Source organism: Oreochromis niloticus, linkage group LG22, assembly GCF_001858045.2.
Source record: "Oreochromis niloticus isolate F11D_XX linkage group LG22, O_niloticus_UMD_NMBU, whole genome shotgun sequence".
Classification (NCBI taxonomy): Eukaryota; Metazoa; Chordata; class Actinopteri; order Cichliformes; family Cichlidae; genus Oreochromis; species Oreochromis niloticus.
Window position 1 is genome coordinate 1,139,873 of NC_031985.2, and position 129,150 is coordinate 1,269,022.

Sequence of the window (129,150 nt, forward strand, 5' to 3'; positions counted from 1 at the left end):
AGAAGCTGCAGAGAGGCGTGTAAGACTGCAACTCTGCTTCCTGGTCCCAACTCTGGATAGTCATATTTTGGGGGGTTTAATAAATTTGTCCATATTTCTAGAAATGAGAGCTGCTCCATCCGAAGTGGGATGGATGCCGTCTCTCCTAACAAGACCAGAGCTGTGTCCAAATTCAGGGGATGCTTCAAATGCCGTATTTGGAGGCAATGACGTCACAGCGACGCAACAAAGGCTGTCTGAATTCAAAGATTACTCCAAATGTGGCGACAAATGTGTCCTACTTTTCCCTGAATTTTAAGGACGGGTCCGGTGTATCCTTCGTGTCCTACCATATCCCAGGATTCATTACAGGTCGTTTTTTCTGATAACGATGTTGATCGAAGCGGGAGAGGAAAACACTTTCAAATGTAAGTTTCTGAAAATCTGGTTGTACAAAACTTCAATTTTTATAGTGGTTGTGTTGTTAAGCTTTGGGCATCTGCATAGACATGTTTCTTTTCAATTTAAATAACCGTAAACTAACTTGTATAGTGGGTCCCGCGGTTTTTCATGTATTGCCGCTTACATACAGCCAATTTGGATTTTTTCGAATTCATGTTTTGGTGATATGTTGTGGGGAATAAAGACCAAACGGCTTAATTTATTAAAACGAGGAGAAAACGATCGCCTCTTCACTGGGGTGAAGAATTGGGCCACTGTGGCGTGGAGGTACAAGAATAAATCAATTTACGCATCATATTCATATGAGTGCGGTCCTATTAACCCTCATGCTGTACAGCAGCGGTCCCCGACCTTTTTGAGCCACAGACCGGTTTATGTCAGACACGGAGCCTTTAAGGTATCGCGGATAAATACAACCACATAAAATGATCCGACCAAGACAAAAACTGTGGTATTTTGTAAATATAATAATAAACGTGAATGTACTGTGTAATTGTGTAACTTTATTAGCAGTGTCCTCCTGAAAATGCGCCAACATTCAGAGTAACATCCTCCTCTCTGCCTCTTAATGCTCTGTGGTCGCTATGGTAACACGTAAATATTTCTTTCAAAATAAGACACACAACTAAAACACAGGAAAAGATTCAGGGAAACCGAGTTAACGATAAAAACCCTGAAAACCATCAATTTCACACCCGAGTCTCAACTCTCGCGGCCCGGTACCAAACGACTCACGGACCGCTGCTTCAATAAAAAAAAGGAAAAAAAAGAACAATTATCCATTCCCAGCAAACAGTTTTCAATTCAATTCAAATTCTTTATTGTCCCAAAAGGGAAATTAGTTTAGCAACAGGATAAAAATAAACAAAACAATAATATAAAATGACAATAATAGTTACAGAAAATCCCAGAACTGTTATATGCCATTTAGGAGACAGGATGCAGTAGGGATAAAAGAAACCTGGAGTCTTTTAGTCTTCCTCACAGGTACTCTAAAACGGCGGCCAGAAGGCAACAACTCAAACTCACTGTGAAGTCGATGGTTCAAACAATTAACAATAGCCTTTCTAGCACATTTTTATTGTAGATAGCCAAAAGTCCATCTTGCTAGGGCCCTGAAATTTTGCTAGCAGTTTTTACCAGAAGTTCCAACCGATTCTTATTCTTCACCCGCAGGTTACCAAACCAGGCAGCGATACAAAAGGACATCACAGATTCGATAAAACTTCTATAAAACAAAGACATTTCAGATGAGACATTAAAAGATCTCATTTTCCTTAAAAAAATACAGTCTTTGTTGAACTTTTTTAGTAGTGGCATCAGCATGAGATTCAAAACACAGTTTATGGTCAAGTACCACACCTAGATATTTATAACTCTCAACTATCCCAATATCAGCAGTTTTAATGATAGTAGGTGATGAGCTATAAGAGGACTTCCTAAAATCAATAATCATGTCTTTAGTTTTTGACACATTAAGTGAAAGGAAGGACTCATCACACCAAGCCACAAAATCATCTACAACCTGTCCATGGCCTGACTCGTCCCCCACCAGAAGACTGACGATTACTGTGTCGTCAGCAAACTTCAGGACGTGTCTGTTTGTGAAATTGCAGCGATACTCATTTGTGTACAGAATGAACAGAAGGAGAGAGAGGCAGCAACCCTGGGGTGATCCAGTAGAGGAGGAGAGCACATCAGAAAATACATGATTCACCCTCACGCATTGTGACCTATTATTCAGAAAGTCTGTCACCCAGCCGACCAGACTAGTTTAAAATGATTGTAAAGCCTGTCAGCAAGTAAGACGGGTTGAATTGTATTGAATGCTGATGAAAACTCAGCAAATAATAATCTTGTATGGGTGTGGGGGGCCTCAAGATGCTTATACAAGAGATGCAGGAGTGTGACGACAGCATCCTCCACACCTCTTCCTGCTCTATAGGCAAACTGGAAGGGGTCAAGATGGTAGAGCAGGCCGATATGACCTAAAATTTTTATCACAATATAAATTTGAAAATTTGCGATAACGATATAACTGACGATATAATTGACACTAGACAAAATACTTTACAACTCCACAACTTTATTAGTGCAAAAAAAAAAAAAAAATCAATGTATTTTCACTTAAACTAGCAGCTGTTTTTTATGTGCATTAAAGTTATATAAAAATTATATAACTTAGTTATACAAAAATTTTATGTCAGACCAGTCAGTGCAATCAAAACACCCCTCCAAGGTATGGAGGCCTATCTCCCCCACCACTCCCACTGCCAGTGGCAGACACCCTCAGACATCGGTGCGTTGGTGGTTCTTTGTGTCCGGGGATGGGCGTCCAGGTACACACCGGCTCACTCCTTGGTGGCTGCTTGTCGGGGCCTGGAGCCTGAGGCTCGCTCGGGCCACTTCGGGGTGGGGTGCCCTCGGCCTCTCGGCCTGGGGCTCGGTCACTCTGGGACAGCTAGCTGCTGGCGGAGCCTTTCCAGGATAGTGGCGCGGCTGCCCCTCTGTTGGTCTTCCTTGGTCTCTTGTGTTCTGGGGGCCTCTGGATGTCTGGAGCCTGGATCTCCTCCATACCTGCTTCATGCCCTGGAGGACGGGGCTGTGGCCCCCCCACACCCTCTAGCAGATCATTACATGAAGGAACCTTTTAAAAACAAGCGCGTTCATGCTCACAGGTGTACACACGGGTGCTCACACACACAAACTACACCCTTTTTGGCTGCTACCTCAAAGCACACTGTGCGCTGTCGATCTTACGTGCTGCACAATAATATTTAATATTTAGTATTTACTGTTATATTCACATAGATCATCGTGATGTTGTTTATTATGTTGCTCTTTTTTTTTCTTCTGCTTGTTTTCTTTTTTTCTTTCTCAACAGCTGATCCAGGTGATCGATATATGTATTTTTTGTCTGCTTATTTTGTTGGTTTTTGTTTTTTGCCCTTTATCCCCGTCCCTCTTCCCCGCTGTTTTTCTTTCCCTCTTTCTTTCTCCCCTTTCTTTTCCCCAGTCAAGTCTGTCCTGTATTTAGCAAGTGAAAATAAAAAAAACAAAACAATAAAAGGTGAATCAAATAGACCATTACGGCAAAGCTGGGATGGTCCATTTGGTAAAGTAAATCCGTTGGGCATCTTTCTTCACCTTCAGACAATAATTCTGATGGCAAAAGAGCCAAACGGGACAGGTTAAAAAAAAAAAAAAAGATTACAACTGTTAAAATCACCAAGAATAAAATTAGGAGCATCCAGAGAGAGAGTCTGCAGATTGTGTACCACTTTAAAAATGGCGTCGGCAGCAACTTTAACGTCAGCTTTAGGATGAATGTAAACAACAGTGACAAAAATTTGAGGGAATTCCCTCGGTAAGTAAAATGGCCTGACAGATACTGAAAGGAGCTCGATGTCAGGAAGACACAACCACTCCCGCACAGTAAAGTTATTACACCAGCCCTGGTTGATATACAAACATACCCCTCCTCTGTGAGGTTTGCGTGTTACTCCACAGCTCCGATCCAATCTGACAGGGGTCCCAAAGCTGCTGATTCGCAGTGAAGTGTCACTGTCCATATCGGTCAGCCACGTCTCGGTAAGCGCCATCAGGCAAGCCTCCCTGTATTCCCGTAGATGAAGCACATTCCCTTGTAATTCATCTGTTCAGGGCCGTGCAGAGACGTTTATAGGGGCGGGTGCTCAAAGTTAAAAAGGGGCACATTGAACCAGGGTGAATAACAACAACACACATTCATCAAGAATCTAATATGGGATCGCATCATACTATATCACTGTTGTGAGGCAAAGCAAACATAGCCTATGTTTTACCTGATGGGTACAATGTTGCTGTTGAGGGGTTGCTGCTGCTCCTGCTGCTGATAGTGCTGGAGGGCAAGGCTGTGTTGATCTGAGACTGTAGACATTAAAAAGTCCATAGGAGAGATGGTAGCTGATTAAACAAGTGTCATGAGATAATAACAAAATGCAAAGATTGGTGACAGCGCTTGGAACCATAAGGCAACAAAAAACTGAGAAATAAACTAGACCCTGCCTGTGAATCACTCTTTGCCTCTCTCCCTCCTTCCATCCCCTCATTTCATCTATCACTCTCCACTTGCTGTCCATCTGAGAACAAGGCACAACTTGCTATTGCAATAAACTATTATTTAATTTTCCACACTTAATGATGACAGAAAAATGTTATAGAAGCAAAACATTTCAGTTGTGCTTATTATTATTTTTATACTGGAATACCTCTCCAACAACTGGTACATGTGTTAATGTTACCTGTGCTCTTTGTAATCCAGCTGCTGAGGGATCCACTGCCTTTAGTAACCTCACACAGCTCCTACTGTTTCCTCCTCATGTCCTTACCAGCCATGTCTGGACAATGTTATATTATGAGTAATAATTCAAAAATCCATATACATAAAACACACACATGCATGCACACACAGTGACATTTTAGACCTTCTTCAGAATACTGTATATACTGTGGGCACAAGTTTCCATCATGGTGCTGATCCAGAATCCTTCCCTTATTATTTATTACTAGAGCTACAATAATAAAGCAATGAGGGAAAAAAAATAATAAATTTATAATAATGTATTTATGATGATTCCATTTGTTTCACTATCCACTCTGTGCAGGCAGAAAGCTTATTACATTTTTAAACTGTAGAGATACAATAATTTTGCTGCTGTAAAATCAGCATTTTGTCTTATTTAAAATATAAATCTAATATAATCTGTTTCTTAATGTATGTTCTTTAAAATACAGCGTGTTTTTTTAAATATTATAATTATAATAATCTATTATTATGTGGACATGCATATTAGATCGTTTTAAGTGAAATATAATCCCTCCAGAAAGGCAGGAAAAGCCCTGTAACTTACTTTAAAACTAAATATGTTCCCTAAAACAGTGGACAGATCTACAGACCCATGACAGCCTTACCCAGTCAGCCAGCAGCTATGACCAGCACTACTTGTGCAGTTAATAAAAGGACAGGTAAAGTTTGTCGCGCTGTTGCACACACAGCACGCTCGTTTGTTTCAGTTCGTCAGTTGCCACAAGACAGCTTACCAACGTGTACGTGATAAGCTAATACTCCTGTGTGCTTTAGACTACAGTGTGCGCTGTACAGCTACTAACTGGTTTTGTCGCATCAGTCTGTGTCTCTGAGTTAATTTGTGTTTCTCCTACAGCTCCGGACCGCAAAAAATGCGCGTGCTCTTTGTGAGCTCGTTCCAGCGCGTTCTGCCGTCAAGGCCGATCATTGGTTAATGGTGATCATGTGACTGATGCAAGCCAGATCCTTTTATTTAGCAAAACTGTGATTAATAGTTAAATATTATTGTTGAGGGGCACAGACAGGACTCCACACGCACACACACATTAAAAAAAAAAATTAAAATTAAAAAAAAAAAAGCCTCAACAAAAGGGCACTTTGGGCACCCATCAGGAAAGGGGCGGGTGCTCAAGCCCCTTCCGCCCCCCCCTCTGCACGTGCCTGCATCTGTTTTGTTCCTAAGAAATTGGACACTGGCCAGAATCATAGAAGGCAGAGGGACAGAATTCTTCCTCCGAAGTTTCCTTACACTCTGATGCACAGCGCCTTTCTTTCCGCGTTTTCTCAAGTCGCGGGGCTTTCCAAAATTAGTATTTGACCGGGCAAATAAATCCTCACCAAGAATTACATCTGCCCGAGCATTAGAAGAATCGTACATAGGCAAACAGGACCACCGTAAGTAGTTCAGTGAGATCGAATGACTCCAGGTAAATATCGCCAACAACAATAAAAATAAGGTGTAAAAGATCTCCATCTCGGCAAAAACCTCATAAGAAACGAATCAGGGAAACAATTTGTTCAAAAAGTTAAGACTACGGTTAAGAACAGAGTTAAAACAAAGTTAAAAATAAAAATAAAACGCCAGTAAACACCTGCTGCAGCTCGCCACAGGAGCAGCGCCCAAGAGTCTTTTGTTTTTTTTCCAATCAATCAATCAATCAATCAATCAAACAATCAAACAAACAAACAGTAATTAAGTCTGTTTGTTTCCACCCATTGTTTAAAGATGGCTGAAACTTTCACAAAGTGAAACTCATCAGGTTTAACCCATAGTCTAAGAATGACACCCTCAGATTCAGGTCATATGACACAAATCCAGCTGCACTATTGGCTTAGTGCCCAGTGTGACACACACACACACACACACACAGTGGGTCAGTGAGCTGTGATAAAGAGCTGAGCAGATGTAGGCCAGGACAAACACACACAGATGCATCTGTGTGTGTGTGATCATGTATGCATGCGTGAGCATTTCCTGATGACTAATCTGCTGCCATCATGTGTGCACTGAAATCCAGGTTTACCTTAAAGGGACAGGCTGTTTCTCTTCTGTATGTGAACATTCACGTTTAAACTCTGAGGGCAGCAGGCAGAGAAGCATTTTATGATATCATTAAAGATTAAAATAGACTTAGTCTGGGTGAAAATTGTTTTTGTTGATGCAGTGATCCTTCTTTATGCCAAAATTATTTTAAAAGTCCTTTAAAGGCATATATCTTTTAATTTGGGCTGTACAGGCTGCAACGTACTGCAAACCTTCCTGTGATATCAGTTTGCACCACAAGATAAGAACATGTTCTTAGTTAAAGTGGACATGAAACTCCACATGTATAAAGGCTCATGTACAGCCTGGTCTCAGACACTCACTCTGTAACTCTGTGTGTGAAGCTGGATTTAAGAAATCAGTCTTTACAGGTAAAGTTTTTAGAGAATCCTTACTCCAGTCTTGTTCCAGTACAGCGCGTGATGTCACCAGGTCGCTTGGTTGTGGTCAGCACTCACATTAGCTTATGTGAGCTAACTAGTGACAGGATCGATACCTCAGAGGAAAATAAGGACAGTGAAGCTGACCATCAGTGTGAGGGGATCACTGTAGCGCTGCAGCAGTCAGTTCATGTTAAACCAGGATCTGCTGTCCACTTTACTGTCTGTGTCTGTGCAGGAAGTGGCTGTTTGGATAAATTCCAGCTGTTAGCTGTGATGAAAAGCACCACTGTATGGAGGAGAGCCTGTTTGAGTCCCAGACGACACAAGCTGGAGTCAGAAACTTGATTTTTTCCTAACCAGGCCAGGTATTTGCTCTTCTGCTCTGATTGGTGGACAAAGGTTAGCTGACCAGGTAAAACAGTTGCCTTACTTTCTTATTTATCTCACTTTTCAATTATTTTAAAAAATGACGGTTATTAAAGTATTTAGTGCAAACTGCAGGCTAACAGCGTTCATTTTGTTTCACCTGTGATGTGAAGGTACCTGCAGAGGTTACTGAAACAGGGGAGCAGCCCGTCAAACTCACCTTGATGTGTGGGAACATTTAATCTCTGGTGGCTGTCAGAGGGACTGCCGTTTTTAGCGCTTAATAGAATAGAATAGAATTCAATTCAATTCAATTTTATTTATACAGCGCCAAATCACAACAAAAGTCACCTCAAGGCGCTTTATATTGTACAATAGATCGCACAATAATAAATACAGAGAAAACCTCAACAATCATAAGACCCCCTATGAACAAGCACTTTGGCGACAGTGGGAAGGAAAAACTCCCTTTTAACAGGAAGAAACCTCCGGCAGAACCAGGCTCAGGGAGGGGCGGGGCCATCTGCTGCGACCGGTTGGGGTGAAAGAAGGAAAACAGGATAAAGACATGCTGTGGAAGAGAGACAGAGATTAATAACAGATATGATTCGATGCAGAGAGGTCTATTAACACATAGTGAGTGAGAAAGGTGACTGGAAAGGAAAAACTCAATGCATCATGGGAATCCCCGGCAGCCTACGTCTATTGCAGCATAACTAAGGGAGGATTCAGGGTCACCTGGTCCAGCCCTAACTATATGCTTTAGCAAAAAGGAAAGTTTGAAGCCTAATCTTGAAAGTAGAGATAGTGTCTGTCTCCCGAATCCAAACTGGAAGCTGGTTCCACAGAAGAGGGGCCTGAAAACTGAAGGCTCTGCCTCCCATTCTACTTTTAAATACTCTAGGAACAACAAGTAGGCCTGCAGTGTGAGAGCGAAGTGCTCTAATAGGGTGATATGGTACTACAAGGTCATTAAGATAAGATGGGGCCTGATTATTTAAGACCTTGTATGTGAGGAGCAGGATTTTGAATTCAATTCTGGATTTAACAGGAAGCCAGTGAAGGGAAGCCAAAACAGGAGAAATCTGCTCTCTCTTTCTAGTCCCTGTCAGGACTCTTGCTGCAGCATTTTGGATCAGCTGAAGGCTTTTCAGCGAGTTTTTAGGACATCCTGATAATAATGAATTACAGTAGTCCAGCCTGGAAGTAATAAATGCATGAACTAGTTTTTCAGCATCACTCTGAGACAGGATATTTCTAACTTTAGAGATGTTGCACAAATGGAAGAAATCAGTCTTACATATTTGTTTAATATGTGCATTGAAGGACATGTCCTGGTCAAAAATGACTCCAAGGTTCCTCACAGTGTTACTGGAGGCCAAGGTAATGCCATCCAGAGTAAGAATCTGCTTAGATACCATATTTCTAAGATTTTCAGGGCCGAGTACAATAACCTCAGTTTGATCTGAATTAAGAAGCAGAAAGTTAGCGGCCATCCAGGTCTTTATGTCTTTAAGACATTCTTGCAGTTTAACTAATTGGTGTGTGTTACCTGGCTTCATGGACAGATAGAGCTGCGTGTCATCTGCATAGCAGTGAAAATGTATGCTATGTCTTCTAATGATGCTGCCTAAGGGAAGCATGTATAATGTAAATAGAATTGGTCCTAGCACTGAACCCTGTGGAACTCCATAATTAACCCAGTGTGTGAAGAGGACTCTCCATTTACATGTACAAATTGGAGTCTATTAGATAGATATGATACAAACCACTGCAGTACAGTACCTGTAATACCTACAGCGTGCTCTAATCGCTCTAATCATCATCATCATCATCATCATCGTTTATTTGTATAGCACTTTAAGAACACACCAGGCAGTCCAAAGTGCTGAACAACACAGATCAAAACAACTACCAAATTAAAAATACGATAAAATCATTACATACAATAAAATAAATAAGAAGGTGTCAATTTCCTACAGAGTTAAAAGCCAGGGAATAAAAATAGGTTTTCAATCTGGACTTAAAGACCTGCACTGATGACGCTTGTCTAATTTGGAGGGGAAGGTTATTTCAGAGCATCGGAGCCACAATTGAAAAAGCTCAGTCTCCTCTGCATTTCAGCTGCGACTTAGGGACCGACAGCAACAGCTGCTCAGCTGAACGGAGCGAGCGAGGAGGAACATGTGGCTTCAGCAAATCAGATAAGTAGACAAGAGCCAGACCATTTAAAGATTTAAAAACCAATAAAAGGACTTTAAAACGAACCCTAAATTCAATGGGAAGCCAATGCAAGGAAGCCAGAACCAGAGTGATGTGGTCGAATTTCCTACTACCGGTTAAAAATTTTGCACTAACTGCAGGCGTGACAAGGTGCCCGACCCGACCCCTATTAAAAGGGAATTACAATAGTCCAGACGTGAGGTGATAAAAGCATGAATAAGAGTTTCCAAATTGGGTTTGGATAGGAAAGGCTTAACCTTCGACAGGCGTCTGAGGTGATAAAAAGCTGATTTTACCACCCCATTTACATGACCTTCAAAAGTAAGCGCGGAATCAAGTTTAACACCAAGATTAGTGGTATTAGGATATTATGGTCAACAGTATCGAACGCTGCACTGAGGTCTAGCAGGACAAGCACAGAGATGAGTCCACTGTCAGAGGCCATAAGAAGATCATTTGTAACCTTCACTAAAGCTGTTTCTGTGCTGTGATGAGCTCTGAAACCTGACTGAAACTCTTCAAATAAGCCATTCCTCTGCAGATGATCAGTTAGCTGTTTGACAACTACTCTTTCAAGGATGCTTGATATGAAAGGAAGGTTGGAGATTGGCCTATAATTAGCTAAGACAGCTGGGTCTAGAGATGGCTTTTTAAGTAAAGGTTTAACTACAGCCAGCTTGAAGGCCTGTGGTACATAGCCGATTATTAGAGATAGGTTGATCATATTTAAGATTGAAGCATTAATTAATGGCAGGACTTCTTTGAGCAGTTTTGTAGGAATGGGGTCTAAAAGACACGTTGATGGTTTGGAGGAAGTAATTATTGAAGTTAACTCAGAAAGATCAATTGGAGAAAAAGAGTCTAACTTAACATCAATGGTACTAAAAGTAGCTGTAGATAATATTACATCTGTGGGATGATTATTGGTAATTTTTTCTCTAATGATAAAAATTTTATTTGTGAAGAAGTTCATGAAGTCATTACTAGTTAACGTTAAAGGGATGGTTGGCTCAGTAGAGCTCTGACTGTTTGTCAGCCTGGCTACAGTGCTGAAGAGAAACCTGGGGTTGTTCTTATTTTCTTCAATCAGTGATGAATAGTAAGATGTTCTGGCTTTGCGGAGGGCTTTCTTATAAAGCAGCAAACTATTTCTCCAGGCTAAATGATGATCCTCTAAATTTGTGACACGCCATTTCCTCTCCAGCTTACGAGTTATCTGCTTTAGGCTACGTGTTTGAGAATTATACCACGGAGTCAGGTACTTCGGATTTGAGGCCTTAGTTTTCACAGGAGCTACAGTATCCAGAGTCGTACGTAGTGAGGAGGTAAAATTATTAACAAGATAATCGACCTCTGTTGGAGTAGCGTTCAGATAGCTGCTCTGCTCTATGTTGGTACAGGGCATTGAAGATGATAACAGTGGGTGGATTATATTCTTAAACTTAGTTACAGCACTTTCAGAAAGACATCTACTGTGATAAAGTCTACTCTCCACTGCTGTGTAATCAATTATTGTAAATGTAAATGTTATCAGGAAATTATCAGACAGCAGAGGGTTTTCAGGAAACACTGTTAAATGTTCAGTTTCTATGCCATATGTTAAAACAAGATCTAGAGTGTGATTAAAGTGGTGGGTGGGTTCTTTTACATTTTGAGAGAAGCCAATTGAGTCTAATAACAGATCAAATGCCATGTTGAGGCTGTCATCTTTAGCATCTACATGGATGTTAAAATCACCCACAATAATTATTTTATCTGAGCTGAGCACTAAATCAGATAAAAAGTCTGAGAAATCAGAGAGAAACTCTGTGTAAGGCCCAGGTGGACGATAGATGATAACAAGTAAGACTGGTTTCTGAGTTTTACAGCTGGGGTGGACGAGGCTAAGCATCAGGCTTTCAAATGAATTAAAAGTCTGTCTGGGTCTTTGGTTGATTAATAGACTGGTGTGAAAAATTGCTGCCACACCGCCCCCTCGGCCTGTGCTTCGAGGTTTCTGGTAGTTAGAATGACCCGGGGGTGTTGATTCATTTAAACTAACATACTCATCCGGCTGCAACCAGGTTTCTGTAAGGCAGAGTAAATCGATTTGTTGATCAATTATTAAGTCATGTACTAACAGAGACTTGGAGGAGAGAGACCTAATATTTAATAATTCACATTTCACTGTTTTACTCTTTGGTTCAGATGTGGATACTGTGTTGTTCTTTCTTTGTGATTTTTTATGTTTAAGTTGTTTGTTGCTGGTTTTTAGTTTGTTTTTTGTCTGTTTGGGAGCTGACACAGTCTCAATGGAGATGGGTTTTTGGGGGGGTAGCAGGAGGAGAGAAGCTGCAGAGAGGCGTGTAAGACTGCAACTCTGCTTCCTGGTCCCAACTCTGGATAGTCATATTTTGGGGGGTTTAATAAATTGGTCCATATTTCTAGAAATGAGAGCTGCTCCATCCAAAGTGGGATGGATGCCGTCTCTCCTAACAAGACCAGGTTTCCTCCAGAAGGTTTGCCAATTATCTATGAAGCCCACATCCTTTCTGGGACACCACTCAGACAGACAGCAATTTAAGGAGAACATGCGGCTAAACATGTCACTCCTGGTCTGATTGGGGAGGGGACCAGAGAAAACTACAGAGTCCGACATTGTTTTGGCAGAATAGAATAGAATAATCCTTTAATTGTCCCACAAGGGGAAATTTGGTTGTAACAGCAGCAGAATAAAAGCACATATACAAACAGAAGAGAAACACAACCAATTTTTACAGAAAAAAAATATTTATATCATATACAATAGTTACAAAAACAGACTGTTTATTAAAGTACAGTTATAAATGTATAGGTTTTTTTTAATATAAACTGAGAAAAATAATGTGCAAGTTATAACAGCAGTAGTTGTTCAGTTGATTAGTCCAAGTTGCAGCACTGATGTAAACATCTATGATTGTTGGGAGCGGTTCTGATTGTACAGTCTGACAGCTGCAGGGAGGAAGGACCTGCAGAAACGCTCCTTCATGCATCGAGGATGCAGCAGTCTGTCACTGAAGGAGCTCTGCAGTTCAGCAACATTTCCATGCATGGGGTGGGAGACTCTGTCCATCAGAGATGTTATTTTGGCCAGAGTCCTTCTGTCTCCCACCACCTGCACTGGGTCCAGGGTGCATCCCAGAACAGAGCTGGCCTTCCTGATGAGTTTATCCAACCTCTTCCTCTCAGCTGCCGATAAACTGCTGCTCCAACATACAACACTGTAAAAAATGACAGATGCCACCACAGAGTCATAGAAGGTCTTTAAAAGCGCTCCCTGTACTCCAAATGACCTCAGCCGCCTCAGCAGGTAGAGTCTGCTCTGACCCTTCCTGTGAAGAGCATCAGTGTTGTGGCTCCAGTCCAGCTTCCTAGGTTTGTTAATATTTCAGGTGGATGCGGTGGAGTTTCCATGACTACTGTAGGTGTTCATCCACCTGTCAGTTGTTTAATAAGTTAGTACTAATTTTTCACAGTGTGGAGGAAACGCGGTTATTATCACTGTAATGGTCATTTCAATCTTTTTTACATTCCTCTTCTTCCAGCTGCTTCTTTGAGGGGTCGCCATGCTGCGGCTGCTCTTCTTTGCCAAGTTCAGTCACGTTGGAGGGTTTTCCAGCATGAATGGCGCGTTTACAATCATATGTTGTTCTGGGTTCTTCTGTGACCTCCTGGATGAGTAATCAATGGGCTCTTGGCATAATTGTGGTGGGCCAGTCATTCCCAGGAAGGTTCAGCACCGTTCCAGGTTTCCCTCCTTGTGTGGGTAATGACTCTCGCCGTGGCTCTCTGGAGTCCCTGTAAGCCTTCCAGACTGATGGATGTCAATGACCTTCTCCAAGCTCTCTCCTTTCACTGTACATCACACTTAAAGGTCATATATGGACCTTTAACCCTTACACCAGTTGGTTTGTGCTGCGGGGTCACTAACCAATCGCACGATGACCTTTGACTATAAATGAAATTCAACAACTTCAAACAATGACAGGAACGCAGCTGTTTGTGACGGTAACACCAGTAACAACAACCGTTTAATAAACGACAGCTGATCTGTTGTTCGCCGTCCTATGGAGACAGAGGAGGTCAGGTGACACCAATTTTCATCAGGTACAGCGACAAAGCTGAGCAAACAGGGGATGAGTATCAGGAGGAGGTGAGGCAACAAAGTGAGGTAGGGTAGTATGAGAGGAGAAGAGGAGTAAAGGAGGTCGAGGCTTTGAACAGACGCCGCGGGCTCTGAGTCCCGGCGAGCACGTTTCCCCTCCCCCACCTCCTCACTAATCCCTCCAGTGAGAACAGGCTGTAACGCCGAACGAGCACGCTGGCCTCTTATGTGTGTGCGTGTTAATAAAACATGGAATAACCCCGCCCCCACCTCCTCGCGGCTTCATTCGGTGGGCGAGCGAGCATTATAACTCAATGAGAGAGAGAGCATTAATAATTTACTGAACATGAATCAGAAGTCGCGGCCGCTGCAGTCTGAGTGAATAACCCAGTTTAAGCACGCACACACCGTCACACAGACAAACAGCAACAAAGCGTTTCCTGTTTCACCTTCTCAGGTGGGAACAAACAAAGCAGCCCATCTTATCTTAATGACCTTGTAGTACCATATCACCCTATTAGAGCACTTCGCTCTCACACTGCAGGCTTACTTGCTGTTCCTAGAGTATTTAAAAGTAGAATGGGAGGCAGAGCCTTCAGTTTTCAGGCCCCTCTTCTGTGGAACCAGCTTCCAGTTTGGATTCAGGAGACAGACACTATCTCTACTTTCAAGATTAGGCTTCAAACTTTTCTTTTTGCTAAAGCATATAGTTAGGGCTGGACCAGGTGACCCTGGATCCTCCCTTAGTTATGCTGCAATAGGTGTAGGCTGCCGGGGGATTCCCATGGTGCACTGGGTGTTTCTTCTTCATGTTTAACTTCCCGTGTTAAAACAAACATGTTTACAGCCTGATCAGACCTGGGGCCTGTTCTTCGTACCTCGCTAAGCAAGTTAGCCGGATTTGAATGTTGACGATTTGGCGTGATCTTGGATCGTTCGGTTCTCCGAAGCTCATCTGGGGCTTGCTGTCATAGCAACAGAGCCGTAAAAGTAAGCCTGCTCGGGAGCAGGTTTACTTTATGTAAACAGGATTAGATCGCGGCCTCTCAGGTATGTCCGCTGCAGTTATATGAAAGCAAGAGCGATATTTCGCCACTGTTTTACCATAAATAAATATTATCAATGTAACTAAAGATAATGTATTTGATTCTTTTATTGATTTCATACAGATACATACAGGTCATTTCCGAAAAAAAGGGAAATGTACTATTAATCATTCTATTACATGTAGTAGATCATGTCAGATGTAATTCATATTTTAGAGTAGTAATAGTAAATTACTACGTGCAATCAAGATGAGAGACCACGGCTAAAAAAGCGAAGGTGGATTTGGGAAGTCTGTCGCAGCCATGTCCTGTCCGTTTGTACGCGAGCAAGGAAGGTGCAAGATTGATAAGGAGAGTTTACAGAATTTAGCGTATATTGCGGGATAGACGGGATCCTTTAGCTCGGCGCGACGGTGTGCTCATAGAGAGATATCGATTCTCCCGTGAGGTTATTATTTACTTTCTCTCTCTCTCTCTCTCTCTCTCTCTCCAAATATATATATATATATATATATATACTTACTGTACTGTATATACTTACTCCCGACTTACTGTGCATGCTTCAGTCACCCCTTGCATGGGAACAGGTAAAAGTGATGGAGTGTTATTCACACTACACACATAAAAACCCACAATGTCAATAAATGTCACAGTACAAAAAGGGGTGTGACGAGGGGGTGCAGGACCACCACCTGTCTTTATTTGCTCTGCCCTTTTCTTGGTTGCTGTTATAAACAAACAGATTATTCCAGGGTCTCTTGTCATAGACTAAAAGCAATATAAGTGATAAATATTACCATTCTGTAGAATATTCTTATATTTCACTTTTACTTTTTCCCATGTTCTAGTGGGTCCTGTTGTGGCTCTAATGTGAAAGAGGATATGATGTAATATAATATAATGTGGAATGAAATAATATCACATGATATAATGTAATATCATGGATCACTTACGAGTTTAATTTGTCAGCAACTTTCTGCCAGCCCTCTCTCCTTGCTTTTGCAGCCTTTGCAGTGTTCCCCTGCGTTTTAATTAAACTCTGAAACTCCTGATATCCCTCAATCAAGAGTTCTTGGTCTGCTGCCGTGAGATACTGCGCGCGCTCCTTCGACATCTTCGCCGACCAATCACAGGGTTGCCGATCAATGTTTCTACTATCGATGCGTAGCCCCTTTTAAGCCACCCAGTGATCTCAGATTACTTCAGCCAGCTATACTAATCGTCAACAACAGGTGCGTTCGGACAACCGGATTAGCGAGCTCACGGTTAGCGCGATGATTTGATCTTGGATGTGTCATTTGATCTTGGATGTAGTAAGCGAGGTACGAAGAACATCCCCCTGAACTATGACTCACCTGGATTGAAGTGTGCATTGTCAAGGGTGTGGCCTCTGAAGTCGCTGGTCATACTCGTCATACTCTGCTTTGCAGCTGACGATCGGTTGCTGGTGGACACTCCACGTTCTGGTTGCCTGGGGAACCCTCTAATGTATTTAGTACCAGGTCGTATGCCACCTCTGGGTTTTCTTCAGTCTCACTGGATCATCTGGATGTTGTGTTTATTTCAGGTCCAACACTTCCTGTTGCTGACTGTCACTTCCTGTGAGGAGAAAGAGCTTTGGTCACTACTTCGATGTAAATCAATGTGGACAAAGACTGACATTCAGGTTAGCTGCTGGCCTGTCAGCCCAGGGGAAGCTGTGCGGAGTGGAAGTGGCTAAGTTAACTGCTGGGTTCCTCAGATTCATCAGTCAATCAATGAAGCAATCAGACAAATGTAAACAAGCATTTACTATGGGGGCAAACAGAGTGAGGGGGCGTGGCTTAAAACCAAAGTCAAGCAACCTGGGGGCGATCAAGAAGTTTCATACTTGACGTCCATCTTTGTCTACAGTCTGTGTAAAGGTGATTCCAACAGTCTGCAGCAGGTATTCCCTGTTCACACAGTCAGAAACAAACCTGAGACTCTGCCTTCTCCCCAGGTGGGGTTCACAGCGTCATCACTTGTCCCACACAGCGACTGTCAGACTGACTTCATCACACGGAAGAGGAGGAGGAGGAGGCACCCCTCTTAGCAACAGAACTAAAAATACTGCCTGTTTACAGTGTGTGTGTGTGTTTGTGCATATCGTTAAAATATCATGACAACCAAAAGCTTTTAGTTCAGAGAGTTTAAATATTTCAAAGAAGCAGAAACACGAGAAGACGGCACACACACACACACACACACACACACACACACACACACACAGAGCTGAATGACACTCTTGCTGCGAGTCAGACTGATGGTGCGTTCCAGATTAACAACCCCACCTCAGCTTTCCCCTCCAACCCCGGCTTAACATTCCAAGATGGCGGCAGTGACGGTAAACAGCTGTTTCTAAATTTTTTCCTTATTTGAGCTGATGGAGTAACAAAGAAGCTGATGGTATACAAATGTAGCACAGTTAACAGACAGCTGTACTGTGTATTACTGCTGTGCTGAGAAAAGTTACATGTTCAGAATTTACCTGAAAATAAACAAATGTGGTTTCGTCCGGTCGTGGATCTTCCCTTTATCCTCTCAAGGATGTTTGAGAGTGCATGGGAGTTTGCCCATCCACATGTGTTTTGTGGACTTGTCACAGGGATTCGACTGCATCCCTGTGAGTCTCCTGTGGGAGGTGCTTCGGGAGCATGGGGTGTCTGGCCACTTGCTATGAGCCATTTGGTCCCTGTAAAGTGAGAGTTTGGTTCATGCTGTCACAAATAATTTGAACTGAGAATTTCCAGGCAAAGCCAGGCAACAGAACACTTCCATCTTGGTGGCCTCAGAGCCTCATCTCGACTTTTTGAGGACCATGTGGGGTCATTGCCTTCTTTAAGTGGTGGCCTCCAGCTTGCACTGGAGCAGCTCACACCCAAAGCTGCAGGAACGAGAATCAGGATTTCCAATTCTGAGGTCATAGTCCCCAGTCCAGGTCAGGGGTGAGTTGCTGCCCAAAGTGGAGGAGTTGAAGTATCTCTTGTTCACAGGTGACGGGAGATCGACAGATCGATTGGTGCTGCTGATTTCATACCTCTCTCCCTCTCCTAGGTCCAGGCGTGCTACTGAAATACAGGAGGCAGGATTAGACAGTCACTTACAGCTGTGTCTGCCCACCTCTCCTGGCACAGCTGTTGAACGGCCCTCCAGCTTCAAGTTCTTGGGGACCCACATCTCTGAGAATCTGTCCTGGTCAACTAACACCTCCAACCTGGTCAAGAAGGCCCATCAGTGCCTCTTTTGCTTGAGGACACTGAAGAAGAACCACCTGTCTGCTGACATACTGGGTAACTTCCACCGCTGTGTGATAGAGAGCATCCTGACCAACTGTGTCACAGTCTGGTATGGGAACTGCTCTGTTGCTGACCACAAGGCACTGCAGCAGGTGGTGAAAGCCACCCAACGCATCACAGGGACTCCACTTCCTGCCATTGAGGATGTCCACAAGAAGAGATGTCTACGCCAAGCACGCATCATTCTCAGGGACTCCTCTCATCCTGCCAATAAACTCCTCCAGCTCCTCCCCTCCAGAAGGCGCTACAGGAGCCTTCAGACTAAAACCAGCAGGTTTAGGAACAGCTTCTTCCCCACAGCTGTCACCCTACTGAACTCAGCCCCTGCTGAACCTTTCTACACTCTTCCTCCCAGTGACCATGATCATTTCATTCTCAACATTCACCATGCTCACATTCGTTACTGCTATAGTTTTAGGACACTGACATAGTATGATCTCTGTTATAGTGCCTACACTGTTCACTGTTATAGTCTGTTCAGAGAGCTATGCTTCCACTAGGGTTGGGCAATGTGTAAAAATTTTCCAACCAACAATCGTCAGTCCAAGAATCACCGATGGGTGATATATTTGTGCATGCACAGACTTTTTGATGGGCGGAGCAATGTAATCATGGACGGACTGATTTGCGCGTTAACAACACAGAAGTCCAAACATGGACGAACTAATTTCCCAAAAAATGTAGGGCTGTCAGCGTTAACGCCGTCATCACGATTAACGCGATTAAAATTTTTAACGCACCCAACCCATCTGGAGTGCAGATTGAACAAACTTTGGCCCGAAATGCGTTGACATTTCAGGGATTTTGACTCTGCACTCCAGATGGATTAATTGTTAATCGCAGTAAAGTCACCAATTTTGGATAAAAGAGGTAAACCTAAGGATGTAACAAAAGCGGTGTGCTGCTTGTGCAGACGTATAGTGTGAGCAAAGTACTCAAACCCGAATAACTTGCATGAGCATGCACGTGTCCACCATCCGGCTGAGTATGCGGCTATCAGCAGCTTCTGCAGCTCCATCATTTGGGCGCACTCTGTGGAGGGGGCATTTGCTCGCAGATGAAAGAGGGTGCTGTTAAAACAGCGCTATTACTTTTTTTCTGTTGACTGCTTCTATTAGCTCCATCATTATTAGCAAACTTACTCATGGGCAAATAAATAAGTAAATAAATCGTCGTTGTAAAAACCATCGCCGATGGGCCTATCGTCGATAGTCAATATATTCGTCCAATCACCCAACCCTAGCTTCCACTACTGTAGATATATTCATAGCACTCTGTAGATCTGTTTACCTCACACCGCTACATCTGTATATATGTAGCACACCTGTGTATTTGTTCATAGTACACCTGTGTATCTGCCCGTGTGTATAGCAATATAGAACATCTGTATGGTACACAGATCATCTGTATATGTGTACATTTGTTTGTAGTTCAGCTGTATATTTGGTCTCTCTGTACATAATCTGTTCATAACTATTCCACCATTTAAACTACCCTTATCTGTATATATCAGTACATCTGTATACAGTGGCTTGCAAAAGTATTCGGCCCCCTTGAACTTTTCCACATTTTGTCACATGACAGCCACAAACATGAATCAATGTTATTGGAATTCCAGGTGAAAGACCAATACAAAGTGGTGTACACGTGAGAAGTAGAACGAAAATCATACATGATTCCAAACATTTTTTACAAATAAATAACTGCAAAGTGGGGTGTGCGTAATTATTCAGCCCCCTGAGTCAATACTTGGTAGAACCACCTTTTGCTGCAATTCCAGCTGCCAGTCTTTTAGGGTATGTCTCTACCAGCTTTGCACATCTACAGACTGAAATCTACAGACTGAAATCCTTGCCCATTCTTCTTTGCAAAACAGCTTCAGCTCAGTCAGATTAGATGGACAGCGTTTGTGAACAGCAGTTTTCAGATCTTGCCACAGATTCTTGATTGGATTTAGACACCAGACAGGTCAGGGATAAAGTTATTGAGAAATTTAAAGCAGGCTTAGGCTACAAAAAGATTTCCCAAGCCTTGAACATCCCACGGAGCACTGTTCAAGTGATCATTCAGAAATGGAAGGAGTATGGCACAACTGTAAACCTACCAAGACAAGGCCGTCCACCTAAACTCACAGGCCGAACAAGGAGAGCGCTGATCAGAAATGCAGCCAAGAGGCCCATGGTGACTCTGGATGAGCTGCAGAGATCTACAGCTCAGGTGGGGGAATCTGTCCATAGGACAACTATTAGTCGTGCACTGCACAAAGTTGGCCTTTATGGAAGAGTGGCAAGAAGAAAGCCATTGTTAACAGAAAACCATAAGAAGTCCCGTTTGCAGTTTGCCACAAGCCATGTGGGGGACACAGCAAACATGTGGAAGAAGGTGCTCTGGTCAGATGAGACCAAAATGGAACTTTTTGGCCAAAATGCAAAACGCTATGTGTGGTGGAAAACTAACACTGCACATCACTCTGAACACACCATCCCCACTGTCAAATATGGTGGTGGCAGCATCATGCTCTGGGGTTGCTTCTCTTCAGCAGGGACAGGGAAGCTGGTCAGAGTTGATGGGAAGATGGATGGAGCCAAATACAGGGCAATCTTGGAAGAAAACCTCTTGGAGTCTGCAAAAGACTTGAGACTGGGGCGGAGGTTCACCTCCCAGCAGGACAACCACCCTAAACATAAAGCCAGGGCAACAATGGAATGGTTTAAAACAAAACATATCCATGTGTTAGAATGGCCCAGTCAAAGTCCAGATCTAAATCCAATCCAGAATCTGTGGCAAGATCTGAAAACTGCTGTTCACAAACGCTGTCCATCTAATCTGACTGAGCTGGAGCTGTTTTGCAAAGAAGAATGGGCAAGGATTTCAGTCTGTAGATGTGCAAAGCTGGTAGAGACATACCCTAAAAGACTGGCAGCTGGAATTGCAGCAAAAGGTGGTTCTACAAAGTATTGACTCAGGGGGCTGAATAATTACGCACACCCCACTTTTCAGTTATTTATTTGTAAAAAATGTTTGGAATCATGTATGATTTTTGTTCCACTTCTCACGTGTACACCACTTTGTATTGGTCTTTCACCTGGAATTCCAATAAAACTGATTCATGTTTGTGGCTGTAATGTGGCAAAATGTGGGAAAGTTCAAGGGGGCCGAATACTTTTGCAAGCCACTGTATTTGCTTTCTACTTATCTGTATATAATCTGCTCTTATTGCACTTGCTACTCTTGCACTTCTGATTAGATGCAAACTGTATTTCGTTACCCTGTATTTATACATGTGTAATGACAATAGAGTTGAATCCTAATCCCTGCCACACAATCATTCCATCGATCAGTCGAGTCTAAGAAGTCTTTGCGTCTGTAAGCGCCGTGATAGCCAATGAGCAAGCATGGCGGTGGATAAAATTCTCATCATAAGGCTTCAAAAGCCAGCATGTGAAATCACACCCACCCATCTTTATACGTCTGAATCCATTTTAATAAGTCATCAATAATCAGTCAATTAATGAATCACTTATCGTGAAAATATCAATAACGTATAAAACATCTATGTGTGCTCAGGGCACGACCCTGTCTTCATGGCTTTTTCAGGCCACCATGATGTGGCAAACACAGTTTACCGAGTGACATCTCAGTGGCAGCAGGTATATTAAGCCACACCCACTCTGGACTACTGCTGTTACCTGTGATTATCGTCCTGACTGAATAAAAGGATCAATAAGTGTTAGTGTTTAAATTTGCTGATTTGCTGTAAGCTGACTAATAAAGAGGAGGAAAGCTGGTGGTTGAACGGCTCAGGACAACATTGGCGCCCTCCACAGGACAAAAAAAGAAAAGAAAAAGCTCAATCTGATCGGTGAACACTGGAAAAACACAATTCCTGTTATTAATCATTGATCGCCTCTGTCAGTGCGCCCCAGGGTGGCTGTGCCATCACCAGTGTGTGAATGTGTGTGTGAATGGGTGGATGACTGGTTGTGTAAAGCGCTTTGGGGTCCTTGGGGACTAGAAAAGCGCTATACAAATACAGGCCATTTACCATTTGATAGGTCTACTTTTTTAGCTTCGCACTCCTGTAAAAACTTTATTTAAACATGTGATCAGTGATCAATAACATTGAGTTTGTTTTCAGTTAAAAAAATGTAAATGATTTTAAACATTTTTTATTTACAGCTGATTGATTTTCACCAAGCGATAAAGCACAAACAATGATCTGAAACCAGGAACTCACCGAGGCTGCTGAAGCCGACCAGCTCTGCGACCTTTGACCCTTTAGGTGACGACGCGATTCCTGTCAAACGATGCAGAGGGCACAGTGTCGTCAAACAGGTGATAACCAACCAGATGGCCGCTGCAATTGGTTCTTTGTATTCTGGGAAATAAGCACCCAAGCCCAGGTTTTGCAGATACTTCCTGTTGTTATGAGGAGCGCCGGCGTGCAGGTCAGAGGGTTTCATCCTGACTTCCTGTCCTCCTGGAAAGTATTTTTACTCGGGTACTGAGCTCCGTCTCTGCTTTTTCCCCATTGTCCTGAACACATCATCACACTCCGCTTTTACTTGTTTAAAATCTTTTATTTAAAACTCAAACACCACAAAGAGTAAAACATCTTGACCCTACAGACAGGGTGAGGGTTCAAAGGTCAGAGACGGGGTTACCTCGCTGCAGACACATCAAAATAAAAAACTTAAAAAACCCCAAACTGAGTCTATTTACAGTATTGCCTTAGAAGTGGTGAGTTCACCCTGACCTCAGCAGGTCACACACTTTGACCTGTTGAATGACAACACACCAGTTCAAAGGCAGCAGGGGGCGCTAACACAGCAACAATAACGACCATTTCAAAGCGACCGTGGTGAGAAAAAACTAACATAAATAAATAAAATGTGTATTTTTCATTTTAGAAGGAAGGAGTTTAGTGCAACTCTCTTCGAGCCGTTTAGCCTCTGAAATGCGTTAAAAACAATCATAAAACATCCAAATCACACAATTTCAGTTTATTTAACATCAGCTGATATTTTCTATAATCGGGAGCGCCGCGCCGTTTTTCCTGACTGACTCCTGAATGTTCCAGCTTTAACTCTGATGGAGGAGCTGATATCGTGAAAACTCAAACGCTCCCATCACGTCCTCAGCTTTATTAAACTAATCACTTCCTGTTTCACTGTCATGTTTCTCAGAGGTCCTGGCTGTAATTGGCCAACAGGTCAAAGTCTGGGGGGGGGGGGCGCTAGAGCTGATCACATTTAGTTATAGATTCAGGGCAGAGGAAGTCAAAGGTCAAACAGTAAAACCATAAAAAGAAGGTCATGACATTGGGAGAGCGCGCCCTGCTGCTGGGAAGGTGAAAGTGCGTTTATCGGATGGCTGCAGTTCCTGCTCGCAGTAAACCGCCAACGAAAACCAGAGCAGACGGCGAGGTGGGGCCGGGCTGATCGGACGAAGCGGGCTCGGACTCATTGGTCTAATTTTCGTCTGTCTGTAGATCTAACACGCCAACGCTGGAAGCTAGTGGCTTTCTGCTGTCTGGGAAGTGTAGGACAAACCATCGGGAGGCCGTTCAGTCCCCGCGGAGGAAACGCCGCCCCTGAAATAATAAAGAAAACGGCGACCGGAGGAGCTGAAACCCGCTGAGGACGCAGGAAGCTCAGCAAACCAGCGAGGCGTTCAGACGCGGCTCAAAGTTCGGGGTGGGGGAAAGAGGGAAACGTGGCATCTTCAGCAGGAAGCGAGGGGTTCGGATAAAATCTCTCAGAAATTCTCTAAAATTAAACACTTGACTCACAAACGCAAACTATCTCAGGGGACGCCGCTGCCGCGGAGAACAGGACACCACACAGACGGCGGTCAGCTACAAGATTAGACATCATCATCATCCTCCTCGCCTTCATCGTCCACCTCTCTCTTCCTCTTCTGTCCCTGAGCGCCCGCCGCATCATCTGCAGAAACAGAACGGACCGATCAGGGCACGCTCCGCCCACCTGGAGCCTACATACAGCTGCAACACTGAAACACATGCTCACCATCCTCCTCCTCTGCGTAGTCTTCCTCATCGTCATCCTGAGATGAAGCACAGAAAGAAGAGAAGCAGATTTACGTTTCTGACTGGACGACTCTGACAGGAAGTGAACGAACACGTTATCAGAGGAAACAAATTTAACTCGTCATCAGGTTCTGAGTGCAGAGGACCAAAAGTGCCAAAAACAGATGTAACAGTTACATTTATATAAAATCTTTTTTTACAGGCTCGCTTTGAATTTTATAATTTACACACAATTTAATAAATACAACAAAGAATAAACTATGAATGAAATCTAAACAACAGAAGATATAACATAAATAGAACATAATGCCAATGAAAAATAACAATCTAGTAAATAAAAACATAATGAAATATGTCATAAAAGAAGGATAAACAAATACAAAGAAATGATTACATTGAAAATGGAGAAATACAAAAGTGTCGCTTTTGGTGAAAAAACATTTTAATGACAATTTGTTGTTTTGGTGCTTTTACTCCTTAAAACGGTCAGTGACAGGAGGCATGGCTGACAGTGGAGGAGCTTAGGCTGTCAGGAACACACACACACACACACACACCGGGGGGAAACTCGGGGTTCAGGGTCTTGGCCAAGGACACTTCGTCGCGCAGACCGGAGGACCTGGGATTGTACTGCTGACCTCAGGATCATCTGCGGCTCCACCTGCAGAATGAAGCTGGATTTGCTCACCTGGTTGGTGCGGTTCACCTGGAAACCCAGCCCCGCCTCTGCACTCTCCGAGCCGTCCTCGTCCTCGTCTTCCTCCTCATCGTACGCGCCAGTTGGCCCCGCCCCGTCCTCGCCATCCTCATCTGCAAACACGCACACGGGCATGACGAAACACAGATGAGGAGGAGGACGGCGCTCCGTCTGAGCGGGTCTCACCTTCGTCCTCCGCCTCGGAGTCGGGTGCCTCGTTGTCCTCCTGGTCGAAGCCGTCCAGGTAGGTCACCTGGGGCAGCAGCTCAAACACGCTCTCCCGGTACTCCTCCAGAGACGTAATCTCGCAGTTAAACAGGTCAAGGCTCTGCAGGCTCTTCAGGTGTTGCTACGGCAGGAAACGACACGTTAGAGCCTCAGAACATTTCCTCTGTAAGCACGGCTGGAGCGGCGCGAGAACCTCACCAGGGCCTCCACGGTGCTCAGCTCTTTGATCTTGTTCCCACTCAGGTTCAGGTAGGTCAGGTTTGGACATTTCTCCGACAGCATCTCAAGAGAACCCGACAAATTGTTATCGCTCAGCTCCAACTGAGGGGGAGCAAAGACAAGAATGTTAGGAGAACCATCAGCCAGGAGAACCGCAGTCCATGTGTGAAACAAAAAATTGGGATTTTCTTCTTTAAATTTCTTCCTTTTTATTTTTTGGGTCCACTACACCTTCATTTACACATTAATTTAGCAGATTTTGATTTTGGTGGCCTCGGTCCTTCATACTGCCAGTTACGCCTGTCAAAGCACAAAGGTGCCCCTGCTGGTTAGATCTCTCCCACCCGCAGAGAGTGCTCTCTGACCTCAAACCCACTCTCCTTCTTCCCCCTGAAAATGTTTGAATGCACCTTTGATGAGGTCAGACAGGTGAGCTCACCTTGCGTAGTTTGGGCAGCGAGGGCAGCTTGGCGAGCGAGGTCAGACCAACGTTGACCATGCTGAGGAACTCGAGCTCCGTGAACTCATCGGTCAGACCATCGACCTCGCCGTCTGCCGAGCGGCTGTTGTCCAGCACCAGCTCCGCAATCTGAGGACAGAGCAGAATATGATGGGACATAAGCCTCTGTGTGTGATTTATTAATCAGTTTGAACATGAAGTATTGATGAACCCTATACCTGACTGTACGGAAGACAGAACGTGATAAATTTGATATTTGTTTATTTATCAGTTTGTAAGTCAAGTCCGAGTTAACACAAGAACCACAGTCAAGGTCATTTTGAGCCTGTACAAATTATTAATTATACTTACAGGTTGCCTAGCAACTCATATTGATTAAGAAGGCTGCTGTAACATGAGCCAGAACGAGCCAGGTGTGATGGTAAACGTCCTCACACTTATAATCAGAGTGGGCGGAGAGTGTGGAAAACCAATCAGAGCTAATAAAGGTAAATCCAGTAGAGATGGCTCAACAATGCAGCTGAACAGGTGAGTACAGAGCAGGTAGTTATCTATATGTAAATTAGCCCGTCCACACAGCCTCAGTCAGCTGGATCAATAATCTGATCCGAGATCAGTGTTAGTGACGTTGACTCTTTCTGGCTTCCTGTTTATGTAAGTCGTCCACCCCCCGGCTCCTGTGGGGAGGGGGCAGAACTCACCATCTGCTCCCCCCCCGAATGGCGGAGCGTGTTATTCAACTGCTGCAGCTTATATAACGCATACGCGCGCGCGGCACTATACGACGGGCGCACGGGCTCCGGTACTCCGCTGTAACGGAGATTAGGACAGTCCCGAGCAGTAATCCAGCCCTAATCTGCAAGGCTAAAACCGGTTACCCGGTACTCTCGTTACAGTTACGGCCCGCAGAGTCCGCCAGGAGAGAACATGTCCGCGGTTAATCCGCTTCTGTGACCCGGTACCGCCTCTGAAACGAGCTCCGTGTCGCTGTCCCGGAGGCTCCGAGGACCGGTCTGTTCCGGGACTCACCGTCTACCCTCGGCGGGTTACCCTGCCTCCTCACGCCGGACCCGCTGGGATTAGGACTGTAAACCCGCTGCTAGTCGGGCGGCCAGAGCTGAAGGATGCTCCGCATCCCGCAGTGACCGTCAGCTGGACGCCCGAGAGCGGGCACCCGGACCCCGGGCGCACCTGCCGGGCCACATGAAAGACCGAACGGCTCACCTCCGCCGGGTTCCGGTTCCGCAGCTCCAGGGTGATCCTCTTCTTCATGTCCATGCTGGGGCAGCTGTGTGGCGGTGAAAGGCTGACGGCGTCCCGGGGTCGGAGCGGTGCCTGCCTTCCTCTGTTGGCTACCGTTCGCCTACTGATCCTCCATGATACGGCGAGCCCCGCCCTCCACCCCACGGGGTTGGACGTGCACGCCTGAGCCACCGCTGATTGGACGGCGGGGCACATCAATCAGACTTGATCGGCTCTGGTCCTACGAGATAGGCCGTTTTTCATGGAAGCCAGACCGCACTGCAAAGCTTCATGGGAGAGACAGTTTAATCGCACAAAAGCTTCCTTTTTCTTTCATTGAATTAAAAAAACATCAAAGTGAAATAAAGCAGTTCTAATAAAAAAATGACCCGATCTATAATTCTTTACAGGACAGAAGCTCTGCACTAGTTTTAAGAGTATGAATAAAATTAAACTTGACTTTACAGCTGGCTCAATAAATGCATCATGGATATAAAGGTTAAACATCATTGTAATTATTTTGCCATCACAGCAGCGGCTGGCCCTTGTTGCTTTGTCAGTCACCCAGCATTCATCGCCCCTGTTACCAATAATCCCAGCGGTCCGTTTTAGAGATGGCACGATACCACTTTTTTTTATGTCCGATACTGATATCATAAATTTGGATATCTGGGAATACCGATATGAATCCGATATAGTGTATTTGTTAATCAATAAAACTGTTTTTTTAATATCTTGCTGCATTTTGTATAAGTTCATACTCAAGTTTAAATAAACAACAACACTAAAGCTATTCTGTTATACCTGTATGTAAAAAATACACTGCACCCAAAATATTTCATAGTTCAGCAACACTGATCAATCTAATAAACTTAAACCTGCTCCATCCTCCCTATTCTGGTATTTTAAAGAGTACTTAGCAGAAATATTAAGCAACCTAACTAATAGGGTTGCAAACTCCCAGCAAAAAAAAAAAAAAATAGGGAACCACCCCCCACCCTCCACCTCATGATGCTTAATCGATGTAATCAACTTTAATTTAACGCATGTTTTTAAAAAAAATGGATAGAAATCAATTATTTTTCAACAATAATTAAATAGATTCAACATCTTTCTTCAACAGAATTGCAGACTGCACAGATGGTATCTTCCCAAAGGAAAAAGTACTATAGCTTACTAGGGTATATTAGACTTAGTTACTATATACAGTAATGGACTTCTATACATTTTACATCAGATTAAAACTTTGGGTGTAAGATTCAGATAATTATTTATTAAAAGCTAGACATTTTAAATGAGAATAAGAAAGAAAAGTATGTCTTTGTGCCCCCTTTTCCCTGTTCATGCCCTATCGGCCCCCCTGGCTACACTTTGCTAGATCCGCCCCTGCACAGTTACCAGCCGTCAGCTACGTAGAAAAGGATCCTGGTGTAGAAAGTAATATTAAATACATTCTAACAACAGCTTATCAAGCTTAAACGTGCTGCTGTTGTTCAGCCGCTGGTTTCCTCTTTCTGGTACAAAGTGGGCCAAAAACAAACAAGGAGTCGCCACAGAAAAGCCGATCAGCTGATCATTGATCAGTTTCACGATTGAAGTAGCAGCAGGAGAGGGAGGGAGAGAGAGAGAGGTAGAGGCAGTCGCTCCATATATCGGTTGTTAAGCTTAACGCGGGAATGCTTTACAAACATTCAGAGATGAACTTGCACCCTTGCTTTACTTCTCTCTGGGATAACTTCCTCGGAGATGAAATGTCGGTTTGGTAGCGAGGCTACAAATGCTCAACCAGACCGCCGACAGGTCTTGGACGCCACAGCCGCTCTATCACTGATACATACTGCTCCGACGTGCTATGGTTATAAGCTGAGTTACACCATGTCGCAAGTTTTGTGAGGTGCTTTCGTGATATTCAATGGATCAGATTACATTTTTTATTTCTCTCCGATATCCGATCCAGTAATTTAGGTCAGTATCGGTATTTGCAGTATTTCTGCACAAACATCTCTAGTCCGTTTGTGCAGAAAACACTTGAATGCAAAAATCAGAGCCTGGAGCCGTTTCAAGATGGCCACTGTGTTAGGCTCAGTCCTTCATCCAGAATCAGCGACGCGTTGTTCATTCTCCTGTAAGCTACCGGACTGGAGCTTAATTAAAACAGGACATTTCCCTGAGGTCAGTAAACACCTCGCTGTTAGCTTATGAAACAAGCTTTTATTGAAAGGAAGAAGCGTTTACCTGAGATCACAGGTACACGGGCAGCCGCCATCATCATCATGAAGCATTAAGGTACAGTTTACAAAAATACAAATTTATATGTACACTGAAAAGGTCGGCATCACTGAGTGTATAAAAATGACTGAAGTTATGCAGGTGATGGAGGACAGGTGTGCTGTCAGGTGGGCTTCTATAAGGGAGCAGGAGTGGGCTGACATGAGCCTCGCAGAGGAGCATTCTTGCAGCCTCAGGTGTGACATCCCCGTCTCTGAAATGAAAAAGTGAGCGGTGGAGCAATGCAGGGAGGAACAGTGTCCAGGATCAGGCAAGGTCAGCTATACTTGACACTTTTCACCTGGCAGTTAAGTTTCTGACAGTTTAAAGATAAGTTGTCTCCTGTGATGCTGGTCACATCCAATTAAGGTTTCCATTTCCTGTTTAGAGCATCCTGGAATGAATTAGCGTTTAGCACTTCCTGTCCTGACAGGAAGTGAAAGATTCTAACAGGAAACACTCACTGTGAAGCGTTTACACAGAACAGCTGTTTGCTTACGAGACAGCTGAGCGGTAGTGACCTCGAGGTCATGTGACCAGTGTCTGATGTTGGTGTAAAAATCAAAACATGTAAGTGTCACAAACCAAAGTGGGAGGAACTAAAAGAGCAAATTTAAGGACGTCTATGTAGATGAGTGTGAGATAGAGGAGGAGGATGGAGCAGGGCAGTGTCACACTGCTGATCATGTGACTTCAGCTTGCCCAATAGTCACCTGACCTTAGCCCGCCCCTTTAGAAACCACCTGGAAACAACATCATAATTAATGAACAGAGTCCATGATGGAGCTGGTTCAGCTCAGGTCAAAGGTTGCAGGAAGACAGAGTAACGCTTCCTGCAGCTCATGAACACAAGGTCACATCGGAAGAACACAGCAGAGTCCGAGCATTCCTGGAAAACCGGCTCCTTTCACAGCGCCCTCCGCTGTATGGTGAAGGGGGTAAAGCGGGTGTGAGTGGCGGGAATCGGTCCACAGAAGGAACATTCGAAGAAGCTTCCTCTCCGCCGGGCAGAGGAAAGACGTTAAAGCGGCATTCGGGGAACAAATGGCTGAGGGTAAACGAGGTCCTTCTTCCTCCTCAGGTTGTCAATGTCCTCCACGCGGCAGCCATTTTGGACCCTGCTGAAAAAAAGAAGTGAAATGTTTCTAAACCGGGGAGTCTGGATGGCGCCGAGCCGAACTCCGCCCCCTGTTGAAGCATGTCTCACGCCGGGTTCAGGTCTTTTTGTGGGCATGAGTACGGCGTGCAAATCCCGCCTGCTGCGCTCGGTTAGGAGCTCACCTCCGTCGCCTCTCCCCCTGCCTCCACCAGAGTCACTTGACCCTCCTCTCCCTCCATGATGATGCCCCCCTCCTGCAGCACCACCATCTCGCCCTCCTCCTCCACCACGCCGCCAGCTCCCTCCTCCTCATCCTCCTCTCCTCCCACCACCTCCTCGGGGCTGGCAGCAGAGTTGGTGGCGCCAGCCACCGTGTTTGCGGTGGCAGTGCCAGCCTGACTCTGGGCCATGGCCTCCAGCTTGATGCGGTACTCCTCTGCCTCCTGCTCCTTCCTCAGCAGCTGCTGTCGGTACTCCTGCGCCTTCCTGTTGGCCTCCTGCAGCTGCCTCTGCAACAGCTCCTGCAGGAAAACAAATAATCCTCATCGATTAGCACAAAACCGTACAGACCAGCGCACCCCACCCAAACCACGGAGAGAAACCCCTGTGGTGTGACGTGTGCACACGTATTGAATGCTGCTGTGGTTTTACACATTTGTAGCACCGAGGTGTTTTCGAAGGAGGAAATGGTCGGATTCATGAAACTGGACTTCAGGTTTGGACATCACGCTCGAGGATCACGCCGTACGCATTTGCAACTCTTTTGGGGGAAATTTCTCTCCATACTAACCCACACTGTGAACCCACCCACAGCACTGGCTCACAAATGAGCCCCGATTCAAATCTAATTAAATTACAGCGGGGCAACGACAACGGTCTAACTTCCTGTTGTGTTTGTGGCATGGTTCCAAGACGCACGGCCACGTTAACAGCCAATTCCACCGTTTGCACTGACACGCCCACAACAGTGGGTCTATGCCACATTCACAGACGTGTTCTAAATCTCACACATAAACACAGAGGGCGCTACAGAGCCATATTCAAAATAAAAGCATTGGATAAAAGCAACATTAGAATCACAGGGTGGAGCTAGCACACATTCAGGTGAACACAGTTCTGCAGGTTTATACAAATCTGACACACACACACACACACACACACACACACCAGCTTCTTTATGGTCCCTCAGGACTACAGAGGGTCATTGGCAGTGTGACATCATGTCAGGTGATCAGGTGAGGGGTCAACGTTGTTTTCTATACACTAAAATGCAGCTCACTGAAACTGTGAGCGGCGTTCAGAGGTCATTGATGACAGTGTGGAGGCGGCGCTCACCGTCTCTCCCGCGTTGTTGTGGTTGTTGGTCACCTCCAGCTTCCTCTTCCTGGAGGGCGGGGGCTGCGGCTCCTCCGTCACCACCTCCTCTGTCACGGTGTTGGCAGGCACGGCAAGCACTGGATAAAAAAAATAAAATAAAAATCAGGATGTAAACGGCCTCAGGACTTCCCGGCACTTCCTGTTCAAAGGCATCAGCATCATACTCTGCTGTCCATGCTGCATGGTGACGAAGAACGGCTGCGCCATCCCTCCTGTTGTCTGCAGGTTTCCGTGCTGGTCGGTTACTATGGTGATGACCCTCTGACCACCTTCGTTTACGACGGTGGCGTGCTGGATGTTGGAGTCAAGAGCGCTGGCAGCCATTGCTTCCTCAGAGTCGCCTGAAAAACAAATGGGGGTCGTTACAGCGATGCGGTCTGCGGCTTCTCATCAGTGTCGGGGACCGCGGTACTGTTTGTGCAGCATTTCAAAAATGGCATGAAGGAGGCGCTCTCGTGACTCACCGGCTCTGTCCCAATTCAGGGTATGCACGCTTGAAGTACGCATTTCAAGTGCGATTACGTCACCGCCACGCGAAGACGGCTGTCCCAATTCAAAGTGTATTTCAAATGCATACTCCAAATGCGCCGTCGATTTCCCCAAATATCAAGCGTGGTCTGGTGCACGCTTCGTGGTCCCATATATCCCACAATCCATAGCGCGGCGGTGGGTGTGGGTAATTTTGCCGCAAAATACGGCAGAAGGGAGCGGCCGAAGAGTGAACTGTCAAAAGTAAGTACTGAATATGATGTCACTTATTTATGTGCGAATGTTTAAGAACATTAAAACATTACTGTTGGCCACATGTCGGCAAAGTTATGTGACATTAGTGATGTTTGTACGTTCAGCTTTTACTTGCTTTTAAAGCCTTTAAAATATAATAATACAATAGTTGACCTTAATCTTACAGAGAATGTGATGATTTTATGGATAATTAAAGTCAGTCATATATCCACAAACACAACAAGCTGAAAGTCAGTGATGCTGCTCGGTTTGCAGTCCTGAATATGACGGCACAAGCAGGATTCACTGCACTGTTAATGTTAGCTATGTTATATTGCTGCCTCTGTTCGGTGGTGTCGCCAAACGGACTTTAACGTGTGTTTGAACGAGCTGACGGTTCACTCGTTAAGCTGAAAGAAAGATGCTTTAATCACAGGAGTCACACATGTGTCCACTGGACCATCTGGGAACTCTTCTTGTTTAGCACTCGTAATAACACAAACACTAAATCCTCCTTCTCTTGTGCTGTTTTGTAGCAGTGTCTACACCTGAGACTGCAAGTGTCCAGAGTGAGGACAGACTGAGGGACCCACTGCTGCACATCATCTGTGAGGCTTTGCACCCCTGATGATCCACCAGGACAAACTCAGCAGTGTGTGAGGAAGGAGGAGGAGGAAGAGCCAGCAGCAGCTGACAGATGGAGAGAATAGACAGACTGTTCCCTGTTTGTGAAGGACTGCTAGGAAAGTTTAACATAACTAATTGTCTGTCCTGAATCAGTCTTATTAGATAATGTTCAAATAATGTTATCATCCCAGTGTTTTCAGTGTGGGAGAAAGTACTCAGGGCCTTCAAGTTACACACTATGAAAGGCAGCAACAAGTTTAATGTTCAGAAACCTAAAGTATGTATCAGCAGCAGAATGGAGCTAAAAATAAATGTTTGTTTCAGTTCTATGAAGCTTTGAGTATTTTGGATTAGTAGCACTGTTGTGTTTGTTGCATCATATTGCTGTAATTGTTTATATGCTTTATATATTCTGAGGTAAGTTGATCTATAGTGTTACATCATATTCTATAAGGATGTTATGTGTTTGTAGACTTTCTGCCCAGTTTGACCCATTTAGCAGAAGTCAGCCTGTTTAAGGCTCTGATATCTATTCTGTGTGACTTAAAGCAGTTATGACATGGTCTGATTTTCTCACCCAATAAAGGAATATTTAATATATCAGTCTGATCTTCATTCTATCAGAAACAGTTATCACAGCTCGTACATTTTCTTTTTACACATATATGTAAGCATTGAGCCAAATTTAGTAATGCCAACATATTAAAAGAACAATGTTTGTCTCTTATATATAATACATCTGTATATACACTGTCAGAGATACTTGTCTTTGAGTGAAGATTTAAGGTGATAGGAAATATAAATAACTGCTACTTGCATCTTTGACCCAGAGTTCAAGCTCATATATACATACACATATATACACACACACACGTGTGTATATATGCGCGCATATACATATACATACATACATACACATATATACACACACACACACACACACACACACGTGTGTATATATGCGCGCATATACATATACATACACATATATACACACACACACACACACACGTGTGTATATATGCGCGCATATACATATACATATATACACACACACACACACACACACACACACCTGACAATACATATAATATTGTCCATATTATATTAACATTACCACAGTGAGATGTCTTTAGTCTCATGAACAACATTAGCTAATTATTATTTACTAACTAATCTTAAATGACTGTTCAGCACAGGAATGAAGCCCAACTATCATGTTTTACAGTCCTGTGGTCTCAACTGATCAAAGTGACGTCATGACTAAAATGAATGAACAACAAAACATTTTTTCTCCTTCATTTCTGTCACACAAAGCTGTATGAAACGTTTCTCTCGGTTAGTATCATGGTTGCTAGGCAACCTGAACAGCGCGACGAAGGCTAGACCGTCCCATTTCACAAGCCTCTCACTTCCGCACTTCCCGTACTTGTAGTACGCACCGTACGTAGTACGCGTAGTGTGCGTACTTTAAGGCTGCAGACCCTGAATTGGGACACAGCCACCGAGTATTTCCACTGACCAGCCAATCGGTGGCAAAGAATCTGCTGACGTTGCATTTTTGGATTGCTTGAAACCCCGGTGTAGTAGGTAGGTACTGAAAAATGACCAGGTACTACCACGGTGTCAAGCTGTGACATGCCGACCAAAGAGGTACTGATGGAAAAGGGCTCTGTGTGTGTGTGTGTCTGTCTCACCTGCATTGGCCTTGTTGAGCAGCTCGGCCAGGTTGACCACGCCCCCCTGAATGGCAGGTATGCCCTGGATGATGAACTGTGGTTGGTTGGTGGTGCTGCTTGTCTCCACATTCATGCTCACCTGGTTCATATTCACCTGATTCTGCATGCCCTCCTGCGCGTGCACACACACACACACACACACACACACACACACACACACACACACACACACACACACACACACACACAGAGTGAAGCCTTCATTAATTCAAAGGTGGCTTTTTCTGCGTTTCTACCTCCACAGAATCAACCAATCAGGAGGCTTCTGTTAGTAGCGTTTTATTTATCCTCACTCCGGCATCATCAGGTGTGCGCAGGTGCTTTGTACTGAAAGGTAAAGACCCTACAATCATACAAAATAACCCCATCCACTTCCTGTAAACACGGTACAAAGACACAGGAGAGACTTTTGGAATGCCCCCCATGTCCTTTTCTTCTGCTGGCTGTGGGTGTAAAGGGTTGGGACAGGTTAGGATCCAGGCTGCTATGATTCCTGTTTCCTGTTATCAGGGGAGATGTTATCAGAACGTGTGTGATTGTATGATCACCTTGGTCACCTATAGCATGTCAGAGTTTCTGGCTTCGATCCTAAGCCCGTTGGTCGGCAGCTCTGAACACCTGAACACAGGACACCTTGGACATTGTTGAGAGATGTCATTATGGAGGCAGATGAAACCATGGTCTCATACCATGTTACATCTCTCTTTACTTGCATCCCAGTCACTGAAGCGTTGGAGGTACTTAGTAATAGAGCAGGGCGATATGGCCAAAAATATTTACCGCGATATATATTTGAAAATTTGTGATAACGATATAACTGACGATATAATTGATGAGAGACAAAATACAACTCCACAACTTTACTAGCACAAAAAACCCATCCATTTATTTTCACTTAAACAAGCAGCTGTTTTTTTTATGTGCATTAAAGCTATATAAAAATCTAACAGTGCAAATGCAAATTCCTTGCTGAGATTTTAACCAAAGGGCATTTCCAGTAGAAATGGGCTGACATATCCTGAGCATAACCATGTATAATATCCACTGAAGTTAAAAAGAGATGCTTTGCAACAAACTGAAGTGTGCCAAATACGTATTTTTCGGACCATAAGGTGCACGGGATTATAAAACACATTAAGCGAAACAAAGCAGTCAGATAAATCAAACTTTATTCAACTCATTCTTCTTGCTTCCTCCACTTCTGTACCATTGATTCATTAATGCTGTATTCTATCACAGATGCTCTGTTCCCATGTTGTTGCAGTATATTAATGACTAACCTCGTATTGTGGATGGATTATCTCGTTTGTTCTCCTGACTGAAGTTTGGTCCATTTCAGTAACTCTACAAACGTCACTGCTGTTTAGTTTTCAGTCTTCATTTATGTTGGAAGTGATAGCAGAGCTGTACGTTTGAATTGTTTCAGAAATCTCTCAGTCAGAACATGCTATATCATGTTTAGGTGGAAACTAGCGAGCTAACTTCCTGCTAACTTCTAACTCCGTTAAATTTAATAAATTCTGTTTTCATGGATGCCTGGATGTTAAACTTAATTGTTACACCTGGTAAAGCAGCAACGCTGATCATTTTATTAAAGGTGAAAGAATTTAGACAGCTTTTAACTCTCAGTGTGCCGCAGTGTTCGTTTGACTTTGGGACCTGAAGCAGATGGAGTTTAGGACCCAGATTACGCCCACATTTACAAGCACCTTAGTCCGACAAATACAGCAATAACGATGGCTCGCTTGCATGTTCTACCAAAAAAAAGAAAAAAAAAAAAAAAAAGAGTGCTTTGGGGTATCTGACGGACAAACACCAAACCAGTTCCACATCACTGAAGTTGCGCCATTTTGACAAACTAATTCTGGTTCATCCGTTTCATTCAACAGCCCGCTTTCCCCCTTCTCATTCTCCGTTGCTGCCATGCTTTTTTGGCCATGTGTGTATGAAAACAAAGGCACTGGCATGCGCGGTTTACCCATATTCTATCGCGATATTTTATTTTCTTATCGTTGCCTAACATTGTACCGGTATTACCGTGAATGGTATAATATGGCCCAACCCTAGTTCGCAAGAGATTACAGGATGAGCCCAACCTCAGCAACAGGACCACTCTCAGCATCGACCAAGTGTGTTTGAACTGTGTCTTCATTTCACCTGCTTCACATACAAGGGTCAGTTCTACAGGCAGAACCATGGGTGCGCCATGGGTTCCCCAGTTTCACCCATTGTGGCCAATTTGTACATGGAAGAAGTGGAAAACAGGGCTTCGCTATCCTACCCTGGAACACCACCAAGTCATTGGTTCAGGTATGTGGATGACACCTGGGTGAAAATCAAATCTCAGGACCACATTTCATGGATTACATTAACTCGGTGGACCGACACATCAAATTCACCAGGGAGGATATGAAAAGTGGCAGGTTAGCCTTCTTAGACTGTGAGATTTCCATCAGTAATGGGGGACATCTAAAAGCTGATGTGTACCGTAAACTTACGCATACGGATCAGTGTTTAAGGTTTGACTCATCATCCACTGGAGCATAAACTGGGTGTCATCAGGATGCTACAACACAGAGCGAACACCATCCCCACTGACACAGCGGCCAGGGAAGCAGAAGAACATCACATCAAGAAGGCCCTGAGTAAATGTGATTATCCCAGCTGGACTTTTGTCAAAGCTGGAAAGGCTCCTAAAGAAAGCTCCAGTCGATCCAGGAGAGAAGGACAACCGCTGCCTAAGAGAAAACCTGTAGTGATCCTGTACGTGTCAGGAATATCGGAACAGCTGAGACACATTTTTTCTAAACACCGCGTCTCTGGCTTTTAAACCCCGAAAATTGGTCCACCCCAAGCATCTGATAGCCCATTGTTCCTTCAGTGGTGCTAGTTTTAGTCATTGTGCAAATGTCCTGTTTATAAGGTTGGAAACCTGCAGTCAGCTGAGACTGAAGAAGTCACCTGGATGACAACGAAGCGTCCAGATGAACAGAATCAACCTTTTGAGAAGTGTATGTGTGGTGCGGCTGTGGGGGAGGCGGACACACCTGAGCAGCAACCGCGCCTCACCAGCTTCAAAGCAGAGTGCACTGGGTCCTGTTGTTGTCGTTGATGTGTGTTCGACGGCAACTGAAAAGCTGCAGCCGTGTGTGAGGTACGACAACCAGATAAAAGTGCTGAAAAGTATGAAAATGTGGTCGGCTCTGCCATGCGTCTGTTACAGTACAATTGGCTCAGACCTGTGTGTTTACAGCAAAGCTCGTCATTAAAGCAGGATTTTACAGCAGCAACGAACTGAACTCAGCTTCTTTTTCTCAGCAGTGTGCACACAGAGCAACTCTCTGCTGTAAACAACAAGTGAAACAAAGATAAGTGTGTTAGTCTGTCGGATTATTCACTAAGTGTTTCTGCTACTGACGTACAGTAACAGAAATGCTGTCATCACTTGAGCTGCTCTCAGCTGACTGCCGATGTCACTGACGTGAAACGGCTGTAAATAAATTATATCAGAGACTGCAGCACACGATGAACTCTCAGCAGCTCACTGCACCAGATGGAAATTGTTGTTATAATGAACATTTATCCATTGTTCCAGTCTGATGCTATGAATTATGGGATAGTGTTTTCTGCTCCCCTTTCATAAAGAACACTCCAGTGTCTCCTCTACTAAAGGAGGCAATAAAGGAAGCGTTAAAGCTCCTTTCCTCACAGCTCTGATTATGGCTTCCCGGCAACAAACATTCCTAAACAAAACAACTCACGCAAAATGTCTGCCTCACCTGATCTCCGGGCAGCCTGAAAGTCTCTGTGATCTTCAGTTATTGACCTCGCTGCAGAGCGCGAGCACACCTGTGACCGTTCTGTCACACTGAAACCTCAATGTTCTGCTTCTCCTTGCCAAGGCGTCGACTCACCTGCAGCAGCAGCATCAGCTCCGTGTTCTGGATGTCCATGGCGATGTCGAATGGCGTCTTGTCGAATTTGCTGAGCGCGTGTACGTCGGCGCCGTGCTTGATGAGCGTTTCAGCCACGCTGTGGTGCCCATGCTGTGCTGCCCAGTGCAGCGCCGTCATCTTCAGCATGTCTTTGGCGTTGATGTCAGCGCCGTTCTAAAAGGGAGGTCCACATATGTCATCACAGCGCTTATAGCACACAGAGCCTTCCAAAGAAGACGAGCCGTCTTACCCGGACCAGCAGCTCCACGATGACCGTGTGTCCCTCGGCGGCAGCCATATGCAGCGGGGTGCGGTCGACTTTGGTGCGGGCGTCTCTGCTGACACCGGCCCTCAGCAGGACGTCGGCAGTGGAGTAATGGCCGTGCTGAGCGGCCAGGTGGAGCGGGGACGTCCCAAGCTGAAGGTGAGTGAGAAGGAGCCAGAACAGGTGAGCTCAGGTGCAGCTTTATATCTCAGAGCCTCAGAAACAACTCTTTTTCAAGGTTTAAGTTCCATCCATTCACTTCCGTGTATTCTGTGTATATTTTCAGGGGCGCTGGAGCCTATCCCAGCTGTCTTAGGCCAAGAGGCGGGGTACACCCTGGACAGGTCGCCAGTCTGTTGCAGGGCTAACACATAGACACAGGCAACCATTCGCACTCACATTCACACCTAACTTTAACCTAACCCCACTAACATGTCTTTGGACTGTGGGAGGACGCCAGAGTACCCGGAGAGAACCCACGCAGACACGGGGAGAACATGCAAACTCCACACAGAAAGACCCCAGCCTGATGGTGGAACTGAACTCTTGCTGTGAGGCAACAGTGCTAACCACTGCGCCGCCTGTTGACGTTCCCATCCCATTATTAGTGCTATTTTTTCAAAAAAAGCATGCAGAGTCTCACCCAGTCAGTGGTGAACGGCGCCCCGTTGGCCATCAAATTTCGAACCTCGTCATCCTGACCTTTCCGGGCTGCCTCCAGCAGCCGCTTCCCCAAATCGACCAGCGACATCTACAGAAAGGGATCAATATAGCTGATCAGTTCTCCCAATCAGTAACTTCAGGCATCCTCAAACAGCCAATGAAAGCTGCAGTGTCCATCCTTTATTTGCAGGCTGTTATTTATGACCAACAAAAACCTTTATTTCAACATTTCTTAAAAACACTGTTTAACTTCTCTCAGCCTGTCTGATTAAACAGCTCCTTCAAACATACCAGCTCGCTTATCTGAAGCTAACAGCTAGGTGTCTATTATCGGACACACACGGTTCATCTGCGCCTGCTCCGTCGGTAAGGCTCAAGTTGAAGTTGCCCGCTTGTAATGTTTTAAGAGCAGAAATGTAAAAAGTGTTTTTGCTAACATCTGCTCATATGCAGTGGGTTAGCTCCTCTTTAAAAGACACAAAGAACAAAAACCTGTTTGTGTCCGACAACGGGTCCGTAGCTGAGGGTTTCACACGGCAGGGCTACAGAAACCTGCTAAAGTGCACCAGAGCGCTGACTGAACCCCCCAGGGCCGCTGTGAGCGTGTTGTGGAGGCTCACACCTGACCGAATGCTTTAATTTAACGAGAACGTGCCCCAGGCCGTGTCCGATAATGGAAATCGGGTAGTCACACCGCTCTCGTGATTGCGAAACAGCGGAGAAGGACGAGGTTTCTCTCCGCGGCCGAGGAGCCATTTTAGGCGCCTTGACGGGCAGAAAAAGTCCGCCATGAGCTGCGTCGCCCCGCACAGCCTGTCCGTGCTCTTCTTCGCCACCCACACTGCCGCCACGGTCACAACAACACCGACAGGAAACCGTTTGATATTAAGTTGTTGGTTTTCCGGGGGAAGTCACACAGAAATTTCCTATTTTACACGCGGAGAAAAAACTACTTCCACATCCGGTTAGTTGGTGTCGTCGGAGCGCGCGCAGTCATACCGCTCACCAGAGCCTCGTGCGGAGAGATTGACTCCGGCGCGCACAATTCCACTTTCGTGCGGAGGACGCGAGCCGGAGCACACGGGCGGCTGTGGTCCCGCGGCGGCCGACGAAGCGAGTACTTACCGGCTCCAGGTTTGTGGGGCCGCGCTACTCCTCGCTGCTAACGTTAGCGGCTCGATGCTAGCCGCCCCACCGTGGGCGTCTGCGGGAGCTTTGTGCTCGTTTTGCGATCCGTGCTACGGAAGAATGGGTGCAGTCAGGCGTACATTTAAGGACTAGAACCGCACCAGAACATGAATGCCGAACACCAGGAGAGCTTGGCCCGTCCGGCTCCAGCGAGTCTGTTTACGGAGAAAAGTTAGCGAGACGCGGCCGGATGGTACGGGTGTAACCTTCAAAATAAGAGCCTTTACAGCGGTCCAGTGATTTAAATGTTTTTTTTGTTTTTTTTTAACTGAACCGTCATCACCGCACTTCTCTGTCAGCGTTAGGAGTATTTCCAGGGATTGTTCACATTAATGTTATTTAGTATTTGAGAATTAAAATGTTTCCTGAAAATTCTGAGTAAAGATCTTAAAGTGCATTTCAATCATTTGATAGCCCTCAATGACAACATTCAGCCAACTGGCTTTGGAAGTGAAGAAAACCAGACATTGTCATGAAGACATCTGTCAAAACTCAGTTTTTGTCGAAAATGCAGCAAAATTCATATTACAACTAATGTAAATTTAGAGTATTTCCCCTCGGCTAATTAATAGCAAATAAATCAATTAACTACTGATTAACGGTGAAAGTGTACCTGAAATCCACAGTTGGACCGTACACTATTTTATGTTGAAAGTCTTGAAAGGAAGTGTGGTCTTCTGTAAAGCTTATAGCTCTGTTAGCCGTTAGCCTGTGCGCATGTAAGCTGGAACAAGTTAAAATAAAGCTGCTTTACCTTCTTATCTCAAGGTTCTCGAGATCGTACGCCTCCTGGCGTGGATGGGACCCGGAAAGGTGCGCTTGCCTGCTCAGAAAACCTTTACAAACAGGTATTTTTTTTTAATGTTTAATGTGCTACAAAGATGGCGGCCCCGCGACACCGGAGGTGGAAGCCGGAGAGTGTTAACCTGCCAGGGGGCGGGCTCTATGCCGGCGGAGGCGAAGAGATCTGAGGTCAGTTCGAAGAGAAGAGTGTGCGTCAGAGGGCTGTGAGGCAGTGACCGAGGCTGACCGCAGATCAGCCAACAGGAGAGGCTGATTCCCGCCTGTGCAGCAAAGAAGAGCACGACATGTTGGGAGTAGTAGAAGAGTCCAGCGTTTTGTTTTCTGGAATTTCACATTTAAATATGTATAAATTAAAATATTTATTCATAAATCTCCAATAAACAAAGAAAACTGACAGTCTGTTTGACGTGTTTCGATTATTTAAAGGGATAATGGGTTTTTGTGAGCTGTCACGTTGGACAAAGGACAGATGTGTGCGTTTTGTCTGAGATGATCTATGACCCCAGGTGATCATAGAAGAAGAAAATTATCTTGATGTATTATTAACCTGAGATGAATCAGACCAATAAGAGACTGATGTTTGGAGACGTGATTGGTCAATTAAATGCGTGTCAGCAGGGTTTTGATTTGAAAGAGCTTAAACCTCCACTTTGGATGTTCAGGTGTGAAACATAAAGAAGTACTTCTAATCAGGTAACAGCACAGACCTGCTGATGGCTCAGGTGCGTGGGCAGCTCTGCTAAATCCTGCAGCAGAGATCACAGAGAAGCACACCTGGGGCCCGTTCTTCGTACCTCGCTTACTACATCCAAGATCAAATGACACATCCAAGATCAAATCATCGCGCTAACTTTGAGCTCGCTAATCCGGTTCTCCGAACACACCTGTTGTTGACGATTAGTATAGCTGGATGAAGTAATCTGAGATCACTGGGTGGCTTAAAAGGGGCTACGCATCGATAGTAGAAACATTGATCGGCAACCCTTTGATTGGTCGGCGAAGATGTCGAAGGAGCGCGCTCAGTATTTCACGGCAGCAGACCAAGAACTCTTGATTGAGGGATATCAGGAGTTTCAGAGTCTAATTAAAACGCAGGGGAACACTGCAAAGGCTGCAAAAGCAAGGAGAGAGGGCTGGCAGAAAGTTGCTGACAAATTAAACTCGTAAGTAATTTATTATATTATATTACATTATATCATGTGATATTATATCATACCATATTATATTATATTACATTATATCCTCTTTCACATTAGAGCCACAACAGGACCCACTAGAACATGGGAAAAAGTAAAAGTGAAATATAAGAATATTCTACAGAATGGTAATATTTATCACTTATATTGCTTTTAGTCTATGACAAGAGACCCTGAAATAATCTGTTTGTTTATAACAGTGTAACCGGTGTGTTTCTGCGTTGTGTCTGATAAAAACGGTAAAAGAAAGAAAGAAAGAAAGACCTCCAAATAAATAGCTTGCCCACTCCAGCTCCTCTCCCACAGGGGAATTGTAGAAAAGGGGCTGGCATTTATTATTACATTAAACATAAAATGTGCATTTACACGTAACATATTTGATAAAACAAAAACAACAACATGAAATCCGACATACCTGATAAAAACGGTAAAAGAAAGAAAGAAAGAAAGACCTCCAAATAAATAGCTTGCCCACTCCAGCTCCTATGACCAAACACAAACAGTGGGGAAGAGGGTTAGCTTAACCCACCACAACTTCCAAGCTAGCAAGAATTATCTATTCATGCTAGTGTTCACGTTCCCTAGAACACACATATGGCACACACATACTACACATTTGTAACATCTAACAAAAAACAGGCTTAATAATGACAATAATTGAACTAAAATCACAATCAGAAACATCCAGGTGGCTAAATATGCATTATATGAGTGTTTTACAGTGTTGGGAAAGAAATTACACCAACCTCTCCCACAGGGGAATTGTAGAAAAGGGGAGAGGCAAAAGGGGTACACTGTATTTATATGGTTGCACCAAAGAAGAAGAAGAAAAGAATGAGGAGGGGCTCTAACTGATAATGAACATAACTACAGGCTTGGAGGTCCTAAAAGTCAGGTATAAAGGGAAGAGTTTGGGGGTTTAGAACACATTTTGTGTAATTATAACAATGTGATTTATGACCCTGTTACAACAGCAACCAAGAAAAGGGCAGAGCAAATAAAGACAGGTGGTGGTCCTGCACCCCCTCGTCACACCCCTTTTTGTACTGTGACATTTATTGACATCGTGGGTTTTTTGTGTGTAGTTTGACATAACACTCCATCACTTTTACCTGTTCCCGTGCAAGGGGTGACTGAAGCATGCACAGTAAGTCGGGAGTAAGTATATACAGTACAGTAAGTATATATATATATATATATATATATATATATATAGGGAGGGAGGGAGAGAGAGAGAGAGAGAGAGAGAGAGAGAGGAAGAAAGTAAATAATACCCTCACGGGAGAATCGATATCTCTCTATGAGCACACCGTCGCGCTGAGCTAAAGGATCCTGTCTATCCCGCAATATACGCTAAATTCTGTAAACTCTCCTTATCAATCTTGCACCTTCCTTGCTCGCGTACAAACGGACAGGACATGGCTGCGACAGACTTCCCAAATCCACCTTCGCTTTTATAGTCGTGGTCTCTCATCTTGATTGCACGTAGTAATTTACTATTACTACTCTAAAATATGAATTACATCTGACATGATCTACTACATGTAATAGAATGATTAATAGTACATTTCCCTTTTTTTCGGAAATGACCTGTATGTATCTGTATGAAATCAATAAAAGAATCAAATGCTGCATTATCTTTAGTTACATTGATAATATTTATTTATGGTAAAACAGTGGCGAAATATCGCTCTTGCTTTCATGTAACTGCAGCGGACATACCTGAGTGGCCGCGATCTAATCCTGTTTACATAAAGTAAACCTGCTCCCGAGCAGGTTTACGCTTACGGATCTGTTGCTATGACAGCAAGTCCCAGATGAGCTTCGGAGAACCGAACGATCCAAGATCACGCGAAATCGTCAACATTCAAATCCGGCTAACTTACTTAGCGAGGTACGAAGAACGGGCCCCTGGGTTTATGTCAATTGCACCTGTAGCGCCTCCTGGAACAATCAAACGCTGTTTAACAGGTGCAGGGAGGTTTGAAGCTCTGAGGTACATGATAGAAATAGAGGGCGTTTATCAATATGCGTACTTGTGCGTACTTGCGTTCTCGTGTACTCGTGATACGTCATCAGTCGGAGACCAAGTACTGTTCCAATTCGAAGTACGCATCAAGCCGAGAACGCGAAAAAGTCCCGGATGTGTTCTCGATCCGCCCGTTTTATCGAGCATGCATCGGTGTGGACTTGGGACAGCTATATATCCCAGAATGCATTTCGTCCAAAACTCAACAGCGGACTCCCGGCACATCGTTTTCACCACCCCCCCCCGCTCGCGGACTTCTCACTACTCAGGTTAAAGAACCCCCAGCAGCTGTCTATAGTATTGAGTGTCCACTAGAATAGAAATAAAAGCGTTCTAACATCTCACTTGCTTGTTTTTATTAAGGTATGTACACGTATGTACATGTACACTATTTTTATTAATAGAGGTTTCACTACTGAGGTTAAAAATGATATATAAGTCACTTAGATCACTTCTAAATGTTAATGTTTGGTTTATTTCAGTGTTTTATTTGTTCCTGAGTAAACCGGTTTGGCTGTGATTACAGTTAAGCTTCATAACATGTTACTCACAGTTAAATTAGGAGGAGACGGCAGTAAAAACTCCGGACCTGTGACATCATCACGTACGCAGGTGTTCCAATTGTACATATCGCGAGTCCGTGCTCGCGTTCTCGGCGGGTACGTACTCCCGTGCGTTCTCGGCGAGTACGTACTCGCGTACTTGGGCATTGATAAACGGCCAGAGTTTCTTCTTCTGTGATATTCGACTCCGTTACCCATAATCCACCACCAGGTGCCAGGCACAAGAAGAAAGGTTCTGTTCAGAGGATCATTTTTCAGGAGCTGCTGATCAAATGCATTGATTATCCGTGTCATTTTGTAATCATCAGCAGGTGATCAGGTAATCACTCGGGTTTGTGCTGTGAACGTTACTCAGTGATCTCACAGAGGTGTTTCTGACCCTGAAGCTGAACACAAATTTATTCGTCGTGTATGATGAGGTTTACTCCATATTCCCTGTAACTCACGGACATGGCCGGTTAATGACGTGTGACTTTATTAGTTTGTACTTTTACTGCAATAAAAGCCAAACTTACAAGTAACTGTGGACTTTTTTTATTGTTGTTGGCAGATGTGCAGGAGTGCAAGGTTTGATTACAGCTACACAAATAAATAAATAAATAATAAACAGGGCAGACTGTGAGGTTAACCTGAACAACTGTAACAAAAGAAAAAAAAGGCACAGATGAAAATGAACAAAGTGATCTTCACAGACGTCTGTTTAAAAACCGGAAAATTAAAGGCCTCGTCACACTGATCACATCATCTCCTTCAGTTCTGCAGGTGAACCTCACCTGTGAGGGTGACGCAGTTCTTCAAACATCAGCTGCTCCATCACAAGTCAAATTTATTTTACCAATCGATAATCAAAGGGTTCTCAGTGCACCACACTTCCCGTTTCCACCGAGGAAGAAAACAGGAAGTGTGGTGCATCTAACGTGCCGTCCTGCAGACCCTCCATCTTTGCTTCAGTGTGATCCGAGGTCAGACGTTAGCTGGCTTCACAGCAGCAGGTCAGCAAGCAGGGCATCCACAGCGGCAATCGGAGCTCTCCAGTAATTAAAGGAGGAGAACTCTGACAGCTCCCCCTGCAGGAGACACATGGAATGACACATTTCAGTTAACAACAGGTCTCTGTACAGCACAGCCCAAGGGCAACATCCAAGAGGGGAGTAAACTCTACATGCAGAAAGGCTAACTTACATCTATGTCAGATCCTGAGAGCAGGGCTCAATGGTGTAACTCCGTGTCTGAAGTTTTAAAAACGGCGCCCTCTCCTGTCAGTACAGAGCGTGACATCATGTGGTTGGCTAACAGACAGAGCTAACTAGTGACAGGATCGATACCTCAGAGGAAAATAAGGACAGTGAAGCTAAACCTCAGTGTGAGGGGATCACTGTAGCGCTGCAGCAGTCAGTTCATGTTAAACCAGGATCTAGTGTCCACTTTACTGTCTGTGTCTGCAGCAGGAAGTGGCTGTTTGGCTAAAATCCAGCTGTTAGCTGTGATGTTAGGGTTTGTGGAGGAGAGCCTGAGTCACACAGAGTCAGAAACTCTGCAATCAGAGCTATTTTATGCAATAAAATAATCTGTTTTTACCCAAACACTCTTTATTCAAAGAGTTTACTACATACATAACTACATCACACCACTTTTACCATCAGCACGTCTGCAGGGAAAACAGCTTCCTCACATCATCTGACTGACTGCATTACTTCATATTAGCAGTGAAGCCCCCGTGTAAGTGAAGGACACTGTAACGTGGAGATTTGTTTCCTGTGGACATGATGTCAGGTTTCCACTCTGCTTGTGTCTGTGGTGTGACACGCGTGCAGTAACCTGTGATGTTGGAAACTGTGGCTGTGTGGGGAAAAGAGAGAACAATTTATTGTTTAAAATAACACCGATTGTATTTGGCGAACATCTGCTTTGCCAGCTGATTGCACGGCTCGGTTCACCCGGCCTGGAGAGGAGAATCTGGAGCGTGGACTCGAGCTTGTCGGTCTGGTGAACCCCGAGTCACCTGACTCAGACTCTGCTCCACACGTTTGTAAGACTCTTATTTCTTAAATCCAGCTTCACAGAAAGAGTTACATCTATGTCAGTGTCTGAGAGCAGGGCTCCATGATGTACATTAGCCTTTATATGTGTAGTGTCTCATGTCCTCTGAAACAGCCAATGGAAGAACTCACAGAGCCACCCACAGGAACTGTAGACTAAACCTACGTGCAGGTGCAGATAAAGCAGCTGAAGCTGGAGCTGGTCGGCAGTGACGCGTCTTCATAAGGAGCAATATTTCCTTTGCTTGTGTTCCGGCTTTCTCAGCAGGAGCGTGTTCACCTGCTGTGAGGCAAATACACCTGGAACTGATCACATGATCAGATCATCAGGCCTGCAGCACTTTGAAAACTGCTGTCAGGGATTCGGGTGTTTTATCACAGATTTTTCCCAAATAATGATTAAAAAAAGGAAAAATCAGTGAGCCTTCATCAGCTCGTCGGACGCTGCTCAGTGGGACATTTTCACGTGTCACCTGTTTTAGCCTCACCTCTTCATCACAGCTCCACACCTCCAGCGTCTTCTTCTCCCTTCCTTTGCCGCTGTTGGCTGCCCCGCGGTCTATCAAACCCAGGTCCTCCAGCTCAGATAGGTCGAGGGCCGGGATTGGCTGCCTCCAGAACAGGAAGGAGTCATACTGGCTGCTTGATTTCTCCATTACGTCTGAGACAAAACACACAAAATCACTGATCTCAGAGCAGATTTTCACCCTCGATATCATTTAAACATCGATTAAACCAGCAGCTCAAACCCGGACCCTACAGAGTCCAGCCCCCACAGATGGTGCATCCAGTAAGCCCCCCCTTCCACCCCACGAGTGGGGGAGGATATTTATGTGGTCAGCTGAGGTTCTAAAACAGGAAGTGGATCATCTGATCTAAGCAACCCAAAATAATCCTCCATGTTATTCCTGCTCTTTTTATTCCTGGGCCTTAATCATAGACCTGGTCCTGGTCCTTGTAATGGACTTGGTCCTGGTCCTGGACCCGATAACCGGGTAACCCATAGCCAGCGATGAGATGAATCACCAATAACGTAATAACTTATTGATTATTGGAGCGGCCGCTGTTTGAGGCGTTGGCCGGTGCGCAGGCGCAGAACAGACCGACAGATGCCCCTTAAATCTAAAGACTAAGAATAAAAACTAAAATAAAACACTGATTTAATTTAATAATCGAATATTTAAACACGTGTAATCTTCACGCTGCTGTTTTTACACTAGCTGACGTCATTTTACCATCAGCTCCATCTTTCCGACGAAGAGATGCAATTCTGAGAAGAGACACAGATTTAAACTAAGCTCACCTGCGCGTGTTTACCTGCGTGTATTTAGCTGCGCGTGTTTCCGGTGTGAGGACGGCCGCTCCGCTCCGCTTTCTCCTCTTTTGTTCTGCGGGTTTCGGTGTGATCAGACGCTGCCGCTGCGGTGCTGCAGGTTGAAATGAGCTCTGCGACTGCGTCAAACCTACCTGAACGTACACCAGAACTTCCTGTCCCCGATTTCACAATAAAAGTCCAACAATGGTTTGACCTTTACTGCTAACATCATCATCATCTTTATTTATAAAGCACTTTAAAACAACCACATCTGAAGCGAAGTGCTGGACATTGGAACTAAATAATAAAATTACATAAGATATAAATAAAAACAAACACAAGAAAACAATAAAATAATTAATTAGTTAGCTAATAACTAATTTAAATAGAAGAGAAACTAAGTCTCACTACGGTCAAAAGCCAAAGAATAAAAATGGGTCTTAAGACGTGTTTTAAAAGTGGACCGTGAAGGGGCCTCTCTAACGTGTACGGGCGAGTTATTCCATAATTTGACCTGAGAGACAGACAGGAGGGTGTGTAGAGTGGTACAGCGGGGCAAGACTGTGAAAGCATTTAAAAACAAACATATGAATTTTAAAATGAACTCTAAAAGAGACAGGCAGCCAGTGAGGTCGGCACAGGGTTATATGCTCTCTTTTACTAGGTACAGTTAGCCGCAGACGCCAGAGCAACGACTGACTGACCCCACATAGACTGAGTTACAGTCGTCCAGACGGGAAGTAATAAAAGCATCGATCGATCTCTCTCACACACACACACACGCACAGGAGTCTGGTGCAGAGAAGTTGTCTCTTCTCTCCCTTCCCGTCTGCGGCGTTTTCACGGTGCCCTGACCTGATATATATATATATATATATATATATATATATATATATATATATATATATATATATAAAAAAAAATATATATATATATATATATATATATATCTCAGGGCCAGAGCGCCTCCTGCTGGAGGACTATATAGATATATATATATATATAGATATATATCACTACAACAACTGAAACTATCCATCCATTCATTTATTTATTTTGAAAGGAAGAGCAGAGCAGTTTCCGGTGTGTTCGGCTCACAGTGAAGACTTTGGCTGTAGGGTCTGCAGCCTTAAAGTACGCAGCCTCAACGGTCCTCAAGGGCCGCGTACACTGTAAAATGTAATTCTAGATGTTTGTTATTTCAACATATTATTCTATATCAGTTTGACGATAGATGACTGAAGTTGTTGTTATAACATAGAATTACAAGTTAAAAACGTCCCAATTACACCAAAAAAAGCTAACTTGAAAACTCATGTCCAGCTAAATCAGAAACTTATGTGAACTTGACAATGTGGGTAAGTTGAGCACAGCAGGATTCAAAACTGCCTCACGTGACTCCTACCGAGGTGCATCATGGGGAATTGGCGGTTAACGACATGCTCACTTTACTTGGACGTTTTCTAATCGTCTTCTTTGGAATATGCTTTCAAGGTGAGTAACATTGGTTATAACTATAAGGAAAGAGAGCTACAAAAGTTGGAACATGTTTTGAATTTATGGCATGATGTTTGTTTTTCTCTTTTACCGAAATGTTTGCTTTAGCTAATGTAACTTTAGCCGACAAGGTCCAGCTTGTGTGTCATGACCAAACTTGACCTAATAAACTGACACATGGCCTTTTTTATGGGTTTAATGTGGCACTGACCAAATCACAAGTATTGTGCCGCTAGCTTTAAGGTTGTGCACTCAACCACTGTTGCGATATTAGCAAGCTAACTCAGCTAATTAATAAAGCTTATTTCATATTGTCTTTGTACTTGTAAATTTCTTTCAAGTTCACAGGCTGTTGTATTTTGGTGGAAGTTCATTTTGGGAATATTTCCAATAACTGGCTGGGTTCAAAAGAACTTTTTGGCAGGACTCCGATGCTTGTTGTCATCTGTTTACCCCTATGTAATCACTTAAGTTGTTATTAACTGCTGCATGCTAAGCTGCAAGAGTGCACTGAGGATTGAGACAAAATATGGTCTACAAACCAGCATTATATTAGTTTTTATCAGATAGTCCTCCAGTGTGTTTATTTTTTGCTTTAATTCTATTGTGCAGTTATTTGTTACCCTGAAATGCTTGATGCTTAACAACAGCTCACTATTTTAACTTATTTTTGAACTCTTGTGACTAGTATGACTAGATTGTGTGAGTTTCCATACTAAAAGAGCTGTAGTGATAAAATAATTGGCATCAGAGACACTGATTTTTGGCATGGTATACTGCAGAAGTTTTTTGTTTTTGTTTTTTGCATAATTTACCTTTTAATTAAACTGCATTCCCTGTATTGTAACAAAACTAATATTGTTTATATGTCAGAAAATTAGCAAACATGAATAAATGGCAAAAACAATATAATTATAACATATATTTTTATTTTACTTATTTTAGGTCTGTGAAGCCAAACTTGATGCTGGGGATTTATTTTTGTCAGTGGAGTCAAATGGTAAGTTACAATTTGTGCATTTTGTCATACTGGAAACACCACAGATTATATTGTAACTTAATAGCTCTGTAGAACAAATGATATAAAGATTGTAGTGTCAGGGTACTTCTTAAGAAGTAATATGGCACTATTGATGATCACATGCAGGTGGCATAAACTAAATATTCAGACGTGCTACCAACAAATGATTCATTAACAAAAGCAATGGAGCAGACTGTTTAGGTTCTTGTGGTTGTAATAACATCCATAACTGCAAGTTTGTCATTAATTTATTTTCACAGGTCTAGATGATCACATCTGTCTTTGTCATTTAAATGAGGTGGACTTGCAAACTTTGCACTTTTGGGGGTAAATTGCTGTCCACTACATATACACAGAATGTGCACAGTATTTCAGATCTAAAAAGGGAGTATGTAATGGACTTGCTGGCTTTAATGTAAAAAGCCTGTTGTGTAACTTTAATGAGACAGTTGGACTAAAACAGTATTGCTCACAAGGTAAACATCTGAGGAATAAGGAAATTGTTACTTGTCCTTTTACTCAGTGTTCTTTTAATCGCACGTTTACTAAAGTTTTACATCACATAAGTCATTTTCACAATCATTCTACTTTAAAAGATTTCAAGACAGAGCTTATTGTTCTCTGAACTTCCTTGTTTGCTGAACGGCAGGTAAAGTGCATCTTTTTGTTTGTTTGCTTTTGTGTGTTTGTGTTTTCTCTAATGGGCCTCAGATGACTGTTTGCTTAAATTTGGGTCTCAAAGAATCTTTTTTTTATTCTGCCTGTACTCTCCACCCCTCTTCTTCTATTGCTCAGGTTGAAGCAGAATTTGCCCGTCTTACATCTGTTGACCTGAAAGGGTTCCTTTTTGCTGTGCTTGACCATTATGGAGAGGTTCGTGGAGCTGTAGAAAATCAAGAGCGGCATAGGAGGGCTAACTAGGCTCATAAGATGCTTCGGTGATGATGTAAGTGTTCAACTGCGAAATCTAATCCTTTGTTTAAGTTTTAGGTTATCCAGTTCAACTGATGAACTCATTGAAAGAAAGCTGATAAGTAAAGTCTGTCATCATATTTCACAACCGGACATTTAGTGTGGTAACTTTTACAGAATCTGTGTATATTGGTGGTAGGTTGGATATCATATTCTACTTGAATGTCCTGATAAGCCTGATTCAAAATCTCCAATGATAATCATATATTGATGGAATTATGTATCAAAAAGCTGTGAATTTGGAGCTGTCTACATGCTTTATAAACACTGTTTAAAAAATGTTTTGGTTTTGTTTTGACTTCTTTGACCAGAGCCCTACACAAAGGAAGAGGACAGAGGACCTCACCTTCCTTTTCTAAAGGAAGATCCCTCACACACTTTCAAGACTGTGAAGGTTAGCATTGTTTCTTTTAGTAAATTTAATAATGACAGCACCACAGTGGATTTTAAATGAAACATATGGCATCTATGAAACAATAGATGCCACATGATAACATGTGTACTTTTTTCTCACCAAATGTATTATTACAAGATCTTTGACACTGGATTTGGTCTAGGTTTCAGAGTAACTAACTGGCAAGCTAGCATTGATATTATTAGTGTCTTGTGTTTATTCATGTCTTCACCAGGGTCTTTGACATTTCGCTGCTGTACTGTTCACTTCAGCTTTACGTTTGATTTCTCACATTGTATATTGTAATGGCAGAGATATTAGGATATTTAAGGGGCTGCAGTGGCTGCTACAGCTGTGGGGGGCAATACTTTGGTGAAATGTCTTGGACCCTGGAAAGAGACTGTGTAGACTGGGTAAGCAATTAAAGGTTACTGGCCGAGAGTCATTGGGCAGCTGGGTAAAGGTGGATGTTGATATTCAGTGCCAATTATGCAGCCTGTTCAGCCATGTCTATATGCTCTTTTTTCATGCTGTTAATATAGGGGGAAAAATAAACTTTAATCAATAAACTGATTAAAGAAGCATTGTCTATGGAGCCATAATCTGATCCTGTAGTGTAGCTGCAGTTTGCACATTTCATGTATTCTCAGCCAGATTTGGTTTAGAGCACAGCCAATATTTAGCATAAGTAGATTTAAATTCACACACTGGTGATGGCAAGCTACATTGTAGCCACAGCCGCCCTGGGGCGCACTGACAGAGGCGAGGCTGCCGGACACTGGCACTACCGGGCCCTCTGACCACCACCAGTAGGCAACAGGTGAAGTGTCTTGCCCAAGGACACAACGACTGAAACTGTCGGAGCCGGGGCTCGAACCGGCAACATTCCGATTATAAGACGAACTGTCAACTCTTGAGTCACGATTCAGTCATCCACCCATGTGTGTGAATGACTGAATGTGTAAAGCGCTTTGGAGTCCTTAGGGGACTAGTAAAGCGCTATACAAATACAGGCCATTTACCATTTAAATTGAAAATTTTGTTTGAATTCTGCAATTGAAGACATGCTCAGTTATTTATGAACATGGTCTTTGTTTAAAGCAAGAAATGGATTTGTAACATGGGGGTGCATATCTCATTCTGAAAAAACTTTAACAACTAATAAGTGTTACCCAAAGCCAATCACCATCATCCAAAGCATCAGTATGGCTCTTCTTTGGAAAGACATGAATTGTTAAGCACAAGGGATATTGTGTAATTGTAATTGTGTAATTTTTTTTTTTTTTTTTTGTCTTTGAACCCTTTTATAGCCGACAGGTATTGAAGACACGTTTTCTAAGAGGATGAAAGTTGGCATTGCGATGGTGAAAGAAGAAGACATCATCGATGTGTTGGTTGTCCTTGAGGCGGCAGTAATCCTGTCTAATCTGAGGGATGTCTCAAGTGCCATTTCCATGCTGATGGGCCTTCTTTTTGCCCTCAACATACACTATCCAAAGGAACTTAAGGACATCTTTGAAGCCATTCAGAACATCCTAATGAACATTGGTGGAAGGCAGTGCATCTCACTAGTGCATGGTCTAAGAAACAGACTCTTGCAGAAAGCCATGCAGAACTGTAATTGTATGCTCACAGCATACAATTGCCTTAGTGTTAAGGACAGTTTTTATTTTACTGTTTGTTTTTTTATTCTTGCAAGTTCTCATTCTCACTTTTGTATGTCACTAAATGACTACACTTTACATTCCAGATTAGACAATTACTCATTTGTTCATGGTTTAAGAAACTTATGTGAACAACAATATAATGGTGGACTCTGCAGATGCTTATCTCATGCAAGTCAGTAGTTTTTCCTTTGTTTTGCAATTGAGCAGACTCAAACTGATGTTTCTGAAATATCCATCTTATCAAATGTTTCAGAAGCATGCACTCATTTTCAGAGATATTGGTTCTGTGGAATTTGTTGCAATTGTAAACGAAGACAAATACAAGAGTTTGATGTCTTAGTTGTTATAAACTGATCTTTACTGTCACTTATCAAAGGTTTTGTACTATTTTAATATTTCAAGTTTTATGCTAACAGGTGTGACTGAGCACAATGAAGTTTAAAAATTTTGCAAATGTAAAGAATAACTTTTCTAAAATATCAAGTGTCCCGTTGATACATTACATTAATGCAGACTTTATGTTGTTACTTCACAAGAATCACTACTGCTCCTAGAGTATTGGTCAGAATTTAATCTTCACCCAAACTGGGCTCAAGACCAAGTTCAAATTTATTGTTTCACAGGGAGCAGCCTTTGAGTTTTGATGGATTGTGAGAAAGATGAGCTACGTCACTGATTTTTCTGTTTCTCAGATGACTAAGATGGCACAATAAATGGTGAATGTTGGGCGCTCATGAGTAATTGTCTTGTCATGTTCTTAAAACAAACTTATGTACTATACTTGTATGAAATGATCAGATAGACTTTAATGGAATCTGTGGGGTTTTATTTTTTTTTCTGTAAACAACAGAAAATTTATTTAAAGGAATGTAGATATTTAAACCTGAGATCTAAGATAAACCTAACAGGTAGTTTTGCTGAAATGGATGTTAGAAAGCTTAAAAAACAAAACAAAACTTAAGATGTTTAATACACATTTTTCTTTACATCCAGTCAATCAACTCTGATAATTAAAATGAAACTGATTTACAAGTTCACTCAGCTACCTTAAGGAGCTCAGTTAATTAATACACTTAAATCAACTTAGCTAACAAATTATGTTAGTTAAGCTAAAATAGATTCCTAAGTTAAAAGAACTACTAAAGTATTTGAATTAACTAAAAAACCCAAGTCAACTGAACTAGGACAAGAGTTTAAACAATAGATTATTTTAATTTAGCTGAAAGGGTTTTCCCAAGTAAAGATGACAATTAAAGGAGTTGAACTGACTAACAAATCTCAGTCAACTAAACTAAGACGAAAGTTTAGACAACATGTAATTTTTCATTAAGATAACAATTGGTTGTGTTATAAGAACAAACTCTATTTCTTGACTTAACTTAAAATTTTAAGGCAGCCCTTTACCTCATATTTTTAAGTTGAAACAACAAGTTATATTTTACAGTGTACTCAAAGACCGCTAAGGCCGGAAGTGTGAGGCTTGTGAAATGGGACGATCTAGCCTCCGTCGCGCTGCCCAGGTTGCCTAGCAACCATGATAGCTGGAAACGTGTGGTTGACAGAAATGAAGGAGAACATATTTTGTTCATTTGTTTGTTTGTTTCTACACGAGCTTTGTGTGATTTAATAAGTATCTGAGGCTGAGACCACAGGACTGTAAAACATGATTGTTGGGCTTCATATCTGTACTGAACAGTCATTTTAAGATTAGATGAGATGAGATAGCCTTTATTTGTCAGTTGCAGGTCTTTTGCCCGCAACCGAGATGACAGACCTTGCTGACCGCACATACGGATCCTCTCTGATCCCAGCCACAGACTTCTCACACTCCTGCCGTCCGGCAGGTGGTTCAGGAGCATCCAGACCCGCACTAGCAGACACAGAGACAGTTTTTACCCACAAGCCATCAGACTTTTGAACTGCTGACATTCCATACACACCACTACAATTACAGGACTCTGCACACTGTCACTTCAACTAATGCCACTTAAATGCTCATTGCACAAGTTTGTACAACCTGTAAATTCTCTTGCACAAACTTGTAAATACCAACTCGTCTTCAATTCTCTAATATTTAATGCTTTTTTCTGTCCTTTTCTCCTTTTCATTGTTATTATCATTATTACCACTGCTAATTTCTGTTATTTTCTTCTCAGTATAACTGCACACTCTCTATATGCTCATGTAAAGCTGAGGAGCATGAGCCAAAGACTTTCATTATGGATAAATGTGGCTAAACTGTTTATCTGTACATGACAATAAAAAATTGAAACTTGAAACACTGGAGTCTGGTGTAGAGAAGTTCACGGTGCCCTGTCCGCAGTCCTCCAGCAGGAGGCGCTGTGGCCCTGAGCTTGAACGCGGGGGGAGGAGACGGACGGAGCTGGGGGTTTTGGAGGAGCAGAGGATGGATTTCCTGGTTGGAGCCACACCTCAGACTGAGAGAGCCCCTAAGAGCTGCAACGCTTTTCTTCCAGCCTCTGCTGTCGCTGCTCTGCGGTGAGTCTGCGCCTCCTTTTTACTCCTCTTTGCTCCTCTTTCTTCTTATCAGACTGAAGCAGAGTCAGGCCTGGGCTCAGTCTAACCCGGGTTAAAACGGGGGACGTTCAGCTGGAGTTACCGGGTCGATGTGAACAAAGGTTCGTCTGTGAATGATTAACAGAGCTGAATGTGAGCTGAACGCTTCTCGGTCTGCACACTTGTGTTTGACACGCAGGACTGGCTGACCTTTGCTCATTTCTTTGACCTTCATGTTTGACTGTGTTCAGGGTCAAAGTTCAGGTTTGGGAGGTCTGTCTTCGCTCTTTTTCTGATCTGACATATTGAATGTAAGTTCTTACCATAGCTTAGCAAAATGGCTGGAAACAGGGAGAGTGCCTAGCCTCATGAAGAGAAGGATGAGAATAAGTCAGATCTGCAGGTTTGTACATGGACTCTGATGTGTCGGTGTGTGAGCGCAGACGCCCTCTCATAAACCTGCCAGTTTTCCTTCTTTAGTCCCAACTTCACTCTGACCTTCTCTTTCTGTCACTACGTTTTCCCCGTGAATCCTTTCAGCAAACGGAACATTAGCGTGTATGATCTGGTTGTTTCCGAGTGGAGTTTGGTCTGAAGAAAGGAAAAGGAAAAAGTGCACGTTTCAGACTGGAGAAAACAAAAGTTTTTCAGTGGAGTTTTATGTGAGGAACAAGGAAGTTGATGAAGAAGTGTGAAGGACAGGAATAACACGACGACCTAAAGACTGAGTTCAGTTTTTATGGAGGAACGTGAATCAATACGACGTGCATGTTTTGGACAGCAGGCATGAAATTGGCCGATTTCTGACTGGACTTTGGTGGAAAGGGTGAAATCTGCAGGTTTCAGATTGATTCTGCTTTTTGCAGCGCTGACATGCTTCACACATTTCTCAAATACAGACAGCTGCACAAAATGCAGATCTATGGGAGAACTCTTCAGCTGAGTGTGGAGGTTAACGGTCAGAGGTTACAGGGTTCAGGGGATGGAAACTTTGATCCAAGAATATAGCTCCCCTCCACCATCTCCATGATGGAGTTTGTGGTTTGACTCTGTCCTCCTGCCGCTGCCTTCACGTGCATCGGCACGTTTCGGACAGCCCGAGTGTCACACAGCTCAGATAAAGCATCATCTCTGAGTCCAAACAGGCTGCGATGGTTCTGGGGTTAACCCTGACCCCGAGGCTGATTCTGGACCGCTCATCTTAAGCTGCGGCCCGTTGAGTGCAGACGGGTCGGATCGAGCGGCAGGGATGCACCGTCAGTCGTCACCTTGGTGACAGCAGCTCCCAGCACTGAGGTCGTTCTCCTGCAGATGTTTGGGGACTGAATCGTGCTGACGTGTGAACACTTTGTACGCCTGAAGGTCTGTTTAAAACTGGCTCAGTAAGTGTAGGGTTTTTCCTGCAGAGGAACAGGAAGTGATTCAGAGGCGCGGGGCGGCGTGTGGTGGCTGGACTCTGACCTCCGTCTCTGTTTGCGAGGACAGGAATGGGTGAACGGCTCAGAGCGCTGTCCTGGTCCTCACAGTTTGTGGGCTCAGGAATCTGCAGTGATTCAATCTGGAGCTTTTTGTGTTTCACACTTGGGGCTGAAACGGTTAACGTGATGTTCCCGTAACACTCCTCTGATATCACCGTGACTCGCTGCACGCTGACTTGACTTGTTCCTCTGGACGTGTTGGGACACCGACATCCTTCACAGAGGTTGTGTAATTGATGGCCGGTCGATACGAGACCGAGTGTTTTGTGCTAGTTCTTCTTGTTGTGCCTCCTTGAAAAAGTCTTTGAACTCTTCATCACATTAAAGGTGGAACTGGCTGATAAACATCAGCTGCTTACAGGGAGAGGAATGCAGCCTTATCAGGCTAGCATCATTTATCACTTTCACTCGATAATCGCACACAAAGCATGTTTGATGTCTGAGATTTCAAATCAACCCAACTTTAGCTTCTAATGACCGACTCTTTGTAGCTGCTGAAACCTCGGCAGGATGAACATCTGTAAGAAACATCTCATTTGAAGTGAAGCGACGGCTCACCACAGACGTGGCTGAGGGATGTGAATCTGGACACTTTTATTTTTCATTGAATGGTTTAAAGTAGACAGAGAAGGTCGAGGATGAAGACGCCGGTGTGAAGGTGGAGGACGAAGGTCGACGGCGAAGACGCCGGTGTGAAGGTCAAGAACAAAGACGCCGGTGTGAAGGTGGAGGACGAAGACGCCGGTGTGAAGGCTGAGGACGAAGGTCGATGGCGAAGACACCGGTGTGAAGGTCAAGAACAAAGACGCCGGTGTGAAGGCTGAGGACGAAGGTCAACGGCGAAGACACCGGTGTGAAGGCCGAGGACGAAGGTCAACGGCGAAGACACCGGTGTGAAGGCCGAGGACAAAGGTCGACGGCGAAGACACCGGTGTGAAGGTCGAGGACAAAGGTCGACGGCGAAGACACCGGTGTGAAGGCCGAGGACAAAGGTCGACGGCGAAGATGCCGGTGTGAAGGTCGAGGACGAAGACGCCGGTCGAGCTGTGATTCAGACCTGAAGCTGCTCGCGGTGGTATAAACGGTGTGAAGGCGGCCACAGAGTTGTATGGTTGAAATAAAGGAGCTCCTTGTGAGGCTGACTGACGGTCCAAAACCACCAAACCACAGTGAGAGTTTGAACCTTCCTGACGTCCGTCTGGTTCTTATAAAGCTCATGTTGCCGCCTTCACTGGAGCACACGTGCTGTCTAAAAAGAATCGATGTAAAATTCACACGTGTTCATGTTCCTCCTCAGGTGGATGCTGACTTTTATGCCGCTGGACCTCAACATTCTGATCCATTAATGCTGTTCTCTTGGTTTGAGTGAAAGTATTATTGTGGATGTAATCCATACTTTTACAAGTGTTATTTGTCCAAAGTAAGGCAACCCCACCAGAGCTGGCTGTGTAAATATATTTTCTTCACAGTAGAACTCAGAAAACTCATGTTTAATGTTTAAGGTTTGATTTTGTTTTTTACTATTTCAAGAGGCAAAGGAGCCCATGTTGAATTTGATGATCTCAAAAATTTGAGACAGGAAACCAAAAAGCTGGAAAAGTAGAACTCCAGCCAATCAGGTTCATTGATTAACGTGACACAAACTGTGGAAAAATTTCAGAATAAAGTTTGTCACTGTGAAGATCTCATCATCTACACAACAACATGTCGTCAGCGTGAATGTGGAGTAATGAGCTTCAGCAGCGTTTCATTAAAACATGGTTATGTGATGAAATCAGTGCAGACGCTTTATTATTAGTCTGTTTGTCTGACACGTGTTGGAATCACCTGGATCCATTCAGACTCTGTGATCTTTCTTTTCTCAGTGAAACAGTTGAAAACTGTTTTTACAAACAGCTGAATGAACCTTTGAGCCCCTCGCGATAAGGACTGATTGGCTCTTATCATATCTAAAGGGACAAAGTGTTCTGTGGTTTGTCCTGGCCCATTACTGTGAAAGCTTTACACGCTCGCATTAGTACTGTCAGAAAGAATCATTATACATCCCACCGTTCGTATGTCGATGATACACACTTACACTCATCATTTTCCTCTGATGAGCGAGCATCTGTTCACATGACCTGTGGGATTAGAATTGAACAGTTTGTCTGAACCCCAGCGCACGAGTCAGGATGCTCAGCATCCTGACTCGTGCGCTGTCAGGATGCTGTTTTTCGTCGTAGCGGTGTAAATGGTCACCTTCCTCTGCACCATGTTTTTTCTTCTTATCAGCTGAGATAAGCATCAGCAGGAAGTCAGTGTCTCAGTTTAGAAAGGAGGAATGAAAGCAGAAAATAAAGCACTTCAGTCTGCCTGTTATCTAAGAATTTACCTGAAGTATGGAGTCGTGTGTCGTCAGCGTGTTGGAGAAGCACGATTGAAATGAATAGATGAAGGTAAAGAAAGAAGACCATTATCTGTTAGTGTTAGAATCAGAATCAGAAGACTTTATTTATCTCCGAGGGGCAATTAACAAACAATTGAGCAGCATAACGTTGAAGATAAAGACAATAAGAACAGGCAATAGGAGTGAAATAATAAATATACAGTTTTAAAATTAAAGTGACTAAAAGTGAATTAAAGTGTCAGTAGTGTAGGAAGAGTGTAGTTTATGTTTCTGGGTGTGGGAAATGTTCTTATCAGCTGGAGTCAAAAAGCAGAGTGGCTTTGGGGACAAAGGTGGCTCTCCTCCTCTCAGTCCTGCAGGAAATGCAGCGGAGACTGCAGGCAGGATCAGCCACACTCGCTCAGGAGGATGTTTAGCTGTGGGATGTTTGTGTCCAATGCTGAGTCTACTGTGTGGAAAATAATCCCTGTGAGGCACACACGCTTCAGACTAAACGCTTTTGTGATGTCAGCGTGTCACACCTTTCTGTGTCATCGTACGTTATCGGAAAACGGTGAGCGTGTGCTCCAGCCAGACGCTCTGGGTGCTGCCCTTCAGCAAGCTTCCAGGAGATGGCCAATCTGATGGGCCTCTAGGGAGGTCTTAAAGGGACAGGAGCTGAATGAGCTTGTTTCAGAGGCTGAAACGCAGGTTCAGAAACAGAAGGATGATTGTGAAGCTTCTCTGTGGAGTTCAAGGAGAAAAGTGCAGCAGCAGGCAATCCCTGATTGTTCAGTCAAAATGTCATATTAACTAAACAAGTCTAAAAAATCTTCCACTGAAGAAAAAGCAGAAGCTGATGAAGGGCAGAGGTCATTCAGCAGATGTGTTTAAATAAAGGCCTTCCTCTGTCAGCTGACCAAAGTGCAGTCATGTGACCTGCAGGCCATCGTCCCGCACACACAAACGGGCTGTTGTTGTTGGTGTTTCAGCTGATTTGGCCTCGGGGCTGATGAACGCTCAGCTGATGTCACATCAGGTGGTCAGCGGTGACGACGATGGTAATCACATGATGTCTGCGGGTTAGTTTTTGGTGTTTTCACAGATGAAACTGTCCTGATGTCAGATAAAGATGAAACCTCTGGTTCACTTCCACCTTAAACTTCCTCACACATTCGTTAAACAGACTCGTTTCACTTCCTATAATCAGACCGGCCCGTAGCACCTGCAGACAGACGAGGGAGGAAGAGTCTGTTCCTCCTCCTCGCGTTGGCATCACGTGACAGATCTCCTGCTAGCAAACACAAACACACAGTTTGCACAGTTTCCGCCGCTCACATCGCTCCTGCAGGAAAAGGCCTGTCTTCTGATTTTAGGCACAAGAATAAGACTTTCCAGGATGAAGCTGTCGATTTCACGTCATTCATCGACAGAAACCCAAACGTTCGCCTCAGTTCAGCGACGTGTTTGGACGTCACACATGACAAAAAAAGCAGCGGAAGTTGTGTTTTTCTCCCAGCTCACATTCGTAACAATCCAGAGTCTGAGTGCAGCTCCTTACAGGTAAATGTAGTGCGTCAGGTGGTTGGCTCACAGCTGCATTACAGTGAGTTAAACCTGAAGGCTGAACTTCAGGTGATTCCTCTGATCCTGTAGGTCAGGTGACAGAGGATGATTCGAGTGACAGAGCAGAGCGCAGGACGTCCTCTCTGGGCCTCCGTCAGGAGTCGGAGCCGCAGGCTGAATTCCTGGCTGCTAATAGGGTGGATGTGGAGCGTGAAGCTACATGTTCCTGCCTCCACATTCTTTCCTTATCGTCTGCTGAAATGTGCTGGACCGAGTCCAGAGCAGACGCTCGTTTCTGTCCTGCATGGAATCGGGCCGCAGGCCCATGTAACAAAAAAACGACGTTTCACGTCTGTGCTGCTCATGAGCTCACACATGAAAGTTGTGGGAGGAGTTTACACGTCTTATTAATCTGAAAACCAGCACGCAGAGCTCGCTGCAACATGACACACAGATGTGTTGGCATTCTCTAAAAATGAAGCAGAAAGAAGGTCTCATTTATTTGTTTCATGTTCTGTGTTTAAGAAGTTAGAATATATATAATAAAAGTGCATGAGCGCTCCCTCAGCGTCTGTCTCCATCGATCTGCAGCCATGTTTGAGAAAGACAGCGGTCTGTAAATGTCCCACCTGAGGGGTCAAAGGTCAGATCTGTATGATTTAATCAACAGCTGGAGTCAAGTTTCAGGATCAGCTTGAGAAGAACGCCCAGAAACAAACACACACACACACAGAACTGTGTTTGGACACACCCAGTGTTTAGTCATGCTCGATGTGTTTGCCGTGTTGACGTCTCTGAGGGTTCCCACGTAGCTCCACTGTGTTCCTGTTTTCCTGCCATGTGGGGACGTTTGGGAGAATTTTTGGGTCTCAAATGTTGGGCTCGCAGTCATTTCATCGCCGTGTGTAAATTTGCTGTTCCTGGAGCTTTTCTGCATTGGTGCTGCTGTAAGGACATGTGAGTGTTCACAGGAAATCACAGCAGAATAAATATGAACGCTGTAAGCTGGCTGAGAGTTACATTCATGTTTGAACCTGCAGAGCTCAGAGAGCCTATATGAAAGCATTAATAACTGAAGCGCAGCTCTTGGATATTTTCAGCATGATTAGTTACTGTTTCTAGTGTTTTAATCAAACTGCCATATTTGTTAAACTTTTAGATGTTTTTTAAAGATACAAATAAATCAGATGGTCTCTGACAGCCAGCATGGTCCAGGTGTTTCTAATTGTAACTAAATTTATCCGTATAGAATTTTCAAAATAAAGCAGGCTGGATATAAATTTGTAGTTAGGTGTAAAGTGAAGGTTGAACCCGTGAACTTCCTGCTGTTAAAGCTGTGATGATGATATCAGTCATTTAATTAGATGAACGTTTCTGTCTCCACAGATCAAGCGTGAAGGTGCAGCTTTGAACTCTCCGCACTTTGGATTTGATCTTTTCTTTTTTTCACCAGATTTGTGGAATAAACACGTTTTCTTCTTCAGCTGCTAAAGATCTGTTGAATTAATCAGGGACATACTGACTCCAGCCTGCGCTGGCGTTTTGGGGGTTTTAGGCGTCTGAGCTTTGTCGTCAGTCAAGTTTTTGGCCTGAATGCCCCAGGATTACCCTCAGGCTGTAGTTCCTCCTCTGGCCTGCAGGGCGGCAACAGAGAGCAGCATCCGGCCGCTGGACAGACCGAGCCTCGGCATGAGCGACTTCTGGCACAAGATGGGCTGCTGCGTGGTAGCTAAACCACCGCCGGTGAGACGTGCTGTCTTTTGACAACTTTAAACGCTACACATGATTCTAAAAGTTCAGTGTTTGTACAAATATTAGAACTAATCATGTTAGCTAACGTTAGCTGATAAAATGTTTCAAAGCTGAAGTTAACATGTTCCTGTTAACTGAAGGTCCAAGTTACCATCGTTTTAGCTGATGGTAACTTGGACCATCAGCTAAAGCGATGGCTGATGCTGAGCAGGTAAATGAAGTAGACACAGTTATGTGATTGGTGTTGTTTAATTGCCTGAACGTGACACTGCACAGGTAAAGGCGGGGCTTGTGTGCTGTTCCACAAATGTCCTCACAAGGCCTCAGAGTTACTGTGGCCTACACACACACACACACACACACACACACATATGCACAGCTTCCCTTTTCTCTGTGACCTCTGACCTCTGCAGCCGTCGGTTCCGTTTTTTCTTCACGTGACATAAACAGAACGCAAACATCAGCACAGAGCTCCACGTTAAACCCGATAAAAGGTTCCTGATGGTAGCGACGCTGCCCTGACGGGAGGAAGTGCTGCTGTGGCCTTTCTCTCCAGAGAGCCTCCTCCTCTTCCTCTTCTTCCTCCTCCCTCCTTCCTCTGGCTGTATTTTTAGCTTTGTGTTTGTTTCATTGTGGCACTGCAACAATACACCTTTAATAAACACAGCGAGACGCACTGATGCCAGCGCTGACTTCACTCAGGAAGTCTGTGTGAGGTCAAAGTGGGCAGGTTTGGACTCCAGCTGCACAAAGTTTCACACAGAAGGCTTTGGTGGACGTTTTGACTTCATCGTTATTGTGCGTATTTTCACGTCCCCCGCGTCTCTTTGTGCAGCTGTTTATGATAAAGTTGTGACGGTGTGAGTAATGTAGACGTCATTAAATCAAAGGGAAGTGGGGTTGTTTCTGTGCATGCTCAGTTTGTCGTCAGCACTAAAGATGTTGTGTAACGGCTGCGTCTGAGGATGATTGCACATATTTCACCCATGTTCCATAAACACATGACAGCATCAAATCAGGTCCTGCGTAAATTCCACAGCCACTCGAACGAGCAAAAACATTGCCCGTTTTAAGGTTTTTGATGTTTCATCTTTTGGGGGCGGCGCTTTTACTTTTGGCCTGTTTAAGATGAGTGGATAATGTCGGCCATGTTGGAGGTCTGTGAGCTGATCCTGTCTATGATCCTTCCAGACTTTCACCAGCTCGGACTGCTCTGACTCACTGATTACACGATGATGATGATGATGACGAGGGTGGGGGTGGTGTTTAGCTGTTCAACACAGACGTTGCCAGGAGATTTGTTTTCTTCTTCTGCTGTTTGCTCTGCAGCGTCTCAGGGTTACGTAATGAAGCTGTGAAGCCACTGAGCGTGCTCAGTTTGTAAACCTTACATCACCTCAGTTTCTGCACTTTGATCGGATCTGTGACGTTTTAGAAACATGAGCAACATAAAGAAAAAGCTTTGATTACAAGTTTTTAGAGTCATGGAAATAACCTGAGGCAGAGAGGAAGGGTCTGTGCAGGAGAGCCGTCCACACAAGGGAAAGACCACATCACTGTCACAGAGACACACACTGGTGTCTGGGACTGAAGTGAGCATGTCTGCACTGCTGTTTGAAGGTCAGGTCATGTGACAAGAGTTAAAACAGACAAACTCACATCTCTGTCACAGACTGTGGATCTTATTTAAAAACATGTGTGACCCTGTAAACAAATGCAACGTACCTACAACACTGCAGAAGGAGCACAGACACAGCAAACACAACACAGACGTGTGTTTAAGTCTGTGTGAGACGCAGAGTGCCAAAAACACCACTGCAAACATGGCCGGTCACTGTTCACGGACAGAAGGTCCACGTAACAAACACATGAGAAGACAGGGCCCCTGGTGCGCCTCGCACTGATTGGATGATTGATGGGTGTTATTTTAACCTCCCGCTGAGTCAAACGTGACTCGTCCAGTTTGTCAACCAAGCAGTTGTTTTATTTCTGACGTTGCCATGACGACGGCCGCCCCCGCAGAGGAGGAGGCGGCGCACGGGCCGAGCGGCGATGATTCGCGTTCAGAGGGGGGAGCGTGGCTGTTTACGAAGCACTGATCTGCAGAGACGCTGTGACGGTCCGACGACGCCCGGGTTTTTCACTGTCCCGGGAATCTTCAGCTGGCAAGGCTCAGACAATCAGTCGAGACACTGGCACATTTATTGCTTTAAAGGAAAAGCACCGTTTCTCTGTCCAATCAGCACCAACGTCTTTGTTTACCTCATTTATTATTTATTCTAAACAGATACAGCACACACACACGTCTGCTTTAATTCATAACAAACTGCCAACTTAAATCTGATTTTAATAAATGTCAGATACTTATTTTTAAAATCACAACTCAAGTAAAAATATTCAATATTTAAATATTTTCATGTTGAACATGAACAGTAGGGCTGCCACAAACGATTATTTTGATAGTCGACTAGTCACCGATTATTTTTGCGATTAGTCGACTAATCAGATCATGCATCCGTTGGACGTAAAACGTACAGCTTATTGCACCAGCATGCATCTGCTCTTATATAACTATCATTAGCTTACAGCTTTAAGTGTTTAAGGTATGTGCCAAGTAAAAATAAAGACAAGATGATAGTTTATTAAATTTTAATGGCATTTGCAGATTGTTTCGGTGGAGTTTAATAAACTCAGCTGTCTGCTCCTTGCTATCTAAAATATAACGGGACCCCGGAGTATATTCTCAAGCATCTCACACCTCTGATAATCAGTTGTCTGCTTGACGTTTATTTAGCTGCTGTGTAAAACCTATAACTTTCATCTCAGCCAAACCGATTTACTCAGGAACAAATAAAATACTAAAAAAAAGCCAAACAATAACATTTGTAAGTTATCTAAGTGACTCATATACGTTTAACCTGAGTAGCGAAAGACCGCGGTGGGTTTGAAAACGATTTGCCGGGAGTCCGGTGTTCTCACGGGCGCTAGTGAGCCTTGCCCCCGGCTAGCTATCGAGCTAGTGGGTAACGGACGTCTCCGAAAACGTCGGAGCGCTTTTGAAAATATGTGGTGTCTTGATAAACTGAGCAGATATTTGCGGTTTACACAGCTACATTCTCGCCTGAAAACATGTTAAATATGTTAAAGTTATTTTGTGACCCAGAAAGAATAATAAGAGTAATATTAAAACTAACTAGCTGCCGCCATTGTTGGAAACTGAGCTGGGCTGCGCTATGAATTCTGGGACGGAGCTGCTACTTCTTCTTCGGGGTTTAACGGCAGCTGGCATCCTTGTACATGCAGTGCTGCCATCTTCTGTTTCAGTCCGTTATTACACTCTTAAATCCTACTACTTATTCCTGCGTCTTTTGTGATCTTACAACGCTTCAAACGACGCGTCGACTATTAAATCAGTCGTCGACGATTTTGATAGTCGACGTAATCGTGATTAGTCGACTAATCGTGGCAGCCCTAATGAACAGCATTCAATTTTATTTATATAGCGCCAAATCACAACAACAGTCGCCTCAAGGCACTTTATACTGTAAGGTAGACCCTACAATAACACATACAGAGAAAACCCAACAATCATATGACCCCCTATGAGCAAGCACTTTGGCGACAGTGGGAAGGAAAAACTCCCTTTTTTTCCTTTTTCTTTTTTTTTCTTGCCTGTCCCATTTGGTTCTTTAGCCGTCAGAATTGTTGTCTGAAGACCAACAAGGATACCAAATGGATTTATTTTGCGAGAGGAAGGAAAAGAAAAACAGAAGGGAAAAGGGACAGTGAGAAAGGGCACTTACAAAGACGAAGAGAAAAAAAAAAAATCTCCTGGATCACCTGTTGAGAGAAAAAGAAGAGAAAACAAGCAAAAAAAACAAAAAAAACAAAGCAACATACTAAACACAACACCATCACGTTAATCTAGCTAAGTGTGAACAGCAGTAAATACTAAATATTGAAAGTTGTTGTGCAGCACGCAGGACAGACAGCGCACAATGTGCTTTGAAGTAGCAGCTAAGAAAGGTGTAGTTTATGTAGTTTTTAGGACATCCTGATAATAAAGAATTACAGTAGTCCAGCCTGGAAGTAATAAATGCATGAACTAGTTTTTCAGCGTCACTCTGAGACAGGATATTTCTAATTTTAGAGATGTTGCACAAATGGAAGAAAGCAGTCTTACATATTTGTTTAATATGTGCATTGAAGGACATGTCCTGGTCAAAAATGACTCCAAGGTTCCTCACAGTGTTACTGGAGGCCAAGGTAATGCCATCCAGAGTAAGAATCTGCTTAGATACCATATTTCTAAGATTTTCAGGGCCGAGTACAATAACCTCAGTTTGATCTGAATTAAGAAGCAGAAAGTTAGCGGCCATCCAGGTCTTTATGTCTTTAAGACATTCCTGCAGTTTAACTCATTGGTGTGTGTTACCTGGCTTCATGGATAGATAGAGCTGCGTGTCATCTGCATAGCAGTGAAAATGTTTCCTGTGGAACTCCATGATCAGCTGATCATCCTATGAAGGAGGATGGGTGTGTTTTTTCATCAGGCTCAAATATGGACAAACACATATCAGAGACTCTTTAATAATGTGTGTCTGTGTGATCATAGAAGAAAAAGAGGAGGAAGATTGATCGCAGCATGATTGGAGAACCGACTAACTTCATCCACCTCACACACATCGGCTCTGGAGAGATGGCAGAGGGCCTGCAGCCGGTCAGTAACAATCCTGTCTACCTGTTTACTCACCATGCAGCCGTATGTCAGGTCTGTGTGTGTGTAATACATCATAAATCAGTGCATAAAAAAAATGGATAAGTAACAACATTAACAGGAACGTTTGAGAACAAAGTAACAATAAGAGTTGATGTTGAAATACTGAACATAACGATGACGTGTGTGAAACCATCACTCTGAACAGAAACCAGTTACAGGTATGATGGAAGCTGTCACACTTCAGTCTTAACTTGAACCGTAACGTGTTCGAGTTTTACTGCAGGTCGCCCGTCGACCCCAGACTGGGATTGTGTCTCTGCTGGAACTGAACCAGCAACCTTTATTGGTGTAAACCACTACAGTTTGGAACAACAGCATTTTAATATATACTCTGTGTTAGAGATGAGAACACCTAAATACAGTTCAGTGTTACACTTGCTTAAACATTTAAAAGGTTTATTGATTACAAAAAAGATGTGACTGTGTGTCATTTTAATTCATTATGATTGTTGTCTTCTGTGTTTGTGTTGGATACATATGAGTGTGCTATGTAAAGAAATATCGTTGTGTTTTACAGTCGGGGTCGGTCCAGGAGCAGATGAGGTCTAAAGGCCCAAACATGAACGGAAGGAACAGCGTGTTATAGCCGGTAAACCAGCTCAGCTTCTCTTTTCATTTGAGCTCATTTAGCATCACAGGTGAAGATGTTCCAGCAGCAGCTGTTAAAAATCACATTTTAGAAAAGATGAGTAAAGTAAGGACTGATTATTTAGTCGGGTCCAGGACTGTATGGTTTCCTGTACCATGGTATGCAGATGAGTAGGTTAAAAACAGAATAGAAAGACAGCTGGCAGCCTTAGCTTAGTGTGGTTGAGCCTGAGCTTCCTGTTAGCAATCGAAGCAGCGGTGATCCCTGCTTTCCCTTTAAACCTGAGTGTGCATCTTTCTGACAAAGCTGAAATGAAATGAGCTGTTTCACAGTGGCTGTATGTGTATTACACATCACCTGTTTGATCTCCATGGGTCACTTTATCGCAGAACACAACTCAATGAAACAGAACTACAGTTTTTTATAATGTTGGTAGTTTCTTTAAAAAACCAAAAACCGAGTCCAGCTGTGGTGCTGAGCCGGTCCGACGTTTTCCCGAGCGTCCATCCACCCTGACACCTCTCATGCACACTCTGGCTCTGTCAACACCTCCCTGCACTTTGTCCTTTGTCATCATTCATTTGACCAGTAGGGGGCACTTGCCCATAAACTGTAACTATGAATTTTTTATGCTGCAGCACACCTCCAGCATCGGTCAGTTCACTGTTCCTCCACATGTTTAGAGTTTTTTGAAGTGTACAGATGTTTATCCTGATCCCCAGAGGATGAACCCTTTGGATTGAAGCATGTTCTGCAGCCTGTAGGGGGCGCTGACTGCCACATTTTTACACTAGTCAGCACCGTTTCATGTTTCCCGTGTTTTTCATCTTCTAGGAGTGTATGACATCGACCCAGACCAGCTGACCGACCTCTTCCTCTCCACACTGAGCCTCACCTCTAGCACTTGACTGCCAGCCAGGTGGTTTGACTCCCTCCTCCACCCTACTAAAGTGCCCTTGTGCAAAGCGCTGAACCCCTAACACCTACAGGAGGCACTAGCCTGACCAGATATAACTGTGGATTTTTTTGTACTCACCAAGACTGAAAATCAGTTCCCACTTTTAAAGAAACCAGAATAAAACGAATATTTTTGGTCACTACAGGTTTCCCTGTCAGTATTAACGTCATTAGACTCCATTTCCCAGCATCCATTTCAATTTTTTCAGTATCAAACAAATGACAGGATGTCTGTATTTATGAAAGAAAAAGGTTTTCTGGCTCCAAAGTGTTCAATTTAAGATTTCATGTGGACGTTTTTTTCTGGAGTGTTTTTTACTGGACTTCATTTCCAAGGATGGCCCATTGTTTAGTATTCAGCTCCTGAAGGATTATTACACCTTTGTGGGGCTTCGTCAGCAGATTCTGAACCGTGCGTATGTTCAGGGATCACGTGGCCAAAGCGATTACATCACTGGATGTCCTCTCCCAGGACGCTGCTGGTGCTGAATTTTAAAGGACTCTTGTTTTAGGAGACGGGAAAGTCCCATGAATCCCTGCTACACTGGACTGCACTGTGTGTGTGTGTGTGTGTGTATGCTTGTGCTCTTACATGTCGATCTTTGTGGGGACCTGTGTGATTGTTAGATCATGTGAGGACATGCCTGCAGAGGGCTCAGATTTGTTGTTCAGGTTGTGTCATGGAGGGTCCTCACAACGATAGAAATCCAGACATGCCTGTGTGAGGTCATATGTGGCTTGGTTCACTCGGAGAGGACTGGACCCACAGTCCTAAACCTCCACTAGAAAAACACCAAAAGTTATCATTATTATTGTTATTATTATTCAGAAAGTTCTTTGTTTTTATTTTTGACACTTTTTAAATTCTTCATCCAATTACTGTGTTACTCAAACTGTGGTTCAGGGACCCCAAACGGGGCTTCAGATGACATATTTTAGCTCCTTATTTTTAGCGCACTGCTTGAAACATCTGTTGTAAGCTAAGGTGTCACAGTTATTACTGCTTTAAACGTGTGTAATCTTCTGCTGTTCCTGATTGGCTGTCTCACATCTGCTCAGTTTTTATCCAGATGTTCAGGTTGATCTCAGCTCACAAACCAAATGTGTTTAATGTGGTCATGAAAAAGATCATTTTGTAGTTTTTGAAACATCTGCTGATAAAACTGATGTTGATGTTTCGTAAAAGTTTCCTTCCAGATCTTTCTGTCATAGCTGAACATTAGTCCACATTGTATTTATTTTTGTAAATCACACTAACGTACAGGTTGGTCCAAATGTGTCCCAGGTCTGTGTGCACCAGCCAATCCTGTTTCACATCCAGTTATTAAATGTGTTTGCCAGTAGGAGCCAGCACTGTTTGTTTCTGCTCCAAACACGCACACAAACGCATCACAGTCATGACAGTGAGCCATGTCTTATTGGTCGATTTATTCGAGTCGCACCGTTCATGAACGCCATCCTGTACCCAGATGCTCTAACAGCAGCGCTGACTTGTCAGGGAAAACTGTCTGAATGGTTACCGTGGAAACCACCGAGCGACGCGGCAGCTGGCCACTTCCTCCAAGCAGTGGCGAGGACAGGAACGCAAGTGCCCGAGCTTCAGGTGCAATCGTTAACTGCGCAGAGCGTGGGAGGAGTTAGTCAGTAATGAGTCTTTATTGCTGGTCCTTGTAAAAGTATTTGACTCAGCTCGTTTCAGCTTGTCGCTGAAAACGTTTGTGTTCACAAACTGAGACGTGCAGCGTTAACGCTGCAGTTAAACCAGCGTCGGGACGCCTCTGACCCGTGTCAACACTCGATTGAAGTCTGAACCTGTTGTCCTTCGATTAGTTCGTCCTGTTCAAAGACACAGGGACTGTTTTAGTGGACACGAAGGAAGGATAGGTCTCTGATTCCAACACTTTCACCTGGGACAAACTCTGTTTTCCTGTGGAGCATCTTTGTTTTGGATCATTTTAGCTCCAGAAACTGTTACTCTCATTCTAGACTCATGCTGGGAACCTGAATGTCTCCTCCACCAAGGCCTGAAGAAGATCAGAATGTTTTCTTAAGATCAAGATGTTCAGCCTGAGATGTTTCATTGTGAATTTTTTTTCCAGGACAGCTGAAACTCGGATCTTTATCCTTTTTTTGTGTCATATCAAACATATTTAATCCTCCTGAGAGGAAATGCTCAGGCTGCTCTGAACGCTCAGCTTCCAACAGCTCGTTCTACTTTTATAATGGATGTCTGCCCATCGACTAACTGCAGGCTTCCAGGCACTGACCAATCAGAAGACAGTGGGATTTAGGGAGGGCTGTCTTAAAGAGACAGGAGCATACAAGGGATTGTTTGGATCTGGGAGTCGTGCACAGATAATGATTTGATTACAAAAATCTGACCATGTCAGAAACCGTCCCGACTGCTGTGACCCGACTGCATGTAGGTGAAGACAAGGAAGTCTCCAGGCTGGAGTCGACATCGTGGCTCAGTCATTCTTGCTCTTGGATTCTGGATTCTTGGAAATTCAGAGTTGCGAGTTGAGCCGTCGGGTGCTGAAGCCTCTTCCTGTCGACAGTCCTTTCCCTTCAGGTGGAAACAGACCGAGTGCTTTTGTCTAATTATCACGTTAAGCTTTTATTTTGTGAAAGACGCTGATTCTATTGGTGCATATGATTGTTGCATTGAGAGTACTGATCACAGAGCTTCTCTGGAAGAGCCTCGGTGGGAGCGCTGTCCAAAACCACACAGTCCTCATTAGAACAACTTTTACTTTTGCAGCTGTTTGTCTTCTGACACTCTGATAAACTCTGATGTCAGCCAATCAGCAGCCCCCCTGCAGCTGCGCTGGGATTAAAGTGAATGCAAATGATTGGGCAGAAGAGTTTTAATGGATTTCTTCTGAGCTGTGTTCACGTTTGATTAGCTGAGGAAACTGTCAGTCAGCGAGCTGTGGTGGTTTTGGTTTTAAAGCTGTGAGCGTGAATCACAACACTTCCTGCTGGTCCAATGATGGTCTGCTGACCCGGCGAGAGCTGAGGAACGAGCTGAAGTCGGGAGCGAAGCTGAAACTGCTTCCTGCTTCCATTACTGTGCAGATGACTGATGTGAAACGCTAAACTCTTCTGTGCACTGAGTAATAAACTGAATCACACATTAGACTCGTGAGCCTGGCTCGGTTTACGAGGATATTTGTTCAAAGATCTCGAAGGTTTTAACTCTGCATGCAGGAAAAGTCACGTTAATGAAAGCGAAGCTTGTGAAGTCGTCTTTGGTCTGCTGCGGTAAAGAGATAATAAAATGCCATCTCTCTGATCTACAGCAGCTGTATCCTTGTGTTTACAAAACCTGATTTTCTCACCTCATCTCCACCGTTGTAAAAACAGAGATCACAGCGGTTATTAAGGAAACATTAAAGTGATATGAATGAGAGGTTTGTGTGGCTTTTTCTGTTGTGTGAGCTGCTCCTCCTGCAGAGGCACAAAAACACCTTTATTCTTATGTAACGCGTGTCTCATGATGGCTGAATAAATCTGTCCGTTTCTCACCAAAACTGTGTTTGTGGCTTAGTTTATTCTAAGAATAGTGCAAAAAATAAGATTTGAAGATGACACTTTTATCAGTCCTAAAGTACTGAAACATGGATGGGAACACCTTTGAGGGTCGGTGGTTTCGTTTCATTTTGTTCTCAGTAAATCACAGCAAACATGTTCAGCTGTCGTCATGGAGACGAGGTTTCATCTCGTAGGCCGGATGTCTTACAGACTACGCAGTGTTTAAATTCAGGTCAGGGGTTAGTCAGTCCACATCACCACTGCAGACAGGACGGGGCTCCACCCCCACCTCCACCCACCTGTCACTCCTACTGCACACCTCACCGCTGTCTCTCTGCCATTCCCGACTTCCTCTCTGGCAGCCAATCATCTGTTTTCTCTGATCCACAAAGACACTGAAGCTGCTTTTGTCCTTGTCCGCCAGCACTCTCGGAGGAAACATCACATGTGTAGTTGTCTTGCTCCACAGCACCATCCTGCAGAGTAGCCACATTCTCTGCTAACAGCACCTTACAGTGTCTTATAGGCTGTAGTCCACCTGTGTATGTCTCACTCGTGTATATGACCCTGTGTTTCTCCCTCTCACCTGTCCTTCTGCAGTCCTCTCCTCAGCACCACGCCCACCCAGCACCCTCTCCCCCTGGGACACTGCTTCTTCTCTCTCCTCTAACTGACCTCTGACCTGTGCGGCAAACACTTTGACAACATCACCGATTTAATGTCCACTTTCAAACGGGTGATCTTGTCTGACGCTCTCTTCACCCACAACACTGTTCACATACTCTTCCTTCAAGGTCGCCTTGAAGGGTGCGCCGCAGCTTGAACCCACCTCCACTGCTCCTGGCCCTGCTTCCTTTCCAACTGCAACTCCAACAACAACACCACTTAATGTTTAAATGCAGGTGTTTTGAGGCACAGGTGTATAACCTCACTCGTGCAGACATGTGAGAGGCGTTTGTAAAAGACTGGGCCGTTCCTACGAGCTCACTGAATCAGACTCAGCCTCGCTAATGTTAGCACAGGAACAGCTCCTCTAGCTTAATGTGCAGGACTGACGGGGACCAGAGGTGCTCTGACAGAGAATGAGCTCAAACAGTTCTAATGAAGGCCACAGCATCGCTTTCTCATGAAGCGTGAGTCTGTGCACAGGCTAATGAGAAACACTGAGAGTAAGAGCAGCACGTGCGTTTCTACACGTATGACCCCGTTCACAGGCTGCGTTCACATTTTATTACATGCAGCTGTGCACAGACCGCAGAGCTGTAATGATGATGGTTAAACTAGGTGTTTCTATGGAAACGCCAGCCGAGCACTGAGGAGGAGGAAGCAGGACGAGTGGAAACATGAAGGAGGCGGTCAGGGCTGGTTTGCTACGGGCTGAGCATGTGTGGGAAACACGTGTGTGATGTCATAAATGTTCCATGCTTTCAAACAGAAACACAGCGCAGAAAAGCTCCGGCTTCACGTTCCAGCCCGAGCCGCAGGAACATTTTTCTTTGGAGACGTTTTCATTAAAACACTTTTTATTATGTTTGTGTGTTTTATATCTGAACTCTGGTATACAGCAGCAAACGTCCACAGCAGGGTGTTTGTGGCTTTGAAGGAAAATGGTGTCGATCTGCAGTCATGAGCAGTTTACAGTTTTTAGGGCACAACATGTTTATACAGACCGATTCAGACTACAGAGGCTTTTATTTTGTAGGATCACAGAAATGCTTCAGGCAGTAATTTTACCTTTATGTTGAAAATCAGTTCTTGACATGAAGATGATGTCCTCCAGTTGTTCTTCTTTAATTATAATAATAATAAAGTCCTCTCATTCAGCCATGGGTAAAAAAAACTGAAAAGTGTGTTTTTATAATTTATGAGGCTCAGTAAGAGTTCTTAGCCTTGAAAAAGCTCCCTGAGCTTTGGTCCAGACGGTCGATGCCCTTCATGGACAAACGTCCCCCTCACCTCATGAAAACGCTGCATCGAGCATGCTGAAACCAATATCTGATCAACAACAAGCCGGAGCTGCTCTTTCCTAAGTTCATGTTTGGAACTTTGATTTCTGTTTTGGGGTTTGTGTGTTTTTTGTGGTCCTTTTTTGATCAGCTGTAAAACAGCCTGTTTCAGTTTGTTGTTTCCAATAAAAACAGTTTTGTCTCACTCTCATTTCTTCTTGTTGCACGTTAAAGCTCTGCTTGGAACCTCGATAAGATCCAACCATGATCTAAGACTTTTGATCGGGACTGTGTGTCCTCGCAGTTCATTGTTCATTTAGAAGACACTCTTCTGAGGAGCTCTCGCGATCTTCAAAGCTTGGCTGAATTGTGTTAAATCATTAGAGATATATCTAAACAGAGACATGTCTGTCACATCTGTCTGTGCTCCCTCACCCTCAGCAGCATCAGCTCGGTGATTATGTGATAATCATTCGATTATCAGCACCTGGCTGCTAGCGCTGACTTTGTCAGCGCACCTGGCCCAGTGTGTACATATGTATCTGTATGTGTGTAGACAGATAAACTACTGGCTCCCCTGAAGCCACTGTGGGTGGTGAAAAGATAGATTTGAATTCTGATTAATTTGTAAAATGCAGCCAATCATCTTCTGTCTTTGTGTTAAATGTTGCACTAACCTGTGAAGTGTAATGGATCGTACGCTGCATGTGCTGCTGCGTCATCGCTGTTCAGGGCTGGATGGTCTCATTTATGTGCAGTAACAAGCACAACATACAGCAAGTATAAGGTGTTAAAACTGACTGTGTTTGAATAAATCTGTTGACAGTCTCTTTGAGTGTTTAGTCTTTGACAGATGGAGAAAAAGCAGAAAAACACATTTCGGTTGGCTTGAGACTCGCACACAGTCGGCTCTGTGTTCCTGTTTATGGAGTTTCCTCAGGAGTGACCTCACTTCCTTCCTGTCAGCCTTCATTTCCTGACCAGCGGCTGGCTTCATACAGACCACTTACACACAGCAATGTTTCCATCACTTCAGAGCAAATCTCAGTGAAGTACTAACTGTAACTGTCATGATTTACGTTACAGGGACCTAAAGGTTCTGGGCCCAGGCAGACCGGTCCCCACAAGGTGACTGTGTGTCCCCATAAGGCAGTGAAACAGGAACAGTCACACACCCACAGACATGTTTTCCTTTTCTTTATAAATGGTCTCTGTGTTCAGGTGTCCACACAAACCCTCACTCTGCTGTCTCAGTGATGTGAGTCACTCAGGCAAACCAACGTGGCTCTCGGGATTTTCTTTTTTCCTGGGTGGGGAGTCGGGAAGGTTTTCATCATGTGTGGGGTGGTGACACACTACGAAAGACATTTACTTCAGCAGCAAACATACCTTACATCAGGCTCTACTAACAGATGGGTTGCAATTGTAGATTATCCCTCATGTCATACACATTCAGGTAACTAACATGTGATGAACACACAGGAAATGAGCCAATTATATCCAGTTATTTATCATTATAATTATATCTGTATTCCAGTTATCCTTGATAAAAAGGATGTAACAGATGTTACAAAAAAACAGAGTTATAAGAAGCAGAAGAGGATTCTGGGATATCGAGCCGTTTGCATCATCAGCAGTGGGTCAGACTCATTCTCAGTGACTGTGCACACTGTTTGCCGTTTTCAGGATCACAGCCCAGCAGCTGAGAATCAGCACCATGTCTATAATAACATTATTTATAATAGCATCATTTTGAAGTGTGAATCTTGCAAATTTACGCTCAAGAAGTAGGAAGCAGGAGGTTCAAAAACAAAGCCCAGATTGTGGAACTATTGCGAGTTTATTCAGCAGCACAGAACATTTCACTTTAAGGCAAACCCTGACTGCAGAGAGGGCTGAAGGTTCAACTCTGACAGAAAACACTGAAAGTTGGAGAAAATGTGTTAAAATCCTTAAAACACATTTTTTTTTAAAAACCCTTTGATTGAAAATGTCCAACGTTGAAATCTCTGACAGTTCTGGCTCAAAAACACTTTTTGTATCAGTGAAACTTGAATGTTTGCGTGTCGTTCTGAGGACGCGCAGAACCTGCAGTTCATTTTACATCACTGTGCTTTTGTCCTAATACTTTTAATTTTAAGTTCTACAAACAAGGTTGTAACTGTGGGACTCTGAAATGTTTCAGTTAAAATCACAAATGAAGTCATGTATCTCAGGGGACACTTGTTCCTTCCTGGCTCATACTGTACAGTTATGTAGCAACAGCCCTCAATTTAAACTTAAAGCATAAAGATGTTGGACCCATTAACACTGTTCACCACTCAGACTGTCGATAAAGTTAGAAGTCTTGAGAAAAGTGACGGTGATTCACTCAGGAAGCCCAAATGCTGACACAGTGCATAAGATCCTGCTGGATGTCAGAGAAACACGTACGTGACTCTGCAGCGCCACCTGGAGTCTCACCTGGACAGGCTTTCATCATACCTGTGGGGAAATTAATACGTCTCAATATTTCTTGTGTTTGCAGCTGACGTTTTTCCTGTTTTTAATTCATTTATGAGGAAATATGTTTTAAAACATACGTCTAATCTGTCAGCTTTGAATAAATAAGTGATGATGTCACTCACTGCTTGACACAGTCTGGGATCTGAACATGCTCAGTGGGGATGACGTTAGAAAGTTCCTTTAAGCTGCTGATGAACTGAAGCTTCCTGCTGAACTTGGTGCTGAGGATGAAATAAAAAGACAGTTTGAGTTTCAGCCATTCAGATATGACCACTGTCCAAGAAGACGGCATGATGGGATTTATGCTCTAAAGCTTTTACTAGCAAAACAATGATCTGTGTCAGTATCAGACGGGTGGTGATGAAGAGCAGACTGTGCACCTGATGAAGGGTTTGATGATGGTGATGAGAGCTTTAATGTACCAGGTGGGATGAACCACATAGAAACCCTTCAAGTTCTTCCTCAACCTGCAGGCCAAAAAGATCACCAAAAAAATCATAAAGAAACACTGAATTAGGGACTTGGGATAAACCATCCATCCAACCAACATCCAATCATCAATGCAGCCATGGTCTTCCATTTATCCATTTCCGGGTCATGGATGTTAGGGCCTATGTCAGGGTTAAGGGTCAAACAATGAAATACAATTTGTGAAATAAAAGGCTGAAAACAGGCGAATGAAGGAGGAAATAGATTAAAAATTATGCCTGGCACACCTGAAAATGAGTTCATGACATGAAGATGATGTCCTCCAGTTGTTTTTCTTCCACTCGTATATTCATAATAATAATAATAATAGTAAACCCTTCTCCTTCAGCCACGAGTGAAAAAACTGGATCTAATACTGTGTTTTTATTATTTATTAGGCTCAGTAAGCATTCTTAGCCATGAAAAAGATCCCTGAGCTTCGGATACATCAGTGAAATAAAGCTTAAATATGTGCCCATTGATACAGTCCTGATCAAAAGTTTAAGACCACGTGAAAAATGGCAAAAACTCCTATTTTGCATGGTTGGATTTTAACATGGTTCCAAGTGGAGCTTCAACATGCAACAGGAAGAAATGGGAGTGAGACAAAACACGCAACAGAAACTGGAAAGTGCTGCAAGGCTAAAGGAAGAATAGCAGCTCACCCTGCCACCACCATGACCTGGCTTTGGATAAGTGGACGATAACAGATGGACCGATGGATGGATGCACTTGTTCGGACCTGTTTTTTCTTACCTGCGGTCGATGGTGGTGTAGCACTCTCTGAGCCAACTGATTCCTGGCAGTTTGTCCTTCTGACCTCCAGCACAGAGATACACAATCACATAGTTCTCCGCCACCATCAGCTCCAGAGTGCCCACTACGAACCTGATACATACAGAGAGGCAGTGGTGAGGTGGCCAATCGAAAAAGCTCTGAACCGATCAGCTTCATTGCCACTGGTCAATTATCTGACAGCTGAACCAGAGCCAGTTCCCCTTAAGCACCATCACATCCACAAAGACTCTTACTGGTTTTATACTGGAACCCGTAGTGGGTCTGTGCACAAAGAGGAAATCAGCCTTTTGATATGTCTTTTTCTTTGCCAGGACTTCTGACTCTGGGATATGTAAGAGCTGTTTGACTCAGAGGTGAAGGTCAGGGGTCAGAGGCCAACGTGTGTTCATTACCTGAACAAATTATCCATCACATACTGGTAGTTCTCCAGACAGTTTTCTGGCAGGTAACAGGAGGAAAACACGATGATGTCATTCATACCATCTCCATAGTAACCTGGATTGACAACAGGTGTTAAAAGTGTGAGGGGGCATAAGATAAACTGGTAAATCAGTGCACAGGTAGCTAGCAGTACCTCCATGAGACAGCACCCTGAGAAACGGCTCCAGGACGCTCATATTGACCCGGCTCTCCTGTGGAGGGTCACCTGTAGTGAAACAACGCCACCTGGTGCCATGGCTGTCCACCACATCCTCCCTTTCCAGAAAACCCAGACCACTCTGGTCTGTCTCCATCAGGCAACCAGTCTGTGGGTCAGACCTGGAGCTGTGACCTCTGTGGTGGCTGGAGGCAACACCAAGACGCCGCAGGTCATCTGAGAAACAATTAGGTAAGAAGATAAACAGCTGTCTTCAAACCTTGGCCTGTATAACCTCTCTATGACCGCTCACCTTCCAGGTCCAGGTCATACATGGGGAAGGGCAGCGATTCGCTGTCTGAGGGTGTCTCTATAGCATCTAGATCAAAGTCAAGTGCTGGATCGTCTTCATCTTCAGGGGAGGGGGAAAGGAAGACAGAAGGCAGGTCATCAGAGACCATGGACCCGCTGCGACCTGCAACCCAACACCAAAGAGCCAGCTGAAACTACATGCCACTAAACGAAATCTGTGGCTGGAGTTTTAAAGAGAAATCCCAGCTATTGTTTCGTTACCTAATGACAGACTGAGAGTCGGAGCCACCAGGACTTTTTTCTTTGCTTGTGGTGGGCTGGTCAAAGCTAGAGTGCATGGAGGAGCTGCAGAAAGAGAGAACACGCTCAACAGTGACATACCTACTGAATGTTTCTGTGTTTACCAATGACAGCCACCGGATGATGAGGGCCTGTTTGGATTTTTATTTTCATTTTTTTTAAAGTAAGCGCAAACATATTAGTTTTTGAAAGAAAAAAGCCTGAAAGCTGCAGGTTCTGCCTGCCTCGACTCAGCCACATGAGATTACAGAGCAGCACGTGCTGAGGTACATAGTGTGCAGTGATTCCCAACTTTTTGCAGAGTCAAGCCCAACAGACCTCCAAACTTCACGTGGCCTTTGGATTAGCTCAAGAACAGCACGTAGAGAGCTTCATGGAAAGGGTTTCCAAGGATGAGCAGCTCCATCCAAGTCTTACATCAGCAAGCACCTTCTAAAGCCTCGGATGCAGGGGTGTAAAGGATGCTGCCACTGGACTATAAAGGAGTGGAGACGTGCTCTCTGGAGTGACCAATCATGCTTCTCCGTCTGGGACTGTGATGCACGAGTCTGACTGCACTATGCCAAGTGTAAAGTTTGGTGGGGTGGGGATCAGACAGCATCATTGTCTGAGCTCACAAATGCGCTTCTGAAAGGTGTGGTCAAAAACTTCCAGAAACACTCTGAAGCTGTTAGAGCTGCAAAGGGGGGCCGACGTCGTATTACAGCCCATGGACTGAGAATTTCACTTAGGTTCACATGCATCTATGAATATATACATCGATAACAAAATAATGTCTTTATTATTAATTATTATTATCATGTATATAATGTAAAGTGTATTTTAAATTTTCATTGATCTGTTTATAGGATTACTTTTCAAATATAAATCTTTTCTCGAGGCAGCAAATGAGCAGGAACAGGACCGGTCCTTCGGTAGTAACTGTTGCTAGTACTCAGCCACAGTAAATGAAGTGTTTTTTCACCCCATGGGGTGATAAGCTACTGTAAAGGATATGTCTGTCATTATCGCTGCCACAGCAGCTGCTTGGCCATGACTGTTTGCACAGCTCAGCATAGCTCAAAGTCAAACCATGAGCTGTAGCTGGCTACGTTTCACTGCCTTGATCCTCATGTTTGCTTCCTTCTCCTATTTTTGTTCCTTGCTCTCTTCCTTGCATCCCCTATCTCCTTATTGCTCTTTCCTGTCATGCTTAGTTGGACTACCTGAGGGAGGATGAGTCCTGGTGACAGCTTGATGGGTGATGTGGGCAGCCTTTCTTTGTTCTGTGTTTAGAGGATGGTGTATAAGAGGGAGAGATGCTGTGGAATAGGAGCTCCAAACAGAGGAACCAGGTACCAGGCAGCAACAAGACCAAAGTGTCAGGGCCTGGGTCTAGCCACCCAGGGCTCATGTATCTTTGTATATATGTTTATTTTTCCATGTGTGGTGTTTTGTTTTCTCTGCTTTTTCCCCTCATCTCTCCGTGTGTACTCCCGGATGATTTGGGTCGCCTGAGGGATCGCAACCCCGGAAGTGTTCGTGCGCTAGAGGCAGCCACACCTGCGTCTCTTCATACACAGCAGCTGCAGCAGATCGTCAAGGGAGCTGTATTTAAAAGTGTGCCCGAGCTCTGGTCGGCGCTGGATCCTTGAGTAAACTTGTTAGTACAGCTGTGGACTTCTGTATGAGCAAACCCTTGCGACTGTACATATCCCGCTAACAGGGGTGGATCTAGAAGGGTGGCATGGGGTGGTGTTACGGCTGTGGCCATAAGAACTCTGTGTGGGCTGTTTTGTTCTGTCTCTTTACTGTGCCTAAGACTCTTTGCAGGTCCCTCCCCTAATGAAGAGTAGTGAGCAGCTGATTGGACCGTGGAACACGTGACTGCGTTCAAAAAGCCGTTCTGACAGCTCCCGCCAGAAAGAGAGAGAGAGAAGCGAGCGAGCGAGCAAGCAAGCAAGCAAGCAAGCAAGCAAGCAAGCAAGCAAGCAAGCAGTTTGACAGCCGACGCGGTCCTGGCCCTGGCCCTGGTTTCCAGCCTATACCTTTGCTGTGTGTTTGTGTGAGCGTGTTCTGTGTGAGCCGCGCCTGGTGTGTTAACTTAGTGCTTAGGCACCCATAGGCTGAAGCGGAAGGGGTGAGCCGCCTTTTTCTTTGGAACAGTTTTCTCCTGTTTTCCGGGTTAGGGAGCGAGGGTTAGTATTGTCTTTTGTTTGTTTTGTTTCTTTCCTAGGGTTTAGTTAGTTTTCCCTGGTCTTAGTTGGTTTTGTTTATTATTTTGGCCTGGGTTCACCCTGGAGCTATGCTTCATTACCTTCAATAAAATCACCTTTTTACTCACCACTGGTTTTGGATGTTTGGCTTGGGAATCAGGGCAGGTACTTGTCTCTCTCTCCTCCAACCTTATGTAAGTCTCTACACACCTAGACCTAAGGGGCGTAACAGTGGCAAGTGGCACCCTAAAATGATCCCTTGCCACCCCAAGTGCCACCCCAGTTTTGCATATGACAGTGTTGTTTATTAAAATAAGATAGCATTAACAGTTTGAGCGTAGTTACAGTCAACAGTGAATATAAATGCTAAAACTGAATATATTGGATAGTGCCCCCCCCCCCCCTCCACCATTAACAAATGGTTCAGCCCATAGCAGGACCGGCTTTTTTCTTGTTTTCAGTAGCAAGCCATGCTTATGATTGTGCCAGAGCACATTTTGAACAACACCATGGGAATTTAGGATTTTACAGAGGTGGTTGGATGTTACACTCTGGAAATGGAAGGAAGGTGAGTGTTATTAACCCTGTGGGGTCCACGGACACGCTGCACCTCCAAATCACATGACTGATGTAAGCTGACACAGCAACAAGCTGCAGCCACGCTGAGTCTCTATTTCAGCCCATATTGAAAGTTCGGACTTCAAAGTTTTTAAATTTTAATTACAGACCAGTAAATCCACAGTTATGATAATATATATAAGCCACGCTTTTTTTCTAAATACTGTCGTCACGTTTTTGTGTGTGTGGGTTTTAAGCGTTTTCGAAGGACAGCGCAAAAACAGTAAAGAAAGGAAAGAGGTGGCTTTTTTTCCCATCAGTGGAAAAATGTACCATGTCGACCAATTTAAAAAAAAAAAAAAAAAAAAAAAAAAAGTCAACACGTGGGATTTTGTTGTTTAGGCAGAGGGAAAAGTTTTGGGAGTGACGGTAACGGCAGAGAGAGAGCAAGAGAGTTTTTAGATGTGGGAGATTTGTGACGTTTAGTGTGGAGTGTATACTTGGTGTGTTGTGTTGTCTTGTGTAGCTGTTCTGTTGTGTAGTAGTTGTTTTGTTTTGTGTGTCAGTGAGGGCACTAATGAATGTCACTAAGGCACATTTGCAACGTAAACACTGTCACTAAGTAGAAAGCCAGCGGAGTGATACACCTGCTGTTGTCAGGCCTGCAGGTTTGTCCCTGTGCTGCTCTCCTCTTTCTTTTGGTGGACAAACTTTTTTTTTTTTTTTACTGGCACACATCATTTGTGGGGCATCTTATTGCAACACCTGATTGTTCTCTCATTTTAGTTTTAGTAATATTTTTAAATGGTTGTACAAGATGGAAAAAAACGGCAGGTGTATTGGCTGCATTTTTAGATAAATAGTTGTATATGTTTACAAAATGTACATTTTATATTTGCATTTCAAGTTATAAAAATTTACTCAACATGTCTGTGTTTTTTTTTTTTGTTTGTTTGTTTTTACAGTAAAAAAATACTTTTTTAGATTTTAAGTTCTTTGTGTGATTTCAGATCAGTAATACTAATGCAGTATGTCAGTGACAAAAACAACTAAATTCAGTTGAGCTGAAAATAATGATACCAAACAAGGCAAGGGGGGAAAAATAAAATGAAACAATTTGAGGGTGAAATACAAACGTAAACTCAAAAGGAGTCAAAAATGTCCGGTTGTATTTCAGACCTCAGTGGGTTAATCCAACAAATCATGAAAAATTAGGTTTAAATTTTTGTTCATGACAGTGCAGATTTCTGACATTTTGTGTAATTTAAGCTGTAACAATGTGATTGTTTTCTAACAAAAAACAGTGAAACTTAAGTTAGACGTGTGTTTGTAAATGAACCGCACCATGTTGTGTAGCTTTCTGGATTTTATACTTATTGGGCTCCATATTTATTTATTTATCATACAGGCGATACAGTACATAAGATCAAAACTCACATGTTTTATGTAACTGAAGTGTGTTATTATGTGGGCTACAGACAATAATTAAGTTATAGACTATATTTATATGAAAAACATGTATACTTACTGCATTTGAATTATTTTAACCATATGTAACCACGTGCATATGTGTTTGAAAAAAAAAGCCTTGATTTTGCCACCCCATTTGATTTCTTTGCCACCCTAAGAAAATTTCTCTAGATCCGCCCCTGCCCGCTAACCTGAGTGTGTTTGTTTCTTACCAGGAATCGGGGTGTGTTTTTGGAGTCACGGTGTGGGAACGGGAGTTTTTGGGGTTGCTCCTTTTCTCACCTTGCATGGACTTCTGCACTGTGTGGGATTCAGGGAGAATCGCCACGGGACCACAGAGCTGGGATTTGTTTATAGTTGTTTTTCTGCTCACTGTTAATAAATCCACTGTTCATTATGAGAGTCCTGCATTTTGGGTCCGACTTTCACTGCTTCTCCACAGTCTGCCATCGCAGCCCGTGACACAGAGTTCTGCAGCTTTTCTTTACACTGTGCTATCAAGTTAAATGACACGGATATAAAACATAGAATAACTGGCAGGAACTGAAAAGTTATTTGGAGCTGTGCATGGTTAAGAGAAAAAAAGGCTGAAAGCTGTGATAAACCCCAGCATTGTTACCAAAACATGTACATGCTAAACATTCAAAGACCAGTGAAAACGCTTGTTATACTGGGAGGATGTGATCGGTCCATAAGTCTTAGAACTGTATGGTTTGTAGACTTTGAACTTGGGTTTCTATTAATCAGTGGAATTCATTGTATGGAAGTTTGCCTTCAGTGTAAGGAAAATGAAATGACTGCAAAGCATTTTCTCATTTACTGTGTATTTTTATTTTAATCCTGCCGACTTTTGAACAGGCGCGACAGGCAGCTACGCGAGTCAGCGACATCCTTTCCACACTCCAGGCCAGCTGGTGGCAGTAATGCACCACCAATAAAACACGAAGAAGAAGTTATGCGGGTTCTGCAATGGCTAAGTTACCATCGTTGGAGCTCGCTCTTGCTAACAGTGATGACTTGGTGGTGCACAGGGGAGCAGATTCCAGCCCAGCTCTGGTCTGGTTCTGATCTTTTTACTGGGCATGTCGGGGCATTGCTTTGGCTTATGAACAATATCGTATCCTGTGTAATTGTTGTTGGTGTTTGCTCCGCCCCCTCCACCCATGTGGTGGAATAGATGGGCGCAGTTCTGTCCAGCACAGCTGTTGTTGGTGTTTCTCGTTGTGCTGCTTTAATCTTTTGTCTCTGCTCTAGATTTCAGTCTGTGGACAGCTAACTTGGCCATAGGTGTGAATGGTTGTTGGTCTGTGTGTGTCAGTCCCGGGTGACACAGTGCACGCCGCCTCTCGGCCTCCGGTCGCTGGGAAGTTGAATTATTTGCAGATTTGTATTTAAATCACGAAATTATTGTAAAGGTTTGAGATGAAAATGTTTATTTTAATTTAATTACAGCTGAAAATGTATGAAGGCATTTCAAAATAATATTGTTTTAAAAGTTTTGTTATTTTTTATTTTATTATATTGTTTTATTTTTCATTTACTGTATATATTTATAGTAACATACTGATATTTATGGTTTATTTTAGATTTCAATATTTTGATGGATTCCTTAATGAGTTATATGTTGTTGTTTTTTATTGCTTTCCTCCTGTGCGCAGCTTTAAGCTATGACTTTGTAATACACATGTATACATTTTGAAGCGATGTATTTGCTTTCATATATTTTTCTTTCTTGTGGCATCAAAAGAGCAGAGAAAGGTTAATCGTCTCAGAAACAACAAATTGTCTGCGTACCCGGTCTCTGTCTCGTGGTTGTCAGTGATTTATCCTCTGAGTCGCCACCGCCTGATAGATGACAGGAAACAATCAGAGAGGAACCTCAGAAGAAGAAGAAAATAAAGGAGCAACTGTCAGAGTTACCTGGCTGGACATCAGACACCTGCTGCAGTTCATCTGCTGGAAAATTGTGAATATGTTGAGAAGAGAAAATGTCATCTGAAGGAAAAACAACTGGATGAGCCTTCCTTACCCTCCTTGTCTTCCTCATCCTCCTTACACCCGTTGCCTTCTTCAGCCTCCTCATTTCCAACAGATATTTGCCCCCCACATTCTTCCTCTGCCACCTCCTCATCTTTAAAACCCAAAACATCACAGAGTTCATGACAGGGACTGGCCTGAGACCAGGACGTACCGTTTGTTCTCCATACCTGCTGACCGCTCTGTACGTGCTGTGGAGATGAGCGGTTTGTCACCTGTTTCCTCGTCGTCTGCAGAGAAATGATTTAAAAATAAGATTCAGGTTTGAGTCCGAAGACAGACCTCAGAGCTGCCTGCTCACTCCAACAGAGGTTTGTGCACCGAACCAAAAATACACAATAAAGATGACGGAAACAGTTGAACTTTGACACAAACTCAGGTGGAGTTTTTCTAAAGTGATAGGGCGTTATAGTTGTTCTCCTTCAGTAATAGACACAACTGTGTGATTTGGTGATATGATTAATTTCAGCAATGATGCTCATTTGTTTGAATTTATATCATGATGCCTTGAACTCCACATACTGGATCTCAGTGGGTCAGCATGAATGAACGCGAGTGTATTTGAATACATAAATAGTGTCTGACACGCCTGACGGCTCTGTCAGTACCTGATCGACCGTCTGCAGCAGACGTCGCGCTCACAGCTGTTGCAGTAGTTGTCGCAGTGGTAGTAGTGGTCGTATCATCTGTTATGCCGTTGGCTGCTTGGATGCTCTCAGTATCTTTGGCTTTCAGAAATGATCTGCACACAGAAGCACACTGAGCGATACTTTACTTCTGTTTATTCTTTTTTCTCTTGTCCAGTAATGCTGCCTAAATTTCACACTTACCCACTGTGGCATGACCCAACCACAGAGTTACACACTGACACACTGTCCTGTTTCTCTAACGCTCGGCTGCACTTTTACAGCCGACAGCAGCACACAACAACAACAACAGCAACCAGCTCAGGCCCAGAGTGTGCTGCTTGTGATCAATAGCAGTCTTCAGTTCGCTCCAAAACTGTGGAACAAAGTGCCCTTCACATCTCCACCTCCCCAACATTACACACGTTTCAGACCTGTCTGAAACACACTGTTATTCTCTGCGTTTTACATCAGGATGACTTCTGACTACTTTGATTGTCTGATTTCTCACTAGGCTCAACTTATTTTCTTAAATTGTTGTTATGCATTTGATTATTTTATATGTACATCACAGCTGTTGTTTTTAAAGGTGACTCAGACTGTGACGGAAGCTAGCTCTATTATCTCCTGTCTCTTTACGCCCCCCCCTCCCCCCCCCTCCCCCTCCAAAAGCCCTTGTCCTTCTGATTGGCTGTCTTCTGGATGCCTGCAGAGGAGCAGGAGCCCTGGTCATAACACTACAGCTGTTTGTTAAATGATTTTGTTTGATTACATTTCAAACTGAAGGAAATCAAAAGGCTGAAATGAACTCTGACCTCTGTGTTTCCTCATCAGGCTCCTCCTCTCGTGACTCCATGTTGTTACTGCTGTTGAGGATCAGTGAGACAGCGTTAGGCCAGAGCCTGCTGCTAGATCAAGTTTGACTAAACTAGCTAACATTCCTGCAGTTTAGCATGGAATTCATGAAAACATTGTTCTGTAACATTATAACTGTCAGTACATTGTAAAACAGCTGAAACGTTGCTGCATTAAGATCTGAGGAAACACTCTGGGCTCAGGTCAATAATCTTTATTGACACAACTGTTATCTAACAAAAACAGCTCAAAGGAAAGACAAAGAACACATTACAAAATAAAAGTCTAAGCAGAAAAAGACTTCCTGTGATAAAGAAAAGTTTAAGAGTCAGAAAAGACTTACAGCGAGTCCTCAGAAAGACGACGGCCAGGTGAAGTCAGACAGGTGAGACAGGTTCAAGGTAAATAGCCGAGATCACCTGAGAGTCAGTGTGTGTGACTGAAGGCTCACCTGATGACATCACAGCTGCTTTTAGTGAGTTTATGAGCGAACTCTGATACCTCAGCCCCTCCCACCCCCGTCTCTCGCTGTACTTTTAGCCAACAGGACAACAGAGGTGTGGCGGCTTTGATTTGTTGGCGCAACAAGAGGCCTGCCCCGTTACCACAGCAACTGTGACTGTACAAGTAGACATGCAGGTGTGGAAACTGCAGCATGCAGGTCGCTACCTGCTGCATGTGTGTCATTGTGGTTCAGGTATTACTGTTTTATGAGGACCTGCTTCAAACTTATGGGGACATGAAAGATCCCCGAGACGGAGAAGGTGGAGGTGAGTTCGTGTGAGTCTGTTACACCAATGCTTTGGGTTAGGACTGCTGGGAGGGACTCAGAATGAAAGACTTTAAATATTTACAGTAATACTTTGGTGGTTTATTATTAATGAATAATTCTGAGAATTTTTGAGTTGTAACTGTGGGACACAGGCCTCATGGAAACATGCTGGCATCCACACAGCTGATGCTTTATAAATGAGCAGAATATATAAATACTGTAATTATATACGCTGTAACCCTGCCCTCCAGGATCAGGGACTTCCTGTCCAGGTGGTTAACATGGGCACCGCCTACTCCTCCACCCTGACCCGAGGCTAAGTCCTCGTGTCTACGCCCTGCACACTCATGATCGCACACCTCCCTTCTCCTCTAACACCATCATTAAACATGCTGATGACAGAACAGCCGTTGGCCTGATCAGCGGAGGAGACGAGATTGCGTACGGGGAAGAGGTTAAAGAGCGTCGAGATATTGTGCTGACTACAACCTTCTGCTCAACACCATCAAAACTGAGGAGACTGTAACTGACTTCATAGGGAAACACATTCCCCTAACTGTGTTCAGCGAGTGTCCTCCTTCAGATTCCTGGGGGATCTTAGAGAGCGTGCTCACCTTCTGCATCGTGGCCTGACATGCCAGTTGCTCAGTGTCAGACATTAAAAACCTGCAGATGGTCATTAACACATCACAAAAGATCTTCGGCTGTCTCTTACTGTCTCTGGAGGAGATGGTCAGCGCTTGGTGACGCGTTGCACCTGCATGACCTCTGCCCTCTGGGAGCAGGTGCAGGACAGCGAGGCCATCAGAGCACTGAGCCCGCTGAATGGCCCTAGTGATGAATGCACGAGCGAATGTTTGTATGGTGGTGTGCTGAAATGAAAGCCTAGCAACAATACAGTAATAGTTATGTTGTCTCTATCCTGTAGTGCATTTTGTGCACCAGATGATAGTTTCAATAATATACAAATGGAACATTTCTAAATAACAACTTGATGTACTTCAGTATTTCCAGTACTTTTATCATTTCTTTATTTATTTAGTGCCACTCGAACACGAACATTTTCACTGCACTGTCTCCTCAGGAAGATTTCATCACTTTGCAGATTTTTCCATAAGAATCATGGAACAAGCTGATTGGTTATAAATGCAAACAGTCATTAAAACTCAGAGCTGAACTGAAATGAATTTATTACATCTGATAACTGAAAATGAATCCATGTTATTTTCATATAAAGTTAAAACAAAAAAGTGAAGATTTTTCTTCCTCCCTTTGAATTCATGTTTTTTGTAATAAGTATACATCCAGACTCGTCCCAGTCTGTGCAGCTGCAACACCGTCCAGTTCAGCCTCTTCATTCCTCCATCTCAGCTCCCTGTTACTTTACAACAATTTATCATTGCAGTAATTTATGCGTCCTTCACTGATCCATCACAAACAACAAAAGCACTTTGTGGATGGGACGCTCCGATTTCTACTTTTTGCTGCTGCAGAAAGCTGCTCGACCGGAATCTTCACATTCCCGGTGCCTCTTCTCTGGAGGTTGTTTTTCTTTCTGTTTCCTGGGGAAGCGACGAGCCGCCTGTCACCAATATAGATCCACTCTGGACAAAGCCAGCCCTTAAAACAACGCTTACTCGAGGAAGATGAGGGGCTTTTTGATCCTCGTGCTCGGTAAGATAGTGTGGGCAGCTGTGGGTTATCTCTGACTCTTGCTGTCCAGAGTTTCCTTACTCAGCAGCAGCTTTGGATCACAGTGATCTCAGACAGACTTTTTATCAGGAATCAACACACAGTTGATGGTCCTGAGGCTCCTAACCTGCACTGTTCAGCTCTATTTTTGTTCAGTTTAGTTTCAGTTTTGTGCTCTCGCTTAGTTCCCCCCTAATGGGTTTATTCTCACTTCATTCCTGAGTTTTAAGTCTTAAGTGCACTTCCTGTTTTATTTTGGTACATTCTGTCTCTCTCCCAAACAGTGACAGCAAAGCTAAAAAACACTCTGACTGTTGTGCGTGTGTTCCAGTTTCCCAGCATGCCTTGGCTGCAAAAGTGGAAGTGTATGAGGGGGCGGAGTCTGTGCTTCTGCCCTGCCGGGTAGGTTTTTTACTGGAGGACACCACAGTGACATGGAGCCGCCCTGACCTCGATCCCAGCACCATCCACAGGTGGCACGAAGACCGAGACGAGCCGGAAGGTCAGAACATGCGTTACCGTGGGCGCACGGCAATGAGGGCGAACGAGGCGGACCCCAAAGACCTGAGCCTCACTCTGAGCAAACCCGAGCTGTCCGACACCGGAAGTTACGACTGCATCATCAGCAAGCAGAAAGACGTGCTAAAGCTGACCGACATAGAGCTCCAGGTCAAAGGTCAGCACCGGACTCTCTTTGAAGTCAAAGTAGCTCAGGCACATAGACATGAGATTTAACACACCACAGTTTAGACCACTCTGCTTTACCTCACTTAGTAGAGCAGGTCAACAGGACTAATTAAAAAGTTGATGGTTCAATTCCCTGGTTGTATCAATACAGTAACTCATGCATCCATCACAGTGTGAACGTTAGACAGAAAGCACTTCAACACAGAAAAAATATCTGTGAATGAGTTGTGCTATACGACAAACGCCGAGTGCTCTGAGTAGAAAAGTGCAACCTGTCCATTTATCATATGGTCACTGTAGCACACAGAAGCCCCGCCCACCAGCTTTCTGTACAGTTTTTGAGGATGACACAAATTTTCAATTGTTCAGTCCTCGAGAACAAGTAAGAGTAATCTATAGTATATAAGAGTTGTGTTGTTGTTGTAAAGCTCCTTTAGGCAGCTGTTGGTGTGATTTGGAGCTGTACGAATACAACTGAACTGAAATGAACTGAAGAAAGCTCAGCATGACACTGCAGATCAGGAACCACATGCTATGTTTTTCTCAGCTGCTCCGAGTCCTGGGATCAGATAAAGAAGGATGATCTTGAACTGGCTCTCAAGCAAAGCTGCTCTAGGGTCCAAGAATAACAACATGGAGCAGCTGGTTAAATCTGTGCTAAACTGACAAAACAAAACTAAATGTTGAACTAACTCATGGACATAATGATAGTTTGTGATGAAGTCATTTTAAAAAGGCCGTCTGTTCACATGATGGAGGTAAAAAAGGTCTAATATGTGAAAAACATCCCCTCACCCTAACCTGACCTAACCCTGACCATCATGCACACCTTTTCTTTTACCCTCTCAGTTGGCATGTTGGAGGTGGAGGTGACAGAAGGGTCCGAGTTCATCCAACTGCCCTGCCAAACGACATCTCTGCTGCCTGCCGACACCACCGTGGAGTGGAGCCGCTCCGAGCCCATCCCCATGATTGTCCACGTGTTCCCGAACAGCAGTGCAGAGCTGCCGAAGAAACAGGACGAGTTCTTCTGTGGACGCACGCGCATGCATGAGGACTCGCTGAAAACGGGAGACCTGAGTCTGACCCTGAAGTACCCCTCAGAGCGAGACAACGGTCACTACGTCTGCACCATCAACACGGGCACGGACATGCTGAAGCAGAAAGTAGCCCTGCAGCACGTCAAAAGTAAGCGGCGGGGACACGGGTGAGAGGGAGGGATGCGGTTCACACGCTCACATTCGTGCCTCTTTCTTTGACCAACAGAACCGTTTCCCACCTGGGCCACGGCTTTCCTGAGCATCATGGCCATCAGTCTGGTTGCTGGCGGAGGTTTTGTGGCATATTTCTGGTATTATTTTAAGATGGGTATGCTTTCCATTTGTTTCACGTTTTGGTTCTGTGATCTTGTGGTTTAGGTTCAGTTTCCATATTTAATGTTTTGGTTTTGGTTCTTCTCAGTCTCCACCATGGAGGTGGATGAAGGGGGGGAGTCTGTTCAGCTGCAATTTAAAACCACGCCTAACCTGCCAGTCGGTGCTACAGTGGCGTGGAGGCGCTCCAGGCTTGGCTTCAAACCAATCACAGTTTATGAGTACTCGAACGGCGAAAGCAAACCAGGTGTGAAATACACGGACCGTACAGAGATGGTCGAGGACCCACTGACATCAGGAGATCTCAGTCTGACCCTGAGGCGACCGCGAAGACGAGACAGCGGGATCTACATCTGCACCCTCTGCAGGGGCAAAGTCGTCCTGGGTGAGAAACGACTGAGGCTGGAGGTCAAAGGTAAGAACGTAGCTCCAGGGCTGAAGCTCTGTACCTGCAGTCCCGTTAGACTCCCATGTTGAAACTTTACAGCAGAAAGAAACATGTTTACAGCCTGATACAGAAACAGAAACATTATAGATGAAACAGAAAAACAGAAACAGAAAAATAGAAAGTGGAGGACGTCCCAGAGGCTTTACTCACAGTCACGGAGTTCCTCAGGGTTCTGTTATCGATACTTTGTATTTACTCAGGAAACTTCTGCTCGTTTTTGGCTCCAAAATTACAAAATATGGAGTCAACAAACAACTGGGTGACATCACGGTGGATATGTATATTTTTTTATATACAGTCTGTGATCAAATGTCTCATCTGATGCTTTGATTGGCTGTCCTTTCAGTCCCTCAGGTGAAGGTGTCAGAGGGGGTCGATGCTGTGCTGCCCTGGAGAACCTGGATTCCTCCAACAGAAAAAGCCACTGTGGAGTGGAGCCGTCATGAGCCGTGGCCCATGATTGTCCATGTCTATCAGAGCGGCTCAAGCTGTCTGGAGAAGCAGACCTGGTTGTACCGTGGCCGCACAAAGATGGAGGACGAAGACCCTCGTAAGAACAGAAACCTCAGTCTGGTCCTGCACGAGCCCACGGTGCTGGACAGTGGCGAGTATACGTGCACCATCAAAGAGGAAGAGCGAGTCGTGAGGACGAAGAGTCTGAGGCTCCACGTCAGAGGTCAGAGGAAGAGTTTGTTTCCTGTTTCTGTTGTTTTCGTCGCTTCCTGCTGTCTGACCATCTGTCTGCTCCTTCTGCAGATTTCAATCACATCTCTGATGATGAAGAAAATGAAGAAAATACTCCTTTGATCAGATACCGTGGCCCCCAGTCTGTTTAATCTCTGGCTCCCCCTCAGGTCCTCTCGGTGAACTGTGCTCAGTATCAATCAGTGAGCCGTGGCCCAGATTTTAAAAGTCCAAACAAAGGAAAGGAGGAAATAAGACAACGGGATTCAAAGGTTTTTAAACGTCATCCATTTTTAAAGTATTTCAGACAACAGAACATGTACTGTTTGTTTCTCAGGATCCACATGATAAAAAGTGTTTAGCTGACATTAACACTGTGGTGGGCGTTGGTTTGTGGGGCGTCCGCAGGGGAGACCGACGCACCGGAGCTCCATCATGCATAAGAAGAATTAACTGGATCCTGAGTTGTTGTTGTTCTGTGCGTGCTGCTAAAAGCTGCAGCCCAGGGGTGTTGTAGCAGCAACCGGGAAATAGAGTGTGTCAAAAGTGTGAAATATGTGGTCGGGTCTGTGCTTACCGCCACAAACACCTGTAGGACACCGGATTTATAACATTAAAAAAAAGACAGTTTGAAAATTATCCCTTTTGGCCCAACAACCAAACCCAGTTAGGGAGATTGTCACAGTCTGTGGAAGCAGACTGTGACAATCTCCCTAACTTCTGAATGTGGGAGTGAGAAGGAGCACCCAGGTGCAGACACGCCAGGAGATGGAGCTGAGTTTACACAAAAGGCGAGCTGAAAAACCATGAATACAAAAACAAAGCAGCGGGAGAGAACTACAACTACAAGCTAAACTGTGACGACTATGACAAAGTGACATGAACATGATTCTGAACAGGTGCATGCAAGGAAACACGAACATGGAACACGAACACGGAACATGCCCTGAACAGAATCATGAAAGACTTTAAATTCCCACTAGAGCTGCTCATTTCAGGGGATACTCCCTCTTGTGGTGTAACGGAGGAATAACTACCCTTACAGCACTGTGTCTTATCTTATTGGAAATTGGGGCACACATTATTTTACAACAACCAAAGAAAATAACATATTTGAACAATCAGAACATTTTAACCAAATATAATATTGTAACTAAAGATTATGGGGGATGTCTTGTTTTTGTCCATAATGCATCTCTTGTCCTTACAAATACTAGAACTTAACATCCTTTCAATGTAACATAAGAAAACAAAAATACAAAAACTAAACTCAGAGTGCTGGGTCGCAGCCCCTGGCAGAGGTGATAAAACCAGAAGCTATTTCAGAGGGACATCACTGAAAGATTGTCGATGTTGATTCATCTCTGCAGCGCTCTCTCAGCTTGACTTGTTAAAGAGATACCTGCAACCTTATTCACAGCTCTGCTGCAGGTTAAGCATAAGGCCATATAAAGCCATCAGCACCTCAGTCTGAGGTGTGTCCTCCATCCTGTGACCAGGATCAGCCTCAGAGCTCCATGTGGAAGGAGGTCTCAGCAGGAGCTCCAATGGAGGATCCACAAACGACACAGAGAATGAAGGATTTTTGTTGAGCTCATTGACTTATTCTCAGTCAGACTCGTGTTTGAGATGTTCACGATTCCTTGAAGTCATCACAGGACTAAACATGAGCACAAAAACCCCAACAATTCTACATCAACTTTTTATCATGTGATCAGGTTTCATCAGCTTTAAGACATAAAAGCAGTCAGAATGAGCAGCCTGTGTCACTCTGAACTCACCTGTAAAACCAAGTGGGCACAAAGTGAGAGATTCTGTGTACTGAGAAAAAATGGAAATGAATAAAAGCACTGGAGCCTGTCAGTGTGTGCCTTAACTGTTGCTCTTTGATTTCTTTAAATTACAGTTACATTATACAAACAAAAACAGATAACTCAGCGGCATCATGTGGGCTGAGGTCCAGCGCCAGCTCACTATGGTATCCACTTTGGTCCTTTGATGGATTTCAAAGTGAGATCATGGATATCAGAACATCCATGGGGAAGAAATGTCAAGGGAAAGAAATCCTGTCAAGGTTCGAGGTGTTTCAGTGTGGTCTACAAATTGGAATAAAAGCATTTATCCATGCAGCCTTCATCCATCCACCCACCGATCATCCTTCCATCCATCCATTCGACTGTTCACCCATGCATCATCCATCCATCCTTCAAACTGTCCTTCCGTCCAACAGTCCATCCATCTGTCAGACTGTGAATCCATCAAACAGTCCATCTGTCCGTTGATCCGGTCACTGCCACTCCAGTGGTGCATGTGGGCATGTTTAGCAACACTGTTTTGTTTAAACCATGAGTTGGGATGTTGTGGGGGATTCTTATCACAATGTTCCCCAGCCTTAAGCTGCTTGTCACACACTTTCCCTGATAACGCTACTAAGCTTTCTTAAGGTGGAAGATTACTGAGGGGAAGAGCGCTTTTGTGGGCCAAAGCATTTTTCACTTTTCATCCTATTGCTTCCTCCCCATATGATGTTTTCTTCAATGAACTGAAAAAGACTTTTGCTTGTCCAGTGTCTGAGAGCAGTTCTTCCAAGAAATTATTGAGCTGTTGTGGCAATCCTAGCGTAGCTGAGTTTGTAGTTGATTTCCTTAGTGTGGCCACAGAGATGGACTTCTCTGTAGGTATTACAGGTACTGCAGTGCAGTACCTGTAATACCTACAGCATGCTCTAGTCGCTCTAATAGGATATAACTTCTCTGATGGACAGAGTCTCCCACCCCATGCATGTAAATGTTGCTGAACTGCAGAGCTCCTTCAGTGACAGACTGCTGCATCCTCGATGCATGAAGGAGCGTTTCCGCAGGTCCTTCCTCCCTGCAGCTGTCAGGCTGTACAATCAAAACCGCTCCCAACAAACACAGAGGTTTACATCAGCGCTGCAACTTGGACTAATCAACCGAACAACTACCGCTGTTATAACTTGCACATTATTTTTCTCACTTTATATATACTAACTAATCGGAAGTTACACGTTGACTTTTTAATGCACAGGTACAATCACACAATCTGCACTTTTCTAATTATTCTAAATATTCTTAACTATTTAAACATCTTTCAGTATCCTGCTCTGTTTGCACACTACAACCTGGGTTTGCCACTTATCTGTACTTTAATTGTAATAACTGTAATTGGTAACTATTGTCCATGACGTAAATATGTAAAAATTGTGTGTGTTTCTGTTCTGTGTCCTGTGTCCTGTTCTTGTTGTATATGTGTCTTTTTGCTGCTGTTATAACCAAATTTCCCCTTGTGGGACAATTAAAGAATTATTCTATGCAAATTGCCATGATCATTGATCAATGACCATTGAATGGTTATGAGTACCACCACAGAGGGGTGTATTTTTGCAGGCACTAAATGACCAGATGAAAGACCAGTGAACCTGCTTCTTTCGAGGAATTAACCTCCCTTACTTTCACAATTGGCAACTGCCTGAGGCAAAGGGAAGCTGAAAAGAACTACAAGGCCCATAAGGCACCTGCTAGTTCACCTCTGGTGTCCATCCCCACTCTCCCTTCTCCACCAGTCACTTCAATTTACAGTACCACCCACTCTTCTCTTAAGCCACTGGTGGAACCCATGCAGTGCTTGCGGTTGACCCTGAAGGAGAGGAAAATGTGTTTGAGCCCACTGTTTTTACTGCATCACTCAGGGCATTTTCTCGCTCGCTGCCCTGTAAAGCCACAAAGTCTGTCTACTGTTAACTGTCACACTTTGTAAAAATCACTTCTTAAATCGTGTGTGCATGAAAATTGCCCTACAAGACTTGGCATGCCACAAACTGTCTGTAGTGTCTGTACTGGATCAGTGTACGCCAGCAAGAATCAACATATGCCTGCAGGTCCAAGGACGATGCAGCTTTCTGCACTTCTTGTGGTCCCTCCTTGTTTGTCATTTACGGCACCACCTCTGCAATAACTTGGCTGTAGCTCAATCTCTGGGTGCTCCAGTCTCAAGCCATAGTATCCTTGGCCACGTTACTGAACCCCAAGTTGCTCTCTGATGGATCCATTGGCTTGCGAATGTTGGATAAAAAGAACTTGGTTGTGGAAAAAAGTGCTTGGGTGAATTTTGCATGGTACATAAACCTTTGAGTGCTGGAGTAGAAAAGCTATCTCATATGACTGGAAGTATTCCTCTGTCTCAGTTGACTCCTCTTTCTCAATTGATTCTTTCTCTTCGGGGCGATCTTGGCTCAAGAGTTGGGGGTTCGCCTTGTAATCGGAAGGTTGCCGGTTCGAGCCCCAGCTTGGACAGTCTCGGTCGTTGTGTCCTTGGGCAAGACACTTCACCCGTTGCCTACTGGTGGTGGTCAGAGGGCCCGGTGGCGCCAGTGTTTGGCAGCCTCGCCTCTGTCAGTGCGCCCCAGGGTGGCTGTGGCTACTATGTAGCTTGCCATCACCAGTGTGTGAATGGGTGGATGTCTGGATATGTAAAGCGCTTTGGGGTCCTTAGGGACTAGTAAAGCGCTATATAAATACAGGCCATTTTTACCATTTTTCATCATAATAAGTGTAGTCCTCTGACACATCTTCCATTTCAGTTTCAGATTCACTGAAACTACACAGACATATTTCAGATTCTTGCCCATCGTCATCTTCGACACTTTCCTTCACTTCATATCCTTCTTCCACATCTGCAGTGGGTGATGTGGGGGCTTCTTCACAGGGAGAAGTAGCATGTGGTCTAACTATTGGATATATGTCCTCGCCATTATTTTCCTCCTCTTTCAACCCTGAATCCTCCTCATCAGTTGATTCTTCCTCCTCATTGGAGGACAACATATGCATTGTCCTACTGGTCATTGTTTTTCCACAACATGGTAAAACAGACTTATTTTAAATCACTTGAACAGTATAGATAAATACCTTCTGAAAGTTATGTCAGCAGCCAACAAAAAAAGCCGTCACAAAGTGCTGGCTTCAGAAATGCCCCTCAACGGGCATTTTATTTATTTTCATTATGAAACAGTTACATACATTAGAGCAGATGACATAAGCTATAAGGCTCCAAAGGACCCAGGAAGAAAATGTGGGAGAAGTGGTGTTATTGTTTGGCTCTTGAAGCAGACTAGGTCACATTGTACAGTTGGATCATACAATTTTGCCTCCAACTTTTACTGCAAAAGTAACTATTGTACTTGATTTTGTTAATAATCATCCCATGACCTCTTGTTCCTTCCTTTTCAGCGTGTATGTTCGTGTTTGTATGTTTACAGTTTAAAAAAAAAAGGTCAGATATCTCACCTGCCTGTCCTTCAGCTTACCACTACTCGGGCACCAACATGGCAAACCTCCCTCTGTGGAACCTTGGCTCGTCACCGTCTCCAGCGACTCTAGTGATACCTATACTCAGTAAGGTTTTGCACTTCAGAAATAGCATTCTCTTTGGTCTGTATTTGTTGTAATTTAGTATTTCTAAATTATTCTGAATTGAATCTCAAAAGTTGGCTCCGTCCACAAATATTTTCCTTTTCACATTTAGAATCTGTATCTACTTTACTAATGACGCGCTGTATGGTTTCCTCCTGCCAGTAGGGGGCGGTAAAACGCCATCCTGTGACATCAAACTGGCTAATCGCCTAAAAGAAGGGGCGTTGTCGTCACTTCCGGCAGTATCTAACATGGAGTCTGGTGGAGTGAAGTTGAGTCTGTGGGAGGACGGTCCAAAGCCGGGACACTTTTACTCCTTCCCCGGGAGCAGCAGTAACGGACCGGGTACAGCTTGTGGACCGGTCCGACACACACTGTGAGTGAGCCGCGGTCCTCCTCCGGGGCCGGTCCCGGTGCCGGTTTCGGTTTGAGTGCTGCATCATCATGGAGGAGGGTAGCTAATGCTAAGCTAACTGCCAGGTTACACTGATTTAAACGCTGGGTATTCTCCGTCCTTTCTGCTGAGTAACGTCAGCACCGACGTGAGACCCACGGGTCACACCTGAGTCCACCTGAGCTCTCGTGCGGTGTTTCAACAACAGGTTTAGTTGAGTTCGGTGGACCCGTCCCTCGGGCAGCTTTACTGCTGTTTGCTGGCACTGGCGCCATCTTGGGACGTGCACTCAGTGTTAACAGGCTTAAAATTGACCCAGGCAGCAACACTCGAGGTTAGGCGTCAGTGATCTGTCACTGCATTGTGGAGGTTTACAGGAAATACAGCCAGGCTTGTCCAATTAGAGCTTTCAGCAACCTGAAGGTGAGTCTGCTTACGTCACCATGGTAACGAGTGGGTGACTGAGAGCAGACACACGTTATCCACAGAGCGCAATTTACTCTGTTTGTCAACAGAGCCTGGCTGTAGGTGAATGAACTACTGCTCCCATGAGAATGACCTCTGACCTCCTTTAGCCGAGTCCTTTCTGTTCAGATCGCACTCTGTGTGTGTATTATCATTTCCAAGGTAACTGTGCTCTCCACCAATCAGACGTTTAAGCAGAGGATTGTGGGTAGCATAGTTATTTTCTGTTACATGTAGGCATGTTCCTGGCATCTAGTTTCTGAGCTGAGTAAAAGAGGAAAAAGATTAGGCTAGTCTCAAAGTAAGAATCACTTCGATAGCAAGTTAAAATTGACGACCATTAACTGGACAAAGGCATTTGGAACCATTAATGAATCATGCTGCTTAACTGTGGGACACCTTGCATCATGGATTGTGAAATATATATATATATATATATATATATATATGTGTATTTATAAAATATACGCGCACAGACACAGTCCAGATAACGAAAAGAAGAAACATGCGCGTTGCGTGTGTTGTGCCGTGCATTAGTAGCAATGCACACTGTTCGAAAATTCATGACAACCATTTCAATAAAAGTTCTACATCTAAAATATTGAGACAATAAAGCATCTAGGTATTTTTTTCCGCTTAGCTGAAGTTGAGCCACAGGGCAATGGCCCCAGCTTACCTGGGGGGAACATTGAGGCATCTCAGGGCCAGCTGAGATGTCCTCTCAGTAGGACATGCTCTCTGCCCTCTGGGTTTTCACATGTTCCATCACACAGGCTAATTAAGCCACCATTGGTCTTGTTTAAATTAACCGTGCCCTGTCCTCCTTCCACAGAAACCCGATGGTTACAGGGACGTCGGTACTTGGTGTGAAATTCACTGGCGGGGTGGTGATCGCAGCGGACATGCTGGGCTCGTATGGCTCTCTGGCTCGCTTTAGGAACATCTCCCGCCTCATGAAGGTGATGCCACCACCAACAGAGGTCAGCTGACCGACTGCTTGTTTCAGCGACTTTAATATTGGTGTTTCCTCTACAGGTGAACAACAACACCATCCTGGGAGCCTCGGGCGACTACGCCGACTACCAACACCTGAAACAGGTCATCGAGCAGATGGTGTAAGCACACACACACACACACGTATGTGAGTGTGCATACTCATATACACACACTTGTACATCCCCCTCCCCATCTCACTGGTGTGGTTTTCTCGTCAGTATCGATGAGGAGTTGCTAGGTGACGGGCACAGCTACAGCCCAAAGGCCGTGCACTCGTGGCTCACCCGCGTCATGTACAACCGCCGCAGCCGCATGAACCCACTGTGGAATACCGTAGTCATCGGTGGCTTCTACAACGGTGAGAGGTGAGACTTCCCGTCTACTTCATGAATAAGGACTTGGGGTGGGGGGTGGTTGGGGGCAGACCAATCAAGCTGCATCCGTATTTGTTACAGCCCGTTTGTTTAGTTCTAGGTCAGTTTTGTTTCTTTAATGTTTTATGTTTTTGGTGCTCATGGATACGGCGGTTTCTTTAAAAAAAAAGTCTGTAACTCCCAGGATGCGTTTCAATGTGTTTACCTGTTAGAGGTGAACCTGAAATGGGAAGTAGCTCTTCTCTCACCAGGTTGCCGCCTTCCTTCTGTCCAGTTTCCTAGGTTACGTGGATAAACTGGGCGTGGCTTATGAGGCTCCCACAGTGGCCACGGGCTTTGGTGCATACTTGGCTCAGGTGAGTTTCAGCTGTAACGCTCTGCTGGCTTTAGAAGATTAATCATGTCTAAAGGTTTTTAAGGTGTGGTCATACAGCTGACTAACAGTTGAGGCATTAAAGCGTTGCCCAGGAGACCAGTGATGGAGTGTTTGTGCGGAGTTTGAACCTGTCCCAATAAAGCTGTGTTAAATCTGTGTGCAGCCTCTGATGAGGGAGGTGGTGGAGAACAAGGCGGAGATCACCAAACAGGAGGCACGGGAACTGGTGGAGCGGTGCCTGAAAGTGCTGTACTACAGAGATGCTCGCTCCTACAACAGAGTAAGTCGCACCGCCGCACACACTTAGGTGTAATGGACGCCATCCAGAGAAAGTAACAATTTTATTTCTGTTTCATTTCAGCACGAGATCGCCATCGTCACTGAAGAGGGCGTGGAGATCCTCGGACCCCTGTCTTCTGAAACCAATTGGGACATAGCCCACATGGTCAGGTAGGGTCAAAGGTCAGAATACGAGGAAGAGTTAGGGATTTTTCCTCCAGTTTAAAAACTGTTTCTGAGAGTAAGAACCACCTGATATGTCGATAGCATAACCAAGCAGAACACCTGACTTCACTGTAATGAAAATGTTGATCAGATACAAACAAAGCTTTATTTACAATCTGTTGATGTGACTGACGTTTTTCTTCATGTTTCTCTGCAGCGGGTTTGAATGAAGAGAAGTGGCAGCGGTCTCAGCATCACTAACAAACCCTTCTCTTCCTGTTTGCTCCAGTTTATTCTGTGTACTTTCTCTTTTGTATGATGGAAAATAAATGTAAGAAATAAAGAGAGCTGTTTTTCTTGGTTTATTTGTCATCTGCAGTTTATTGAAGATTATCTTCAGATGAAACAGTTAAATTTGTCCTCAGTAAAAGTAGAATCACCTTTTTTTTATATCAACTGTTCCACAGACTTTTACCACTGCACATTGGTTTGAAGAGTTGAATTTGTTTTGATGGGGGTTTTGTTTTTTTTGACATTTTGGAATTAGTCTTTTATCCACATTAAAATTCTTGGGGTTTGTAGGGAAAAAGCATTATTTACTCTAAGAAATTTGAGATTGTGTAAATATTTTAACCACATCCTTTATGTGGTTAATGAGAATTCAGTTATTATAAAATGCTCAGACTGGAGAACCTGAGCTCCCTGTTTCTTCCTAACATTTCTACATGCATGTCAACTTTGTTTTGTTTGAGCTGGCTTTGCTTTCGCTGTTGCTATGCAGAATTAAACTGAAAAATTCATCTGTTTTGTAACTAGGCAGACCAGGAAAACCGTACAATCAGCATAATTCTTGTTCTAAAAGTAATTCTACTCAACGAATAGGATTAAACCCGTTTTTGGTGTCTGGGTAGATTTTTGAGAACTGACCAATGGGAATAGACGCTGGGTTTATGTATCATTACCAAGAATTGTTTGAAAATGAAAAAGATCGCGCTGAAATTATTTAACGGGCTGTTTCAGCGCTTGCTAGCTAGTCTCAGCTAACTGCAGGTTTCCCCAAACTTATGCAAATGTCCTGTTTATAAGATTGATGAAACCTGCAGTCAGCTGAGACTGAAGAAGTCACTTGGATGAATGATGAAACGTTTCTCCCACTGAAAACGCTACATCCAGATGAACAGAATTCAAGGATTCTTTATTGTCATTCGCATCACATGTTTACATGAGGTGGAACAAAATTATGTGCACACGGTCCCGGAGCGAAAGAAACAATAACAAAAATAAGTAGGACAAATAAATAGAGTGCAACAACCTAAGTATTATAAATGCAAGTATTAAAGTAATACAAATAAAATAAATAGAGTGTGGAGTATGTATGGAGTATAGATATAGCAGCAAACGGGCATGATGACCACCAGCACTGATAAAGTGACTGTGTGAGTGTCAGTAGTGCTTGAGGAGCTACAATATCAGTTCTTGTCCATTTATGTATTGAGAAGTCTCACAGCTTCTGGAATGAAGCTGTTTCTCAGTCTGGTGGTTTTACATTTAATGCTCCTCAGCCTCCTGCCTGACAGGAGTGGGACAAAGAGTGTGTGTGCTGGGTGAGTGGGGACCTTCATGATACAGGTGGCCCTCTTCCTGCATCTGGAGGTGAATTCTCTTCGTCTGGACAGAGACCGCGAACGCACCGGGAAGCAATGGCGGCGGCGTGTGTCTGTATGTAAACAACAGCTGGTGCTCTACAGTCACTGTGAGGTAGAAGCTGTGCACTACAGACATCGAGCTTCTGGCTGTTTCCCTGCGCCCCTACTACCTTCCCAGACAATTCCCACAGCTTTTCATCATCCTGATTTACATCCACCCCAGAGCTAATGCAGCTAAAGCCACAGAGTACTTCACCAACACTCTGTACAAACTGGAGCAATTATCACCGGACTCTCCCAAGTTCATCCTGGGTGATTTCAACCACTGTTCCCCTGACAAGTCGCTTAAAGGATACCAACAGTATGTTTCATGCAGCACATGTCAGGGGAAGACTCTGGATAAATGCTATGGCTCTGTACCAGATGCATTTAAAGCCCTAACCCTCCCCCCTCTCGGCTCAGCAGACCACCACACCATCCTGCTGGCCCCTGCTTACACCCCAGTTATCAAGAGGATTAGAAAGGTCACCAAAAACATCAAGCAGTGGACAGCGGAAAGTATCCTCACCCTACAAGGATGTTTTGAAGCCACTGACTGGGACAGCCTTCTTTCTCCCTCTGATGACATCGACGAACAAGTCGACACGGTGACATCATACATCTCCTTCTGTGTTGACAACATTATCCCCTCAAAAACAGTCTCCATCTACCCCAACAACAAACCCTGGATTACCAAGGAACTCAAGGAAATCCTTAATAAAAAAAAGAGGATTTTCTTCACCAGCTCTGCACTGGACAAAAAGGAGGTCAACAGGGAGGTGAAGAGGGCCATAAAAACTGCTAAACTGGAGTATAAAAACACAGTTGAAAAAAAAATTCACCACAGGGGCCCTTCACTCAGCCTGGCAGGACCTCAAAACCAACCATGGCCTGCAGTCACCATCCCCAGAACCATCCAGGTGGAGGGCAGCAACCCCTCCTCCCTCCCTGACGACCTCAACGCTTTCTACACCAGGTTTGAGACGGACAACATGGCCCAGCTTGAGGAGTCCAGATCCTCACTCAAACCTGGCAGCTCTGCACTCACCTTCAGGACTGAGGATGTGGTGAGAGCCCTCAGGAGGACCAGGGAGAGGAGCTCACCCGGCCCTGACAACATCAGCAGTCGAGTTCTGAGGCACTGTGCAGGGCAATTAGGAAGTGTGTTTCGGACTCTATTTTAACACTCAATTGACAGTCACACCGTCCCCCAGCTGTGGAAACACTCCATAGTCATCCCCATCCCCAAAAGAAACAACCCAAAGTCTCTAAACGATCTTCGTCCTGTGGCCCTCACCTCCCTGGTGATGAAGGCCATGGAGAAGATCATAAAACAGCACATCATAAGAGCAACTGACCCCCTGATGGACCCACTCCAGTTTGCTTACCGTGCACGCAGAGGTGTTGATGATGCATAAATCTTCATCTTGGACTCCATCCACAAACATCTGGAGCTCCCTGACTCCTCCGCCAGACTTCTGTTTGCTGATTTCTCATCAGCGTTCAACACTCTGCAGCCTCATATCCTGGCCACTAAACTTTCCTCCCGATTTCACCTGGATGATCAACTAATCCTGTGGATATTGGACTTTTTGACCAACAGGAACCAAAGTCCGGGTCAACAACTCTCTTTCCGGTCTCCGTTCCACCTCCACTGGCTCCCCCCAGGGCTGTGTGGTCTCCCCCCTGCTCTTCATCCTCTACACTGATGACTACAGATCCACACAGCCCAACTGTCACCTGGTGAAATATGCTGACGACACAGTTCTCCTGTCACTGCTGTCAGGCCCCTCACAACACCACGGGCCCACTCTTCAGGAGTTTGTAGAGTGGTGTGACAGCTCCAAATTTGAACTGAACGTGAGAAAAACCAAAGAGATGGTGGTGACCTTCTCCAGCAGGCAGAGGGATCTGGCTGCTTCAGTCACCACCACCATCCATGGGAAGCCAGTGGAGGTAGTTGAGGAGTACAAATACCTGGGAACCATCTTTGACAACCTCCTGAAATTCTCTGCCAACACAGAGGAGATTCTCAGGAGGTGCCACCAACGGCTATATCTCCTTAGGAAACTCAACTCCTTTGGAGTCAGCACACCTATCATGATGACTTTCTACTATGCCTTCCTGGAAAGCATCATGACCTTCTCCATCACCTGCTGGTTCCACTCCCTCAGCCTTCAGAACAGGAACAGACTGCAGCACACGGCATCGGTGTGCTCTAAAATCATTGGACTGCCTGTCAGAACTCTTGCTCAGGTTTTCAGCCAACAGGCCCTTAGACAGGCAGCCAAAATCATCAACGACCCCTCTCACATTCTTCACCCCGCATTTCAATGGCTCCCCTCTGGGCGACGCCTCCACAGCATTTCCTGCAGGACTGAGAGGAGGAGAGCCACCTTTGTCCCCAAAGCCACTCTGCTTTTTAACTCCAGCTGATAAGAACATTTCCCACACCCAGAAACATAAACTACACTCTTCCTACACTACTGACACTTTATTTACTTTTAGTCACTTACAGTTATTTATTCACCTTCAGTCACTTTAATTTTAAAACTGTATATAGTCAAAGGAGTTTGCAAAGAAAAGCGTCTGGACTTCTTTGAGTTGCTTGAAGACGTTTCACCTCTCATTGATGTTCCTTTTCAGCGTTTTCCTGCATTTATGGACTTCCTAAGATCCACAAGGAAGGGGTCCCACTCAGACCCATAGTCAGTAGCATAAACTCAGCCACTTATAACATTGCGAAACACCTTGCTACCATCCTGGCACCTCTCGTGGGGAACACCCCACACCACATCAAGAACTCCACCGACTTCACCGACAAGGTCCAGAAACTTAGCCTGGATCCAAATGAAACCATGGTGTCCTTTGATGTAGTCTCTCTCTTCACTTGCATACCCACCACGGAGGCAGTGGAGACTGTCAGAAAACGACTACAAGAAGACAGCTCCTTGGAAGACAGGACCAACTTCACACCCGATCAGATTTGCACACTGTTAGACCTCTGCCTTACCACAACATACTTCAAATACAACGAAGGCTTCTACAGACAAAAACATGGCTGTGCCATGGGCTCCCCCGTGTCACCTATTGTAGCCAACCTTTACATGGAGGAAGTGGAAAGAAAGGCTCTTGGCTCTTTTAAAGGGAGAGTACCCAGCCACTGGTACAGATATGTGGACGACACCTGGGTCAAAATCAAGACACAAGAAGTGGAATCCTTCACTGCGCACATTAACGCCGTGGATAAAAACATCAAGTTCACCAGGGAAGACACTAAGGACAACTGTTTGCCTTTCCTGGACTGCGCTGTGCACATTGAAGAGAACGGCAACCTCAACATTGAAGTTTACCGGAAGCCCACACACACGGACCAGTACCTCCTCTTTGACTCCCATCACCCTCTGGAACACAAACTTGGAGTAATTAGGACCCTACACCACCGGGCAGAACTTGTTCCCTCTAAGCCTGAAGGGAAAAAGAAGGAACACACACATGTAAAGGAAGCACTGAAAACATGTGGTTATCCTAACTGGGCGTTCATAAAGTCAGCAAAAAGGCACAGAAAAGAAGATCAGACACCAGCGAGGGAGGATAAGAAAGACAGACGCAACAACGTTGTCATCCCCTATGTAGCCGGTGTATCAGAGAAACTCAGGAGAGTTTTCTCCAAGCATGACATCCCAGTGTACTTCAGACCCAGCAACACACTCAGACACAAACTGGTTCACCCAAAAGACAAAACTCCAAAACACAGACTGAACAACGTGGTGTATGCCAGAGGTGGGACCAAGTCATTGTTTTGCAAGTCTCAAGTAAGTCCCAAGTCTTTATCCTCAAGTCACAAGTCAAGTCTCAAGTAAAGTCAAGCAAGTCAGAGTCAAGTCGCAAGTCAAGACAGACAACTTTCAAGTCAAGTCCCAAGTCCGAAACTTTGAATTTCAAGTCCTTTCAAGTCTTTTTTTTTTTAACCCTCTGGGGTCCCGGGTATAATTGGCCGTTCTTGACTACTTTTGATTTTACTTCTATATTTCACTTTTAAAATATGTTTTTCTTGCCTTGTTTGGTATCATTATTTACAGCACAACCTCAAATATCTGAAATTTGAGTTATTTTTTTCATTTTGGTATACTATATTAGCACAGTTGATCTAAATTCAGACAAAAAATTCAGAATCTGAGTAGAAAAAAGTTATATTTTTTTTTACATGTTTAACGAATCATTTTCATAACTTGAAATGCAAATAGAAATTGTACATTTCTAAAAATTATGCACAAGTTTTGCAAACAACAAAGTTATATGGTACTATTTACCTAAAAATGCAGCCAAGGCCTCAGGCGTTTTTTATATAACATTTTAAATCTATTTACAGAACAATCAGGTGTGCTGCATCAAATAAGAAGGCAAACAAATTATTTGTGCCAGTCCAAAAAATGTAGTTTGTGTTCAGTATAAGACAGAGGAGAACAGCACAGGCCTAAACCCTGCAGGTCTGACAACTGGAGGTGCAACAGTCCAGTTTTCTATGTGGAGACAGCGTTTACACTGGAATCTGCCTTTGACAGCTTTTTTAGATCAAATATGAAATTCAGCAGTCTAACCGACACACAATACAAAACAATAACTACACAACAAACTAACTACAGCCTCCAAACACGCTAAACGTCACTAATGTCTCACATATGAAAACTCTCTCTCTCTCTTTCTTTCGCTCGCCCGCTTTCCGTCGCGGGTGTCACTCCTAAAAACTTCCCCTTCTCCCTAAACAACCAAATGTCACATGTTGCCTTATCATTTTTTTGATTGGCTGACATGGTAAACTCTAACACCAATAGGGAAGGGGTGTTTTTTCTTTTTCTTTTTTCACTCGCAAGCGGAGAGCGTATGCTAGGCTGTCTGTAGAAAACGCCGTTTTTGTCTAGCATCCCTGTTGAGAATAACCTTTGCAAATAAACAACAGCTAATAATATGAGATCAAAGTATTTTATTTGATGTATTGACATAAATGACAGAAGAAAAAGGCCATGTATAGCAGGACTACTCAATTACACACTAAGGTGGGCCAGATTTTCTAACCAAAAAAAATTTTTTCCCTGGCTCAGACATGCAAAAGTTAAACACGACCATACACTAATTGCAAATTAAACACAGTGATTTTGAATTGTGATGTGATGGTAAAATAAATATTTGTCAGTCTAAACTGGGTTAAATCTACGGGGTTAAAGATGGGGAGGAGACGGAGAGAGACTGAGTACAGCTACAGAACCCACTTTCTGAAACGGACCCTGCTCACCATTCACCGACAATTCTGAGCTAACAAGTTGCATGTTATTCTTGGATGCGCTTGCAGGACCGGATTTAAAATAGCATGACAAACATATCATACCTGTTAAAGCCAAACAGTATCATCAACGTAGCCCGAAGAACATTTGCTAATAACATGAAGTTAGCTAAGTCAGCTGTCTCATCTAGCAAAAAAAAAAAAAGCACCACCTACCGTTCTTTATGCAACTTCAAATGTCGGACACATCTCCGTCTGTGATTCTCTTCTTGCATGTTTTGCATATTGCATTTCGTTTTTTGTTGACTACTTCGTAGTTTATGTACCCGAAAGAAATTACTCTTGGGAGCATTTTTGGCTCGAGCGTTTTTGTTCTTGTTTTTTTCAAATCTGGTTAATTTGATTGGCTGTGCTACAGCCCACGCTCACATACATACAGAGTGTGGTAAGAATGAATGAATGAATAAAGTGAATTAATGGTCCACACTTTTTATATAATATGTATGTTAAATTTTAGATTTGGGTAAAATATCAAGTCTTTTCAAGTAAACAGGTTCAAGTCCAATTCAAGTCCCAAGTCACTGGTGTAAAAGTCCAAGTCAAGTCACAAGTCTTACAACCTTTTTTCAAGTCAAGTCTAAAGTCATAAAATTAATGACTCGAGTCCAACTCGAGTCCAAGTCATGTGACTCGAGTCCACACCTCTGGTGTATGCTGTACAGTGCAGTGAGGAATGCCCGGACCTCTACATTGGAGAGACCAAACAGCCACTTCACAAGCGCATGGCACAACATAGAAGAGCCACCTCCACGGGACAAGACTCAGCAGTCCACCTGCATCTTAAGGATAAAGGTCACTCTTTCGAGGATGCCAATGTTCACATATTGGACAGAGAGGACAGATGGTTTGAAAGAGGAGTGAAAGAGGCCATCTATGTCCACTGTGAGCGACCATCTTTGAACAGAGGCGGTGGTTTACGACACCAACTGTCTGCCATCTATAATCCAGTTTTGAGTTCCCTCCCCAGACGCCTTAACGCCCACTCACATCCTGGGCCATCTGACCTCAGGAAATCACATGATAGGGTGGGGCCAGGTTTCACAATGGGCTCACCCGAAACCCTGACTGATTAGGTCCCACACCCACTTTCACACCTTGGCGCATGTGATTAGAGGATCACCAGGGGGTCCTTTGTCCCTCCTTGGGGGGATACTCCCACTGGGTTAAATCTGGGACTCTCGGCCATTTGACCTTAGAACTGAAGAAGCTTCTCGGATGAGAGGTGAAACGTCTTCAAGCAACTCAAAGAAGTCCAGACGCTTTTCTTTGCAAACTCCTTTGACTACTGAAGCGAGATCGATCAACTGTAGACCAGACAACAAACGACGGAGGCACCAGACGAATGCAATCAAACGATGAGTTTATTAACACAGGAGAGGCAACATCTGCATATGTCGTTCTCTGACAAAAATTCATCAAAAACTGGTTTTATACCATAGAACATTAACGCCCACACATATACGTCAATACAAGTCAAAAATACATAGTTGACAGACATGAGCGCATCTTATACATTTTAATAACTATAAACAGTCATATAACTTCTCTTTTCTATAACACCTGCCTTTTAAGGTAATAAACTTCAAGCTTCGGGATCGTTAAAAGCTAATAATTGACCCTCGTCACCAATCACTAAGTAAACTGAATTGGCGCAGGTCTCAAAAAGAGAGCAGAAGACACTTAGGCCTTCGCTCAGGCCTGCCACTAAATTAATAAGTGTATTGTAAGCATGCATGCAATTAACCTGCTATGTTCTCATCTTCCTTCAACATGTATCACCTGGACACTCTCACCAGTGAAGCTTAAAACCCTCTTGGATAGAACATCAACTCTAAACAAGCACAGTTATGCATTGTGTATAGAATGAACTCAACCTGTGAATAAAAGGTCAATGTAATGACAAACATATTCAATGCAATATGAACCCCATAAGAAATATTACTGATAAAATAATACTGTAGAACATGTCATTAATGCATTTATCATAAGGCAGATTATATGGTTACAGTAAAAGAATCTCTGAATCCTAACACTACGATGACCTGGATGACTGAGAACCTTCACAGACAAAACTGTATATACTGTATATTTATTATTTCACTCCTATTGCCTGTTCTTATTGTCCTTATCTTCAACATATGCTGCTCAGTTGTTTGTTAATTGCCCCTCGGGGATAAATAAAGTCTTCTGATTCTGATATGTCTGTGACGGTTGGGAGGCTGCCTCTGACCACTCTCTGTGCAGCCTTCACCACCCTCTGTTTCAGTGCAATTTCTGTGCCACACTTTGATGCCAGAGCACAGAACACTCTCCACCGCACATCTGTAGAAGGAGATGAGGACTGAGCTCTCAAGTCCTGCATACCTCAACCTCCTCAGGAAGTAGAGCCTCTGGTGAGCCTTCCTGATCAGGCTGGAAGTGTTGTTTTTCCAGGTAAGTTTGCTATCCAGGTACATACCCAGGTACTTGTAGCTGGGTACTACTTCGACTGCAGATCCTCCAACGTGTAGGGGTGTGTACGTCTTCCCCTCCTCAAGTCCACAATCTTCTCCTTCGTCTTCTTCTCATTTAAGCAAAGATTGTTTTTCCTGCACCAGTCCTCCAAGTGTTCCACCTCCTTCCTGTAGCCGGTCTCCTCATTGTTTGTGATGCAACCAACCACAGCTGTGTCATCCCCAAACTTCTCAATATGACAGCCTGGATGGTTGGGTGAGCAGTCAATATATAAGCAGCGTGAACAGGAGGGGACTTAGCACACAGCCCTGAGGGAAGCCAGTGCTGAGGACTATGGAAGATGAGGTGACTTTGGTTGTGTCCAAATTCATGGGCTGCATCCTCCTGAGGACCCGGCCTTTGCGGTCTACGTGGGCCGGGTCCTCAGAAGGTCGGGTAGGCCAGAAGTAAACGGCTGTGAAATTGGACGGTCTAGCCTTCTGATTAACGTCACCGCTGTCTCCGTGGAGTTTAATAAACTCGGCCGTCTGCTCCTTGCTATCTAAAATATAACAGGACACTGGCGTAAACGCTCGACCATCTCACACTTCTGTTTAATCAGTTTTCTGTTTCACGTTTATTCAGCTGTGTGAAAACCACCCGGGGGATTAATAAACTTTTATTTTATCTAATCTAATCTAATATCTTTAATCTCAGCCAAACAGATTTACTCACGAACAAATAAAACACTGAAAAAAGCCAAACAATATCCTTTTTAGGTTATATTACGTTTAACCTGAGTAGCAAAAGTCCGCGGTGATCTGAAAATGATGTGCCGGGAGTTGTGCCATTCTCGGCGGCTTCAGTGACCCTCGAGCTCTCGGTTAGCTATCGAGCTGGTGGGTAACAGACGTCTCTGAAAACGTCGAAGCACTTTTGCAAATATGCAATACCTTGGTAAACCGAGCAGATATTTGAAGTTTACACAGCTACATTCTCGCCTGAAAATATGTTAAAAGTTTATTTTGTGACCCAGAAAGATTAATAAAAGTAATTTTAAAACTTAGTAGCAGCCGCCATTGCCGGAAACTGGAGTTTGGCTGGGCCGCGCTATGAATTCTGGGATATGGTGGGCCACGAAGGACACACCCGACCCATCCTTCAAATTCGGGGAAAAGGAGGACGCATTTGTCGGCTGCATTCGGAGTCTACGAATTTGGACAGCCTTCGGCGCGTCGCTGTGACGTAATCGGTCTACAAATGCGGCCTCAGGAGGATGCAGCCCATGAATTTGGAGACGACCCTTGTGGATCCTCACAGACTGGTCTGTTGGCCAGGAAGTCCAGGACCCAGTTACAAAGAGAGGAGCTCAGTCCCAGAGTCAGTAGTTTGTCAACTAGTGTCTGCGGGATCAACTTTTGATCAATTTTTTCAACAACAGAATCAACTTTTGGAGACATAACCAGGCAGAACACCTGACTTCACTGTAATGAAAATATGATATGATGATATGATATAAACAAAGCTTTATTTGCAATCTGTAGATGTGACTACTGTTTGTGTCCATGTTCTGTAAAAGTAGAATCACTGATTTGTATTAACTGTTCAACATAGTTTTACCATAGCATGGCATTTGAATGGTTGAATTTCTTCTAATGTGCGTGTTTTTTTATTAGTCTTTTATCCACAATAAAATTCTTGGGGTTTGTAGGCAAAATAATGGATTATTTACCCTAAGAAATTTGAGATAATATTTTAACCATATCCTTTATGTGGTAAATGAGAATTCCGTTTATTAATATTAAATGATCACTTCAGACTGGAGAACCTGAGCTCCCTGCTTCTTCTTAACATTTCTACATGCATGTCAATTTTACGTTTTGTTTGAGCTGGTTTCGCTTTCGCTGTTGCTATGCAGAATTCGACAGAAAAAATCATCTGTTTTGTAACTGGGCAGACCAGGAAAAGGCGTCCAATCAAATTAATTCCTGTTCTAAAAACATTTCTACTCGACGAATAGGATTGAACCCGCTTTTGGTGTCTGGGTAGATTTTTGAGAACTGACCAATGGGAATAGACACTGGGTTTGTAGTCAGGCAGACATAACAAACTTGTCCAATCACAAAAAAATCTGAAAAGGGGAATTTTGCTGTATCTTGGCTCAGGTACTTTCTTTTTCTTTTTTAGAATAAATAGTGAAGCGGGCTTCGCTTATTGGATCATACAGTAATAACAGAATTTATGTATCATTATCAAGAATAATTTGGAAATGAAAAAGATTGCGCTGAAACGATTTAACGAGCTGTTTCAACGCTTGCTGGCTAATGCTTATCAGTTAGCTACTAGCTTAGCTTGTGAGCCACCCTATGATGATTAGCATGCAGGTAGCCCGTATATGTCTGTTATCCGGAAAATCACCGGTGTGCTAACCGGGAGCCGATTCACGCAGGCGTGACAGTCGTGAAACGGTTCTAACATCTGTTCAGAACAACTCAGCCACCGAGCCTGGGCCGCCTCCGGTAGCTAACGCGGAGGACGGCATTAGCCTGCTAGCTTCGGAGTAACATGTTGAGCTGGGCTCGTGTGTGTGTGTGTGTGCGCGCGCGCGCGCGCTGTAAATGGCAGCACATGACCATTGGCGCTGTAAACACTGCAGCCACACCGGCGCCTCCTGATAACGGTAGCGGGCTCCGCGCTGCTCCTCCCCCGCTCCGGGATCGCCGTAACACAGCCGGCGTTGGTCTCTCCGTTACCGCCCGCGGTCCGGCTGCCAGCCGAGCTATGACGCGAAACGTGGGCTGATGGCAGCTGTTTACATTCAGATTTTTTAACCTGGACGGTAAAATTAAACCGTTTCAGCTGGATCAGCATCGAGGGCCTGCGTGGATAGGACGTTAACCTGAGTCCCCGGAGGGGTCCAAGTAGGGCAGTGTTTGGCCGTTTTCTTGGGTTTCTGGACCCCGCAGGCCTGTACAGTAAAGCTGGGCAGCAGTAACACCTCAGGGCCCGCTGGACCCCAACACTGGACAGCAGCAGGACTGTGAACTGCATTGAGAGTCACAGCTGCCTCCAGATGTTTATCATCGTGCAGTCAGCTGTAAAGAATCCTGAGATGTCCCAGTAACTAATTGCTGAGTTTTAGGCCAAAGCTGATCAAATTAGTTCTTAAACTGTTTCCTGAACACAGTTAGTGTCTCATCATATTTTATTAAACATGGTTAGTTCTGCTGGAAAGTTATGGGAGTCTGTGGGGACTGACTCACTGCTGGCCCCTCTGCTGAACTTCAGAGGAGCTGCAGGTGGGCAGGCTGGTTTTAAATGTGTCTGTCCATGTACATTATTCTGGTGGTGGGGGGGGGTGTCGTGTGCAGTCTTCTAAGATCCTGACTGCACATTGTTGAGCGTGGATGACACAATTTGATCGGTTGACAAGAGTTCATTGAGAAGAGGAGAACTGCAAACAAACCCTGCAAAGATAAAAAAAAAAAAATGAATAAAGAGCTCGCTGCAGGCAGACGGGCAGACCCCAAACTGGACAGCGACCACAAAACTGTCTTCAGTTGCTGCTTTTGTCCTTACAGTGTGCATTTTCCTGTGTGTCTCTCTCAGATGGTGTTTCTCAGCGTTGGTTAGTTGGTCCTGATGTCCGAGGACCAGTGTCACCAACGGGCTGAGGCCTCCCGGCGGGGCCAGGGCGGCCTGGAGACAGGGGAGGGTGACACTGAGCCCAGCATGCTGTTGCAGAAACTGAAGAGCAACATCTCGTAAGTCTGAGTGAGGGCAATGAAGCAGGAAGTGTTTGTGTGTGAAAATGAGGATTAGAATTTCTGAAGCTCTGACGTCCCTGTGTGGTGTTAGTGATGGATCTGATCAGCATGTCCTCTGTCCTCTTACAGGAAACACGTTCAGACCAAAGTAGAGCAGATCCTGGTAAGAAACTTGATGTGAGGTTAAAGTCTGGTTTAATTAGACCTGCAGACTTTGGTGGTGCTCACCTCGGGTCTGATTCATTCACTGTGGGGTTTTTTTCAACAGCAAGATGTTCAGCGTTTCTCTGACAATGACAAGTTGTACCTGTACCTCCAGCTGCCCTCTGGACCGAGTTCCGGAGACAAAAGGTGGAGTTGCTTCTCCGTTTTGCTCCTTTAATTTTTATCCTGATAGTTTGTGATTTGTTGTTTTTCTGTCAAAAAGGATGAACTTCTGTAAATCTTGAATTTGTGTGTTTGTTCTCAGTGGCGGCGATTCAAGTTCATTCAACACGGCCGACCAGCTTCACACCTGTAACTGGATCCGCAGTCACCTGGAGGAGCATTCAGACACCTGCCTGCCCAAACAGGACGTCTATGAGACCTACAAGTCAGATATCACACACACACACAGTGACCCTGTAACAAGGATGGTTTGACACAGATCTGGTTGCCATGGCGCTCCGATGCTTTCCTGACTGTGCGTCCATCTGTCCTGCAGGAGGTACTGTGAGAACCTGCAGCAGCGTCCTCTGAGCGCCGCCAACTTCGGGAAGATCATCAGAGACATTTTTCCCAACATCAAAGCGAGACGGCTCGGAGGCCGAGGACAGTCCAAATATCCTTTCAGATTAAAAGTGCAGAAAACCTGAACCCAGTCTCAGGTCAGGAATGCCAGGAGTAACATTTAGCCTTCCTTAACCCGCTGACACGTACTGTTACAGCGGCATCAGGAGGAAGACAGTCCTTAACATGCCTCTGCTGCCCAACCTCGACCTGAAGAATGACCCGGTACTCAAAGTGCAGTACTGCTGTGTACTGCAGTATTTCAGTGTGCTATTCTGTACTCCTGTGTACTGCAGTACCGGCCATATTTATTTGCAATTTGTTGGTGATGAATACTGTTTGTTCCTCTTCGTCTTCAGGCGGAGCTCACCGAGCTGGTCCAGACCTACAAACAGGAAGTGACAGAGGCGGCGTGCGAGCTGATTTGTGACTGGGCGCAGAAGATCCTGAAGCGCTCGTTCGACACGGTGGTGGAGATCGCTCGCTACCTGATCCAGGAGCACATTGTCAACCCTCGCTGTAGTCAGGCTGAGCTCGTCTCCTCCGCCGCGCTCGCAGGTCTGTGTGTCTGTGTGTGTCTGTGTGTGTGTGTCTGTGTGTGTGTGTCTGTGTTATGACCCCCCCCTCAAGGCAGGGAGGAGAGAGCAACACCGGAAACATCAATGAAAGAGGACAGCAGCAAAGTTAACAGGCAGGATTCATTGATAGTCTGCTGTGTGTTGGCAGTCAAACTCAACAAAAGAAAAAGGTGGGGGAGGAGGACCAGGTGGTTGAGCCAAATCGAAGAAATGAATAAAACAAAAAGAAGTCGACAGCTTCCCTGGGCCTAAATAAAACAATATGCAAAACAAAAGGGATGTCTAGCTGCTCGACAGAAAAGGTCAGTAAAAACTTACAAATGTGGCATCAACCACCTCACCTAGTGTTTGTAACAGGCACAACTCTGCTTCCAGAGTACAGGGTACCCCCAGCTTACCTGTCCAGCCCCCCACCAGCACTCTCTGACATACAGAGAAACCTTCAAATAATGATTATGGTCGTGGCGATGATGGTGATAGTGATGAACACGATGATCATGGTGTTTGTCAGCACGTAACTGACTGCGCTGTTTTCTGTGCAGGCGGTCCAGCTAAAACCCACAAAGTCATCAAGAAGACTCCTTTGGCGTCCAGAGCTGACGTTGATGGCGCTCCTGATCAGAAGGTTAGTTTCCCAGCAGGTAGTGATGTCACCGATCCATGCATCACATTCTAACTTCTTCCTGTTTGTCTGTCCTTCCACAGAAGGATCTCGGAGACTCTTCCTGCTCTTCCTCGCTGAAATCACAATCGGGAGACAAATCGGCCTCGTCTGGAAAACCTTCCTCCCTGGATGCTTCGCCTCCCTCCAGCTCTTCCTCATCTCTACGTCCTGCGGTAAGTGACGTGAACGAAAGCTACTGGTGTTCATAGAACTCAGCAAAACACAGAAATCACAGAAACAGTCAGGGTGCTGTGCTTATGTTTGTTTGTTTCAGTCAGACCAATCGGTGACCTCCGTCCATCTCTCACTGTCCGCAGGTCGAAGCATTCATCAAGCAGTTACCCAGAATCCTCCCTCGCAGCTCCATCCCAGACAAGACACTCTCCGTCCGCTCCTCTCCACCCTCACTAGCTCCCAAAGATGCCTCTGGTGTAGGGGAGGTGTCTGGACATGGAGGCCCCACTGCCACCACTGCCACGAGTGGTGGCGGGGTGAAGGTGATCGCGATGGCAACGCTGCCACAGCAGCAGGGCGGCCCCATTCCTGTGATGATTCTGCCTCAGACCTGTCTGTCCTACGAAAGGGAGAAGGTTGCCCCGCTTCCTCCACCTCAGCAGCAGCATGCCCCTTCAGCCCCCACCTCTGTGGTCCAGAAGGTGCGAGGTGGAGCAGCCAAGCGTCCCCTGGAGGTGGTGGTGTCCAGTGGCAGCACCATCAGTAGTAGCACCGCCACCAACACGACACCTGTGAAACGGAAACGAGGACGACCGAGAAAACCTCGCCCGGAGGACTCCCTGCCAGCCCCGCCCACTACTCTTCCTCCTCCACCCCTGCCACCTGCGCCACCCCCTCCTCCTTCCATCATCAGCTCTGTGACCGGTGGCGTCATCCAGAAAGCCTCCTCTTCGTCGACCTCCTCACAGCCCGTGCTGGAGCTGGTGATCCAGGAACCGCCCGGCATGGTTCTGGGTACGCTGCCGGCAGTGGAGCACCGTGGCGTGGTGGTGCAGTGCCCTCCAGAGGTGGACCGCCACAGTAAGCCACTGCTGCTGCTCCAGAGCCCGGGAAACCAGGGCTGGGAGCTGGCGGCGTCAGGGCGCACCCAGATGGTGGAAGTCATCCAGAAAGCTCCAAGACCGAGCAACAACAACAGCGCCACCACGCCGCCCACCGCACATCTGCCAGCGCCTCCCCTCCCACTGCCCACGCTGCATGAGGAGCAAGGCGAGGTGGAGATCACGCTGACGCCAGTGGAGTCGCACGTCAACTTGCCGCCACCGCCTCCTCCTCCCACTTCCTCTGCTGGCTCCGCCTCTCCCGCCACAGTGACGAAGAATGTGGAAGAGGATGCAGAGGGCAGCACATCCTCTCAGAGGGAGCGGCACTAACCCTGTTACCTCACTCGCTACAAAGCCTCGCCCCTCTGACGTCCTCTTCCTCATTGGTGGAGATCCCAGATTGGCTGCGTCAAACAGCCAGTCAGGGGCATACATGAAACCAGAACACTCACATCTCGTCGCCACACTTCCTCCGAACATTTGTTGGTCTGCTGCTTTGCTTCACCTTAAAATGTGCAGAGGAGGAGGCGGGGTTTGGTACTTACGGGTCAGAGCCTGGAAAAGGTTCTGTGTGTTAAACCTGAGAAACCACCTCTTTAATGAGCTCAGCCTCTGCTCCCCTGTAGACCGTTGCCTCCAGGAGGTGCCGTTTGGGGAGCAGGGGCTCCGCCCCCCTGTTCTGAACAGCCTTGTGTTTTTATCGTGTTGGTTTGTGATTTTTTTTTTTTTAAATGTGCTTGAGAGAAAAAAACAAGTTACCCCCAAAATGAAGCCGTTTGATCTAAACGTTTGAATGCGACTTTATTTATTAGTTCCGCTTATTCGATTACATTTAAATTATTAATAGTCAGTCACAGACTCTAAAAGTGCTCGTGTCTGTTTCCGGTTTCCTGATCGTCAGGGCCAGATGTCCTCCTCTCACAGCAAACCTGCTTCCATGTGTTCTTTGTCAATAAGGACCAACTTTGTTTAACTAAAAAGTACTTTTTGTAAACTGTGCTGGAAACCTTCACCACCTGGTGGCAATTTACTGAAAGTGCTTTTTTACTTCAGCAGGTCATTTATGGTGAGAAATTCCCCCTCTTCCAGCAGCCACGTTGTTGTTTTCATTTTAACGATGTGGATGTCGCCTGCCGTTACAGAGCACAGCAGCGGCACGATATCTGGCCCTTATGGATCGAACGGTTGGTTTGAAGCTTGAGTTCAGGCACAAGAAGCAAAGCACAAAGTCGCCCTGCACCAACACTCACATGCAGTAAGAAGAATTTACCCACTTAGAGCCTGTTAGACGCCATGCACCCTTTGCACTAACCAGCTCCCCGCGAGCGCCACCACAGCTCTGTCCTGATCAGCAGTGTGACACAACCACGTCGAGACGCTGATGTTAATAATAAATAAAATAATCAATAACCCAAAACAAATGTTTCGGCCACAGGAAGTGCCCTAAACTTGTAACAGGGAGTGGTTCCTCCTCTTCTTCTGTGGTTCCTTCAGGAGGACTCTGGAAGTGTCATATTGCTGAGTGATTGTTGTTCTTCACTTCTGTCAGACAGCTTCTCGCTCCCCGCGGGCGTTGTCTTCATCATTGGTGCTACAAACCTGCAAGGCTCGGCGCTGCCGCCGTCCTCGCCATCTTCATCCTGTGATCTCAGACTTGTAAAAACCCTGTTTGTCAGTACTCACGTCTGGAGGTGTGAATGTGGCGTGTTCAAGTGTGTGTCCTCACTTCCCTCTGTGACAATGAGAGCTGTGGGTCAGTTGACGGGACGTCGAAAATCCCGACTGTTAATTCACACGTGTTGCATGATGGGAAGGTGCACACGGCAGCACTGCACTAAGTGCCAGCATGTAAATATGACTGCATGGTGTAAACTCAGCCGACTGGCACGTCTCGGCGTCCTGTTAACTGCCACGCCTCGGCCCTGACTGACTCCAGCGTCGCACTGTGTAAAGAATCCGTGTGTGTTACCAGTTTGTTATATGCATTCAGAGACTACGTCACAGGTATTTATGGGTAACGTTTTGCTTTGTGGTTGCACCTGACGAGAGGCCGACCGCACTACGGCCGTTTCAGTTTTTTAAAAAGTTGTTTTAAGTGTTGAACAGTGAGAATAAAGAGGAAAATATGAGTGTTTTATGAGAGCTGCAGTAATCGCACAGAGTAGTTACATTTCACGGTTTGTAGACGTAAAGATGTCTCTCTAAAGGCCTCAGTTTACTTCAGACGAAGTTTGTACGATAAACTGCGTCTGACGACAGCCACAGGCGAGTCACCTGACCTGGACTGTGGTTACAGCAGTCCACCCGCTTCCAATCGCATCACGAGGTGTAGGACTTGGACCTGATGCTGAATTTTATCCAGGACTGAGAAGGCTTGCTGGTCCTGAACTGGTCCCTGTTGCTTTAGGGCTTCCTTTGAGGTGGACTGAGGCCTGGATGCTTCCAGAAAGAAAAACAAAAAACCCCTCTGTGGGCAAAGTTGCTGCTGAGTTGACCAATGAGTCGCTCTGCTGCCAGTCACCATTGACTCTGTCCTCATCACTTTATTGCAGACCTGATGTTAAAGTCAAATGTTGCTTTTGGGAATCAAAAAGTTCCGACTGAAACCCAAAGAGATTGTTCCCTGTGCAGGAGCTGCTGGGCTAAACTGGGCAAACTGGGAAACCTGACAAAGATGTGAAAAGAGCTGAAGTTGGGACTAACAGCGCGAGTAACTGAGCAGGGCTGACATTTGATTCAGAACATGAGTCTAAAAATCAGTTTCCAAAAGCATCCAAACGATCGGTGATTGTGAGAGAGCCAATCGGGGAGAGAAAGTCAAGGGGTAAAGAGGTGGACTTGAGCTGCTTCACACCTGCTCTACAAAACGACCGGGTGTGAAGCAGCATTACGAAGCCTGAGACACGAACCCCAGAAACTTTGGTTCATCTGAATAAGTGGATCTGCTTCATCTTTGATGATCCCTGAAAGGCTGACACCCAGAAGAACTCCAGTTTAACCCAGTTAAAAGCAGCTATGGCCCAGTCTGGCCTTGCACTGGGAGCATGGGTTTGCAGCTGTCTGTGGGAGGTGTTCACTGTGGAGCCGCGGTGCTCGAACAAACTAAACCAGAAACGGGTCAGATAATCAAAGATTAAATGATCGGGATCCGGGTAGCAGGGCGTTGACTCCAAAGGGCCAGACTGACGACACGGCGCCTTCTGATGTCACTTCCTGTCTTGTTTATATGTGCTGTACATGCGCAGAGCGGCTCCCCTGCGAAGCAGAGCCCTCTGAGATGTGAACAGCTGATTATTAGCGCAGGAAACTGACCCTCACCGGGTCAGAGACCTTCACTGACGAAACGTGACGAGATGACGAGGCACTGTTGGGAGCGAGCCCTGCGGTTGATGTGATGGCGGTCCTGTGGGAGTCGTGGTTCTGGGTGGAGCCCAGCGGGGCCGGGTGTTTGTCTGTGTAACCAGCGGCGTCGACGTTTCCTGTTGTTTTCCTTCTGCCTCGTGCTTTGTCGGTTGTTGAGCTTGTTGATGTGCAGATTTTCTTCTTCTTGGTGTTGCCGTGAGAAACGCCATCGGTTTCCTGCATGTGTTCCCATGGCTGCTGGTCTCTTTTAGATGTTTGTTTCTCCGTAACTCCGCCCTCTCTCCTTTCTGTTGCTTTTTTGTTTTGCACTTTACTTCGGGAGTGGTGGAGGTTGGAGGATGAACCTCCTGTTCAGCAGGCAGTGTGACGCAGCTTTGCTTTGCCCGCTGCTTCGCTTGTGTTTGTTTGTTGTGAAGAGAAAGTGAAGCGTGATGAGGACAGAAGCCAGAACTTTAATGTGAATCTATTTTCCTACGTGACGCAATAAAGACGTGATGTTAACTGACTCTCCGGTGTCCAGCTTTCATTTCAGCAGGTATTAAATCACTTCCTGATGACTAATCGGATCTTTGGAAAATGCCATCAGCATCCCTCACTACTCACAGGATCTGAGGGTCACAAGAGGGTTTGGGGGTCACAAGGTTTTCTAATCAAAAACTGAATCCTTTGGGACAAACCTTGATACGCTGAATGATCCTCTGAGTTTGATTTGTTTCTGGTTTGAGTCTCAAATCAGATTTTTTTTGTTAAAATGTTATAATTTAGTTTAAAACAGACGTGAAGTATTTAAAATGGAGCCATGGGTTTAAAAGATGATTTCTTTAAATGTGTTCTTTCTCTTCTCACTTATTTCATGTTATTTGGAGAGTAAAGCTGCTGATGAGGATGGAAAAAAATCAGTGATTTTCTGCCTGTGTGACAATCGCAGACATACAGAATAAAATAGCCTTTATTGCCATTGTTCACAGTGAAATTGTGGGTGCTCCACACCGACTGTGCAGGAATAAAAAATAAATAGTAAGACAGTAGGGAGGGGCTCAGAGTAGAGCCGCTGCTCCTCCACATCGAAAGGAGCCAGTTGAGGTGGTTCTGGGATCTGACAAGGATGCCTCCTGGGCACCTCCTGGGTGAGGTGTTCCAGGCATGTCCCAACGGGAGGAGGCCCCGGGGCAGACCCAGGACACGCTGGAGAGATTATATCTCTCGGCTGTCCTGGGAACACCTTGGTGTTCCCCCGGACAAGCTGGAGGAGGTGGCTGGGAAGAGGGAGGTCTGGGCTTCTCTGCTTGGGCTGCTGCCCCCGCGATCCGGCCTCGGATAATCGGAAGAAGATGGATGGATGGTAAGACAGTCATTCTTCTGTCAACGAGGAGTGCGGATTGGCAGCACAGTGTTTTCATCTGATCTAGTTTATCTTTCTAAATAGTGGGTGTTTGTGGATGTATGGAGCATCGAATGTTGTCTCTCCTCGCCTTTCTGTGACAGTCACTGCACACAACTGTTGAAACATGCAGACTTCAGTTGTTTCAATGAGAGCCAATCAAGAAGCTGACATGTTAAAGTGGACATGAAACACTACATGCATGAATGAGTCCAACACTCCAGCTTTTCCTCATCAGGCCGGTGATAGTCTTCCAAAAACTGATTTACTATATTTCAATGGTTTTTTTAAAGGTTGTTTATTTGGCCTTGTGAATAAAGCAGCAGTCGAGGCACATTAGACTGCTTGTGCAGAGCTCTCTCAGTCATACTAAGGATAAACATGACAATACAAAATACAAAACTAATATAAATTATACCGCCTTTACACGAGAATCTGATTACATTTCTGAGGTAGTGCGAGGTTATTATTGCACATTGTTCAGTGGTTTGTGTTTGCCATCAGTCTGACTGTGGGGGGGAAGAAGTTATTGAAAAGGTTGTTCTGTGAGGGATGATGTGGCACGGCTTTACTTACACTGCCAGTCAAAAGTTTGGACACATCTTCTTGTTTTTCCTTTTTTTTTACTACTTTATACATTGTAGATACAAACTGAAGGTATTAAATACATATGACAGAAGATAGATGGAGTTATGTAACAAAGAAAAAGTTGATCAATAACTCTAAATATGTTTTGTGTTTTAGATTCCTGTAAGTATCCGCCCTTTGCTTTGTTGATACACTGCAAACCCTCGGCCTTCTCTCAGCGAGCTTCATGATGTAGTCACCTGAGATAGTTTCACTTCACAGGTGTGCCTGTCAGGGGTCATTTGTGGGATTTCTTGGAGCAGTCAGGTTGGTGCACAGCTGACAGCCCTATTTGACAACTGCAAGAACCAATCAGCTCAGTAAAGAGAAACAACAGTCTATCATTACTTTAAGAACTGAAGGTCAGTCCGGAAAATTGCTAAAACTCTGAATGTGTCCCCAAGTAATAATAATAATAATAACAAACTTTATTTGTAAAGCACACTAAAAAACCAAGGGTATACCAAGGAACTTGACAAAAAATAAAATAGGAAAAAGGAGATGGGAGGGAAAAGAGAAAGGACCTGGCACGTATCAATTATAAAACCTTGACAATCATAATACATAAAAGTAGTAAACAAAGCATAACGGATAAAAATGTATCAACGCACACCAAATATTAACTAGGTGGAAAAGCAAGATTAAAGAAATGTTACGCCCCTAGTCTAGGCGTGTGGGGATGCACATAAAGGTTGGAGGAGAGAGAGACAGATACCCGCCCTGGTTCCCAAGCCAAACATCCAAAACCAGTTGTGAGTAAAAAAAGGTGATTTTATTAAAGGTAATGAAGCATAGCTCCAGGGTGAACCCAGGCCAAAATAATAAACAAAACCAACTAAGACCAGGGAAAACTAACTAAACCCTAAGAAAGAAACAAAACAAACAAAAGACAATACTAACCCTCGCTCCCTAACCCGGAAAACAGGAGAAAACTGTTCCAAAGAAAAAGGCAGCTCACCCCTTCCGCTTCAGCCTATGGGTGCCTAAGCACTAAGTTAATACACCAGGCGCGGCTCACACAGAACACGCTCACACAAACACACAGCAAAGGTATAGGCTGGAAACCAGGGCCAGGGTCAGGACCGCGTCGGCTGTCAGACTGCTTGCTCGCTCGCTCTCTCTCTCTCTCTCTCTCTCTCTCTCTCACGGGAGCTGTCAGAGGGGCTTTTTGAACGTGGGCACGTGTTCCACGGGCCAATCAGCTGCTCGCTACTCTTCATTAGGGGATGGACCTGCAAAAAGACTTAAGCACAGTAGAGAGACAGAACAAGACGGCACACAGTGTTCATATGGCCGCAGCCGTAACAACAAATAAGTCTTCAGCCATGATTTAAACAGTGGCATAGAGTCAGACGCCCGGATAGCAACAGGAAGATTGTTCCATAAGACTGGGGCAGCTACAGCAAACGCACGGTCGCCACTAGACTTCAGCTGAGAACGAGGTTGCTCCAGAAGAAGTTGGGTAGCAGATCTATGTGCTCTGACAGGAGTGTGTAACCTAAGAAGCTCATTGAGGTAGCTCGGTGCCAAATTATTGATAATTTTGTATGTGAAAAGTAGTAATTTTAAATTGAATACGGTATTTAACTGGCAGCCAGTGCAAGCCAGCAAGAACAGGAGTGATAGAAGAAAATTCCCTGCTACCTGTCAAAAGGCGTGCCGCCGCATTCTGGACAGTCTGCAATCTAACGAGAAGGGTGGAGGAAAGGCCAATGTAAAGAGAGTTGCAGTAGTCCAACCTGGAAGTCACGAATGCGTGAATACATTTTTCAAGATCATTGTGCGGAATATAGCGCTTAGCCTTAGAAATGAGGCGCAGCTGATGAAAACTAGACCTCACTACGGCAGACACTTGCTTGTCAAATTTAAACGAGCTATCCAGTAATATGCCCAAATTACTGGCATAATCAGAAGGGGAGCTAGCAAAAGGCATCAGAGCAGCACACAGTTGGTCGCGGGGGATTTTACTATCAAACACCACAATCTCAGTTTTCTTTTTGTTCAGGACAAGAGAATTACTCTTGAACCAATCTTTAACCTCACGCATGCATTCACGAAAATAGTGAAAAGACATAGCAAGATCGTCAGTAATCTCAAAATAAATCTGTATATCATCAGCATAGCAATGAAAGGCAATATTATACTTCTCAAAAATTGCTCCAAGAGGGAGCAGATATAGCGAAAAGAGAATAGGGCCTAATACAGATCCTTGAGGCACACCACAGCGTACAGGTACCGAGGAAGATGAGAAGTGGCCCAAATTAACTGAGAATGACAAGATAAGATTTAAACCAGTTAAGGGCAGTGCCTCTTATACCCACAGTATGCTTAAGTCTTAGTAGAAGAATGTTATGATCGACCATATCAAAAGCAGAGGAAAGGTCCAATAAAACCAGGACCACAGAGCGTCCAGAGTCAGTGCTTACAAGTAGGTCATTGAGAACTCTAAGCAAGGCCGTTTCAGTGCTGTGCCGTGGCTTAAAGGCAGACTGAAATTTCTCTGCAATGTTGTTCGCGTCTAAATACACCTGAAGCTGAGAAAGAACTAGTCGCTCCAGGATCTTGGACAGAAACAGAAGCTTAGAGATCGGTCTATAGTTCAAAAGATCATGACAATCAAGATTCTTTTTTTTCAGAATAGGCTGGACTACAGCATGCTTAAAGGCCAGTGGGACAGATCCAGAGAGTAGAGAAAAATTCATTAAGAGTAGAATGCTCGGTCCAATTACATCAAAGCAGCCCTTAACAATGCGTGATGGGAGAATATCAAACACAGCATTGGTGTTTTTCAGTTGATCAACCAGCTGCTTCAGAGTCGAAAGTAACAATGGCTCAAATTGATGAAAAGTTGAATTACACTCAGAGGAAAAGACAGGATAAGAGGCAGACGAAGAGGAAAGCTTAAGGGATGAAACCTTATCTAAAAAAAAGCATTTGAAAACGCTCACAAAGAGCTCACAAGCTCTTTGTGAGCATGCAGTCGCAGAAACCATCAAGACTACAATGAAACTGGCTCACATGAGGACGCCCCAGGAAAGGAAGACCAAGAGTCCCCTCTGCTGCTGAGGATACATTCATCTTACTCACCAGCCTCAGAAATCACAAGTTAACAGCAGCTCAGATTAGAGCCCAGATAAATCCCACACAGTAGCATTTATCTGTAGCAGACACATCTCTACATTTCATTTTTTACACTTTGATGGTGACACTGTTGGAGATTTATTCCAAACTGAAAGCACACTGACACAGCATGGCTACCACAGCATCCTGCAGCCACATGCCATCCCATCATTTATTCTCCAACAGGACAATGAGCCCAAACATACCTCCAGGCTGTGTCAGGGCTCTGTGACCAAGAAGGAGACTGATGGAGTGCTGCACCTGATAATAAACCCAGATTTCAGGAACACCTTTAGTTCAGTTTTATTCATATAGCACCCCTTAACAGTCAACAACTCTCATCTCAAAGCATGTTATACTGTAAGGTAAAGACCTCACAGAGTTAATCGAGGATAAATGTTCACTCGGATTCAGTGAATGCAATTCAGTAATCAAAGGTGAGCGGCGATAACTGACTACATGTGTATACTGTGTCATTATTGGACAGACATGTAAACCACACTGAGGTGAAGTAACCACAAGGCACTGAATCTAACAGGTACTCTGGATCTAACTCTGAATCTAACAGGTACCCAACTCTCTGTGAATGGTACTCATGGCCATTGATCAGTGTTCTTTGATCAGTGGGTTTTGGTCAGTGATTGTTGATCAATGGTCATGGGAATTTGCATAATTATGATTAAGGAACTGACCCTCACAGCCCATTGTTCCTTCAGTGGGCTGGTTTCAGTCATTATGCAAATGTACTGTTTATAAGGTTTGGGGAAACCTGCAGTCAGCTGAGACTGAAGAAGTCACTTGGATGAGTGACGAAACATTTCTCCCACAAAACGCTACGTCCAGATGAACAGATTCAACTTTTGGAGAGGTACTCTGGATATTATCAAATGTGCAAAGATTGTTAAATGTTACATGTTTTGTTTGTCAGGTGTCCTGTTTGAAGGAAACAATGGAGTGCATGAGTGTACATGAACACAAGGAAATAGAAATACTCAGACTTGAAAGATTGTGAGTTATTTTGTTTGTGTATTGGCTGTTTGGTCATTTTATGACAAGATGGATGCTGTCGTTATATTTCAATATAGTTTCTGAGTTGAGGAGAATAAAAGAATATTGAACATTAAATGTACAGATGTTGTTGTGCACTAAGCACAGATTCATTTAAAAAGTTTTCATTTACCAAATTTTGAGAAAATGGTTGCAATTGTATAGAAATGTAAGATTATAAAGAAGTACATTTAATGAGTTACAGTGAAAAGAAGTGGCTGTAAATGGTCATAATAACAGAAGTTTCAGTTTTTCTCTTAACGGAAAATATACCGTGAATAAAAAGAATTTTCCGTGTTATAACTGAAGGAAATGTCCGTAAATAGTACAGAGAGTATACTGAATCTACACAATGTTCTTTTTTCTGTTAACGTCCGTTAGAAACAGAAAACGGAATTCTTTTTGCAGTGTAAAAATCACTTGTTGTGACAG

At 44.4% G+C, this 129,150-nt stretch overlaps 8 protein-coding genes and 3 long non-coding RNA genes across 26 annotated transcripts; 6 read left to right on the forward strand and 5 right to left on the reverse strand.

The window, feature by feature from the left end:
* The first annotated feature begins 16,482 nt into the window (after window positions 1-16,482).
* On the forward strand, window positions 16,483-17,428 carry LOC112843456 (uncharacterized). The gene is made up of 2 exons (XR_003215794.1): window positions 16,483-16,878; window positions 16,956-17,428. It is a non-coding gene; the product is annotated as an uncharacterized LOC112843456 (long non-coding RNA).
* Window positions 17,429-22,850: 5,422 nt separating this feature from the next.
* On the reverse strand, window positions 22,851-27,832 carry anp32e (acidic (leucine-rich) nuclear phosphoprotein 32 family, member E). Of its 3 annotated transcripts, none has more exons than XM_005461978.3 (7): window positions 27,169-27,832; window positions 25,924-26,073; window positions 25,464-25,547; window positions 25,224-25,386; window positions 25,029-25,150; window positions 24,321-24,357; window positions 22,851-24,236 (listed from the first exon to the last, which is right to left on the reverse strand). In XM_005461978.3, exons 1-7 carry the CDS (start codon window positions 27,400-27,402, stop codon window positions 24,157-24,159), a joined length of 870 nt encoding a protein of 289 aa, XP_005462035.1. In that variant the 5' UTR covers window positions 27,403-27,832; the 3' UTR covers window positions 22,851-24,156. The 3 variants fall into 3 exon arrangements, with proteins under 3 accessions (XP_005462035.1, XP_003457287.2, XP_013120791.1); XM_003457239.5 differs by having other exon boundaries at window positions 25,464-25,586; window positions 27,169-27,821; XM_013265337.3 differs by lacking the exon at window positions 27,169-27,832 and adding an exon at window positions 26,974-27,091 and having other exon boundaries at window positions 25,464-25,586.
* Window positions 27,833-29,377: 1,545 nt separating this feature from the next.
* gabpb2a (GA binding protein transcription factor subunit beta 2a) lies at window positions 29,378-41,964 on the reverse strand. 5 transcript variants are annotated; one of them, XM_005461973.2, is made up of 8 exons: window positions 41,825-41,964; window positions 39,863-39,970; window positions 39,205-39,372; window positions 38,934-39,128; window positions 34,978-35,131; window positions 32,095-32,271; window positions 31,889-32,007; window positions 29,378-31,074 (listed from the first exon to the last, which is right to left on the reverse strand). In XM_005461973.2, the coding sequence occupies exons 2-8, from the start codon at window positions 39,968-39,970 to the stop codon at window positions 30,724-30,726; spliced, it is 1,272 nt and encodes a 423-aa protein (XP_005462030.1). In that variant the 5' UTR covers window positions 41,825-41,964; the 3' UTR covers window positions 29,378-30,723. The 5 variants fall into 5 exon arrangements, with proteins under 5 accessions (XP_005462030.1, XP_005462029.1, XP_005462028.1 ...); XM_005461972.4 differs by lacking the exon at window positions 41,825-41,964 and adding an exon at window positions 41,172-41,654; XM_005461971.4 differs by lacking the exon at window positions 41,825-41,964 and adding an exon at window positions 41,008-41,282.
* Window positions 41,125-42,273, forward strand: LOC102076077 (uncharacterized). The gene is made up of 2 exons (XR_003215795.1): window positions 41,125-41,263; window positions 41,839-42,273. It is a non-coding gene; the product is annotated as an uncharacterized LOC102076077 (long non-coding RNA).
* Window positions 42,274-43,345: 1,072 nt separating this feature from the next.
* LOC112843435 (uncharacterized) lies at window positions 43,346-45,197 on the reverse strand. The gene is made up of 2 exons (XR_003215763.1): window positions 44,957-45,197; window positions 43,346-43,553 (listed from the first exon to the last, which is right to left on the reverse strand). It is a non-coding gene; the product is annotated as an uncharacterized LOC112843435 (long non-coding RNA).
* A 976-nt stretch (window positions 45,198-46,173) lies between these two features.
* mllt11 (MLLT11 transcription factor 7 cofactor) lies at window positions 46,174-49,177 on the reverse strand. 2 transcript variants are annotated; one of them, XM_003457231.4, is made up of 3 exons: window positions 49,019-49,177; window positions 48,190-48,362; window positions 46,174-46,729 (listed from the first exon to the last, which is right to left on the reverse strand). In XM_003457231.4, exons 2-3 carry the CDS (start codon window positions 48,355-48,357, stop codon window positions 46,643-46,645), a joined length of 255 nt encoding a protein of 84 aa, XP_003457279.1. In that variant the 5' UTR covers window positions 48,358-48,362; window positions 49,019-49,177; the 3' UTR covers window positions 46,174-46,642. The 2 variants fall into 2 exon arrangements, with proteins under 2 accessions (XP_003457279.1, XP_025758357.1); XM_025902572.1 differs by having other exon boundaries at window positions 49,005-49,169.
* A 7,732-nt stretch (window positions 49,178-56,909) lies between these two features.
* cdc42se1 (CDC42 small effector 1) lies at window positions 56,910-74,104 on the forward strand. Of its 3 annotated transcripts, none has more exons than XM_003457230.5 (5): window positions 56,910-57,066; window positions 63,880-64,236; window positions 68,861-68,965; window positions 69,543-69,614; window positions 70,449-74,104. In XM_003457230.5, the coding sequence occupies exons 2-4, from the start codon at window positions 64,087-64,089 to the stop codon at window positions 69,609-69,611; spliced, it is 324 nt and encodes a 107-aa protein (XP_003457278.1). In that variant the 5' UTR covers window positions 56,910-57,066; window positions 63,880-64,086; the 3' UTR covers window positions 69,612-69,614; window positions 70,449-74,104. The 3 variants fall into 3 exon arrangements, with proteins under 3 accessions (XP_003457278.1, XP_005462024.1, XP_025758044.1); XM_005461967.4 differs by lacking the exon at window positions 56,910-57,066 and adding an exon at window positions 57,077-57,206; XM_025902259.1 differs by lacking the exon at window positions 56,910-57,066 and adding an exon at window positions 57,349-57,487.
* A 3,768-nt stretch (window positions 74,105-77,872) lies between these two features.
* Window positions 77,873-89,257, reverse strand: LOC100703659 (BCL2/adenovirus E1B 19 kDa protein-interacting protein 2). 4 transcript variants are annotated; one of them, XM_019350964.2, is made up of 15 exons: window positions 89,096-89,257; window positions 88,713-88,763; window positions 87,880-88,013; window positions 87,442-87,501; window positions 87,264-87,365; window positions 87,155-87,187; window positions 87,029-87,079; window positions 80,973-81,056; window positions 80,713-80,874; window positions 80,397-80,636; window positions 80,215-80,317; window positions 79,781-79,912; window positions 78,937-79,023; window positions 78,679-78,777; window positions 77,873-78,535 (listed from the first exon to the last, which is right to left on the reverse strand). In XM_019350964.2, the coding sequence occupies exons 2-15, from the start codon at window positions 88,751-88,753 to the stop codon at window positions 78,511-78,513; spliced, it is 1,353 nt and encodes a 450-aa protein (XP_019206509.1). In that variant the 5' UTR covers window positions 88,754-88,763; window positions 89,096-89,257; the 3' UTR covers window positions 77,873-78,510. The 4 variants fall into 4 exon arrangements, with proteins under 4 accessions (XP_019206509.1, XP_003457277.1, XP_019206510.1 ...); XM_003457229.5 differs by having other exon boundaries at window positions 87,155-87,190; XM_019350965.2 differs by lacking the exon at window positions 87,155-87,187 and having other exon boundaries at window positions 87,029-87,112.
* Window positions 89,258-89,381: 124 nt separating this feature from the next.
* LOC102082964 (uncharacterized) lies at window positions 89,382-96,184 on the forward strand. Of its 2 annotated transcripts, none has more exons than XM_005461965.4 (7): window positions 89,382-89,522; window positions 91,548-91,892; window positions 92,753-93,091; window positions 93,170-93,271; window positions 93,365-93,691; window positions 94,071-94,400; window positions 94,481-96,184. In XM_005461965.4, the coding sequence occupies exons 1-7, from the start codon at window positions 89,408-89,410 to the stop codon at window positions 94,558-94,560; spliced, it is 1,638 nt and encodes a 545-aa protein (XP_005462022.1). In that variant the 5' UTR covers window positions 89,382-89,407; the 3' UTR covers window positions 94,561-96,184. The 2 variants fall into 2 exon arrangements, with proteins under 2 accessions (XP_005462022.1, XP_005462023.1); XM_005461966.4 differs by lacking the exon at window positions 89,382-89,522 and adding an exon at window positions 90,792-91,198.
* Window positions 96,185-99,734: 3,550 nt separating this feature from the next.
* On the forward strand, window positions 99,735-103,246 carry psmb4 (proteasome 20S subunit beta 4). The gene is made up of 9 exons (XM_003457228.4): window positions 99,735-99,819; window positions 100,000-100,213; window positions 101,529-101,655; window positions 101,732-101,811; window positions 101,911-102,057; window positions 102,341-102,422; window positions 102,606-102,722; window positions 102,804-102,892; window positions 103,104-103,246. Exons 1-9 carry the CDS (start codon window positions 99,750-99,752, stop codon window positions 103,114-103,116), a joined length of 939 nt encoding a protein of 312 aa, XP_003457276.2. The 5' UTR covers window positions 99,735-99,749; the 3' UTR covers window positions 103,117-103,246.
* An 11,129-nt stretch (window positions 103,247-114,375) lies between these two features.
* On the forward strand, window positions 114,376-123,049 carry rfx5 (regulatory factor X, 5). Of its 3 annotated transcripts, none has more exons than XM_005461963.4 (11): window positions 114,376-114,510; window positions 115,955-116,109; window positions 116,242-116,275; window positions 116,381-116,463; window positions 116,582-116,704; window positions 116,816-116,932; window positions 117,027-117,105; window positions 117,240-117,438; window positions 118,001-118,083; window positions 118,164-118,295; window positions 118,440-123,049. In XM_005461963.4, the coding sequence occupies exons 2-11, from the start codon at window positions 115,988-115,990 to the stop codon at window positions 119,508-119,510; spliced, it is 2,043 nt and encodes a 680-aa protein (XP_005462020.2). In that variant the 5' UTR covers window positions 114,376-114,510; window positions 115,955-115,987; the 3' UTR covers window positions 119,511-123,049. The 3 variants fall into 3 exon arrangements, with proteins under 3 accessions (XP_005462020.2, XP_013120788.1, XP_013120787.1); XM_013265334.3 differs by lacking the exon at window positions 114,376-114,510 and adding an exon at window positions 114,549-114,571; XM_013265333.3 differs by lacking the exon at window positions 114,376-114,510 and adding an exon at window positions 114,593-115,644.
* Window positions 123,050-129,150: the final 6,101 nt, after the last annotated feature.

What these genes read in the sequence shown, in the direction of transcription:
- anp32e (XM_003457239.5), bottom strand. Translation starts at nt 27,402, where the DNA reads ATGTGCCCCGCCGTCCAATCAGCGGTGGCTCAGGCGTGCACGTCCAAC. An exon ending in CGCTGCCCAAACTACGCAAG is followed by an intron (nt 25,587 to 25,923) that starts GTGAGCTCACCT and finishes GCTCCCCCTCAG; the next exon opens with TTGGAGCTGAGCGATAACAA. An exon ending in CTCCGAGGCGGAGGACGAAG is followed by an intron (nt 25,151 to 25,223) that starts GTGAGACCCGCT and finishes GCGTGTTTGCAG; the next exon opens with ATGAGGATGGCGAGGACGGG.
- gabpb2a (XM_005461973.2), bottom strand. Translation starts at nt 39,970, where the DNA reads ATGTCGCTGGTCGATTTGGGGAAGCGGCTGCTGGAGGCAGCCCGGAAA. An exon ending in GCTCAACAAGGCCAATGCAG is followed by an intron (nt 32,272 to 34,977) that starts GTGAGACAGACA and finishes TTTGTTTTTCAG; the next exon opens with GCGACTCTGAGGAAGCAATG. An exon ending in CATGCAGCATGGACAGCAGA is followed by an intron (nt 32,008 to 32,094) that starts GTATGATGCTGA and finishes TTTTTTATCCAG; the next exon opens with TGCTTGCCGTGCCTGCCAAC.
- mllt11 (XM_003457231.4), bottom strand. Translation starts at nt 48,357, where the DNA reads ATGGAGAAATCAAGCAGCCAGTATGACTCCTTCCTGTTCTGGAGGCAG. An exon ending in TGTGGAGCTGTGATGAAGAG is followed by an intron (nt 46,730 to 48,189) that starts GTGAGGCTAAAA and finishes TGTCTCCTGCAG; the next exon opens with GGGGAGCTGTCAGAGTTCTC.
- cdc42se1 (XM_003457230.5), top strand. Translation starts at nt 64,087, where the DNA reads ATGCCCCAGGATTACCCTCAGGCTGTAGTTCCTCCTCTGGCCTGCAGG. An exon ending in TGGTAGCTAAACCACCGCCG is followed by an intron (nt 64,237 to 68,860) that starts GTGAGACGTGCT and finishes GTGTGATCATAG; the next exon opens with AAGAAAAAGAGGAGGAAGAT. An exon ending in TGGCAGAGGGCCTGCAGCCG is followed by an intron (nt 68,966 to 69,542) that starts GTCAGTAACAAT and finishes TGTGTTTTACAG; the next exon opens with TCGGGGTCGGTCCAGGAGCA.
- LOC100703659 (XM_003457229.5), bottom strand. Translation starts at nt 88,753, where the DNA reads ATGGAGTCACGAGAGGAGGAGCCTGATGAGGAAACACAGAG. An exon ending in CAGGGTGCTGTCTCATGGAG is followed by an intron (nt 80,318 to 80,396) that starts GTACTGCTAGCT and finishes TTGTCAATCCAG; the next exon opens with GTTACTATGGAGATGGTATG. An exon ending in GTGATGGATAATTTGTTCAG is followed by an intron (nt 79,913 to 80,214) that starts GTAATGAACACA and finishes TGTATGTATCAG; the next exon opens with GTTCGTAGTGGGCACTCTGG.
- LOC102082964 (XM_005461965.4), top strand. Translation starts at nt 89,408, where the DNA reads ATGCAGGTCGCTACCTGCTGCATGTGTGTCATTGTGGTTCAGGTATTA. An exon ending in CTGGTATTATTTTAAGATGG is followed by an intron (nt 93,272 to 93,364) that starts GTATGCTTTCCA and finishes GGTTCTTCTCAG; the next exon opens with TCTCCACCATGGAGGTGGAT. An exon ending in ACTGAGGCTGGAGGTCAAAG is followed by an intron (nt 93,692 to 94,070) that starts GTAAGAACGTAG and finishes CTGTCCTTTCAG; the next exon opens with TCCCTCAGGTGAAGGTGTCA.
- psmb4 (XM_003457228.4), top strand. Translation starts at nt 99,750, where the DNA reads ATGGCAAACCTCCCTCTGTGGAACCTTGGCTCGTCACCGTCTCCAGCG. An exon ending in CAGGTCATCGAGCAGATGGT is followed by an intron (nt 101,812 to 101,910) that starts GTAAGCACACAC and finishes TTTTCTCGTCAG; the next exon opens with TATCGATGAGGAGTTGCTAG. An exon ending in GGCTTCTACAACGGTGAGAG is followed by an intron (nt 102,058 to 102,340) that starts GTGAGACTTCCC and finishes CCTTCTGTCCAG; the next exon opens with TTTCCTAGGTTACGTGGATA.
- rfx5 (XM_005461963.4), top strand. Translation starts at nt 115,988, where the DNA reads ATGTCCGAGGACCAGTGTCACCAACGGGCTGAGGCCTCCCGGCGGGGC. An exon ending in AAACTGAAGAGCAACATCTC is followed by an intron (nt 116,110 to 116,241) that starts GTAAGTCTGAGT and finishes GTCCTCTTACAG; the next exon opens with GAAACACGTTCAGACCAAAG. An exon ending in GGAGGCCGAGGACAGTCCAA is followed by an intron (nt 116,933 to 117,026) that starts ATATCCTTTCAG and finishes ACCCGCTGACAC; the next exon opens with GTACTGTTACAGCGGCATCA.